The sequence below is a fragment of the Scyliorhinus torazame genome, chromosome 14, assembly GCF_047496885.1.
Source record: "Scyliorhinus torazame isolate Kashiwa2021f chromosome 14, sScyTor2.1, whole genome shotgun sequence".
NCBI classification, from domain to species: domain Eukaryota; kingdom Metazoa; phylum Chordata; class Chondrichthyes; order Carcharhiniformes; family Scyliorhinidae; genus Scyliorhinus; species Scyliorhinus torazame.
This window is the reverse complement of record NC_092720.1, coordinates 44,662,532-44,806,710: the sequence shown is the minus strand read 5'-3', so window position 1 is coordinate 44,806,710 and position 144,179 is coordinate 44,662,532. Positions and strand designations below refer to the sequence as shown.

At 47.6% G+C, this 144,179-nt stretch overlaps 4 protein-coding genes across 5 annotated transcripts in view; all 4 read right to left on the bottom strand.

The window, feature by feature from the left end:
• Positions 1-2,436, bottom strand: part of kng1 (kininogen 1) — a 19,881-nt gene extending 17,445 nt beyond the window's left edge. Inside the window, exon 1 of the mRNA XM_072474071.1 lies at positions 2,111-2,436. Within this exon, the coding sequence (XP_072330172.1) occupies positions 2,111-2,338 (228 nt within the window). The 5' untranslated portion in view covers positions 2,339-2,436. The remainder of the gene's footprint in view (positions 1-2,110) is intronic.
• Positions 2,437-9,935: 7,499 nt separating this feature from the next.
• LOC140389690 (fetuin-B-like) lies at positions 9,936-40,764 on the bottom strand. Of its 2 annotated transcripts, XM_072474069.1 has the most exons (7): positions 40,338-40,763; positions 38,524-38,634; positions 35,849-35,933; positions 31,897-32,048; positions 17,311-17,424; positions 11,409-11,495; positions 9,936-10,949 (listed from the first exon to the last, which is right to left on the bottom strand). In XM_072474069.1, the coding sequence occupies exons 1-7, from the start codon at positions 40,578-40,580 to the stop codon at positions 10,659-10,661; spliced, it is 1,083 nt and encodes a 360-aa protein (XP_072330170.1). In that variant the 5' UTR covers positions 40,581-40,763; the 3' UTR covers positions 9,936-10,658. The 2 variants fall into 2 exon arrangements, with proteins under 2 accessions (XP_072330170.1, XP_072330171.1); XM_072474070.1 differs by lacking the exon at positions 38,524-38,634 and having other exon boundaries at positions 40,338-40,764.
• Positions 40,765-66,571: 25,807 nt separating this feature from the next.
• Positions 66,572-87,734, bottom strand: LOC140389689 (alpha-2-HS-glycoprotein-like). The gene is made up of 7 exons (XM_072474068.1): positions 87,372-87,734; positions 80,328-80,438; positions 78,923-79,010; positions 78,618-78,784; positions 75,448-75,558; positions 67,741-67,827; positions 66,572-67,015 (listed from the first exon to the last, which is right to left on the bottom strand). Exons 1-7 carry the CDS (start codon positions 87,567-87,569, stop codon positions 66,728-66,730), a joined length of 1,050 nt encoding a protein of 349 aa, XP_072330169.1. The 5' UTR covers positions 87,570-87,734; the 3' UTR covers positions 66,572-66,727.
• Positions 87,735-105,682: 17,948 nt separating this feature from the next.
• LOC140389688 (alpha-2-HS-glycoprotein-like) lies at positions 105,683-127,062 on the bottom strand. Its single transcript, XM_072474066.1, has 7 exons — positions 126,765-127,062; positions 124,798-124,908; positions 122,910-122,997; positions 116,549-116,715; positions 112,790-112,885; positions 110,755-110,841; positions 105,683-106,387 (listed from the first exon to the last, which is right to left on the bottom strand). Exons 1-7 carry the CDS (start codon positions 126,966-126,968, stop codon positions 105,989-105,991), a joined length of 1,152 nt encoding a protein of 383 aa, XP_072330167.1. The 5' UTR covers positions 126,969-127,062; the 3' UTR covers positions 105,683-105,988.
• Positions 127,063-144,179: the final 17,117 nt, after the last annotated feature.

Sequence of the window (144,179 nt, the reverse complement as noted above, 5' to 3'; positions counted from 1 at the left end):
AAATCCTGTTGATGACTGGGTTGATTGGTGATTCACTTTTCCTTGGAGATTGACTTTGAGAGGAGAACAGACCATTGTAGGAATCTCACAGGCAGGTCAAAAATTTGAAAGAGAGAGCAGAGAGATAGAGGCAGAATTCAATTAGGAGTTTGTGCAAAGATTGTGAGGATTTAAACAAGGCTGGAAGCTTCAACTAGCTTTGGCTTGTGGGAGGAATGTCTAATGTAACTCGCACTGTGAAAGTCAGGTCAGGGATCAGAATTTATCTGGCTGGAAAAGAAAAAAGGAAGCAAGCCAACGTGAGCTGAGAATAGCTTCTGATTGGTTCCTGGAGAATGAAGTGTCCAACTAAGGACAAAATTATGGGGAGAAATTTTTAATCATTTTAAAAGTTAAGTATGGAAACGTGTTTAGAGTCTAAGTTGTTTAGAAAAATAGTGCTTAGTCAATATTACATTTAGTTTGTTTGTTTGTTACAATAAAAGTCTTAAAACTCAAAATCTTGTTATGTGATCCTTTCAGTCAGCCACTGGAAATTTGAATAGCTACCTCGTGGCGCTGAGGACCCGGTTTTGATCCGGGGCCCGGGTCACTGTCCATGAGGTGTTTGCACACTCTCCCCCTGTTTGCATAGGTCTCACCCCCACAAACCAAAGATGTGCAGGATAGGTGAATTGGGCACGCTAAATTACCCCTTAATTGGGGAAAAAAACAAATTGGACACTTTGAATTTAAAAAAAATAAAACATTTCGGGCGCGATTCAACCAGAATCTTTCTAAGTGTTATTTTGGGCAAGTTTGGTGTCAGCTTTTTGGGTGAGGTCGGGTGAGATTGGGTGAAGTTAAATAGGAGACCCTTTATTGTTAAATTATGAGCCCTAACTCTAGTCTCTCCCACAAAGAGAAAAATTAGAGTAATCAATTTCAGCATCTATGACTGCTTTCATAAAGTTAATCATTGTTGCCATCTGATGCGGAGCCATCATGCAGCGAGCAGCAAAAGGCCACTTTTTCACCAGGTGTTCATAGTTCAGTTACATTTTAAGCCAGCTGCCTTGGCTTGCTAGAGATCGGGGCCCTTTAAAAATGGTCCCCGACCTCCAAGGGGCTGTCCTGCCCCGCCTTTTTAAGTCCTGAACATCTCATTCCCAACGGGAATCTCCCCAAGCTCCAAACAAATGGCCAAGGCTGGAATTCTCTGTTCGGGAGTCTATGTACACACGCCAGCGGAGAATCAGGACTGGTTCCCATTGATGTTAGGAGCCATTTGACATGCCATTTCATTGTACTTAGAATTTCTTTTCCAAAATTGGGTTTTCCTTGCCATTCCATGGCATGCCGGGATCCACGCTGCAACTGAGAGGGGGGGGAGAACCTAGTTCTCGGACAGATCCTGCACCTCTGGAGGTGCTCCAATCTCCATTAGCTTCTGCAGCAATGCCCCCCCCCCACCCCCTACCACAGATTGCAGGCAGGGAACCATCCCACCCTAATCACTGGCAAGGCCCCTCTTCTCAGAACCCCCTTCAGCCTCCAGGCCCCGCATTCAACCCCACTCATCCCCCCTTTAACTCCCAGACCCGTCCTTCATCTGCACGGACTCCCCACCTCATCCCTCGAGACGCCCCCCCCAGCCTCCCCATTCTCCCTATTCAGGCCCCGCTTCATGCTATCGTTAACCTGAGGAATACAGTGGTAAGTAGGGATAGAGCAGGTTGATCGAGGGAGTGGCCATGGGTAGGGTTGTCTTTCGGAGGGTCAATGTGGACTCAATGGGCCAAATGGCATCCTTCTGCACTGTAGGGATTTCCTCCCACAAGTCCCGAAGGACATGCTTGCTAGGTGAATTGGACATTCTGTTCTCCCTCAGTGTATCCGAACAGGTGCCGGAATGTGGCGACTGGGGATTTTCACAGTAACTTCATTGCAGTGTTAATGTAAACCTACTTGTGACACCAATAAAGATTATTATTATACCGTGGATAGACACAGGGCACAAATTATATTAAAAAGAGACAGAAAATGTATTACAATATCATAAAGCAAAGTAAAGCCATAATATGATTTGCATACAAACATTGCACAAGATCAGAATGAAAGAATTGCTCACCTGTGCTTCAGCGTCAATGACTCTGTGAAGAGTATATTGATGGCCACCTTTCAGCTCAGCATTGAATTTACTAAGGGTGAGATCCACAGCACCGAAAACTTCTGGATTATTGCAACTAATGGGATATGTTGAAGTATCATCAGTTAATTCAGGTTCAATTACAGGTTCCGATTCTGCATCCACAAATATCAGCTGAATGGTGAAGAGTGCGATGCATAGCAGCTTCATCCTGGTTAATAGATGTACAGACTACACTGCCTCCAAACAGGTATCAGCACTAAAGTGAGATCAGGGTGTCTGCTTTATGTCTGTCATTCATGTCAATAGGAAGTCTGGCAAAGCTACCCTTCCAGGAAATACCTGAATGTGCTTGTGCAACATTTGTTCTACCATATTTAAACAAATTAACAGAACTGTAGTAAGAAATGGCCTTGCCCTCAAGATAAGAAAACAAATATTTCAAAATCTATGCCATGCTGCCTCCTCATTCTCCTTCCGCCCACACACAATGTCACCAAGTTTGCCCACTGGCAGACAGAAGTAATGGCAATAACATTTATTGTGTGCATTGCTGGGCTCACGTGTATTGCTGGGCACACGTCGTGCATTGCTGGGCACACGTGCATTGCTGGGCACACGTGCATTGCTGGGCACACGTGCATTGCTGGGCACACATGCATTGCTGGGCACATGTGCATTGCTGGGCACACGTGTATATTTAATTGCGAAATGTCATCACATTTCTTTGAAAAGACTGAAGTTTTTTAAGTTGCGAATTAGCATAATGAACAGACTATCACACTGAACATTGTTATGTGAATTGGTCATCACACTGACAATATTCAGATGTCTATGAAATAAAAACATAACAAAAAATTCATTTCTTGCTTCTATAATCTACAGGTATGAAGTAGCCACAGCAGCAAACAATAGGGCATGATAATATGGAAGTCTGAGTTGACAAATGTTTGGTAACATTCTCACCTCCTTTATCAATTCAGTGTCTAAAAGAATTGTAGCATAGTGGTTAAGTCATAGACTATTAAAAGTAAAGTCACCATTGTCCCAGATGACCATAGACTGCTTTACCCTTGTAGGGGGGGAGCTGACTGGTGGTGATTTAACCTGAGGATCACCACACCTTAGGCAAGGGGCAAGGTTGAGAAGGCGCGGCCTTCAAGAATAACCTCAGGCAGTACGGGAATTGAACCCACGCTGCTGGCCTTGCTGTGTCACAAACCAGCTGTCCCACCAACTCAACTGAACTACAAATTAATTTAGTGAGAGAGGATATATCCTTGAAAGTGGATAAAATCCCAGGCCTGCTTGGAAGTATCCCTAGCTGCTAAGGGAAGCCAGGGAAGAAATAGCACAAGCTCCGACAATCATTGTTCTGTGTGTTGATTGGTCTTTCAGTGTGTCAGTCAGTGTCTGTCTCTGCACCATCATATACTTGTGTGTATATTATGACATCTACCCCTTTTTGAAAAAGAAATGTGTACGTGGCAATAAATAGTGTGATATGTGAATGTTACTGACTATGTGGAGAATATGTGAGCATATTTACAGGACTATATACAAAAATTCTAACATATTTACATGGGAAGGCGTCTAGTGTAGATAGACTGTATGTAACAAAACACAGGACATAAATGACAGTACGTACAAACTAGCGAACAAATAACCAGGGTAACGATATAATCAGTCCATGAGTTTAGAGAGTTCATAAATTCAGGCAGTTCATAAATTCAATATCTGTGGTGGGCGACGAATTCTGCTTGACCACGGCAAGGGTGGATCAGGGGCCCCCTGCTCTGGAACGGGTGGGACAGTGTCAGTCGCAGAGGGTGGCAACAGAAGAGGCAGATCTGCAAGCTCTCGGACAGGCCTGTCCTGAGAGCGAGGCAGGGCATCACGATCTGGCGGCGAGCGTGGAAGGAGCCGCAGTGCCTGCCTATTTCAGCGAAGAAGAGAGCCATCCTGCATACGAACCAGGAACAACGTGAGGCCACTTGCTTGATTACCACCGCGGCGGCAGACCAGCCACCTTCAGGAAGTTGTACATGAACCTGGTCATCGGGAACGAGAGCAGGAAGATCTGTTGTGTGGGCGTCGTACGCCGACTTGTGTTGGGCCCGAGAGAGTTGCGTACGACGCAGGACCGAAAAGTTGGCCAAGTCTGGGGCATGTATTGCAGGCACCGTCGTTCGTAATGTGCGGATCATTAACAATTGAGCTGGTGACAGGCCAGTGGACAATGGAGTTGACCTGTAGGCAAGAAGTGCGAGGTAAAAGTCGGATCCCGCATCGGCCGCTTTGCACAGGGGTCATTTGACAACGTGTACCCTCTTCTCAGTTTTGCCATTGGACTGGGGGAAGTGGGGACTTGAGGTGACGTGCGTGAAATTATACCGCCGGGCAAAGTTGGACCACTCCTGACTAGCAAAACACGGGCCATTATCGGACATGACCGTGAGTGGGTTGCCATGGCGAGAAAAAGTCTCCTTGCACGCAAGGATGACCGCTGTCGACGTGAGGTCATGCAGCCTAACTACCTCTGGTAGGTAGAGAAATAGTTCACTATGAGGACATAGTCCCAGCCTAGTGCATGGAAACGATCAATGCCAACCTTGGTCCAGTGGGACGACACCAGTTCATGTGGCTGCAAGGTCTCTTTTGGCTGAGCTGGCTGGAACCGTTGGCATGACGGGCAGTAGAGAATGGCGTTGGCGATGTCATGGTTGATGCCAGGCCAGTACACTGCCTCACGGGCCCGCCGTCGGCATTTCTCCACCCCAAGGTGACCCTCATGGAGCTGCTCAAGGACAAGCTCCCGCATACTGTGTGGGATGACGATCCTGTCCAACTTTAGCAGAATTCCATCTACCACTGCCAGGTCATCTTTGATGTTGTAGAATTGCGGGCATTGGCCCTTGAGCCATCCGTCTGTAAAATGGCGCATGACGTGTTGGAGCAAAGAATCATTGGCGACGAATCTGGATGAGTCGTTTGCCGTGGCGGGCAAGTTAGATGTGCAGAACTCAACATGAGCATCAATTTGGCACACAAACCCCGACGGCTCACAGGGCGTAGTGACAGAACGGGAGAGTGCATCGGCGACGATGAACTCCTTACCCGGGGTGTAGACCAGTTCGAAGTCATACCGCCTGAGTTTAAGGAGGATGTGTTGCAGGCCCGGCGTCATATCGTTAAGGTCCTTCTGTATAACACTTGTAGAAGTACAACTCTATTTTATTTAGCTATGAGTTGTTAAACATACTTGCACTGTGGGTTGACACTATGTTAGGTTAACTGCAGACCTGAGGCTAACTTGACCAGACTATACTGCTAGCACATGATAGATGTTCGTGTTACTGATCGTGGGCTCTGGCTGTCTCAGAGGCTGCATCCCGAATGAGCGGGAAAACTAGTGCCCTCTGGCTATATAGTGGCCGTGTCCTGTCTGGTGATTGGCTGCTGTGTTCTGTGTGTTGATTGGTCGTTCAGTGTGTCAGTCAGTGTCTGTCTCTGCATCATCATATACTTGTGTGTATATTATGACAGAAAGCAGACTGTATAAACCCGGCCCGAACGTGAGCCGGGTGTGGGTAGTCCCTTTTGGGACCTGTGTACATAGTAGTTCCATATCTCTGCAAATAAGCTGTTAGTTCCCAGCGCTTCCCATGTGGCTGCTTCTGTAAACTCAACACAGTGCCACCAATGTGAATGGAGATTTCACTGGCTTACCGTATTTCGGTCAGTGTTTTAAAATGTCTACTTCATGCTTCCAGATCTGTCTTCCAGCTCTGTCTACAGCTTTGTTTACTTTACTCTGAGTCCACACCCAGGTTTAATCAATCAAGCACACTGAGCATCAATGGTAACAGATCCACATAATCAAATACAGAACTGAACGCTACAAACACCACAATGCATCACTGTGCAGACTAGCATTTCAGAGGGAGCTGAAACAGAGATATTCAGTCCTGATTTCACTTGTAGGAACTTCCCAGTCTCAGTAACACTTGATGGAAGATGCTCAGTGGATATGGGCAGGATATTCAGAGAATTACGGGTGGGAACTGAGGCGATTAGATTGTAATTTTGCACCACACATGCAGACAAACTAGTTTGCCAGCATCATCATGTCCCCAAGCCATTTTCGGGAAAGCCACACCCAGCGTGAAGCTTCAATCAGTCTGTGAGCTTCCCACAGCATTGGGATCACAGAAAATACCTTCCCAGTGATAACCCAGGGACTAGTGCAGCCAAAGAGAAAACACTGGAAAATCTCAGCAGGTCTGGCAGCATCGGTAGGGAGAGAAAAGAGCTAACGTTTCGAGTCCAGGTGACTCTTTGTCAAAGCTGCACTAGTGCTGCAGGATGTCTTTGATGCTCCCATACATACTTACCTGGCCAAGGCTGCAGCCACAAGCTACCCTGTGGAGGGGTTCTCATTCCACAGCAATGTCTCCGGAGCTGTGGCTATTTTTTATTTCAAATATTTTAAAAGTGTTGATAAGATACCTCGTGGAGGAAGCACTCACTCTCTCCCTTCCTGCAACAGCGGGCTGGAGCTCCTTAGTCCTGTTGACCCTCCAGCTTTGTGGGTTCACAGGTCAGCCTTCATTGGAATTAGCTGACCCCCCTGCCAAGCCTTCTGTCAGGTGACTGCTCCCAACACAGTGTGGGGTCCGGAACTACATTTGACCCTATTAGAGGGGTACCGACCCAAAATGGAAAATCTTATCCATGATATTTTTCTGACAAGGGATATAAAATCCTCAGCCCTTCCAAGACATTCCCACCATAACAATGAAAAGACCACAAACTGAGAAGGGGCCTAGATATGTTAAGTTCAGCCTTGCCTAGGAGCATCTTGTGGCCTTGCTGAAAGAAAGCCTCTGGCTGGCTGAAAGGCAGCCATTACTGCTGAGGGAGGGACTGAGACTTCCACTGAAGCACCAGCAGTCTGAGAGGGGCACTGGTTGGAGGATCAACTGATGGCATGCCCAACAATGGTGATAGTGCTGTTCATCCTGAAATTCCAGGTCGGTGACAAAGTCTAGACACCACCTTGCACCGCGCAACCCCCCCTCCCCCCCCCCCCTCCCCCCCACAAAGAATGTTGCCGTAGTCAGATTGTTTCAATCCTTTAAAGACTGGACTGATTGGCAAATAAACCTTTCATTCTGGAATCCAGAGGCCTGACACGACTCATTCACAAGTGGGTAAATTTTAGCCATGGCTCTGTGTGTCCTGGGCTCTTGACATCCTTATATTCACAACTAGTAGCACAGGTACTAAGTGGGAAAATGCTGTGCAGTAAATTATTCCCTGCCACCAAACCCATTGATTTTGTTAGACTCAGTAGCAGAATCTCAGGTGGGCATGAACAAAGCGTGATTGATGAGAGGCGGGATTCTGCGAAAATGGGGCTATGTCCCAAAACAGGCGCCAACCACTCCGGCGTCAACAGCCCCTGAAAGTGAGGAATTCTCCAAGTTTTCGGGGGCTAGTTTGACGCCGGAGTGGTTGGCGGCGCTCCAGCCGGCGGCGAAGGGCCGCCATGAATTAGCGCATGCGCCGGCCGGCCGGCGTATTTCCGCGCATGCGTGGGAGATCTCTTCTCCGCGCCGGCGCCCGGGAAATATGGCGGAGCCCTACAGGGGCCCGGCACAGAGGAAAGAAGGCCCCCCACGGAACGAATCTGCCTGCAGATCGGTAGGCCCTGATCACGGGCCAGGCCACTGGGAGGACCCTCTCCCAGGGTCGGATCCCCCCGGGCGCCCCCCCCCCCCCCCCCAGGACCGCCCCCGCACACTTACCTGCCAGGTCCCGCCGTGCGTGAGGTGAGTAATTCACACCAGCGGGACTGGCGAAAGCTGGATGGCCACTCGGCCCATTGGGGCTCGGAGAATTGCCGGGGGGGCCGCTGTCAATGGCCCTTGACCGGCGTGGCGGGAATCCCACTGGCCCCTGAAAAACGGCACCAGAGAATAGGGCAGCCAGTGTCGGGGCTGCGGTGCAGTATTCGCGCCTCGCCTCGGGGATTCTCCGACCCGGCGGGGGGTCGGAGAATCCCGGCCAAGGTTCCCAGTTTGTGCATTTGTCTGGGCAGAATTCATGTGCAGGATTCTCCTTTGGCTGACGCCAAAATCGGGCCGTGCAATCAGACGGAGAATAGCTCCTGACACCGAAATCGCGGCAGGCGCCGGTTTGACGCTGAATCGGAATTCTCCACCTCCTCAAAAACAGCGTCAATGCGACGCACGACGCCCATAGTTGCATCATCATTCGCATATCATTAGTGGGCCCATCTACGATGCTCCGCCGCCGATGGGCCGAGTTCCTGATGGCGCAGTTTACGTGTACTCTCACAAATCATGAACCTGGCGTGGTGGCTGCTGAGAGTGAGGGAGGGTGTACGGACAGTGTCCAGCACCGCCTTACTTCACCGACAGCTGTGCCGCTGGCTGGGGAGCACCTGCCAGGGCTGGAGGAAGTAGAGGGGGGTGGCCAGGAGGTGGGCTGTGGGGTCGGAGTGGACGGGTACGCAACACCATTACCGCAGCCGGCAAGGCAGCCATGCAGCTGTGCATGCCGCTGACAGCCCACTTTAAACCTGGTGCCCTGGGTCGTATAGCTGACCTTGCCGGGGCACCTCGCCTGGGTGCCCTCTGGCCCCAGCCGACCCATCAGCTGTATGGGCGCTCCAGCACAACCTGTCCCATCCTTTCCACCCCGGTCAGTGTGTGTGTGGGAGGTGTATTGTTTAAGCGCAGCTGCAGCTTGACAGCCCTGCGAATGTCGATCATGGACCCAGCGAATCCCACACTGTTTTTCATGGCACCAGTGCTAGCTCCTCACTGGTAGCGGAATCAGTGTGGGTTTGGTGCAGATTTTTCTGACGTGAAAGTCCACGGAGTCTCCGTTAGCGTCAACATTTAGACTCAGAAACGGTGAATCCGGCCCCATGAATTACCTGAATTTTTCAAATGCCCTTCAGTAGCCAGAAGCTGTCTTCCACAAGGGGTGTCACAAACCGTGGCAGAAAGGAAAAGATGGTCCTGTCATGTTTAATTGCTGTTTCATGCACTTGCTGTTTGCCAACTGGCTGCCATGTGACTATGATGCAAACCAGGGTCCCCAGAATATTACCCTGGGTCTCTGGGTTACTAGTCCTGTCACAATACCACTGTGCCACCACCTACCATATGTAAATGCAATGGCTTCATTTATTTGACCAACGATGACAAGCCTGGTGGCTCTGTTTGCTGAGAACAATGAGAATCAGTTTCTGAGATATTTGGAATGACAACATTCTGTAAAATCTCATTGCTTTTCCAGAAATCCACTCCCATCTAATCAGTGGGTTTGTGTATCTGGAATCCAGCTGAATCAACATAAATGTCAGTGAAAAGTTTACTCCAGTTGAGATAACTGTTAATCCTAGCTGTGAAGGTCTGCGAAAGGACTTCATAATTCAGGTGGTGGGGCAGTTCAACCTATAGCCTGGTGTATAGGATCATAGAGGGGGTCAGTTTGTTTAAATATGCCCAGCTGGAAGTCACATCGTTTGATAAGAGGGCTTAAAAATAGTTCGGGTCCAAACCACTATTTAGGCCTGAACTCCATAGAACTCACTTCTTGTTGGTGCTCAGCACTCTACTTAATATACCCTATTCCAGGCTAAGATTAAGAAAAAAAGGGGTGACAGCCATTTCATGAGATGATTGTTAATGAAAGAAATTAGTAAGTTGTGAGTGCAATAGTGTGACGAGTAGGAGTTGTTTGATTAGACAGTTTAATAAAAAATAAAAGATTAGGGTTGCAACTATTTTATTTCAAGAAATTCACGAGGGGAAAATTCTCATATATACATATAAATACCAGTTTACATTCTGTCCCTATGAAAATTCATCTTTAGATTTTTATGAAAGCCAAATGTTGCTTTTGCTAAGAATTTAATATTAATACTTGCCACTTACTTCAGATTAGATTTATATTCAAATTTATGACTATGGACAAATTAAAGGCAGAAATTCAGAGCAATTGTTCAGCATCATTTCCGGTGCAAATAATCAACCACAATGCTTGTAACGTTTCGCACTTTCTGTTGGCATTTTAGCAGCTGGACAAGAAAAATTGGAGTAAATTCCCCATTTGGATGAAACACCATGATCAGCTTGTGCCCAAATTTATAATAAATGCTTCTGTCAAGTCCCAGGCACTGAAGAAGAAGGTTTGCCGCTGTCAAAACCCACAAGCATCTTACAGGATGCGAACAATCAACTTCCCCGCGAACCTTGCAGAATACGAGCTCCCCCGTTAAGGGGAAGGGGGTGTGGCAGGGTTGGACCTCTAAACAATGTATAGATGTTTGGTATATAAAGCTAGTCACTGGCAAGGCAGACCCAATTAGGATCTACCGTGTGATGTATATAATAGTTATTGTAAATAAACTAAGTTTCCTCAAACTACTCGGTGTGATCACCTGCGTGGCCTTATAAAAGCCCCACTGTCGCTTTCTTTCTTAGTCTTCCCTTTATTTGACTAGAACATATCTGGGTTCACCTGGGCAGGTGTATGGGTGTGGAGGGAGATTTGGGAAGTTGTGATACTGAAGAGTCGGGCGTCTGGCGGATCGCCAATAGCTGCGCATTTGCTGTTCCTCTGATGACTCTGATGATGAATCATTCTTCCTTGACAATTTTATCTTCCAGCGTTTGGATTTGGAAATCGATCTCTTGAGCTTGGGTTTAAATATCTGCTCTTCGTCTGGATAGTTGTCCTCATGAGGCTCCACCTGCCCACTTAGTCCTCTGACTGTCACTCCCTGCAGTAACATTAAAAATCAACTTCTCAAATTTAAAAGTGGCCTCACCTCAGAAAACAAATTTGCAATACATAATCATCAGATGGCCAGTCACAGTTCTCCTTTCTGTTGATTTTGTTTTAAATAATTATTTTCGAATTGCTTTTATTTGGAATTCAGCCCAGCCTTTTACTTCAGCATTTAATAATAGTTATTTCCAAATATCTGCCCCACAATACTGTAAAAACCGAAACAGCAATTGTTCCCCTTCCCATTGTACAAACTATGGTTGGGATATTTGGGACCCTGCTGGCCAACCAAAAGTCCATTGAGCTTTGGTGGAACTGGAAGATCATGGTAACGGGCGGGGCCAGAAAACCCTGGGCCACTGAAGGGCCTTAATTGGGACAGGCTTCCCGTCCGAGACTCTGCCTATCCTGGCATCATATGGCGACCAGGCCCTTGCAAGTTTACACTTACCTTTGTTGCATAAATGTCACAGGTCACCTGAATCACATCAGCAACAGGGCGCTCAAAGTCAAAAGATGCCATACAGAAACCCAAATGCTGCAAAGGAAGGAAAAATTTTATGTATTTTGGAAATAAATTCATTCATAGAATTTACAGTGCAGAAGGATGCCAATCGGCCCATCGAGTTTGCACCGGCCCTTGGAAAGAGCACCCGACCCAAGCCCACACCTCCACACTATCCCCATAACCCAGTAGCCCCACCCAACCATTTTTCTGGACACTAAGGGCAATTCAGCATGGTCAATCCACCAAACCTGCACATCTTTGGACTGTGGGAGGAAACCGGAGCACCCGGAGGAAACCCACGCAAACACGGGGAGAACGTGCAAACTCCACACAGACAGTGACCCAAGCCAGGAATCGAACCTGGGACCCTGGAGCTGTGAAGCAACTGTGCTAACCATTGTGCCGCCGTGCCGCCCCATTCATAAATGAATTATGGATAATACATTTATTGCGCTTGTCCATTTATTGGATTGAGTATACATCAAGATGGCCATAACATATGCAAGTTTTTTGGAGTTTCTGATCTGATTAATGTTTGGAAGATGCAGGACATTAAGGGCGAAGGTCGCCACATGAAGATTCAGAGAGGAAACAAGTTTGGGGGGGTGGGGTGGGGGGGGGGAACACCCCTCAGGGGGGGACCCCTCAGGGGGGAACAGGCCTGGGCAGTGGGGGATGGGAGCCATAGGTTGGGGGTCACCCCTGGGCTGAGGGGATGAGGGGCTCAGCACCTGTAGAGTTTACAAGCAATCCACCAATATTGTGTATACCCAATACAGTTGCTGACTGTCTGTCTGAACAAACATTTCCAGGACTGATCCCTGTTTGTGGTTATATGCTGATGGTCACTTTAACTCCCTTTGGCTGTGAGCAGCCTCTGGCTTCACAGCTGAAGGCTATTGTTAATAAGGAATTTGCCTTGTTAATTGTGTGGGCACTGTATAGCTCTTAAGTGCATTCTCGTGGGCACACGTGCCATGTCTCAGACAGTGTTATTGCCGAGCATTCCAATCAAACTGTGAGGCCTGGACACCACAGAGGCAGCAGGCAACAATCAAACACTCCAGAGCTGGCTTCAGCGCTAGGAAATCCCCGCAATCAGAGGGTGAGTGTGTGGATCGGGGGAGGGCACCTGAGCACGGCCTCCCTAATGTCCCCGGCAGGGGTCTGGGGTCTAGAGGCTCCAGCTGTGGCCAGGGGTGAATGGCACGCTGAGAGAGGGCAAGACACGTAATGATGGGAGAAGGCTCGGGGGATATGAGGGTCCCGGGGTGGAAGCCCTAGTTGTTTGTTGGTCTTTCTCCTTCTCCAATTCCTTACAGCAAACAAGATGGATGGTATTGTTGACCCAACAGCAGCAGCCCTCATGGTGCTGGTGGCAGCCCAGGTGGTCAGACACCGTAAAAGGCAGCAGCAACATCACACAGGCTGGAGGCCCCATGTGAAAGGGGCTGCTCCACACCCTGCAGACCAGGGCACCTGTCAGGCTGAGGAGGGACCCAGAGGGGGACCTAGCGATGGCCCAAGGTGCAGATACGTTGTTGGTCTTTTGAGGAGATGATGAACACCATGCGCCACAGGAGTCTCCATCTCAACAAGGAGACGGTGAGGCACTTGTGCCATGTCCTTGCGAACTTGGCACCCTGTGGAGGAGGAGGATGCTCATTTCCGGTGGCCGTGAAGGTCACCACAGCCCTGAACTTTTATGCAACGAGTTCATTCCAGGGCTCAAGCAGGGACCTGTGCGGAATTTCCCAAGCCACAGCCCACAACTGTACGCCCAGGCAGCTGACTATATAAACTTTGAGCTGGTCTAAACCCATCAAGATGCCCGGGCAGCAGGATTCTCCGCCATCGCCGTAATGCCCCTGGCCCAGGGGGTAATAGATGGCACACATGTCACCATGTTTAAGAAGGAATGCCCTTTCTAAACAGGAAGGGGTACCACTCCCTGAATGGTCAACTCATGTGCGACCACCACCTCCGGATCATGCACGTGTGTGCAGGCTTCCCAGGGAGCGTGCATGACAGTTACACCTTGGGACACTGGGAGATCTCCAGCTTCTTTGAGTTTCACCCCAGATGATGGATTGGCTGTTAGGAGTTAAGGGGTACTCAATGAGGTCTTGACTGATGATGCCAGTGCAGAGGCCGGAGACCAGGGCGGAGACTCGATATAACGAGGCCCATATTGCCACCCGTGCTGTCATTGAACGGTGCATCGAACTGCTCAAAATGCAGTTCCGATTACTGGACTGTAGGGTGGATTCATTAGGGTGCTCTTTGTAAGGGCCGGTGCAGGCTCGATGGGCTGAATGGCCTCCTTCTGCACTGTAAATTCTATGATACTCTATGACTGCTCTGGTGATACACATCAGTACACCCCACTGAGGGTCTCCCACTTTGTGGTGGACTGCTGTGCCATCCACAGCCTGGAACAGCAGCGAGGTGATGTCCTGGAGGAGGAAGAGGGATATGTAGCCTTGCTCAGGAGAATGAGAATGGGCACGCGGGAGCAGCTGGAGGATGGAGGACAGGTGGCGAGGGCTTGCCTGGAGGGCCAGGTAGGCCCTCATCCTCGCTCGCTTCTCATAGGATGAAACTTTGTCTGTCAGCTCAGCCCCCTCCCCCCAACTCCCCTCAATTACCCCCTCCCCCATTAACTAACCCCACCCCATTCCCTTCCTTACCACCCGTTTCCCCCCCTTCCTGCCCCCCATCCCCCAACCCTCCCACAGCCTCCCTCCCACCCTTTCTACCCTTTTATACCCTCCCATGGACAGTATAACATCACTCCAGAGTATTGGGCCTGTGTCAGCACTGTCAACAGGTCAATAGACAAGGCAGGAGAGTGATGATAACTGGCTGTGAGGCAAGCTCTGGTGCTCCTCAGTCTAGTCCAAAGTCTGACTCCTATCTTTCTACTGACAGTCCGCTCACACCTATCACCTGCATGGGGGCCTGCATCATGGGCTCTTGTTGTAGAATCACTGTGCCCGGGGGGGTGGGGGGGGGGGGGGGAGGCGGCGGTTGGGAAAGAGGAGGACAGCTGGGGGTGGGGGTGCGGGCAGGCCGCTGTGGAGAATAACGTAACAGAGGCTTTGCATTTATCAGGTGTAACATGTTTTAATAGTGAATATTCAAAACCCCATTGTCTCGAGCTACATATGGTGCCCCCCAGTGCCTAATCAGTGATCCTCAATCTTCTTTATCATTCGTGCTCTACCTCTATACCTCTGTGTATCCCCAGGATGCACATCACAGGAGGAGGCCGCCTGCTGCTTCTTGTGCCTTGTGGCCTTCGATGCCCTTGTGGACGTCCTCTGGGCAGCCTGGAGCAGAACACCCTGGCTGACTTACCAGTGTCCCTGGTATTGTCATGCCACCCTGTTCTGCCCGCTGACCTTGAGGTGCACCGGTGTCAGGAGGGGGGATTTGGGAGACCACTGGGTTGGCCGCCAGCGTACCCTCCCCATGGATTGTACCTGTAGCATCTTGGGGGACTACATGGGATGGAGAGGCAGCTGGAGTGAGCTCCAGAGGCCTCTGAGTCATCCAGCTCCTCCTGGCCTGGCACCTTCCTGCTGTCTGCGCCATGGTGGTAACACCTTGGGCGATGCCCTTCAGTGACTGGGACATGCTCCGGAGGGCTTCAACAATGTCCACCTGCGCCTGGGTCATGCTTTGCAGTGCCTCAGCAAAGTCCACTTGCGTCTGCCACACATCCCTGAGCAACTGGGTCATGATGTCGAGGCCCTCAGTCATGGTCAACGCTGACTGAACTTGGACAACTTGGGCACCACCACTCATGAGACTGACATTGTGCTGCAGGCTTTCCACTGCAGTCACCATTCTACCAGTGCCCGCCTCGGTACCACGCATTGCCGGTGGTATCTCCTGTACTGTAGCCTTTGGGATTCCTCCAATGGCTGTGCACTTGCCGGAGTGTCGCTGACATCCCCTCCTAATCTTATGGTCATGTCCTAGCATCTGTATCAACTCCCAGATAACCTTGCCCCGAGGCTCGGCATCTGACTGAGATTCAGCTGAGTCCTGGGATCCAGCAGACCTGCGACTGCGCACTTTCTTGGGCGTTCCTGCCTTCACCTGATGTCCTTCAGCAATTGTGTGGTGCTCACTAGATTATGCCACAGAAGCCTGTCCACTAATGCCGCCCACCGAGGTGTGTGTGTCTGCACTGGTGGAACGTGGGGGTGATTGATATGACTGTTATATTACCATTCTTGGTAATATGTTGTATTCTTTGTCCTTTCTTCCAGAATGATCCGAAGTGATGTTGACAAAGAATTCACCAATCAGAAGATTGAAACAAAACTAATTTATTAAAACACTATTAATTAAATGAAGTTCGCACACTCTACTGAACTACAGGTAATAATTACGTAATATTGAATCTGACTTACAGTACTCAATAATCTAAATAGTCACTAACTACACTATGATCTAACCTCGTGTTAACTTTATCTACTCCAATCTTCTTCTAATACTATCACCATGTGGGGGCTAGTTTAGCACAGGGCTAAATAGCTGGCTTTTAAAGCAGACCATGGCAGGCCAGCAGCACAAGTTCAATACCCGTACCAGCCTCCCCGAACAGGCGCTGGAATGTGGCGACTAGGGGTTTTTCACACTTTAAAAACAAAGTTCATTCACTGTAAAGTACGCAGGGGCCCGCTATTGACATGAAAGCTGAGTGTACATATTTCATTTGGAAATGCTATCCGGGGATGAGAAGTGCAGGAAGAGTCATACAGCACAGGAAAGACCCTTCAGCCCATCACGTCTGCACTGGTCTAAAACGCCCACCTAACTATTCTAATCCCATTTCCCAGCACTTGGCCCATAACTTGTATGCCTTGTGATCGCAAGTGCACATCTAAATACTTCTTAAATGTTATGAGGGTCTCTGCCTCCACCACCCTTTCAGGCAGCAAATTCCAAACTCCCACCACCTTCAGGGTAAAAAAGTTTTTCCTCACATCCCCACTAAACCTCTGCCCCTTACCTTGGGTGAGATTCTCCGACCCACCGCCGGGCTGGAAAATCGCCGGGGGGGGGGGGTGGTGTGAATCCTGCCCCAACGTCAGCTGCCGGATTCTCCGGCCTGCTATGGGCCGAGTGGCCGCCCGTTTTTGGCGGGTCCCGCCTCCGTAAAATATACCAGGTCTGTACCGGCGGGACCTGGCTCTGCGGGCGGTCTGCAGAGTTCTCGGGGGGCCCCCCACGGTGTCCTGACCAGCGATCGGGGCCCACCGATCCGCGGGCGGGCCTGTGCCATGGGGGCATTCTTTCCCTCCGCGCCGGCCGGTGTAACAGTCCGCCATGGCTGGCGCGGAGAAGAACCCAACCTGTGCATGCGCTGGGATGACGCCAGCACACGCTGGCGCCCCCGCACATGCGCCAACCCGCGCTGGCCGGCGGAGGCCCTTCGGCGGCGGTTGGCACGGCACCAAGCCCTTCGGCGCCGGCTGACGTGGCGCTAACCCCGCCGCCGGCCTAGCCCCTGAAGGTGCGGAGGAATCCTCACCTTCCGGGCGGCCCGACGCCAGGGTGGTTCATGCCACTCCTCGGCGCCGGTACGGCCCGCCCCGCCGGGTAGGGGAGAATCCCGCCCCTTAAATCTGTGCCTCCTGGTCATTGACCCTCCACCAAGGGGGAAAGTTTATTCCTGTCTACGCTATCGATGAAAAAGAAAAGAATACAGAAAGTGGATGAGATTCCCATGGAGTAAAACTATCTGCACTCCAGTTGGGCAAATGGCTTGTTTCTGTGCTGTACACTCTATCTAGTTCTACGTATGAAGCTATTGTTCAACAATACTTACTGCAAAGTCATGAGGTTTTGGAATACAGGCTGACAGTACGACTGTGAAGTCATCTTTGAAGCAATTTGTTTCCTGGACAATAAATTCCACTAATATCCTTTGGTTCATTACCGACTGAAACAGAGAGGAAGTTGTTTCTTTAGTTAATGGCAAGTTGTCTATCCTCTCCTATCCGAGGCATACCAACAAGCATCTGATAGACAAGCTAAGAATAACAATCTCAATCGCTAAGGAAAGCCCAAAGACAGTTGTAACCCAAGACAAGGACATTGCTCTTGATCCAATTTAACCGCAGGAAGGTGTGGGACAGATTTTATCTGACCATCAGGGAGACATGCTCACCAGTTAGAGAGGGCAGAAAATCAGGAAACACTTCCCTCGTGCTTTGGAAAATGGAGAAGGGATGTTGTGCACCAAGTGCCAGGCGGTTTTTGTGTGGGTTATTACTAAAACTTCTGATCCCACAAAAAATAACTTAAACCTTACCTGTGAGCTTTGTGGAGTAGCGGTAAGTGGTTCCTTTAACTGGTTATACTGTGCTATGCCAAGAACGAATGGAGATGGGAAACACCAAATACAGTCCAATGAATGGCATTTCAAAGCTTTATTAGAGTCTGATTAATGAAATAAAACCTGTTTTTTTGGGGGGATTGAGAGACTTGTCTGTTTCTAGGTGGTTTCTGAGTTGCCCACGTGAAGGCACCAACCAAAGTACATAGCGTCAGAACAGTAAGTCCTCACACTACAAATTAAATCAGATTCATTGCCCCCACGACTTCAACACTCCCCAACCCCACACAGATTTCCTCTTCCCCTGAGCTGCTCACCCCTTCCCTCTCCCTTAGTCCTTTACTGCACCTCCCCCATAACCTTCCACTCCTTCCCATCACCACAGTTCCTCCTCTGGGTGTCCTACCAGCATCACCTCAGGGTGCTGGCCCTGAATTGGCAGTATCAGTGGATCTTGTCCACGTGACGGAGGAGGGTGATGACAACTTGCTATGCGATGAGCTCTGGTGCTCCTGTCATGTCCCTCAGCAACTGAGCCATGCCCCTCACTGCCTCATCATGTCCCTCTGGGACTGTCATCTCTCTCTGTGCCTGTGACATGTATTTCTGTGACTGACTAAATTCATCAGCACCCAACCAATGCTCTAGCTGCCGTCAGCATAATTTGTTGTGATGGGATCATCTTTTCCAGAAGCGCAACATCTGTCTGGGCAGCAGCTGTTCCCTGGAATCGGGCAGCCCTCCGACCGTCCGCTCCTCCGGGAGTCCCTGCCTCCACCTGATATGCTGCAACTTGTGTGTGGTGCTCACCAGAGGGTGATCCAGGAGCCTAATGGCTAACATTACCCACCAAGGTGATAGTCTCTGTGATGGCGGATGGTGCAGGTGAAAGTGAGATTTTGATGTCTTCCCTGGAGTGGTGCTTAGCATGTTCTGAGGGTCTGGATGGGGGACAGCGATCCTGGACAGCCTGGTCTTGTCTGATGGCGATCCTGCAAGACAAATGGGATGGGATCATGGGAAGGACTGGTCGGTCAGAGGGGGTGACTTGCTATAAGGACATCTGTGTTGCATTGGACTCTCACTTGGTTGGCACATGCCAAACTCCTTTACTGCCACTGCCTTCTCCTCAGCCTCCTCTGCGAGTTGTACCCTTTCCTCAGAGGGTGGGTGGACCCAAATGTCAGCAGTTCCCCCTCCCGTTTTCTGGTGCTCTTGGTAATTATTGGTCACTTTATCCATGAGGGGGATACAGAAAGGACACAGTGAGTTGTGTTAAGTAATGGGTTAAGAGACATTGCAATTAGTTGTCTCATTTATGTTAAGTATCCATTAATTGACACTGATATGTAAAGGGGCTTCAGGTGGTCTCTGTCAGATGATGTATAGTTAGAGTTTTGTGCAAAGGCTGTTGGAATGAAATAAATGTGTGTTTGAAAAAGGAACAGAACTTTAGACTCTTCATATCACAGCAACTAAAACATCTAACAATTGGCAGCAGAGGATGGTTGCTGTGTAAATGTGAAGGGTTGAAAGATACAACTTTTCCAGATCAAACCAAGGAGTGAGTGAGAAAAGAAAAAAAAGAGAGATATATGGCTGAACCGAGGATAAAGATGGCTGGATATGATTATCCTCCCTTATTTTCTGAAAGGGAATCGTACAAAGAACAAATAAATGTACAGCACAGGAACAGGCCCTTCGGCCCTCCAAGCCCGTGTCGACCATGCTGCCCGACTAAACTACAATCTTCTACACTCCTGGGTCCATATCCCTCTATTCCCATCCTATTCATGTATTTGTCAAGATGCCCCTTAAATGTCACTATCGTCCCTGCTTTCACCACCTTCTTCGGTAGCGAGTTCCAGGCACCCACTACCCTCTGTGTAAAAAATTTGCCTCGTACATCTACTCTAAACCTTGCCCACACAACTTTAAACCTATGCCCCCTAGTAATTGACCCCTCTACCCTGGGGAAAAGCCTCTGACTATCCACTCTGTCTATGCCCCTCATAATTTTGTAGACCTCTATTAGGTCGCCCCTCAACCTCCGTTGTTCCAGTGAGAATAAACCGCGTTTATTCAACCGCTCCTCATAGCTAATGCCCTCCATATCAAGCAACATGCTGGTAAATCTCTTCTGCACCCTCTCTAAAGCCTCCACATCCTTCTGGTAGTGTGGCGACCAGAATTGAACTCCAAGTGTGGCCTAACTAAAGTTCTATACAGCTGCAACATGACTTGCCAATTCTTATACTCAATGCCCCGGCCAATGAAGGCAAGCATGCCGTATGCCTTCTTGACTACCTTCTCCACCTGTGTTGCCCCTTTCAGTGACCTGTGGACCTGTACACCTAGATCTCTCTGACTTTCAATACTCTTGAGGGTTCTACCATTCACTGTATATTCCCTACCTGCATTAGACCCTCCAAAATGCATTACCTCACCTTTGTCCGGATTAAACTCCATCTGCCATCTCACCGCCCAAGTCTCCAAACAATCTAAATCCTGCTGTATCCTCTGACAGTCCTCATCGCTGTCCGCAATTCCACTAACCTTTGTGTCGTCTGCAAACTTACTAATCAGACCAGTTACATTTTCCTCCAAATCATTTATATATACTACAAACAGCAAAGGTCCCAGCACTGATCCCTGCGGAACACCACTGGTCACAGCACTCCAATTAGAAAAGCACCCTTCCATTGCTACTCTCTGCCTTCTATGACCTAGCCAGTTCTGTATCCACCTTGCCAGCTCACCCCTGATCCCGTGTGACTTCACCTTTTGTACTAGTCTACCATGAGGGTCCTTGTCAAAGGCCTTACTGAAGTCCATATAGACAACATCCACTGCCCTACCTGCATCAATCATCTTTGTGACCTCCTCGAAAGACTCTATCAAGTTAGTGAGACACGACCTCCCCTTCACAAAACCATGCTGCCTCTCACTAATACGTCCATTTGCTTCCAAATGGGAGTAGATCCTGTCTCGAAGAATCTCTCCAGTAATTTCCCTACCACTGAAGTAAGGCTCATCGGCCTGTAGCTCCCTGTATTATTCTTGCTACCCTTCTTAAACAGAGGAACAACACTGGCTATTCTCCAGTCCTCCGGGACATCACCTGAAGACAGTGAGGATCCAAAGATTTCTGACAAGGCCTCAGCAATTTCCTCTCCAGCCTCCTTCAGTATTCTGGGGTAGATCCCATCAGGCCCTGGGAACTTATCTACCTTAATATTTTTTAAGATGCCCAACACCTCATCGTTTTGGATCTCAATGTGACCCAGGTATCTACACAACCATCTCCAGACTCAACATCTACCAATTCCTTCTCTTTGGTGAATACTGATACAAAGTATTCATTTAGTACCTCGCCCATTTCCTCTGGCTCCACACATAGATTCCCTTGCCTATCCTTCAGTGGGCCAACCCTTTCCCTGGCTACCCTCTTGCTTTTTATGTACGTGTAAAAAGCCTTGGGATTTTCCTTAACCCTATTTGCCAATGGCTTTTCGTGACCCCTTCTATCCCTCCTGACTCCTTGCTTAAGTTCCTTCCTACTTTCCTTATATTCCACACAGGCTTTGTCTGTTCCCCAGCCTTTTAGCCCTGACAAATGCCTCCTTTTTCTTTTTGACGAGGCCTACAATATCTCTCATTATCCAAGGTTCCCGAAAATTGCCATATTTATCCTTCTTCCTCACAGGAACATGCCGGTCCTGAATTCCTTTCAACTGACACTTGAAAGCCTCCCACATGTCAGATGTTGATTTGCCCTCAAACATCCGCCCTCAATCTAGGTTCTTCAGTTCCCGCCTAATATTGTTATAATTAGCCTTCCCCCAATTTAGCACATTCACCCTAGGAGCACTCTTATCCTTGTCCACCAGCACTTTAAAACTTATTGAATTGTGGTCACTGTTCCCGAAATGCTCCCCTACTGAAACTTCTACCACCTGGCCGGGCTCATTCCCCAATACCAGGTCCAGTACCGCCCCTTCCCTAGTTGGACTGTCTACATATTGTTTTAAGAAGCCCTCCTGGATGCTCCTTGCAAACTCTGCCCCGTCTAAGCCCCTGGCACTAAGTGAGTCCCAGTCAATATTGGGGAAGTTGAAGTCTCCCATCACCACAACCCTGTAGTTTTTACTCTTTTCCAAAACCTGTCTACCTATCTGCTCCTCTATCTCCCGTTGGCTGTTGGGAGGCCTGTAGTAAACCTCCAACATTGTGACTGCACCCTTTTTATTCCTGATCTCTACCCATATAGCCTCACTGCCCTCTGAGGTGTCCTCCCGTAGTACAGCTGTGATATCCTCCCTAACCAGTAGCGCAACTCCGCCACCCCTTTTACATCCCCCTCTATCCCGCCTGAAACATCTAAATCCTGGAACGTTTAGCTGCCAATCCTGCCCTTCCCTCAACCAGGTCTCTGTAATGGCAACAACATCATAGTTCCAAGTACTAATCCAAGCTCTAAGTTCATCTGCCTTACCCGTAATACTTTTTGCATTAAAACATATGCACTTCAGGCCACCAGACCCGCTGTGTTCAGCAACTTCTCCCTGTCTGCTCTGCCTCAGAGCCACACTGTCCCTATTCCCTAGTTCTCCCTCAATGCTCTCACCTTCTGACCTATTGCTTAATGCCCATCCCCCTGCCATACTAGTTTAAACTCCCGTGTGACACTAGCAAACCTCGCGGCCAGGATATTTATGCCTCTCCAGTTTAGATGCAACCCGTCCTTCTTATAGAGGTCACACCTGCCACGGAAGAGCTCCCAGTGGTCCAGATAACGGAAACCCTCCGTCCTACACCAGCTGTTTAGCCACGTATTTAGCTGCTCTATCTTCCTATTTCTAGCCTCACTGGCACGTGGCACAGGGAGTAATCCTGAGATTACAACCCTAGAGGTTCTGTCTTTTAACTTTCTGCCTAGCTCCCTGAACTCCTGCTGCAGGACCACATGCCCCTTCCTGCCTATGTCGTTAGTACCAATATGCACAACGACCTCTGCCTGTTTGCCCTCCCCCTTCAGGATGCCCTCTACCCATTCGGAGACATCCTGGACCCTGGCACCAGGGAGGCAACATACCATCCTGGAGTCTCTTTCACGTCCACAGAAGCGCCTATCTGTGCCCCTGACTATAGAGTCCCCTATTACTATTGCTCTTCTGCGCTTTGACCCTCCCTTCTGAACATCAGAGCCAGCCGTGGTGCCACTGCTCTGGCTGCTGCTGTTTTCCCCTGATAGGCTATCCCCCTCCCCGACAGTATCCAAAGGGGTATAGCTGTTCGAGAGGGGGACAACCACAGGGTATTCCTGCACTGACTGCCTGCCCTTTCTGGTGATCACCCATTTCTCTGCCTGCACCTTGGGTGTAACCAGATTTATATAACTGCTATCTATGACACTTTCTGCCACCTGCAAGCTCCTAAGTGCATCCAATTGCTGCTCCAACCGAACCATGCGGTCTGTGAGGAGCTCCAGTTGGGTGCACTTTCTGCAGATGAAGCCATCCAGGAGGCTTCCAGCCTCCCGGACCTACCACATCTCACAGTTAGATCACTGCACCCCTCGAACTGACATTGCGTCAATTAATTAGTAAATTAAAGTTAAAAGTTTTTTTAAAAAATTTAAGTTACTGTTAACTATCTGATTCCTAGCACTAGATTTCTACTATAAATGTGAAAGCTAAATATAGTACTCTCCGATCTCTGGCTTAGATACCCCTTATAATTAAGTAATTATGTTTAATTAGTTACCAATGCTTAATTTTTTAAATCTAGTGTAGATTCCCAACCAGCCACTCAGGTCACAGCTTTTCTGTGATGTCACTTCAGTTTCCCCCCCCCCCCCAACCCCCCCCCCCCCCCCACACACACACACACAATTTGAAAAGGTAATAAAAGTAAAAATGAGTAAAAATCACTTACTTACCTTGTGAGGGTCTCAGATGTTCTCAGGTTCTCTCCCTGCTGATTAAAAGTTACAGGCCCGAAGAAAGAGAGAGAACAAAACAGTAGGGAAAAAGCACCTTCTCCCACTCTGCACTGAATTACCTCACTGCATCAAATTACCAAGTTTCAAATTCTCACTCAGTCTGTATCTCACTCACTCAGTCTGTATCTCACTCACTCAGGCTGTGTCTCTTGACCTGTGCAACGCTTACTAAGTGCGCTTTCTGTCTGTCTTTTATACAGACTTTAGGATGACTCACACTACTTAAACTTCAAAGAGAAGAATACAATGTGTACCTTTGTGCCCCTAAACAGGCCTCAGGTGACTGCCAGATAACTGCCTCTCAGCAATTAGGGTGGGGGCAGCTTCAGCCAATCAGACACTAATCTACACTGCACTTTTAGCTGAAAAACAACAGAATTAGATTTATCACTTACCTTTCCTGGTTACCTCACTGCACCAAATTACCAAGTTTCAAATTCTCACTCTGTCTGTGTCTCACTCACTCAGGCTGTGTCTCTTGACCTGTGCAACGACCAATGGAGAAATGCAGTAGTTATGTGGACTAAGGTAACTGCTTTGGGAAAGAGAAAACAAGGTATGGCATTGGCTCTCTCTCTAACCTATGGCAGTAAAATCCAAAACAAAGTGCTTTCTGAGCTGGAATTGGAAGAGTTAGACTCAGAAGAAGGTCTGGAGACTTTATTACATTATATGGATAAGATTTATAAGAAAGATGACTTATTAAGTGCGTATGAAGCATGGTCGGATTTTGATAAGTTCCGGAAATTGGAGGATATCTCCATGGAAGACTACATAATGGAATTTGGCAGACTATATAAAAGGCTGCAGAAACCCAACCTGCAATTTCCACAGTCTGTGTTGGCCTTTAAATTACTCGACTGTACTAGAGTGAGCAACATGGATAGGCTCCTGGTTTTGACAGGAGTTCAGTTTACTGATAAGGATACCTTATTCGAACAGATGACAAAAGCTTTACAAAAGTTTCTGGGGAAACATTCGATTCCGATGGCTCTGATGACCCAAATAGGTCAGCATGCAATAAGGCAGAATATGGAAGATACACTACTAACAGGATGGCGAAATCGTATGGCTACGAACAGGCCTCAAGACTATAGAAGGAGACCGAGACAAGGAAATTATGAAGACAGAAACCCAGTTAGAACCTACAATAGGAAGGTGAACCCCAGAAATGCACGGGGCATGATAAATCGATGTTTTCGATGTGACTCTCAATACCATTATGCTTTCAACTGTCCAACCCGTTATGATAGAGTGTTTGAAGCAACACATGACATGGAAGAGTCAGAAGAGGAAAAAGATAGTGACCAGAAAGAAGGCATTGTCCTATTGACAAGCAGTTTTACGCTGGTAATGAGGGTATTGGTTGTAGAATCCTTCAACTGTGCTGTATTGGACAGTGGCTGCACATCTACTGTGTCTGGAATTGACTGGTTAAAATGTTGCCTGGACTTTTTGAATACTGAAAATCATAACAAGGTTAAGGAATTTGAAAGTTCCACAAGTTTCAGGTTTGGGGATGATAATACTCTGAAGTCACTGAAAAGAGTGGTGATCCCTTGCAATATTGCTGGAGTGAATCATTTCATTAGCACGGATGTTGTATCAAGTGTGATACATTTGCTTCTGAGCAGACCGTCGATGAAGAAAGCACACATGAAACTGGATATGGAACAGGATAAGGCAACAGTTTTTGGAAAGACGGTGGACTTACAATTTACACAGTCAGGACACTATTGTATTCCATTACTGACAAATAATATTTCAAGTAGAGTGGTTAAGGATGTGTTAATGGCAGTTGAAAATGGGACTTCAGCTGATAAAAAGCTTGCGGTATTAAAACTGCATAGGCAATTTGCACATCTGTCTCCTCGGAGTGTGAAAAATTTATTAAAGGATGCAGGGGTAAGGGATGACGACTATACTAAACTGATAGAACAGGTTAGTGACCGCTGTGAAGTTTGTAGGAAGTACAGAAGGACACCAGCATGACCGGTAGTAACCCTACCTTTGGCCAGGGATTTTAACAACATTGTGGCCATGGACCTTAAGATCTGGGATAAAGCAAATAATATATTTATTTTGCATTTTGTAGATTTAGCAACCAGATTTAGTCAATCAACGATTGTACGAAGTAAAGAAAAGAGAGTAATTCTGGATCAAATCGTGGAAAAATGGATAGGGACAGGAATGGGTCCACCGGCACAATTCCTTACCGACAATGGGGAAGAATTTGCTAATGATGAGTTTTGGGATATGTGTGAAAACATGAATATCAGAGTTATGAATACGGCTGCAGAAAGCCCATTTAGTAATGGTGTCTGTGAAAGAAATCATGCTGTCATCGATGACATGCTTCGGAAAATTTTGGCAGATCGACCAAATTGCAGGCTAAATTCGGCTTTAGCATGGGCAGTACATGCAAAGAATTCATTGCAGATGGTTGGGGGCTATAGTCCTTATCAATTAGTGTTTGGTAGAAATCCTAAAATTCCGTCCATTTTGGATGACCAGCCTCCAGCTTGGGAGGGGAATACAATTAGCTCTGGTTTTGCTGAACATTTAAATGCATTACATCGCAGTAGAAAAGCTTTTTTGGAAGCAGAAGTCTCTGAAAGAATTGGCAGAGTTTTAAGACATAACGTATGGCCATCAGATGCCGTTTTTCAGCAAAGAGGCATGGTATACTATAAGAGAGATAATTCAAATGAATGAAAAGGCCCAGGGAAGATCATAGGCATAGATGGCAAAACAATTATTTTGCAACATGGTAATCAAACTGTTAGGGTACATTCATCAAGGATAATGGGTACAGATTACAAATTTTCAAACTTAGACAGAGCAAACAGACATGACGAGGAACCAGAGTCATCTGGTACGCATGTGTTACAGAACTATGAGGACCAATTAACTGATATAGACAGGGTTTCTGTGGAGGAACACAACACTTCTGATGAATTAGAACAGGCCATTTTTCCAAAAGGGCAACTGCCAAAAGTTGGTACAAAAGTGACATACTTGCCTGAAGGGTCTAGTCAATGGAAGGATGCAACTGTTATTAGTAGAGCAGGGAAGGCCACTGGAAAGTATAAACATTGGTTGAATGTACAGCATTCAGGGGAAGGAGTCAAGACAATGGATTGGGAAAACGAAGTTCAAAAATGGAGGGCACAGAAACGCAGTGCCAGTTCAGACAGAACATCGGATAGTGAACATGTCCGCAGGAAAAGGTCGAGAACTATTGAAAGGACATCCCACAGCAGAAGGGAAAGATCAAGCAGTAGCAGTACAGAACGAGATACCAGGCGGGAGAGGGGACATAGTTTATCAAGATCTCGGAACATGAGTAAGACTATGAATACTAATAGGAGTAGAAGCCCACATGCACGTGAGATTTTGGTGGCTTCAAATAAATTAGATGAAAAAGTTATCAAAGAAGCTAAACAGCAAGAATTGCATAGTTGGAGTGAATTTGGGGTATACACTTGGGGTATAAATTTGCAGATGACACTAAAGTCGGTGGAGTTGTGGACAGTGCGGAAGGATGTTACAAGTTACAGAGGGACATAGATAAGCTGCAGCGCTGCGCTGAGAGGTGGCAAATGGAGTTTAATGCAGAAAAGTGTGAGGTGATTCATTTTGGAAGGAATAACAGGAAGACAGAGTACTGGGCTAATGGTAAGATTCTTGGCTGTGTGGATGAGCAGAGGGATCTCGGTGTCCATGTACATAGATCCCTGAAAGATGCCACCCAGGTTGAGAGAGTTGTTAAGAAGGTGTACGGTGTGTTAGCTTTTATTGGTAGAGGGATTGAGTTTCAGCGCCATGAGGTCATGTTGCAGCTGTACAAAATTCTGTGCGGCCGCATTTGGAGTATTGCGTGCAATTCTGGTCGCCGCATTATAGGAAGGATGTGGAAGCATTGGAAAGGGTGCAGAGGAGATTTACCAGAATGTTGCCTGGTATGGAGGGAAGATCTTATGAGGAAAGGCTGAGGGACTTGAGGCTGTTTTCGTTAGAGAGAAGAAGGTTAAGTGGTGACTTAATTGAGGCATACAAGATGATCAGAGGATTGGATAGGGTGATCAGTGAGAGTCTTTTTCCTCAGATGGTGATGTCTAGCACGAGGGGACATAGCTTTAAATTGAGGGGAGATAGATATAGGACAGATGTCAGAGGTAGGTTCTTTACTCAGAGAGTAGTAAGGGCGTGGAATGCCCTGCCTGCAACTGTAGTGGACTCGCCAACACTAAGGGCATTCAAATGGTCATTGGATAGACATATGGACGATAAGGGAATAGTGTAGATGGGCTTCAGAGTGGTTTCACAGGTCGGCGCAACATCGAGGGCCGAAGGGCCTGTAGTGCGCTGTAATGTTCTATGTTCTATGTTCTATGTTCTACCGGATAGGGGACAAAGAGCTCTATCCCACAGATGGATTTGCACGGAAAAGGTTCTTCCGGGTGGAACTTATAAGGCAAAGGCCAGGCTTGTGGCAAGGGGATTTGAAGAAAACTTAGAAGATCAGGATTTAAGGGTAGATTCACCTACAGCAGGAAAGGTTATTTTAAAGATCTTCTGGGCTCTATTAGCCACAAAGGCATGGGAATGCAAATCTATAGATATAAAAGCTGCCTTTTTGCAGGGGCATCAGCTCCAAAGAGACATTTTTCTCCATCCTCCTAAAGAAGCAGCTCACACAGAAGGGGTACTCTGGAAGTTGAACAAATGTGTATATGGATTAAATGATGCATCTAGAGTCTGCTATTTTTCGGTAAGGTCAGTTTTGTTAAAGTTAGGCTGTTGCCAGTTGAAAGCAGATCCTGCAATGTTTTACTGGCACTATAAAGGAAATCTTTCTGGCATTTTTATGATGCATGTCGATGATTTTTTGTGGGGTGGGACTAGTGATTTTGAAGCTATTGTAATCTCTGGTTTGAGGAAAGAATTCAGGGTTGGAAGTCAGGCTTATGGTGCATTTAAATATATTGGACTGGAAATTGGACAGACTAAGTTAGGGGCAACTTTACGTCAGCAATCTTATTTGGAAAGCATCAGCCCAATAGCAATTAGTCGTGGCCGAGTTTCACAAAAAGACGCAATGGTTTCAAAGATAGAAAAAGAGCAACTGCGAAGTTTAATTGGGCAACTGAACTGGTTAGGTAGACAGACTAGACCGGACGTGAGTTTTGATGTCTTAGAGTTGAGTACAAAAATGAATGATCCCAAAGTGGAAGACATAATAAGAGCAAATAAAGCGTTGGTCAAACTAAAAATGCAGGAGTGTGTTTTGAAGGTACCGGTTTCAGGTGACCTTGGCACTTGAAACTCATAGTTTATAGTGATGCGTCCTACGCAAATTTATGTGATGGAGTTTCAAGCGCAGGAGGTTTTATAATTTTCCTTTTGGGGAACAATGGTAAATGTTGCCCGCTTGTGTGGGAAACAAAGAAAATAAGGAGGGTGGTAAAAAGCACTTTGGATGCTGAGACGTTAAGCCTTGTAGAGGCGGTGGATATGGCCTTTTATATAAGTATGATATTGACAGAAATTTTGGGATGAGGGGATTTGGGTAATATACCTATTGACTGTCACATTGACAATAAATCCCTGTGGGAAAATGTGCACTCTACAAAATGTGTCAATGAAAAGAGGTTACGGATAGACATCGCAAGTTTGAAGCATATGTTGGACAGAGGGGAAATAACAAAAATTAAATGGGTCGACAGGAGCTATCAACTGTCAGACTGTTTTACGAAAAGAGGGGCGAGTTCACAGAAACTTTTGGATATTGTTAATGAAGGGCGCTTGTTTCTGTGACTGTTTTTTTTTCTTTCTCGTCCAAACAAACAAAAAAGGGGGGGAAATCATGTGTGTGTTTTTGAGTTTCTTGAAATTTTGTTTTCACCTAATTATTTTTTCTCCTAGGAAGGGGAGACTGTTAAGTAATGGGTTAAGAGACATTGCAATTAGTTGTCTCATTTATGTTAAGTATCCATTAATTGACACTGATATGTAAAGGGGCTTCAGGTGGCCTTTGGCAGGTGATGGATGGTTAGAGTTTTGTGCAAAGGCTGTTGGAATGAAATAAATGTGTGTTTGTGAAAAAGGAACAGAACTTTAGACTCTTCATATCACAGCAACTAAAACGTCTAACAAGTTGGTGGGAGGTGGGCATCATAGGAGGCCGCTAGCTGGTGGCATGTGTGTGCAAGGCTCCTGGTCAACGGGATCAATACATGTTTTGGGGTTGTGTGGAGGATTGGTGGTAAGGGAGATGCAGGCAGGTGCGGTGTTGTTGGCCTCTACGGAATTGGGGGTGATGTGAGGAGTGAGGGACAGGAGTGATGCCAGGGACACAGATGTGGTTACACACCCGAGTTACCGTAATGAGGTCATTCATCTTCTTTTGGCACTACATGCCAGTCCTCCTGTTCAGGCTGGCAGCATTCACAGCCTCTGCCACCTCATCACAGGCGTCGTTGAGAATGGTAGGCTGGAGTCTCTGCCTCATTCTCTCCTCAGTGGCATCCGGAAGCGGGGAGAATCTGGCTTCAAACTGTTGCCACATATTTAAATGCATTTAAATATGCTAATCTGGTTCATGCCCAGAGGGAGTGTTTTTTTAAAAAATTTGCCCATGGGATGTAGGCGACGCAGGCTGTGCCAGCATTTATTGCCCATCTCTAATTGCCCTGCAAACCAGGTTAGGTCAGCTGCAGCAGGCTGGATGCACCTTGCACTGGCCAGCCCCCAGCACCAACTATGGTTCTACCGACATAGCAGGATTTGCGCCAGACGCAACACAGCCAGAGAATCGGCTCCTCATTGTTCCCAGCATGGTCAGAAAACCTGGGCTCTGTTACCATCAGCGCCATGGTGCTGAGAGCCGGCACCTCTGTAGAACTTAGGGAGTGCAAGCATTCATCTTCCCCCACCTTCCCATCCCACACTCTGCTCATGCTCTGCTACAACATGATGTCATCGCATACCTTATGTTTTTGTTGCCAAGTCCTCGAGCTCAGATGTCAGGCATTGACCTCTCTGATCAACTGCTTCCATTCCAATCCCAGCATTGTCCTTGAGATACTGACCTGATCTCCTGCAGTTCAATCTCGCTCCCTTCCCAGCTCCACCACTAATGACTCCAGCCTCACCCTGGGACTCTCCCTTTGCCTTACATTCACTATTCCATCAACAAGATCACAGTGAGTGACTGGCTTGGCTGCATGTTGTAACCCTGCAGATGAGGTGGGTGCAGCAAATTCATCTAGTGCCTCAGAACCAACGTGGGCAGGTCACTAATTGCAACCCACACACCCACAAAATGGGCCACACAAATCTCTACCTCTGGATTTTTTCAAAAACAAATTAGATAAGTACATGAGAGATAGGGGAATAGAAATATATGCTGGATGGCTGAGATAAAGTCGATGGGATGAGGGGAGTTTTGTGTGCAATATAAACACGAGTGCAAGTTGGGCTAAGTGCCCTGTCCTGTGTCGTGCATTCTATTCCAAACAGCAAATGGCAGAGCCTGATTAACAACAAATTATGCACAGCCTTCTTTAAAGTAACGGCCTCGTTGCCCCGACTTGGTGCCGATACAAGGCATTGGGTCTCACAAGAGGTGACTTGCGAGATGTGCAGTGCCAGGTTGGCACTGCCAGAGATCAGGCCCCGGAGCGCCTTACCAGGTGGAGGGGGGTGTGAGGGGCTGTTCTGTGTGCTTCCCCAAGGTTGGGTGGGGAGACCGGGGTCGTCGGGGTCGAAAATGGTGGGGGGAGGGGGGAGATCAGGGCAGCCAGACAAAATGGCACCCCGATCTGCGAGCTGCCTTTCCAGCTGGGCCCGCCAGTAGGACACTCTCTTGGAGAAACTCCCCAAGGCCAAAACAAACGGCAACGTGCCATTGCATAGCGAGTGTTTCTCGGTGCCACCAACACTCTGCTAAACGTGACCAAAACTGGACATAGATTTTTTTCCAGTAAAATCGTGCCCGTCACTTTAAGGACTTAAGGATAATTAGATTTTCTCTGCTTACACCATTTGATTATGGAAAGAAAACTTACCTTCGTTAAGACTTTTGTGATATTAAAAAGTGAAAAATAATTGGTATCATTGCTCTGGCTGTTATAAGTTTGAATAGCAACTTGAACAGCACTATCCACATCTCTATTGTTTAATGGTGTTGTGTAGAAGCATCCTTGGCATGGATTTCCCACTGAAATGAAAGCACAAAAACATGTTCATGGTGCCCACATGTTTAAAGTAGGGGCAAGGGAAAAAATGTTCCAACGCGTCAAAGTCCATAATTCAGCACAACTTACAAATCTCGGGCGAAATTCTCCCCAAACGGCGCAATGTCCGCCGACTGGCGCCCAAAGCGGCGCCAATCAGACGGGCAACGTGCCGCCCCAAAGGTGCGGAATGCTCCGCATCTTTGGGGGCCGAGCCCCAACATTGAGGGGCTAGGCCGGCGCCAGAGGGATTTCCGCCCCGCCAGCTGGCGGAAACGGCCTTTGTTGCCCCGCCAGCTGGCGCGGAAATGACATGTCGGGGCGGCGCATGCGCGGGAGCGTCAGCGGCCGCTGACAGTTGCCCGCGCATGCGCAGTGGGGAGAGTCTCTTCCGCCTCCGCCATGGTGGAGGCCGTGGTGGAGGCGGAAGGGAAAGAGTGCCCCCACGGCACAGGCCCGCCCGCGGATCGGTGGGCCCCGATCGAGGGCCAGGCCACCGTGGGGGCACCCCCCGGGGTCAGATCGCCCCCGCCCCAGGACCCCGGAGCCCGCCCACGCCGCCTTGTCCCGCCGGTAAATAGGTACTCTAATTTACGCCGGCGGGACAGGCAATTTATCGGCGGGACTTCGGCCTATCCGGGCCGGAGAATCCAGCGGGGGGCCCGCCAACCAGTGCAGCCCGATTCCCACCCCCGCCGAATATCCGGTACCGGAGACTTCGGCAACCGGCGGGGGCGGGATTCACGGCGGCCAACGGCCATTCTCCGACCCGCTGGGGGGTCGGAGAATGACGCCCCACATGCCTGGACCCAAGTTCTGGACCCTTCTACCTTCCAACATGAATCTTCTAGAATTTTCTAGAGCTGAATTATGGCCCCTGGCATCAGCGGAGGTGTGGTGAAGGTTAGAAAATTCTGACATCAGGAATTCCCCCAGCTGAAGTGTCAACGTGGTGGATTCTCCACCGCTCGCCGCCAAGTTGAGGAGATCCCAATGCAGCGGAGAATCGAGAATCAGGCTAAAAATGGGATAGCTGCCCTTCCAGTGCTCTGGTCCCCCTGCCGGTGGCTATCTGCCCCCCGCTGGTGGGAAGATGCAAATGGCTCATTTGGACCCATTTGGGGGCTGGAAACCTGATTTTCCAAACCCTCGTGTTGCTCCAGCCCTCCCGGCTGGGATTCAAGGTAGCGTGGATTAGTGTAAGTATTTTCAAACATGGCCCTGACACAGTGGACCCCAAGGTGTGCCAAGGTGCTAAGTATGCAATGTAAGTGCTCCCAAACTCCAGCACAGGGCCCCCTCCCATCACAATGCAAATCCTGCCCACTCTAGCCCCCTAAAGCCTCCCATCAGACCCCAAAGGAGATCCCCAATCAGACCCCCAACTTATCCCTATATCTGAGACCCCTCATCTGAGGCCCCCCAATCATAGAGCCCCATACCAGAGACCCCCCCATCAGAGATCCCCCCAATAGAGATCCCCAATCAGAGATCCTCCCCCCATCAGTCACCCCTGCCTGGAAGCTAAACAGCAGTCCAGGCAGAAACAGTAAAAGAATACTGCTTTTCACTTACCAGTCCCTTTCACCTGGTGCCTCACACATACGTTTGAAAGCAACAGCTGTTACAAGTGTTCAAGGCTCCATAGAAAGCCAAAACACACCACAGGCTTTAAACCCATCTCATCCTTTGATTTTCGAGGCTTCTATTCACTTTCAAATAGAAATGGCTATTAATAGGCTGTAATTGACATGGTAATAGCTTCCAGCAGCCAGGAGTCTGGATTGTTTATTTTAATTCCCCTTCACACTTGAATGCATCTCTGGTATCCTACTGTGAAGCTAACCACAATGTTTATAAACATCTCTGAGATAAGTGCTTTCACTCTGATATGGGGGTCTCTGATATGGGACTCTGATATCGGGATCTCAGATGGGGAGGTCTCTGATTTGGGGATCTGTGAGAGGGGGGTCTCTGAGATGGAGATCACTGATGGGTGGTCTCTAGTGGTGGGTCTCTGATAAGAGGGTACCTGATATGGGGGTCTCTGATGGTGTGTCTCTGATATGGGGGTTGCTGATATGAGGGTCTCTGATGGTGTGTCTCTGATACGGGGGTTGCTGATATGGGGGTCTCTGATGGGAATTCTGATGGGGAGTCAGTGGGGAGGCGGTTGGGTCACCCTCATGCATGTGTGCTGTCGGTCGGGTGACCCGTAATTCCTGTGATGGTGGGGAGGTGCAGAATGCCCCTAGTTGTCAGTGGGGGGAACAGGATTCACATAGTGGTGGGAGGGGGGCCCGCGGCCAGGCCTCAGTACCAGGCTGCCCACTCAAAATGGGCGCTTGATACCGGGATTCCAACAGAATACCACGAGCTCCCCGCCTTGTATAAATTTGCATGACAAGGGAGAGGGGATCGCTGCTGGGCACCGCTCCTAGCACCTGTGCAGACCAGGAGCGATTATACCCCTGCGGGAGAACTGTCTCCTGAACAGACAATCCAACCCGACAGCATTTAAGCACCCACTATATAAGTCACTTCCATGGTGAAAGTGGAACACACATGTTGGCTCAGGCCTGGCCCAGATCATAGAAAATAGGAGCACGGGTAGGCCATTCTGCCCTTTGAGCCTGCCCCTCTATTCAATATAACTTGGCTGATCCTCTATCTCAGCACCATACTCTCACACATTCCTCATGTCACTTAACACCTTTAATGCCTCCACAGCCTTCTGTGGTAGAGAATTACACAGGTTCACTACCCTATGAGTGAAGCATTTTCCCTCGTCTCAGTTCAAAATGGCCCACCCCATATCCTGAGACTGTGGCCCCTTGTTCTCGAACCCCCCCCCCCCCCCCCCTCCCCTCCCACACACACACATCCTGGCCAGAGGAAACAACACCCATATAAATGTTCCGGAAGCATGAGCAATATTGGATGACCAAAGAGTGCCCTGACAGAACTGACTTTCCTCCCACTCTCCCTGTAGTTGCGTCCATATTGGCAGGGTCATGCTGACAGTTTTTAAATTGAATGGTCTCTGCTACTCACACTTTTAGTGTAAAGCGTTTTTTGCAAATCTTTTATGTATATCATACATACAATTTACAGTGCAGAAGGAGGCCATTCGGCCCATCGAGTCTGCACCGGCTCTTGGAAAGAGCACCCTACCCAAGGTCAACACCCTATCCCCATAACCCAGTAACCCCACCCAACACTAAGGGCAATTTTGGACACTAAGGGCAATTTATCATGGCCAATCCACCTAACCTGCACATCTTTGGACTGTGGGAGGAAACCGGAGCACCCGGAGGAAACCTACGCATACACGGGGAGGATGTGTAGACTCCGCACAGACAGTGACCCAAGCTGGAATCGAACCTGGGACCCTGGAGCTGTGAAGCAATTGTGCTATCCACAATGCTACCGTGCTGCCCCCCCTATAGGATGAGCAGATAAAATTGTGAGTCATTTATTACAATCCACCTTGTCATCTTTTTTCAAACCAAACAATGATTGATTGTCTGACACTCAGAAGCAACTTTGAATGTGTTCCCAAATAATCCATTTTGGTTTGGATCCAACTGAGAGCAAATTTCAATCCAGTCGGTGTTTTCTGGATTGCAAATTTCAGGCCCCAAAATCTAAAGTCAAGGTCTAATGGCTCCCACTTCACTCTCTTTTTGCCATGATCTGTATTTTTTAATTTAGGATCGTGATCTGTAATTCACTGACATCTATCTTAACCAATGTGATGATTCCTATCATAAAGATATCGTACCTGGATATTCAGAACACAGATAATCCTTCACGTTCTGGAAACCTTTTGAGATGCGAATGATGATTTTACATTCACTAAATGGTCTCTAATGGAAGCACATAAAACAATATTGGATTCGTGTCAGTACAGTCAAACAAATCATCTACTAGATTGTATCGCAATTGGGCTGGTAATCATAAAGCTGGAGTATCTACAGTAATCTAAACTCAGCCTTGATAAGCACTTCATGTATATGTCAATAGCCATCCTGCTTAACCCGCACACTCGAATAACCATTTTTAATAATTCCATCACATTCAATACAAATACCAATTTGATCATCTCCACACTAAGGCTATAGCAAACATTCTAATCGCCACACCCATTCAAATAACTTTCACACCGTCACTACTAATAACATGCCCAACATCTATCACATCTACACAACAGTAATTAGTCCTATAAACCTCACATCTGCTCTCTACCAAAAGGTAATTGGATAATAACTTACAGAGTTTGGGTGAAAAAGTTGGAGTAGGCAATAGGATTTCGGAACAGGAGTAGTCCATTCAGCCATTCGAGCCTGCTTTTCCTATCTATAAGATTATGGATGATCTGATTGTGTTCTCAACTACACATTGCCATCTGCCCCTCATAACGCTGATTCCCTATCAAAAATCTGCCCAACTCTGCCTTGAATAAATTCAATGACCCACCCTTCTGGGAAACATAATTCCACATTCTAATGACCCTTTGAGGGAAAAATATTTCCTCATCTTTGTCTTAAACAGTGGTACTCTTATTCTTAAACTGTGTTTCCCTGCTTCAAGTCTCTCCCATAATTGGAAACATCCTTCAAATCTCCTCAGGATCTTATATATTTCAATAAGATCAGCTCCCACTCTCCTAAACTCAAATGGTTATAGGCCCAACCTGTTCAATCCTTTTTCTAATATAAGCTCATCTTCCCAGGAAAGTCAAGTTTGGGTCTAAATTAGGCAACTCATTCAAAGAACTTGCACCTGCATGATGGGCCAAATTCCTTTATGCTCTAAGATTCTATGATTAAACAACTAATCCAATAGCCCTTACACTGACACCAAAACATTACTGGGCATGTACTTGATGGGGGCTAATTTGCAGAGTTATGAGGAAAGGATTGAGGTGTTGGACAAAATTGAGCAGCTCTTTTCAACAAACGGGCACAACCAGAATGAAGTAAATAGCCTCCTTCCTCTATGCTGTAAGATTTTATGGCCGCAACTTTACGCCCCCTTTCCCCCTCAAACAATCCAACAACACTGTCTCTGGCACTGACCTGCCCTTGTCCACTACCACTGCAATTTTACCAGCAGTGGAGGAGGTGTCGGGGCAGCCCACTTGCTTATTTCATAGAATTTACAGTGCAGAAGGAGACCATTCGGCCCATCGAGTCTGCACCGGCTCTTGGAAAGAGCACCCTACCCAACCGCACATCTCCACCCTATCCCCGTAACCCAGTAACCCCACCCAACTAAGGGCAATTTTGGACACTAAGGACAATTTAGAATGGCCAATCCACCTAACCTGCACATCTTTGGACTGTGGGAGGAAACCGGAGCACCCGGAGGAAACCCACGCACACACGGGGAGAATGTGCAGACTCCGCACAGACAGTGACCCAAGCCGGGAGTCGATCCTGGGACCTTGGAGCTGTGAAGCAATTGTGCTAATCACTATGCTACCTTGCTGCCCTTTCAGGGCCAATTCAGATCCCTAAATAGCCACTGACCCAGCATAAAATTCAGCCCTATGATTCTATAACTAGTCCAGTAATTCTCATACTTACACTGCAACAACTAGTCCAAAGACAATCACACCTACACCACAACGAGCCCAATAACATATTGTCGTACACCATAACAACTAACACAATAATCCTCTACAATAGCAACCAGACTATTCGCCCTCCTATCTATGTTGTAACAACCACTCGAATGAGCCTCACAAGTACACTACAACAACCAGTCCAATCAACTTCACATTCCGCTATTATTAGCCAACTGACGGCATGGTGGCACAGTGGTTAGCACTGCTGCCTCACAGCTCCAGAGACCCGAGTTCAATTCCGGCCTCGGGTGACTGTGTGTAGTTTGTACTTTGTCCCCGTGTCTGCGTGGGTTTCCTCCGGATGCTCAGGTTTCCTCCCACAGTCCAAAGATGTGCAGGTTAGGTGGATTGCCCTAAGGGCTAAATTGCCCTTTAGTATCCAAAAAGGTTAGGTGAGATTACAGGGATACGGTGGAGGTGCGGGCTTAAATGGGGTGGTCGTTCCGAGGGCCGGTGCAGACTCAATGGGCCGAATGGCCTCCTTCTGCACTATAAATTCTATAATAATGCTCTATGATATCCAGACTGTGTCAAATGGCTCATTATTCTTCCATAAAAGAAAGGAAAACTGCAAGTACTGTAATTCTGAAATAAAATAAAAGCCTGCAGGAAATACACAATAAGTCACTCAGTATCTTCAATAAGAAAAGACAGATTATTGACATTCAGCTAAGTAGAAATCTTTATCAGAGCTGATGGTATAGGTAGCCTTTATTTCTACAGCCGTTTGACAAAAATAATAACTAGCCTGATTTTTAGAGGCCTTTGAAATATTTAATATTCAGTAAGAATGTTAGAGAAGAGAATATAATTAATTAGCTCTTTACCATCAAGTGATATGGTAGGATTTCGCAACTTTTCAATGGGTAGGAGCTTCTGACATGACATCTGGTTTCAAAAACCTCAAACTCCAAATAATAGCTGATCTCATATAGTTCCTGAAATCATTTAAGAAATTGAAATAAATAAACTGAACCAGGGTTTTTGACATTCAATTTCCTTCTCATTATTTAGTTTACTGTGCTACATACAGGTTTGACCGTGACTCTGGTACTTTTGACTCCGAGTCAGAGGTTGGGTTGAGGTCAGACTGTCATTTGAGTGCTTTTGTTGAGCAATTGTACACTCTACTGTCAAAGATGCCTTCTTCAAATGAATGTTAAACTAAGACCTTAGCTTCCATCTCAAGCTGGGCACATGAGGAAGATCTTGTTTTACACAGAGGGTAGTGGGAGTCTGGAATTCACCAGCTGAATTGGTGGTTGAGGCAGAGATCCTAAACCCTTTTAAAAATGTATCTGGATCTGCATCTTAAGTGCTGGAAGCTGCAGGGCTATGGACCAGGTGCAGGAAGCTGGGATTAGAAAGGTACTAAGAACAATACAGCACAGGAACAGGCCCTTCGGCCTCCAAGCCTGTTCCAGTCATGATATCACCTATGGCCAAAACCCTCAGCACTTCCTAGTGCTATATTAAAGCTTTTCTTTAAATCGCCTCCTTCCACGTATTTTGTACTGACGTGATTTGAACACGCAACCTTCTGATCTGGAGTCAGACGCCCGACCGTTGCACCACAAGCTCACCATGGGTGCCCTCAGGCTGGCATGGACAAGAGGGCTGAATGGCCTCCTTCTGTGCTGGAACGTTTTTATGGTTCTAAAGGATCTCATGACACCATTCAAAGTGGGACAGGAGAGTTCTCCCTGATGCCCTGGTCAATATTTATTCCTCAACTAACATCTTTAAAACAGTATAGCTGGCCATTTAGTGTTTTGCAGAGTGTCAAAACTATACAGTCAGCCAGGAGCAAGGGAGTTTATTCTGTGGACAATGCTGGATGGCCCACAGTTGTGGACTCTAGTGGCAGTTGCAGTGAATGCTCTCATCATGACTCTTTGAGGCATTTCCTTGGGGTTTAAAGCACGAAGGAGAGTGTGGAGCAGCTCTGAGATTACTCCTGTTAAGAGCAGTGGGAGTATTGAGGCTTATCCCCATGGGATCCCTGATTCCCCTGCCTGTTCTTTCATTGTTCATTCCAAACAGGTAGCTGGGCTAGGTGGCCCCAGCTAATACCAAGATGCAGCAATCTGGAGCCTCCCCTCCCCATAGCCAGAGATCCCAGTGATGTAAAGAGCAAGGGTCATCGTCATCTCGAAGGCCACAGGCAACACTGGGCATGCTCTGATGTGGGGCTCCAATTGGTGCTAAAACAGGGGTCACAGGTCAGTACCAGTATCCCTCATGAAGTGGAGGGCACTGGTGGAATCAAATTTAGGTAAGAAAAGCTTCCTAATACAGATGTTATGTAGTGCCTTGCACGCTTTCCCCTCCTGACTAAAGCTCAAGCTATATGTTTCATCCAGTGAGTGGTTGACTGAGGTAAGTTTCAAACACATTGTCATACTCTCCCTGTGATAACCTTCAAAACACTTGTTAGCCCTGCTCCAAGTCACATTCCCATTAGGACGTTGAACCAGAGGAGGACAGCAAACATCTTGTGAATAGCCCCCACTTTTCCAAAGAATCAACATCCAAATGTGCGTCTGCGCCCTCCTAATGCCGGCTGTGGAGAAACATCTGAGCAAGATTTCCACTACCACAGATTTGTGACCCCCCCCCATTTTTAAAATCTTGAACCCACCTGTTTTTCCTGCGCATTCTTCAGTCTGTTCAGTCTGTACTTGAATCCCTTTCTTCGAACATTATTGATGTAATGAACTGCAAGATCAGCAGCTTTCATCGCTCCCACCGCGTCACAAGGAATTGTAGAAAAGGTGACAACTTGTCGATAAGCAAGAGCAGGCGAGTTAAAGAGGGGAACGCAAGTCACTAGTGCGACTAACCAATTCATGATGCTGAGGCACTGGCGAGCATAGTCACACATTCAATTCCAAGAGGAAAAGGCATGCACAGGGTCGAAAATTAGGTAGGCAGAATTAATAAAACTTCTCACAGAATTTTGCAGCCAGGGAACCTGGAAAATAATTTCACAAACAGGAAGCCTGAAGTAAACACACATAATGGTTTAGATCTCTCCAGAAACAAAATGAACCCTGGTGTGTTTGATTTTGCAAGGTTCATTCAGTCCAATAAAGTTAATTTTTTTTCTTCCAATAATGATTGTGAAACCCAGTTGAATCTGGCCCAGGAAAAGATCATTCGAGAAAATGTTGCTGTTGACAACTCTTGCCGAGTCTGCAAATCACATGACAGCACAGATGCATTAATAATAGGGAAGAATAATCTTGTAGCAGACTGTGTAATAGTCACATACTAGTGACGGACATCCAACTCTTGACTGGTATTTGTCGAGTATCTAAATAAAGTTATTGCCTAAGTGTTTATGCATGATTTATCCCTTGTCGGGGTGGGCTGGCTAAATGGATACAGAACTGGCTTGCTTATAGAAGACAGAGAGTCGCGGTGGAAGGGTGTTTATCAGAATGGAGATCTGTAGCTAGTGGTGTTCGGTAGGGATCGATGCTGGGACCTCTGTTGTTTGTAGTATATAGAAATTATCTGGAGGAAAATGTGGGTGGTCTGATCAGTAAGTTTGCGGATGACACAAAGATTGGCCGAGTTGCTGATTGTGCTGAGGGTTGTGAGAGAATACAACAGGATATAGATAGATCGGAGACTTGAGCACAGAAATGACAGGTGGCGTTTAATCCAGACAAATGTGAGTGATGTATTTTTGAGATTCAAATCTAGGTATGAATTATACTGTAAATGGTAGAACCCTTAGGAACATTAACATACAGAGGGATCTGGGCGTGCAGGTCCACTTTCCCTAAATGTAGCAACACAGGTGACCAAGGTGATTAAGAAGGCATATGGCATGCTTGCCTTCATCAGCCGGGGACATTGAGTACAGGAGTTAGGAAATCATGCTGCAGCTATATAAAACCTTGGTTAGGCCGCATTTGGAGTATTGCGTGCAGTTCTGGTCACCACATTATCAGAAGTGGAAGCTTTGGAGAGAGTGCAAAGAAGGTTCACCAGGGTGTTGCCTGGTTTTGAGGGTGTTGCCTATGAGGAGAGGTTGAATAAACTAGGATTGTTTTCGCTGGAAAGACGGAGGCTGAGGGGAAACCTGATAGAGGTCTACAAAATGATGAGAGGCATAGACAGGGTGGATAGTCAGAGGCTTTTTCCAAGGGTGAAAGTGTCAATTACAAGGGGGCACAGGTTCAAGGTTAGAGGGGGAAAGTTTAAGGGAGATGTGCAGGGTAAGCTTTTCACAGAGAGAGTGGTGGGTGCCTGGAATGCGCTGCCAGAGGATGTGGTGGAAGCAGGCGCATTAGCAACATTTAAGAGGCATCTGGATGGGTACATGAATAGGCAGGAAATAGAGGGATATGGACTGAGTAAGGGCAGAAGGTTTTATTTTTAGTGAGGGCATCATGATCGGCACAGGTTTGGAGGGCCGAAGGGCCTGTTCCTGTGCTGTACTTTTCTTTGTTCTTTGTCTTATTGGGTAGTGAGATTTAAGCCATTTACTGAAATATTACAATTAATGGTGAAAATAAAACAATTTAGGGTTTAGGCTACTTGACCTTTGCTAACAAGTAGATTTTCCATAAGAACTCCCAGTTCATGCAACAGGAAAGTATGAGAGGGGGAGGAAGGCTGGTGAGATTTTGCACCTTTAGGGTTGCAGAGACAATCCATTTGTGTGGAAGAAGGAATGATACAGTTTTGGTGGCAGAGTGTTGTAAAGATGCAGAGCAGCTGGAGAAGACAGTTAAAGATGCCTTTACACTGCAGCCACCACACTGAGACACAAAGGTGCCACTGGAGTCTCAGTAAAGCTGTAGCCTGCTTACACTGCATGGCTGATATGTGAATGGTTTGAAAGAAGAACACAGAAGTGGTTACGCACATGCACAGCATTCCTGTCCATTATTTCTATTTCTATTATATCTTGAGAAGACTGAAGCCAGTGTTCTCAGACCCTACTCAAAACTCCATTCCCTAGCTACCAACTCTAAGCCTTTTCCTTGACAATGGTCTAAGACTCATCAGATTCACCTGAGGAAGGAGCTGTGCTCCGAAAGCTAGTGATTCGGAACAAACCTGTTGAACTTTAACCTGGTGTTGTACGACTTCTTACTGCACCCACCCCAGTCCAACGCCGGCATCGCCACATCATGGCTACCACTTTGTGAAAGGCAAGCAGGTTTGCGACTCGACCCGGCCGCAGAAAGCCACCACGAGGTAAAGTCAGCCGCCGAGAGGAGCATGTGGCGAGGCGAGTAGGAGGCCTGACCGAGGGCTGAACAGCGAGGCACAAGATGCCAAAAGTTATCACAAAGTGAGGACAGCTGCAGAGCAGGCGAGACGAGCAGGCTTGCGACTCGACCAGAACAAGTCAGCAATAGTGAGGCGCGAGGTGCCGAAATCAAGCCACTAGGAGATGGGTCAACCGACAAACAGCTTTGCAACTTGACCCAGAGCAGGTCCCCCAACAGCAAGGCACGAGGTGTGTTGCCCCGAATCAAGCCTTAGCCGCGAGGATATCATAATGAGGCAGGAGGCTGCCTTGGAAACCCCAGGCCTGCGAAGTGAGTGAGATTGTGAGAATGGGAGAGTGTGAGGAATAGGGGGAGACTGTGAGGAGATTGGGGGGGGGGGGGGGGGGTGAGAGCAGGAAGATTTGTGAGCGGGTTAACCAGACTTGCAGACTTGCAAGGAGGGAGAGTGTGTGTGGGCCGGGTTGCATTTTGGAGGGAGGGAGAGTTTGTGATGGGGTTGGGGGTCTGCGGGGAGGGAGAGTTTGTGAGGGGGAAATTGGCAGGAGAAGAATAGTGTGAATGTTGTTTGAAATCTAGTATCACATCTTAATAGTTAAAAGATTAATCAAATTTCTGCGGAACTTGAATTGAAGGTGATAAAAACAAGGGATTGACTGTGCAAACACCTGCTCTTTCAGACACTTCATTAAAATCAAGATCAGTTTCTTCAGCAATATGAAGCAACACTATCAATCTGACAGCCAAAACGTAGATAATTGAAGGAAAGACAAGAGGGCGAAGCTAGGCAAAAAGACAGTTTGTCATTTTGCTTGTAAAAGTTTGAAGTACTGAACAGTGCACAAACTATACGTTCATCCTCATTCAAATGTACGAGTGAATTTTCTGAAGACCTAGATTTGCCAATTCAAAATTCAATGATCAATTTGTGTATTTTTGTGGCTTTCGCCTTTGCATTCTGTAGGACAAGAGTGGGTGGGGTTGGGAGGGGCGTGAGGTTGGTGGGGGGGTGGGGGGAGGCATGGGCCCAGAAATGAATGGAAGCGCTGGGCCCCATGAACTGTAAATCTGCCTCTAGCTCCCAATCAAACAACATCTTGATTTTAGGATTCCTATCCTGCCTTCCATGGCCTTTTCCCTCCCTATCCTTGTGAACTCTTGCACCTGCATAACCCTTTGAGATACCTGCACATCACTAATTCTAGCCTCTGATTCAAATCACTCCACCATGAGTGACTAGGCCCTCAGCTGCCTAGGCCCTAAGCTCTGGAATTCCATTCCCACTTGCCTCTCTACCTCATTTTCCTCATTTAAAATACTCATTAAAACCCGCCATTTGACCAAAGTTTTGGTCATTCGACCAGCTTGGTGTCTTACTTTGTTTTATCATGGTCCTGTGAAGCGTCTTCGGACATTTTATAATGTCTAAGGGGCTGTACGAATGTAAGTTGCTGTTGTTGTTGATTGGGAGTTCCATAGCGTGGACAATTGGAGAAGCTAATGTTCTTCTCTTCAGAGATAGGAAGGTTGAGAGGCGATTTGACACAGGTCTTCGAAGTATGAATGATCCAGACAAGAGTAGACCTCACAGAGAAACTGTTTCCTTTGGCGGAAGTGTAGTCATCTGGGACGGCCACATCCCGATTACAAAATGGACACTTTGCAAAGAATGCAGGGAAAATTGGACAATACTGAAAAGCAAGCAGATGCAAGGTCTGTCTGTTGATTAGAGCAGTGGCTCTCAGACAGGACCGGTACTGCTAAGCCATCTACATACTAATCAGCCATTTCCAGGGACAAAAGGGAAACATTTAGATAAACAATGTTAAGGCAGACACCCCGGCACCAGAGGAGGCTAAAACAAAGCAGACCAACGGTCACCTAGGACACGCCCAGCAATCAGGGAACCCACCCCTCTATTGGAGGAAGATCGATAAGAATGATTGGGAAAGGCCCAATTAATTGAGGCCAAGTTCAAGGCCCGCCTAAAAGCGGGCAAAGCCCTTTCGGGTATAAAAAGTATTCCCCAAGAGAGAATCTTTCTTCTTTGGCCTTGGCTCTCAGCGAAGAGAGACCAGCCAAGCAGCTACGCCAGACCAAGTAAGTTCCGAGTCAACGCACGCTACGAGATAGACACTCTTAGTTGCTATCCTGTAAACAGCTCAACCCAGCAGCCTCAGAACCGAGCAACGACCATTGTTCCTCTGACTGAGTGGGCACCCGAAGCTAAGTATAGGCTTTTAGCAGTAGTGTTAGTTTAGTTTGAAGAGTTTATGCATGAGTATATGTGACTGTGTGTGTAAATAAATGAGCATTGATTTTGAACTTACTAACTGGTGTATCAAGTCTTTGATCAGTATTCGGTTTTGAACTTTGTGGCGGTGTCGAAAGATACCTGGCGATTCTTGAGCAAACGTAATTAAACAAAGCCAAATTAAGAGACAACAGCAAGTTAGCAACAGAAGGTTCGAGGACCAGAAAGCACAAGTGCAAAGTGATTGGTGAAGGAACCAATGGCGACATGAGGAAAACATTTTTACACAGCATGTAATTAGGATCTGGAAAGTGTTGCCTGAGAAGGTGTGGGAAGAAGAGCCATTCACGGTTTCCAAAAGTAATTTGGATAAACACCTGAAGGGAAAGGTGCAGGACTACAGGAAACAGGCAGGAGACTGCGGCCAGCTGAGCTGCTCTTGTAAAGAGCCATCATGGGATCAATGGACTAAATTGCCTTCTTTATCCTGTAACCATTCTGTAAATCTAGCTTTGTATTCCAGATTTGATTGATTAAATTTAATCCCCCCCCCCCCAGCTGCGAGGTGGGATCTGAATGCTTTTTTCTAGGTCAATAGTCTAGGCCTCTGGATTGCTGGTCCAGCTCTGCAGTTACAATGCAACTGTACCTGGACTTTACATAGACTATGTCAAAATCCAGATAAACAAAATAGCAGCTGAAAAAGAGGGGGAGTTATGAATAGTGCTACAATCCCAGTTGATGCTATAACTTTTTTAAAAATAAAACATGGAGGAACATAGTCACAGGCTCGCTAATTAGTTTCAACAACAAGAAAAAAACATTTATTAAACATGGAAAAATTGGATTATAATACAATACTTTACTCCCCTTTTACTTTAGCAATTACATACTGCTTTTAGGATTAACATGGATCACAAAGTACATTTTAAGCTACAATTTTCTCATTAATACACAAAGTCCCTCTTAAGCACACAAGATGACTGTGGTAAGACACTTTCCTCTTTGAACCCAAGTGAATGTCTGTGGATTTCTCCTCAAAATCCCCCCAGGTAATTCTCATACCACGAGCCACCTTGTCTCACTGAACTCCGGCTTCCACACGAATGATTCCAAATTCCACTTTCAAAAGTCACACTTTCCAATCTTCTATTTAATTATGCTTTCCCTCTGGTGCTTCCATCAAGTTTAGGTAGATTGGCCATGCTAAATTGCCGTTTAGTGTTCAGGAATGTGGAGGTTAGGTTGTGGGGGCAGGGTGGGGTTGACAGGGGAATGGAGTGCTCTTTTGGAGGGTTGCTTTAGACTCGGTGGGCTGAAAGCCCTGCTTCTGCACCATAGGGATTCCATGATTGATTCTAAGATTACACTTTCAGGTTTTACAACTCGCCCTTTAAGTTTCCTTTGCCTTCAAGGCTTTAACACAAATTCCAAGGACGAGCCACCAATTTCCACAATTAGTTTAAATAATGTCTCCCAAACAGTAGTAATTTTTCACAAATCTTAGCACTTCTGAGGATATACTTCTGGCCTCGCGTGATCCAATGCCTTTTCAACTCTCTGTGCCTTTATTGAACAGTAATCAGTTCTGGTTCCAGTTTCCTCTGTTCCATTAACTCCAGACGTCTTGGAAATGTCTCTTCATTTCTCTTAGCTTTAGGTTTCCGACCTCTGTTTTCTTAACTATTACTCCACAGCATGGCTTTTCTTCCAGCAAAGCTGAGAGAGATGTTCTATCTTTGGCCTTCCAAAATCAACTGCTTCCAGCAGAGCTGTGAGACGTGCCTCCTTTCTCACTACTTTTCTCCAACTGCCAAAAAAAGGAGCTAAAACTAAAACTTAAAGGTTTCTCTACCTTACAAGGTCCCAATTGCTAAGCAAACACTGCTAGTTTATTTACCCTTCACATTGTATCCCTCCCTAAACATTATGAAATCAGATCTGGAATTGAAACGAACCCCCACACATACAAATATCTTTTTCCAGCATGAATCCAACTATAGGTTTTACCCTTCCAGACAGACAAACATTAAATTAAACCCACTTAAAAAGCATGCACTGGGTGCGATTTAATGGAACATTTTCTAAGTGTCTTTTTGACCATGTTGGCGAGATTGAGGCACGTATTTGACGGCACTTGATGCCGGAAATAACCCCCCACTAACATCTCGCCATTAATGGCTGTCGCGCCATCTAATTTGCCAGACTCGCACCGCAGCTTCTCGCCGTTAACAAGAGGGACCTGCTTTTAAACGCTCCTTCACCAGTCACTCCCAGTAAACACACAAGCGCAGACTTGCTCCTCGCTATAGGGATGCCGAGCTGGCCAGCCCTCTTGACGCTGTGAATGAGAGATGGTCCAGTCTGTTCCAAGAGGGCGGAGGACCAGCAACAAGGCCACGAATACCATCTGGGAGGCACTGGCAGCAGCTGTCAGTACGGGCAACATGACAATGAGGACCGCTGTCCCTTCTCGGAAGCAAACCGACCACCTCCACTGAGCTGCCAGGGGAAGTTACCAACTCTCTCCTGGCATCAGTTCCGCCCACCACCCATCAAATTCCCAAACACCCCCCCCCCCCCCCCCAAAATCATTAGCTGACACATCTTACCTTCCCCACATCCGAACCCCGGGCTTGTTCCTCAAAACCAACTGGCACCCACCAGCACAACCCCTTCATGTTCGGGTGCGGCAGCTGCTATAGACTACAGGCCACCTGCTATTGACACCACTGACCCATCAAGCGTGCATCTCACAAAGCCCTCTCTTTGTCCCTGCAGGAGTATATAGCCCATAATAAGCAGAAAAGTGCCAAGATGGTGGGCCTGAGTCCTTACTCCCTATCAGGAATGGGCCCTGAAAATCACGGGGTTAGCCGAGGAGAGAGCAGTCACTGACAGTGAGGTTGGCCTGCACCAGAGAGGTGAGGATCCACTGCCGGATCCACTGCCCATTCACCCAGATGACCTGACTTGTGAGTTGTCCATGTCAGACAAAATGATCCTTCCCTCTCACTGACCACTTGTCCATTGTCTCTCAGGATCGCCATCTGATGAGGCCAGGCCATCCGGAGTCATTCCCCAGCCTACCAGCCAAGAGACCACATTGGAGGAGAGCTCCAAGGAGACCACCATCAACCCGTCACAGTTATCACACCCACATTCCACCAGCGCAGAGACACACACATCAGTGGACGACATTAGTGGACAGGCTTCTGGCACACAATCTGGTGAGCATCACATAGTTACTGCTGCCCATCATGTGGAAGCAGGAACATCCAGGGGAGACAGCAGTCAGAGGTCTGCTGGATCCCAGGACTCAGCTAGGTCCCATTTTGATGCCGAGCCTCTGGACAAGGTTCTCTCAGAGCTGTTGCAGATCATAGGACACAGCCGTGACATTCAGGAGGGGATGTCACCGACATTCCAGCGAGCGCATAGCCGATTGGAGAAGTCCCAACAGCTACGGGTGCAGGAGATATTGCCAAAGTTGTGTGGGAATGAAACCAACACTGCTAGGGTGGTGACCTCAGTTGAAAACCTGGAACACGATGTCCGCATCCTGAGTGGAGATGCCCAACCAGCTTAGTCTGTGACAGCCATGGCTGAGGGCCTCGATATCATGTCCCAGTCACTGAGGGACATGTCCCAGATGCAGGTGGACATTGCCGAGGCACTGCAGAGCATGGCCCAGACACTGAGGGACCTGTCCCAAATGCAGGGAGACATTGCCTATACACTGCAGAGCATAGCGCAGTCACTGAGGGACCTGTCCGAGATGCAGGTGGACATTGCCGAGGCACTGCAGAGCATAGCGCAGTCACTGAGGGATCTGTCTCAGATGCAGGTGGACATTGCCGATACACTGCAGAGCATAGCGCAGACACTGAGGGACCTGTCCCAAATACAGGTGGACATTGCTGATTCACTGCAGAGCATAGCGCAGTCACTGAGGGATCTGTCCCAAATACAGGTGGACATTGCCGATTCACTGCAGAGCATAGCGCAGTCACTGAGGGATCTGTCCCAAACGCAGGGAGACATTGCCGATACACTGCAGAGCATAGCGCAGTCACTGAGGGATCTGTCCCAAATACAGGTGGACATTGCCGATTCACTGCAGAGCATAGCGCAGTCACTGAGGGATCTGTCCCAAACCCAGGGAGACATTGCTGATACACTGCAGAGCATGCCCCAGTCACTGAGGGACCTGTCTCAGATGCAGGTGGACATTGCCGATACACTGCAGAGCATAGCGCAGACACTGAGGGACCTGTCCCAAATACAGGTGGACATTGCTGATTCACTGCAGAGCATAGCGCAGTCACTGAGGGATCTGTCCCAAATACAGGTGGACATTGCCGATTCACTGCAGAGCATAGCGCAGTCACTGAGGGATCTGTCCCAAACGCAGGGAGACATTGCCGATACACTGCAGAGCATAACGCAGTCACTGAGGGATCTGTCCCAAATACAGGTGGACATTGCCGATTCACTGCAGAGCATAGCGCAGTCACTGAGGGATCTGTCCCAAATACAGGTGGACATTGCTGATACACTGCAGAGCATAGCGCAGTCACTGAGGGACCTGTCCCAAATGCAGGTGGACATTGCCGATTCACTGCAGAGCATAGCGTAGTCACTGAGGGATCTGTCCCAAATGCAGGTGGACATTGCCGATTCACTGCAGAGCATTGCGCAGTCACTGAGGGACCTGTCCCAAATGCAGGTGGACATTGCCGATTCACTGCAGAGCATAGTGTAGTCACTGAGGGACCTGTCCCAAACACAGGGAGACATTGCCGATACACTGCAGAGCATAGCGCAGTCACTGAGGGACCTGTCCCAGACGCAGGAGACATTGCCAATTCACTGCAGAGCACAGCGCAGTCACTGAGGGATCTCTCCCAAATGCAGGTGGACATTGCCGATTCACTGCAGAGCATAGCGCAGTCACTGAGGGACCTGTCCCAAACACAGGGAGACATTGCTGATACACTGCAGAGCATAGCGCAGTCACTGAGGGACCTGTCCCAGACGCAGGGAGACATTGCCAATTCACTGCAGAGCATAGCGCAGTCACTGAGGGACCTGTCCCAGACGCAGGGAGACATTGCCAATTCACTGCAGAGCATAGCGCAGTCACTGAGGGATCTGTCCCAAACACAGGGAGACATTGCCGATACACTGCAGAGCATAGCGCAGTCACTGGGGGACCTGTCCCAGATGCAGGGAGACATTGCCAATTCACTGCAGAGCATAGCGCAGTCACTGACGGACCTGTCCCAAACACAGGGAGACATTGCCAATTCACTGCAGAGCATAGCGCAGTGACTGAGGGACCTGTCCCAAATGCAGGTGGACATTGCTGATACACTGCAGAGCATGCCCCAGTCACTGAGGGACCTGTCCCAGATGCAGGGAGACATTGCCGATTCACTGCAGAGCATAGCGCAGTCACTGAGGGACCTGTCCCAAACACAGGGAGACATTGCCGATTCACTGCAGAGCATAGCGCAGTCACTGAGGGATCTGTCCCAGATGCAGGTGGACATTGCCGATTCACTGCAGAGCATAGCTCAGTCACTGAGGGAGCTGTCCCAAACACAGGGAGACATTGCCGATTCACTGCAGAGCATAGCACGGTTCACTGCATGGGGCAGCACGGTAGCATTGTGGATAGCACAAATGCTTCACAGCTCCAGGGTCCCAGGTTCGATTCCGGCTTGGGTCACTGTCTGTGCGGAGTCTGCACATCCTCCCCGTGTGTGCGTGGGTTTCCTCCGGGTGCTCCGGTTTCCTCCCACAGTCCAAAGATGTGCAGGTTAGGTGGATTGGCCATGCTAAATTGCCCTTTGTGTCCAAAACTGCCCTTAGTGTTGGGTGGGGTTACTGGGTTATGGGGATAGGGTGGAGGTGTTGACCTTGGGTAGGGTGCTCTTTCCAAGAGCCGGTGCAGACCCGATGGGCCAAATGGCCTCCTTCTGCACTGTAAATTCTATGAATAGCGCAGTCACTGAGGGACCTGTCCCAAACACAGGGAGACATTGCCGATTCACTGCAGAGCATAGCTCAGTCACTGAGGGACCTGTCCCAAACACAGGGAGACATTGCCGATTCACTGCAGAGCATAGCTCAGTCACTGAGGGACCTGTCCCAAATGCAGGTGGACATGGCTGATACACTGCAGAGCATAGCGCAGTCACTGAGGGACCTGTCCCAAACACAGGGAGACATTGCCGATTCACTGCAGAGCATAGCGCAGTCACTGAGGGATCTGTCCCAAATGCATGTGGTCATTGCCGATTCACTGCAGAGCATAGCGCAGTCACTGAGGGATCTGTCCCAAATGCATGTGGTCATTGCCGATTCACTGCAGAGCATAGTGCAGTCACTGAGGGACCTGTCCCAAATGCAGGTGGTCATTGCCGATTCACTGCAGAGCATAGCGCAGTCACTGAGGGATCTGTCCCAAATGCAGGTGGACATTGCTGATACACTGCAGAGCATAGCGCAGTCTCTGAGGGACCTGTCCCAAATGCATGTGGTCATTGCCGATTCACTGCAGAGCATAGTGCAGTCTCTGAGGACCTACACTGAAGATGTCAACACCATGGTGCCGAACGTGGGGAACCACCGGGACTCGCAGTGCCAGATGACTCAGAGGCTTTTGAAGCTCACTCCAGCTGTCCCTCCGTCTGATGCTCCAGGATCCGAGGGCAATCTCAGGGAGGAGGAAGCGTCGGAGGCCAACGAGTGGCTTGCCACCAATGAGACTACGGCAGTCTCCAATCTTCTGATACCCCCCTCCTAACACTGGCACCACTCAAGGGCAGTGGGCGGCCGAACAGGGCGGCACAACGACACCTGTAAGTTGGCTGGAGCCGGCTCCAGGCCCTCCAGAGGGCGTCTGCCCAGGGCATCCAGGGGCCACAGGGCGCGAAAAGCAGCAGGCTGCCTCCATCTCTATTTTGCAACCTGGGGACACACCTAGATGTAGCAGTAGACCACAGAAGATCAAGAAGATTGAGGAGCACTGAGTGGGCACTGGGGAGGGTGGGGGTGACTATCTATAGCTAGGGAAATGGAAATATCAAATGTTCACTATTAAAACATGTCACATTTCATACATGTAAAGCCTGTGTCACATTAATCTTCACAGCGGGCCTGCCTGCACCCCTACCCTCTGTCGCCCTCCTCTCCCCCCAACCCCCGGCACAGTGGTCCAAGATCAAATGGCCCCGATTCCGTCATGAGGATGGGTGTGAGTACGCTGTCAGCAGAAAAACATAAACTGAGGAGTACCAGAGCTTTCCTCACAGTGAGTTATCCTCACTCTCCTGCCTTGTATATTGACCCGCTGACAGTGCCGACACAGGCCCATGAGCCTGGAGTGATGTTACACACACCCTTCGAAGGTGGAACAGAGTGGTCGGGCAGGAGGCGGTGTGTGTGGGATGGGTGGGTGATGGGGGAGGACGGGAGGGTTAGGAGGGGGAAGGAGAGAAATGGGGGGGTTGGGGGATATTGGGGATAAGGGAGGAAAGGAGGGAAAGAGGGAAATGAGAGGAGGTGGATGGCAGAGGGAGGTGAGATGGGGAGGGGGGATCGGAGGGGGAAGGACGAATGGGAGGAAGGAAAATTGGGGATTTGAGCTGATGAATACAGCCTATTTGTATGAAAATCCGCTCCACGCCGGGAATTCCCGTACCAGCCTCCCCGAACGGGCGCCGGGATGTGGCGACTAGGGGCTTTTCACAGTAACTTCATTTGAAGCCTACTTGTGCCAATATGCGATTTTCATTTTCATTTCATTTCAATCCCACGATGGGGATGTACTGTCAGTGGAACTGGAAGATCCGGCCGACGTGAACAGCCGGAGAATTCTGGCCTCCAACTGTGAATGAGAGATCACCTACTGTTGCTATGATCAAAAAATTTGTAAGACTCTGGCCTCCCAAGTAATTTGGCATGGCACTTGAATGATGATGATACCACAAAAAATACTGGCTCTCCCATCAATCAAACATTAACAGAACTCTGCGTGTTTTTGCAAAGGTTTTCAAATGTTGATAAAGCTATCTATGTTGTTCTGTCGTACAAAATATTGGGTCAGCGATCATCAGCATCTAAACCCAATATTGACCATTAATCGTAAAACCTGGCTTGGGGCTGACAGTCCAGTTAAGAGCAGGGTGTCAGCAAATTTAGAGGAAAAAAATGAAGTCGGCTTTAAAAAACATACACAAGTTAGTTTTTCCCCATTTGCTTTGTTTTTTTGGTACGGCGGTGTTAATTTTTCAGATTAAAAAGATTATCAATGAATTTTCATCAGTCACAATTTGACTATTGTTCGGAAAACAAAGGTAGTTTTAAGGGTTTTATATTTGTAATGGTAAACATTATAAATAATGGGTGCGATTTAACTGCCGTGTGTCGCCCGCGTGGCTCTGGGTGCGTTGGGTAAATAGCGGGAAAAGCAAAAATCGAGATTCGCGCCGGGCTAGAGCCAGTTTGCAACTTCCCCGGCCCACTCCCCATGGCAAGTTCCGGATCTCATCCAAAAGTGGCGAGCATATCATTAACTCTCATTTGAATTCATTTAAATCGCATTAGCGAGATTGAAGTCAAATGCAGCAGACTCCACTGCGAGAAATCACACGGGTGTCGTTCAGTACTCATTTTTTAAAACATGAAGCTGGCACAATGGCAACTGGGGGGACTTGAGGAGGTGAGTAGCCATTTTCCGGCATGCAGCTCAAGGGTGTTTCTCCGCCCCCCCCCCCTCTCTCCGAGGGGGTCTTTGGCTTGGTCAGGGTGGCTGAAGCTTTCCAGTTTGGGGGTTGGGCCGGGTGATGAGGGGTTTTGCATCTGTGACGCCTTCAAGCCATCTTTAAATACTGTGGAGACCCATAACAGGGACAGCCACAGCTGCAGCCTGTCTTCTTTCTACCAAAGACTTCCAGGACAGAGCTCTGCTCTTGGTTCTATGCTGAACGTCACTTTAACTCCCTTTGACTGTGAGCAGCCTCTACCTTCACAGCTGAAGGATATTGCAAATGAGGATTTGGACTTGTTAGTTGTGAGAGCACTTCACACTCCTCAACTCTCGAGTGGCTTCTCAAGGCACACGTGCCTTGTCTCAGAGGATGATTAGTTCACTCAATTTCATTCAAACTTTGATGCCAGCAACAATGAGTTGGATTTCCATTTCAGCGGCTAAGTGCCGGCTCGAATGGAGAATTCACGGGAAAAAATTGGTTTCGACCCCTCACCGATTCCGGGACTGGTGAGGGGCTAACAGAGGGACCAGATGAAACTCTCGGCTCCCTCGCTGAAAACGGCCGGAGAATGGCCGTGTCATAGATTATCATAGAATTTACAGTGCAGAAGGAGGCCATTCGGCCCATCGAGTCTGCACCGGCTCTTGGAAAGAGTACCCTACCCAAGGTCAACACCTCCACCCTATCCCCATAACCCAGTAACTCCACCCAACACTAAGGGCAATTTTGGACACTAAGGGCAATTTATCATGGCCAACCCACCTAACCTGCACATCTTTGGACTGTGGGAGGAAACCGGAGCACCCGGAGGAAACCCACACACACACGGGGAGGATGTGCAGACTCCGCACAGACAGTGACCCAAGCCGGAATCGAACCTCGAACCCTGAAGCTGTGAAGCAATTGTGCTATCCACAATGCTACCGTGCTGCCCACAAAATGTCATCAATGTATCTGGTGTATAACGTCGGCTGAAGGTCCTGTGCGGTGAGGAGGTCTTGTAAGGCAGTTTCTGGTCAATGTTAACCCCAGAATATTGATAGTGAGGAATTCAGTGATGGTAATGCTGTTGAATGTCAAGGGAGATGGTTAGATTCTCTCTTGTTGGAAATGAAATGAAAATCGCTTATTGTCACAAGTAAGCTTCAAATGAAGTTACTGTGAAAACCCCCTAGTCGCCACATTCTGGCACCTGTTTGGGGAGGCTGATACGGGAATTGAACCGTGCTGCTGGCCTGCCTTGGTCTGCTTTCAAAGCCAGCGATTAGGCCCTGTGCTAAACCAGCCCGGGCTGCGCATGCGCACGGTTGACAACCTGCAGCGATCGCACAGCGCAACGTGGCGCCGGCTGTGCATGGACCCGACCCGACATCCGCGACCCCATGGGCCATGCGCTAGCCACCCCCAACCAGTCCTCCCAGCCCTCGTGGAATCCCTCCGGCCAGTGGCATGGATCCCGGCCGAGTGTGGCGGTGCTGGACACAGTCCGCAGCCGCCACATTAGGTTCCCGACCACTGAGACCACATGTGTCCCGCGCAGTCGGGAACTCAGCTCATCGGGGGTGGAGCATCGCGGGATGGCCGCCGATGAACGCAAATGGTGTTGCAACGGCGTGCGCCGTGCGACACAATTATGCCATTTCCGAGGGGGCAGAGCATGGCTGATCGGCGTCAAACTGGCGCCGGCCCCGACTTGGGTGACGGAGTCGATTCTCCGCCCGATCGCTGATTACGATATTCAGTGCATCTGAACTCTAGGAGGCATCTTCCAACAATCAGACACTAAAAAGCAGGGCTTCAGCCCCGGGGATCTTCTTGGGACCAAAGGGTACGTATGTGGAAGGCATAGGAGAAAGGGTGGTGTGTTGGGACATGGCTTGGCATGAGTTAGTATTAAGTTGGCATGGGGGATATAAAGGGCTGTGAGGATGACTTGAGGGCAACAGTTGGCATGTGGGGTATGAGTCGCCATGAATGGGGCAGGAGGAGTGTGTGACGAGTGAGGTGGTGCAAAAGGTGAACTCTAGTAGGCCTTACTGCTTTTATTACAACTAGGACAAAGTCCCAGTGTATCAAGGGAGGCCTTTTAAACAGCCCGCCCTGGAACTCAACTGTCCCTCTAGGGGTCTCCATGAGCAACGGACCAGAATCCAGTTCGCGCCGACTCCCTCGGAACAAACATCTGGCCGTTTGGAGAAGATTCTCTTGGGATGGATTTGGGGAGTCGGGAAATTTTCCGACTCTGCACACTTGGGTCGGGACCAAAAGCGGAGGCCAATATATTTAACTATCGACTTTCTAACAACTGGCCTATAAATCCCTGGTTTCCCTCTTCCACCTTTATTAAGTAGCAAAGTGACATGTGCAATTTTCCAATCTCACGCAACAGTTTCCAAATTGAGTGAACTTTGGAAGAATTTGGAAGGACTGTGGAAATGTGGATAAAATGTCAATGAAAAACTGGATTTTATGGCAAGGCATGAAAGTTAAACTGTAATAGTGAATCGAGATAACCATATTAAGATAACAGGTTTAGTACTATGTGTAGCTTTGGGCACAACATTGCAGGAAGGACATTGAGACAATCGAGGGCACATTAAAAATTCACTGGGATACTTATGAGGAATATGAAGCAAATTTGGAAAGTAAAGGCTGCTTTCAATCAAATAGAAAAGCTTCTCGGGTGATTTGACAGAGGCAGCTGGCATCCCACTCAGGGGCCATTTTCCCAGAGGTGGGTTGAGGGGTGGCAGGATAACTACTGGTCAGCAGTTGGTGAACAATTAACAGGATTTAACAACCATGAATAGCGACTTATCAGAGACCAAAGAATCTAGTCAGCATGCAGCCCCCCCACACCACCACCCAACATCCCATGCTCTGACCCCCTCCGATTCTAGACCCCCCCCATCCCCCAACCTCTGAGCGTGACTCAACTCCTTGGTCCAAATTTGGAGGGGCCTCCCAGTGGCAGACCAGGATGCTAATGTTCTGAGTAGGTTTTGGGCCTGACTCGAGCTGCAGGCTGCCCGATGGAGGGGCTCGATCTCCCTCCGCAATGGCAGCTTCGCTGCTAAGGACATCTTTATTTATTATTTTAAAGGGTTGCAGAGGAGGCACCATCATCTTGAGGTGCCATCTGCTGGAGGGGTGTTTTTCCAGCCACGTTGCACCCGGTGAAAATCCTGCTATGTCAGGAAGATTGCGGGTGAGCACAAAAACAGGATTTGCATCGGGTGCACAACAGTTTGCGGTCTTCCTGGGCTGTTCTGGCTGCCGTAAACCAGATTGCACGCAGAAAGGGCGAGAAGCAGATTCTGCATGCATTATTATAGCATTAGTCAGCTTCAGGCCAAAACGTACGCCCGGCCAAAATATACTCACATCCCCTCCCAAGCGGGAAGTCACACAGACACAAATCACTGCTGCTCCATAAAAGTGGGGATCAGGTGCCATGGACTCCAACCGGGAGCAAGGAGTTGAGTCACGCTCGGCATTTACCTCCATTGTGCACAATGACTAGTTGAGGCACGATCAATTTGACTGGAGACGAAGTTGAATCCAAACTGAGGCTTTATTAGTATCAGATGTGTGGCCTTCCACAGCAGCTGACGAAATGGCTACGAGCTGGAGGCCACGCATATTTATAACCCGCCTCCTGGGCGGAGCTAGCATGCAGGGGCCACAGGTGAACCTGTAGTGCAGGTTCTACCGTACAACCCCTAATATCAGAGCACAGTGGTTTACCACATTTACCCCCTGTTAAAATTGAGTCCGGCGGGGATGGTGGATAACTATATACAATTAGCAATCTTTAATATTTACAGAGCAGTAAAAAAATGTCTCTTCGCATCCGGCGGGCCGGTAAGAGGTTCAGCCGGTCCAGTGCATTGATGGTTCTTTGAGGTCGACAAAGTGGTGACGGCGATGTTGGCGCTGTCGTGGTCGAAGTTGACTCCGGGAGCGTGCCGAAATCCTCTTCATCAACGGGGGTGGGCAGGGGGAGTTAGGGTTAGGGTTCTAGGGGCGGTGATGGGGCGGCGGGGGAGGGGAGGGTGGCGCCAGGGGTGGTGTGGGGGTGGAACCTGCTGGTGCCAGATCCCTGAGGGAGACAGTATCCTGGCGGTCGTCGGGGAACGCCACGTAGGCGTACTGTGGGTTTGCGTGGAGCAGGTGTACCCTTTCCACCAACGGATCCGCCTTGTGGAGCCGCACATGTTTACGGAGAAGCACGGTTCCCGGAGCTGTAAGCCAAGTTGGGAGCGATACCCCGGATGTGGACTTCCTGGGGAAGGCAAAAAGATGTTCATGTGTGTACTGTTAGTGGCAGTGCAGAGTAATGAGCGAATGGAATGTAGTGCATCAGGGAGGACCTCTTGCCAGCGGGAGGCCGGGGGATTCCTGGACCGCAGGGCCAACTTGACGGCCCTCCAGACCGTCCCATTCTCCCTTTCTACCTGTCCGTTTCCCCAGGGGTTGTAGCTCGTCGTTCTGCTGGAGGCGATACCCCTGCTGAGCAGGAACTGACGTTGCTCATCACTCATGAATGAGGATCCCCTGTCACTGTGGGGGTAGGCGGGGAAGCTGAACAGAGTGAAGATAGAATTAAGGGCTTTAATGATGGTGGCAGACATCATGTCGGGGCATGGGATGGCGAAGGGAAATCGGGAGTATTCATCGATCACACTGAGGAAATATGTGTGTCGGTCGGTGGAGGGGAGGGGCCTTTGAAATCCACGCTGAGGTGTTCAAAGGGGCGGGAGGCCTTCACCAGGTGCGCGCGGTCTGGCCGGTAGAAGTGCGGCTTGCATTCCACACAGACCTGGCAGTCCCTGGTGATTGTCCTTACTTCCTCGATGGAGTAGGGCAGATTTTGTGCCTTAATGAAATGGTACAACCGAGTGACCCCCGGGTGACAAAGGCTGTCGTGCAGAGTCCGGAGTCGGTCTACTTGTGCGCTGGCACTTGTACCTCGGGATAGGGCGTCTGGGGGCTCGTTGAGTTTGCCAGGGCGATACTTAATCTCGTAATTAAAGGTGGAGAGCTCAATTCTCCACCGCAAGATTTTATCATTTTTAATCTTGCCCCGCTGTGTGTTGTTGAACATGAAGGCTACCGACCGTTGGTCAGTGAGGGGAGTGAATCTCCTGCTGGCCAGGTAATGCCTCCAATGTCGCACAGCCCCAACGATAGCCTGGGCCTCCTTTTCAACGGATGAGTGCCGAATTTCGGAGGCATGGAGGGTGCGGGAAAAGAATGCCACGAGCCTGCCTGCCTGGCTGAGGGTGGCGGCAAGGGCGACGTCCGATGCGTCGCTTTCTACTTGGAAAGGAAATGTTTTGTCTACAGCGTACATTCCAGTTTTGGCAATATCAGCTCTGATCCGGGCGAAGGCCTGTTGGGCCTCGGCCGTCAGGGGGAAATGAGTGGACTGTATGAGTGGGCGGGCCTTGTCCACATAGTTTGGGACCCACTGCGCGTAATAGGAGAAGAACCCCAGGCAGCGTTTGAGGGCCTTGGGGCAGTGGGTGAGGGGGAGCTCCATGAGGGGGCGCATGGTGTCAGGATCGGGCACCAGAACTCCGTTCTGGACCACGTAGCCAAGGATGGCTAAGCGGTTTGTGCGGAACACACACTTCTCCTTGTTGTACGTGAGGTTGAGGAGAGCGGCGGTGCGGAGAAATTTAGCGAGGTTGGCATCGTGGTGCTGCTGATCATGGCCGCAGATGGTCGCATTGGCTCGGTACGGAAACGTGGCCCGCAAGCCGTACCGGTCGACCATTCAGTCCATCTCCTTTTGGAAGACCGAAACCCCATTGATGACGCCGAAGGGGACCCTAAGGAAGTGATATAGACGGCCGTCTGCCTCGAAGGTGGTGTATGGCCGGTCCGATTTACGGATGTGGAGCTGGTGGTAAGCGGATTTCAGGTCCACCGTTGAGAAGACTCGGTACTGTGCAATCTGGTTAACCATGTCAGATATGCGTGGGAGGGGGTACGTGTCGAGCTGCGTGTACCTGTTGATGGTCTGGCTGTAGTCCACGACCATTCAGTTTTTTTCCCCAGACTTAACCACTACCACTTGAGCTCTCCAGAGGCTGTTGCTGGCCTCGATGACGCCCTCCAGAAGCAACCGCTGGACCTCGGACCTGATGAAGGCCTTATCCTGGGTGCTGTACCGTCTGCTCCTGGTGGCGACGGGTTTGCAATCTGGAGTTAGATTGGCAAAGAGGGACGGGGGATCGACCTTTAGGGTCGCGAGGCCGCACACAGTGAGGGATGGTAAGGGTCCGCCGAATTTAAGGGTCAGGCTCTGGAGGTTGCACTGAAAATCCAGGCCAAGGATAAGTGCAGCGCAGAGGTTCGGGAGGACGTAGATGCGAAAGCCGTGAAACTCTACGCCTTGGACTGTGAGCGTGACCGTGCAGTACCCCCGGATTGCTACGCGATGGGATCCGGAGGCCAGGGAGATACTTTGATTGGTAGGGTGTACCTCAAGGGAGCAGAGCCTTACCGTATTTGGGTGTACAAAGCTCTCGGTGCTCCCGGAGTCCAGTAGGCAGGAGGTCACATGGCCATTGACTTTCACGCTGGTGGATGCGTCGGTCAGATTATGTGGTCGGGACTGGTCGATTGCCATGGAGGCGAGCCGTGGTTGATCGTCGGGTAGTGAGGCGGCCTTGGAGTTGAGGTCCTGGAAAGCCGTTGGTATCCATGTGCCGCGGGGTGGACAAGATGGCGGCACCCGGAGATCCTGGGGATTACAAAATGGCAGCGCCCATGGAACGCACGTTGCGGGGGTGGAGCAAGATGGCGGCGCCCATGTAACACACGTGTTGTGCATGGGAGAAGATGGTGGTGGCCATTGGTCGCACATGGCCTGGGGAGGGGAGGAGGATGGCGGCGCCCATTGTCGGTGACCGGGGTGGGGGGCGACCACGGCCGCTGAGCGGGCCTGGCACACCGCAGCGAAGTGGCCCTTCTTCCCGCATGCCTTACAAAGGGCAGCGCGGGCCGGGCAGCGTTGGCGGGGTGTTTTGCTGGCCGCAAAAATAGCATCGGGGGCCCCCGGAGATCATTGGCTGGCGCGAAGCGCAGGCGTATTGGGTGGGTAGCGCCAATGCTGGGGCGGCTGCCTGTGGGGCCCATGAAGCGTAGGAGGAGTGGGTTCCGCGATTGGGGGCGTAGGACTGGACATTGCGCAGGGCGACCGTCATGGAGAACGCTAGTGTTTTAGTCTCTGCGAGGTGGCGCGTGGCCCCTTCTAGGAGCCGCTGCCTGATAACATCGGACCCAATCCCAGTTACAAAAGCGTCCCGCATAAGGAGATCTGAGTGCTCCTTAGCTGTAACGTCCTGGCAGTCACTGCCCCGAACTAGTGGGATCAGGGCCCTCCAGAAGTCCTCGATGGACTCACCAGGTAGTTGAGTACGCGTTGCGAGCGCGTGTCTGGCGAAGAGCGTGTTCGTCTTCTGTTCGTAATTTTATTTGAGTCGAGTCATGGCATCAGCGTAATTGGGCTCATCCTGGATCAGCGGGGAAACTTTGGAGCTGAGTCTGGAGTACAGTATTTGGATCTTCTGAGCCTCTGGAAGAGGGGTCGGCGCCGTGTTGATATACGCTTCAAAACAAGCTTGCCAGTGCTGGAAGTCCTTTCTGGCGTCGCTTGCGTGTGGATCCAGCTACAGGTGATCTGGTTTAATCCGGAGGTCCATCTTCTGAATCTGATACTAATAAATTGAGGCACGATCAATTTGACTGGAGACGAAGTTGAATCCAAACTGAGGCTTTATTAGTATCAGATGTGTGGCCCTCCACAGCAGCTGGCGAAATGGCTACGAGCTGGAGGCCACGCATATTTATAACCTGCCTCCTGGGCGGAGCTAGCATGCAGGGGCCACAGGTGAACCTGTAGTGCAGGTTCTACCGTACAACCCCTAATATCAGGACACAGTGGTTTACCACAGTGGTCAGCTACTGTCATGGTACAGCAGGGGTGCTTCAAGGGTGCTGGAACTTGTGGGGGCTCGGGTTGGACTAGAGGGCTTCAGGATGGGGGTCTCTGCCAGGATGGGGGTCGCATGTCTAGTCCTTTCTCAGCGTGATGTATTTCATTTGAGGTTAATTTCAAAGCCCAGACAACTTGCAATGAACCCTCTTCACTCTTAGCTTTAAAGGCTAATGTTCTGAGTAGGCTTTGGGCCTGACTCCAGCTGCAGGCTGCCCTGTGGAGGGGCAGCCTGCAGCTGGAGTTTTTTTGCTGACATTCCACTGCACGCCCCAGTAACTATTACAATCAACACATCTGGCAGCTGCCCCCTCAATCAAAGCAGCATTTCATATATTACAAAACCTCAGGCTCCCAAACTCTGGAGTGCTGCCGAAATGCGTTAGACTCAGCTCAAGATTTGTACAGGAGGATTTTTCAATCTCTTCAATGCATGGGCTTGAATCAAAGCTGTATAAAAATAGTTCTGAACTGTATGCCTTTCCTGGTTTCACCATACAAGCCGATGGGTGAGCAGTCCTATATTTTAAAAGTTTTTTTTTCTATCGCTAAAGTCTGAACTGCATGTTTTTTTCCTGGAACCCAGTTTTCACCTGGGCTCCTGATCTTGGCAGGAAGGCGAAACAGTCATGTGACGGTGCATTTTGGTCACCCTTGCCTGCCTCTGAAAGGACTCTCACATTACTGCGAATTATGCTCGTCCAGCCAATTGGCCATTGTCACATAGCCTTCACCACTCTCAGGTACCTCACTCTCCAAGTCAGGATTAATGATGGAATCCTTCGTTGTCAAGGGTTGAGGTTTGGCGGTGGGTTTCGAGAAGGGTAGACTAGCGTCTTGCAGCAGCGACCACCCAACTGCACTAGTGGATCCAGGAGTCATCGTGCTTCACTTGAGCGTCACTGAACCATAGCATAGGAAGGAGCCACTGAAGCACATGTGAGGGGAGGGAACAGTCAGGTGTGAGGTCATTGCGACTATGAGGTGGCATGGGTAGTGCTCATGGTCATTGAGGCAATGATGTGTTATGGGCAGCAGCTAACTGAGGTGGCACATGCCGTCACAGATGGAGTAGGGGGCAGCGCGGTGGCGCAGTGGTTAGCATTGTTGCCTCACGGCGCTGAGGTCCCAGGTTCAATCCCAGCTCTGGGTCACTGTCCGTGTGGAGTTTGCACATTCTCCCTGTGTTTGTGTGGGTTTCGCCCCCACAACTCAAAAGATGTGCAGGCTAGGTGGATTGGCCGTCCTAAATTGCCCCTTAATTGGAAAAAATAAATTGGGTACTCCAAATTTATAAAACAAAAAGAGATGGAGTAGGGTTGTCAGCCTTCAGGATCATGAAGACAAAGGGTGCTGGGAGGGATTGAGGGCCCTGGGTTGGATAATCTTACTGACTGTCTCTCTCTCTCTCCCCCATTCCTGCCAGAGTAAAGGTGAATTTCGGAATAGAGCCAATCAAGCTCGCAGTAATCCTAATTAATGGCGTGGATGTCCTGCCTAGGTTTGACACTGCGGTCGCCACCCTTCCTGGATGTCACACATTGCTGACACCATCTCCTGTGCCTGAAGGCTTTGGGACCCCTCCTATTGGCCTCGCAGCTGCTGGAATGTTTCTGACAGCCCCTCTTGGACTTCCCGGCTCTGTCTTTGCATCTCCAGCAGCTCAGCAAGAACCTTTTCCAGAAGCTCGGAATCTGGCGACCCAGCTGTGTCCTGGGATCCAGCCAACCTCCGACTGCCCACTCCCTTGGAAGTTTCTGCCTCCACTTGATGTGCCTCAGCAGTTGTGTTCTGCTCACCAGATTATGCCCCGGAAGCCTGTCTGCTAATATCGCCCACTGAGTGTGTTTCCACCATGGTGGGTAGTGCGGGTAATGCCCGTAATGCCCGATTGGTGCCTTCCTCAGAGCTTTCCACTGAAGTGCTGCTGGAGGCCGCAGGGGTGGCGGTGACGCCAGATGGCCCAGCCTCATCAGGTGCTGATACTGCAAGACAAAAAACAGGTTTCAGTGAAAGACAGCAGCAAGGGTCTGGGCAGCATAGAACTCACATCAAACAGCTATTTTTGGTGAAGGTTCAATGGCTCTTCACATCTGTGGCACAGACCAACCTCGCAGTCACACCGGTTCTCTCCTGTACTCCCCTGCTATCTCCATTGCTTTCTTCATAAGGTGTTAGAAGTCAGAACTCTGTCATTCCCCCGCCCGTCTTCTCACTCTCCCTTTTATTATGGACTATGTCCTCCTGCGGGTGTGGTGATATGCATCACTGTATGTACACAAGGGGTTAATGTAAATACACTACAACTCAGTAAACATTAGAGGGAGTACCGGAGATGTCATGACCTGCGGACATACAGCTAATGAACACATAGAATAGGACACAACCAATGAACAGTCAAGACACCCAGAGGTGACACTGCCACAAGGAGGCATTACACAACCTATATAAAAGGACAGGGCACACATGCTCTGTCTCTTTCCACAGGCGACACTCAAAGAGAAGGACAGGGGTAGATCAGAAACATCACACCCACCACGTGGCTTAGAGCAGACTGGTTAGTTAGACTGAGTTACTATAGCAAGATTAGCAGGAGAGTCGCGCTCATAGAGGACTGTGCTGATGGTTCAATAAATCATATTGAACTTACTTCAAAGTCTGGAGTATCTTTTGGTCAAAGCTGTATCGAGTTGCAGCCTGTGTTATCCCAGAGTACATAACACATCAGCGGGGACACAAAGAGGAGATAGTGAGTCAGGGGGCTGGTGAGTCGGGAAGGAGTACAGCAGGTGGCCTATGTGGGTACTGCACCTAGACAGGAAGGGGTCGTGATGAGAAGTGCCAGGGAATTTGAGGAAGATGCAGGGGGATCGGGTGCTGGGTGGCCGAGAGGTGTCTGGGAGTGGATCAATGTTGACAATCCACGTGTGACAGATGGCACCGATGCTTGGAGGAGACGAGTGGTAACTCAGGCTTGCAGATTGAATGAGGTCAATGCCTTGCGACATTAGATGCCGGTCCTCCCTGTCAGGCTGCTGGGCCTGACTGCCGCAGCCACAATATCCCAGGCTGGATTAGCCTCACTGTTTCTGGGTCTTCAACCCACATCCAGGCTGCCCCACCTCTCCTCCACTGTGTCCAGAAGCCTGTTCGGGTCTCCCTCCAGGAGCAGGTCTCCCCGCTGCCATTCTCCTGCTTGACTGAGAGTGAGTGTAGAGTGGGATGGTTTAAATGCAGCTCCCCTTGTTAACTGTGCCCAGCTGAGCCCCAGGTCAGGTGAACATGGAACCTGGGGACTCCAAATGAGAGTCATTTTGTGGGGCTTCATTTATTGCACATAGTTCATAAGTTCATAAGATATAGGAGCAATGGACTGCAGTGAGATCACACTTGAACCATTTACACGAATCGCACTGATTTTCACACCTATATCTCTCTCTTACCTGAACAGCAGGCTTCTACTAAACTGGAAGACATCCTATTGGTCCTTCAGCTGTGAGATCTCGCCTGCTGCCTTCAACTAAATGGAGAACCTGCTTTCTGGCCATTAATTAGCCGATGGGGGTAAATTTACTACCATGTCCATTTTTCACACCATGCAGGGTTTTGCTCCCCAATGTCAGGGTCCTGACCCAAATTGCAAAATACTGCCCAAGATCTCACAAGCATTGTGTAGCACAGTGGATTTTAAGAAATGAAGGAAAGGTTCAGATGAGGGCACAAAACAAACGCACCAATGTTAAAGCTTTATTACAGAATCACAGAGTTGTTACATTGCAGAAGGAAGCCATTCAGCCCATCATGTCTGCACCTGGCCTCCGAACGACAATCATAATTTAGTGCCATTTCCCTGCCTTTTCCCCATATCCCTGCACATTGTTTCAATTCAAATCACATCCAATACCGTCTTGAATGCCTTGATTGAACCTGCCTCCACAGGTAGCGCACTCCTGACCCGAACGACTAGTTCTGTGAGAAACGTTTTTTTTTCACGTCACATTTGCTTCTTTTGCAAATCACTTTAAACCTGCGCCCTCTCGATTTTTACCCTTTTCTGAGCGGGAACAGTTTCTCCCTATCTACGCTGTCCAGTCCCTTCATGATTTTGAACATCTCTATCAAATCTCCTCTTTGCCTTCTCTCCAAGATGGACAGTCTCAACCTCTCCAATCTACACTCATAACTGAAGTTTTTCATCCCTGGGTCCATTCTTGTGAACTTCTTCTTCACTCTCTCCAATGCATTGACATCTTCTATGACGTTCTGATGTGGTAACATCTTTTGGCAACAAAGAAATAGCTGAAATGCACAATTATACTATGCAGTTGTAATTTTCATTTTACTGAATGGAATGTAACACAGAAAATGCAGGAACAATCAGATAGTCTTTTAATACAACAGTATTGTAGACAGCCTGAGAATGACTGGCTGAATGGCCACAAACAATCTATCTGAAAGGGTGATAACAAGAGTGCATATATTGTATAACATCATGACTGAATCTGAGAATGAAGTGAATTTGAAATTATGGAAGCATAAAATTTGTTGCACACTTGTCATTTTGACCTGAACTCACATCATTTCTGGTCTTTTCTTTGGGATGTGCTCCAGGGGTGATTTCCACTTTCACATCTGTGCCCTTTATTGTCAATTTAACTTGCTGACTAATTTTCAAAAAAAGGATGGATATTCTGTCTGCTGCGAAGCTCTTGCTGGATTGATTTCAGAGACAGTTCAGGTTCGACGGACAGTTCCTCCGAAATGCCTGGCCCTCCCTGGACATGTCTTTCCAGGCACTGGAAGCACTGGAAAGTTAGTTCCACCGACTGTGCCGATAACGAAACCCAGTGCCCCCTGCACTTCCTCCGAGGATTCAATTCTCCTGGGGGTTCCACTTTGTGGATTTAGTTGTTTGAAGCGCCGTTCAGGTCTGGATTGTCTCTTATTTCGCTGTCCTTTTCTTTTACCATGTCTTTGCTTGATAGCACCTGCACCCACAATTTTAGCTGAACTGGCCACCACCTTTAGTAATACAAAGACCATGTCAGCTACATCGCAGAGTTCCTACAAATCTAACTGCACAACGTAAAGATTCATGGTAAATAGAGAACATTGGCATTTTTAATCTAATTAACAATGTATCAGTTCAGAGGGTGGCACAGTGGCACGGTGGTTAGCACTGCCGCCTCACGGCGCCGAGGACCCGGGTTAGATTCCGGTCCCGGATCACTGTCTGTGTGGAGATTGCACATTCTCCCCATGTCTACATGGGCCTCACCCCCGCAACCCAAAGATGTGCAGAGGAGGCGGATTGGCCACGCTAAATTGCCCCTCAATTAGATAAAAAACGAAGTGACAAATCGATAGGAAATAGTCTTTTGCTGAGATTGCTCATGTGGTGGGTTAAATTCACAGTCTTGGCAATGGGGCTCCCACCCACTGTTTGAAGAACAGATAGGAGTCCCACTTTCCCTCCCTCTACCGGAGAAAGCCCAATAGTTTTAAGTGCCTGTCAGGGAAGGCACTACACTGACCCGTTAAGTACACAGGGAGAGGCTTAGGGGATCGTCGAGGAACACATGCCTCAAGTGAATAAGGTCAAGTTGGATCTTGTGGAGGGATTCACTGCCCGGACAGGTAGGATGTTCACTATGGGATCCATGGGAATACAATACAAAATCTTTGGCAACCACTTTGAAATCCATGTTATGAATTTTAATCAAATTCCTCAGTGATTGATTGATTACCTTTGGTCTGTAAAGTTCACAATTCACTCCAACTTCCTCTTTCCCAGAAATGGGTTTATAGACAGACGCGGTGCAGAAGCCCTTGCTCTACAAAGGAAGCAAAGACAACAAGAAATACTTAGCAAACAAAAAAAAACAACAAAGGACCATTTAAAGAGATTATCTGGGCAATATCCAGGCTTGGGCTGACAAATGACAATTAACATTTGCACCACACAAGTGCCAGGCAATGACCATCTCCTACAAGAGAGGATCTAACCATCGCCCCATGTCATCCAATGTCTTTACCACCTCTGAATCCCCCACTATCAACATCCTGGAGGTTACCATTGACTAGAAACTGAACTGGACCAGCCATATAAATACTTCCTTTGTGCCAGGGATGACTCCAACCAGTGAAGGGTTTTCCCCTGATTCCATTGGCTCCAGTTTTGCTTGGGCTCCTTGATGCCATACTCGGTCAAATGTTGTCTTGATGTCAAGGGGCTAGACAGCTGGTTTGTAATACAGAACAATTCCCATGCCAACTTACCTGAACAGGCGCCGGAATGTGGCGACTAGGGGCTTTTCACAGTAAATTCATTCTTATGACAATAAAAGATTATTATTATTAAGGGCAGTCACTCTCGTCTCACCTCTGGAGGTCAGCTCCACGTTTGAATCAAAACAGTAATGCGGTCAGGTGCTGAGTGACCTTGGCAGAACCCGAAGTGAACGTCACAAAGCAGATTGTTGCTGAGTAAATGCAGCTTGATAGCACTGTTGATGATCCCTTCCATCACTTGACCGGAGATTGAGAGTAGACTGAATTTGTCTGGCTTTTTGTGTGCAGGACTTATCTGGGCAATTTTCCACATTGCCAGGTAAATGGCAGTATTGCAGCTGTACATAGAACATAGAACATAGAAAAATACAGCACAGAACAGGCCCTTCGGCCCACGATGTTGTGCCGAACCTTTGTCCAAGATTAATCATAGATTATCATTGAATTTACAGTGCAGAAGGAGGCCATTCGGCCCTTTGAGTCTGCACCGGCTCTTGGAAAGAGCACCCTACCCAAACTCAACACATCCACCCAACACCAAGGGCAATTTGGACATTAAGGGCAATTTATCATTGGCCAATTCACCTAACCCGCACATCTTTAGACTGTGGGAGGAAACCGGAGCACCCGGAGGAAACCCACGCAGACACGGGGAGGACGTGCAGACTCCGCACAGACAGCGACCCAAGCCGGAATCGAACCCCGAACCCTGGAGCTGCGAAGCAATTGTGCTATCCACAATGCTACCGTGCTGCCCTTGAGAACAAATAAATCTACACTATCATTTTACTGTAATCCACGTACCTATCCAATAGCTGCTTGAAGGTCCCTAATGTTTCCGACTCAACTACTTCCACAGGCAGTGCATTCCATGCCCCCACTACTCTCTGGGTAAAGAACCTACCTCTGATATCCCTCCTATATCTTCCACCTTTCACCTTAAATTTATGTCCCCTTGTAATGGTTTGTTCCACCCGGGGAAAAAGTCTCTGACTGTCTACTCTATCTATTCCCCTGATCATCTTATAAACCTCTATCAAGTCGCCCCTCATCCTTCTCCGTTCTAATGAGAAAAGGCCTAGCACCCTCAACCTTTCCTCGTAAGACCTACTCTCCATTCCAGGCAACATCCTGGTAAATCTTCTTTGCACCTTTTCCAAAGCTTCCACATCCTTCCTAAAATGAGGTGACCAGAACTGTACACAGTACTCCAAATGTGGCCTTACCAAAGTTTTGTACAGCTGCATCATCACCTCATGGCTCTTAAATTCAATCCCTCTGTTAATGAACGCGAGCACACCATAGGCCTTCTTCACAGCTCTATCCACTTGAGTGGCAACTTTCAAAGATGTATGAACATAGACCCCAAGATCTCTCTGCTCCTCCACATTGCCAAGAACTCTACCGTTAACCCTGTATTCCGCATTCATATTTGTCCTTCCAAAATGGACAACCTCACACTTTTCAGGGTTAAACTCCATCTGCCACTTCTCAGCCCAGCTCTGCATCCTATCTATGTCTCTTTGCAGTCGACAACAGCCCTCCTCACTATTCACAACTCCACCAATCTTCGTATCGTCTGCAAATTTACTGACCCACCCTTCAACTCCCTCATCCAAGTCATTAATGAAAATCACAAACAGCAGAGGACCCAGAACTGATCCCTGCGGTACGCCACTGGCAACTGGGATCCAGGCTGAATATTTGCCATCTACCACCACTCTCTGACTTCTATTGGTTAGCCAGTTCGTTATCCAACTGGCCAAATTTCCCACTATCCCATGCCTCCTTACTTTCTGCATAAGCCTACCATGGGGAACTTTATCAAATGCCTTACTAAAATCCATGTACACTACATCCACTGCTTTACCTTCATCCACATGCTTGGTCACCTCCTCAAAGAATTCAATAAGATTTGTAAGGCAAGACCTACCCCTCACAAATCCGTGCTGACTATCCCTAATCAAGCAGTGTCTTTCCAGATGCTCAGAAATCCTATCCTTCAGTACCCTTTCCATTACTTTGCCTACCACTGAAGTAAGACTAACTGGCCTGTAATTCCCAGGGTTATCCCTAGTCCCTTTTTTGAACAGGGGCACGACATTCGCCACTCTCCAATCCCCTGGTACCATCCCTGTTGACAGTGAGGACGAAAAGATCATTGCCAACGGCTCTGCAATTTCATCTTTTGCTTCCCATAGAATCCTTGGATATATCCCGTCAGGCCCGGGGGACTTGTCTATCCTCAAGTTTTTCAAAATGCCCAACACATCTTCCTTCCTAACAAGTATTTCCTCGAGCTTACCAACCTGTTTCACACTGTCCTCTCCAACAATATCGCCCCTCTCATTTGTAAATACAGAAGAAAAGTACTCGTTCAAGACCTCTCCTATCTCTTCAGACTCAATACCCAATCTCCCGCTACTGTCCTTGATCGGACCTACCCTCGCTCTAGTCATTCTCATATTTCTCACATATGTGTAAAAGGCCTTGGGGTTTTCCTTGATCCTACCCGCCAAAGATTGTTCATGCCCTCTCTTAGCTCTCCTAATCCCTTTCTTCAGTTCCCTCCTGGCTATCTTGTATCCCTCCAATGCCCTGTCTGAACCTTGTTTCCTCAGCCTTACATAAGTCACCTTTTTCCTCTTAACAAGACATTCAACCTCTCTTGTCAACCATGGTTCCCTCACTCGCCCATCTCTTCCCTGCCTGACAGGGACATACATATCAAGGACACGTAGCACCTGTTCCTTGAACAAGTTCCACATTTCACTTGTGTCCTTCCCTGACAGCCTATGTTCCCAACTTATGCACTTCAATTCTTGTCTGACAACATCGTATTTACCCTTCCCCCAATTGTAAACCTTGCCCTGTTGCACGTACCTATCCCTCTCCATTACTAAAGTGAAAGTCACAGAATTGTGGTCACTATCTCCAAAATGCTCCCCCACTAACAAATCTATCACTTGCCCTGGCTCATTACCCAGTACTAAATCCAATATTGCCCCTCCTCTGGTCGGACAATCTACATACTGTGTTAGAAAAGCTTCCTGGACACACTGCACAAACACCACCCCATCCAAACTATTTGATCTAAAGAGTTTCCACTCAATATTTGGGAAGTTAAAGTCGCCCATGACTACTACCCTATGACTTCTGCACCTTTCCAAAATCTGTTTCCCAATTTGTTCCTCCACATCTCTGCTACTATTGGGGGGCCTATAGAAAACTCCTAACAAGGTGACTGCTCCTTTCCTATTTCTGACTTCAACCCATACTACCTCAATAGGGTGATACTCCTCGAATTGCCTTTCTGCAGCTGTTATACTATCTCTAATTAATAATGCCATCCCCCCACCTCTTTTACCACCCTCCCTAATCTTATTGAAACATCTATAACCAGGGACCTCCAACAACCATTTCTGCCCCTCTTCTATCCAAGTTTCCGTGATGGCCACCACATCGTAGTCCCAAGTACCGATCCATGCCTTAAGTTCACCCACCTTATTCCTGATGCTTCTTGCGTTGAAGTATACACACTTCAACCCATCTCCGTGCCTGCAAGTACTCTCCTTTGTCAGTGTTCCCTTCCCCACTGCCTCACTACATGCTTTGGCGTCCTGAATATCGGCTACCTTAGTTGCTAGACTACAAATCCGGTTCCCATTCCCCTGCCAAATTAGTTTAAACCCTCCCGAAGAGTACTCCAAAACCTCCCTCCCAGGATATTGGTGCCCCTCTGGTTCAGATGCAACCCATCCTGCTTGTACAGGTCCCACCTTCCCCAGAATGCGCTCCAATTATCCAAATTCCTGAAGCCCTCCCTCCTACACCATTCCTGCAGCCACGTGTTCAACTGCACTCTCTCCCTATTCCTAGCCTCGCTATCACGTGGCACCGGCAACAAACCAGAGATGACAACTCTGTCTGTCCTGGCTTTTAACTTCCAGCCTAACTCCCTAAACTTGTTTATTACCTCCACACCCCTTTTCCTACCTATGTCGTTGGTACCAATGTGCACCACGACTTCTGGCTGCTCACCCTCCCCCTTAAGGATCCTGAAGACACGATCCGAGACATCCCTGGCCCTGGCACCCGGGAGGCAACATACCTTCCGGGAGTCTCGCTCGCGACCACAGAATCTCCTATCTATTCCCCTAACCATTGAATCTCCTACAACTATTGCTTTTCTATTCTCCCCCCTTCCCTTCTGAGCCCCAGAGCCAGACTCAGTGCCAGAGACCTGGCCGCTAGGGCCTTCCCCCGATAGGTCATCCCCCCCAACAGCATCCAAAACGGTATACTTGTTTTGAAGGGGAACGGCCACGAGGGATCCCTGCACTTTCTGCCTGTTTGTTTTTTTCCCCCTGACTGTAACCCAGCTATTCTTGTCCTGTACCTTGGGTGTGGTTACCTCCTTGTAACTCTTCTCAATCACCCCCTCTGCCTCCCGGATGATCCGAAGTTCATCCAGCTTCAGCTCCCGTTCCCTAACACGGTCTTTGAGGAGCTGAAGTTGGGTGCACTTCCCGCAGGTATAGTCAGTGGGGACACCGGTGGTATCCCTCACCACCCACATCCTACAGGAGGAGCATGTAACTGGCCTAGCCTCCATCCCCTCTTACCTGACAGAATATAGCTGCCCTGTGGACTAACTAGATCTCCGCCCTCCGACCCTGCTTCCAGTCAGCTACACTTTCTGTAAACTCCTGGCTCTCTTCGCACTCTTTTCGGAAATGCCGGAAACAAAATGAAAGGAGCACCTTACTCCCTCCTCACCTAACTCCCTCGGTCACCAAACTCTCACTATCGCACTCAAATGCACCAAACTCAGCACTCCCTCGGTCACCAAACTCTCACTATCGCACTCAAATGCACCAAACTCAGCACTCCCTCGGTCACCAAACTCTCACTATCGCACTCAAATGCACCAAACTCAGCACTCCCTCGGTCACCAAACTCTCACTATCGCACTCAAATGCACCAAACTCAGCACTCCCTCGGTCACCAAACTCTCACTATCGCACTCAAATGCACCAAATTCAGCACTCAGTGCAAACAAAGTCTGCACAGTAGGGGATCACTTTTACACTGTGAATCTAGCCTCTGAAAACTGGCCTAATCCAATTAACTAATTAACAAGCTCCAGCTGCAAGTGCCTACAAGTAGAAGCCTGTTTAAAGCTTATTGAAAATTCACCTTCTTCTAAACCAAACAGCAACTTTTAAGTTACTTAACTAAATAAAAGAAAGACTAAACTTTAGATAAAAATGAAGCCTTATACTCCCTCGGTCACCAAACTCTCACTATCGCACTCAAATGCACCAAATTCAGCACTCAGTGCAAACAAACTGAGAAAGCTTGTACTGGAAAGCTTGGCGAGGGGTGTGGCAAATTCCGGAGCACAACTCTTCAGTACGACTGCCGGGATATTGTCAGGGCCCATAGCCTTTGCTGCATCCAGTGCCTTCAGCTATTTCCAAAGGATGCCAAGATGGATCATCCACTTGGCATTTAGGCTGACGTGATAAAATGCCCTATCATTGCACTGATTGTCCTGTGTTCCTCCATCGTTGAGGATGGGGATATTTGTGAATCCTCCTCCTCTAATGAGTTGTTTACTGGTCCACCACCATTCACGACTGGATGTGGTAGGACTGCAGAGCTTAGATCTGATTTATTGGTTTGGGAATTGCTTCGCTGTGTCTATCACTTGCTGCTTGACATGCAAGCAGTCCCGTGTTGTGGCTTCACCAAGTTGACACCTCATTTTTAGGTATGGCTGGTGATGCTCCGGGCATGCCCTCCTGCACTTTTCATTCAGGAAAAGGTAAAGGTAAAGTTGCCATAGTCCCAGATGACCATAGGCTGCTTTCTCCTTTGAGGGGAGAGCTGACTGGTGGTGATTTAACCTGAGGGTCACCACACCTCAGGCGAGCGGTGGGGTCAAGAAGGCGGGGCCTTCATGAATAGGCACAGCCGGTATGTAAATTGAACCCGCTGCGCTGTTGGCCTTGTGCTGAATCACAAACCAGCTGTCTAGCCAAGTGAACTAAACTGGCCCCCATAAGAATTGATCCCTTGGCTTGGTAGTAATAGTAGAGTAGGGAAAATGCTGGGCCATGAGGTTATAGATTGTGTTTGAGTACAATTCTGCTGCTGATGGTGGCCCACAATGCCTCATGGATGCCCAGTCCTGAGTTGCAGATCTGTTTGTAGTCTATCCCATTTAGCACGGGTGGTAGTACCAACACTTTGGAGGTATCATCCGTGTGAAGACAGGATTTTGTCTCCACAAGAACTATGGGTGGTCACTCCTACTGATACTATCATGGACAGAGACAGGTTGGTAAGGGTGAGGTCAAGTATGTTTTTCTCTCGTGTTGGTTCGCTCACCACCTTCCACAGACCTCGTCTAGCAGTTGTGTCCTTCAGGACTCAGCCAGCTTGGTATGTGGTGCTGCTACTGAGCCACTCTTGTTGATGGACATTGATGCCCCCACCCAGAGTACATTCTATGCCCTTTCCGCAGTCTGTGTTTCCTCAAAGTGGTATTCAACATGGAGGAATAATATATGGTAATCGGCAGGAGATTTCCTTGCCCATATTTGACCTGGTGCCATGAGTCAATGTTGAGGATTCCCTCCTGCCTATAAACCACCACATCTGCTGTGTCTGTCCTGCAGGTGGGAGAGGACATACCCAGGAATGGTGCTGTCATGAGTATGATGATGTGAGGCAGTTCCCCAGATGTTAGTAAGTTTGGTTAGGACTTTGCAGGTTGACAGGGTGTTGTCGCTTCTGGTGCCTAGTTCAATGCTGGGTGGTCCATCCAGTTTCATTCCTTTTGTAACGTTTGGATACAAGTGAGTGACCACTTCAGAGGGCTTTTAAGAGTCACCATGTCGGCCAGACCAGGTAATGAAATTAGTTTACATCAATGGTTTCATGGTTAACATTAGACGTTGAATTCCAGATGCTTATTGCATTGAAATTCCACAATCTGCCATGGTGGGATTTGAACCCCAGAACATTAGCCTGGGCCTCTGGATTACTAATTCAGTGACAATACTACTGCACCACCGCCTCCCCATAACTCTGGTGGAACGTTCAATGAAAAAAGAATGCATCAGGCCAGCAGACTTTTTTGCAACAATACTTACACCAGAAGCAAATTCACCTCTATCTCTTGGGCAATTTTGCAGGTTGGAAGCTTTTGTACATGCAGTTTCTCGGATTGAAAATTCAACAAATACTTTCTTCCCAGCCAAAACCTGAAAGAAAAATCACATAAAGACTTCCTTTAGCAACAAATAACCTGCTGTATTAATTGCAGCACATGATTATCACCATTTTCAATTAAGACTTTTTAAATCGTCAATTAAATATATATGTTATAATCTCAGGGAAATGTTTAATTGTGAGTACCCATTTGTACTTTTCTATAAATTATATATTATAGCATTCATACCAACATGCAACCATCACCACAGAAAAGCGATATATGCCCTGGTCTCTTGCAAGGTGATAATCTTCTTATCTTCGGCGATCACTCGCTAACAAGTATGATTGTCCACTTAAAAAACTCCATGACGCTGGTCATGGGTTCTATGGATCCTTGTGTGGCTGATGAGCCTGATCCAAGAGCAGCATCTACGACTGCACACTTCTCAGAGGGTTCCAGGAGATGGAATTGGTCCTTGGACTGGAGATCACTGGTATTCCATTCTTAGGCTTCTTTTGCAGATCTCCTCTTGCCATCGGGTGTTCTCGAAGAAATGTGGCCCTTCAGTCAGGAGGTTCCTCCAAGTAGGTCTTTTCTGAGCAAGGGGCTCCCAGGCACTGATGTCTATGTTGCACTTCTTGAGGTAAGCCTTCAGGGTGTCTTTGAAGCACCTCTTTTGTCCTCCAATTGTTAACGCAACTTCTTCAGCTGTGTTAGGATCCTGGACAAGATCCAGCAACTTGTAATTTGTGAAACTGTGAGGAAAGGATGCTTCACCACAGGAGTGATAACACTGATCATTAGGTATATTTTATGTTAAAACAAATTTTAACTTAAACACAGAATTAATCACATTAGCAACAAAGTAACAGCTTTACAGTTAACAGTTCAAACAGTTCTTAAATAAAAGGGAAACAGCTTTAATTTACTCCCCATACTTGTCACTATGTATTCCAATTAACCAATAGGGTTTCAAAGAGCACTTATAAATAGAGTTAGCAATCAGGTTTACTTGCTTTCTCTTTGAAGAATCCTTCGAGAGAAACCTCCAGAGCCAGTGGATGATCTGTCTTTTGAGACACTTCTGTTCAATTTAAAATCTTATGGCAAAGTACAAAACTACAGACAGACCTGGTTCCACCCATTAATTACACCATAAGGCATTCTCCGGTCTCCTCCCACTAGGATGTCGCATGGTCTTTTATCCAGAACTAAGCATCATCCCTCATAAATTATCTATCCCCCAGGGATTTTCTAACATCAAAACAATGTTCCATTAGCCATCTATCTGTCAACATGTAAATGGTTAAAATCAATGATTACCTCACCTAATGACTCTTTAATCATAGCATTAGCAGATATACTGCCTGTATGGATTTGAACCCAGGGTTTTTAATAACATCACTATAACAAATATAACATATAACAAGTTTCTACATTTATCACAGCTGGGCAAAGAAGATTTGCTTTGGCAGTCGGGACGCTGGCATCCTAAGCATGAGGCTGGTCCAGCGGAGTTGGTTTCAAGTGATTGTGGCCTCAATGCTGGTGCAGCTCCTTCAAGGATGCTGATATTAGTATGCCTGCCCTCCCATCTGATGCAGAAAACCTGCCTCAGACAGCATTGAGGTACAGTATGATGACACAGTCTTCCGGGTGTCACAGGTGGTGTGGTGCCACCCTGTTCTGCCCACTGCCCATCAGATGTGGCAGGGTCAGATGGGGGGGTTTCAGAGACGCTGCGAGTGGTCCGGCTCAAATTTTGCGGTAGTCATCGGCACGGAACCCATCACCTCCTCCTCACTGGGGCTCAGAGGCCGCCCTGAGGAGGTTATGCAGCATTTTCCTGCACTACTGTCCGATCCTGGTTATGGGGCCCATGGCGCTCACGGCCTCTGCCACCTGCGCCCAGGCCCAGTTTACAACTGGGGGTGGCAGCCACCCCAGGAACAGGGTGTCTGCTTCTCCTCCACGGCATCCAACAATGTCTCCAGCTCCGTATCTGTGAATCACGGGGCTGAGCTTCGGGGTGGCATCATCTTGGCTAGAATGAGTGTGTGTGTGGGGGGCTTATATGCATCTGCAGCCCATCAGGCTCTCCAGTGCCAATCCTGACCTCGGCGAATCAGACGGCGGCATTCGTTGTAATTGCACTAGTTCCACATGGTGACGTGCTAGCCCATTAACATGTCCTGAGTCGCTCTGGGTCCAGCACGCTTTTGTCAACTCTCGTGATTCAGTCCTGGCGTCAGCACTCAGTTTCTCAAATGGAGAATCATGGCCACGGTACTTGACAGAGAGTAGGTCCAGCTCCAGTGGTAAGGGAGCCTCAACAACGGGTGATCCTCCAACTGCTGGAGCCTTCATCCACCATCACAGCTGTTGATATCATGAGAATCTTCCACCTGAACTGCCATTGAGGACTTGTTTTGGATTGCGCTTTGTCTATTTTCTCCCCTCCGACATTGCCACCATGGACAATTCTGCCAGGAGTTAAAACCCCCTATGGCATTGCTCTCAGGATCACGGCAATGGTCAAGCCTCTCCACCATGGCACGGTGACAATCCACAGAAAGGAAATAAGGTAACAATATAAGAATAACGGACAGTGACATGGCAAGATCTGCTTTCGTGGAGTTGGATCATATCTTCAGCATGGTGAATCCTCCACTTATCAGAAAAATCTTCTGTTGACTTTGGATGACTTATGGTCATCAAAATATTCCTGGTGGGCCACTGCTGAGTGTCTGGCTGGACTGAGGTAGAAGCAGAAGCAGCAATTGGCTAAACTAGAACTAATCAGTCTGCTGTATCAGAGCATTACTACTAGTATGGCGTTAACAAGAAAAGATGTTTGATTTTCTTTCAAGTTTGAAAATTTCACAGGCTTTGGGGATAATTTGGCAGAATATCTGTCTGCTCAGAATGTAACATTTTCACCGTCACTGGGATGTTCACTGCAAAATTGTCGGACCTGGACGGCAAATCTCAAAATTTACAAAACTTCTCCGAGGATTTTATTTGATTGGATCAGTGGGACCAGCTTTAAAATAAAGGAGTTCTTTTGTTTTGTTAAACTTTGCGAAATAAAGTGCCTATCAACTTTACCTGTGAGGAAGCTCTTGTTATTTTCTGTACAGCAAAATAATTTGCTCTGCTGCTGTTTCTGTTATACTTTTGGAGTGCCCTCATGACGGATTGATTGACGTCAGTGTGGTTTATCGGTATGCGATGTGGGCAGCTTGGGCATCTGCTCAAAACCATGTCGTCCGAATCTTCAAATAAGACAGGAGAAGTGAGTCAATTTATTTACGAGCCTGTCCAGGTTGGGCAGTAACTCCTTTGTTATTGAGTACAATTGCCAACTCTGTCCATTGCACAATGAATATCACATTAACGGGAATCTGTCTTACCTGGCGATATTAAGCACCGGTATTTGCGGACCTGAACTCGTCGGGTTGTTGGGTCAGTTTGTAATTGGGCTTTGCAGTCACCAGAAATCTGTTTGAATGAAAATAAATATCCATTGTTAATTATTTACAGTTTAGTTGCCGCCTCTATTACATATTTTCTCAACATAGCAGAAAAACGAGGAGCCACCTGATATAAAGCTGCACTCATTAATTCCTCTTAGTACAGGAACAGGTTGTGATAAAAGATCTGCTCCTCCTTTATGTTCTGTAAAAATGGCTGGCCCCCAACCAACATACAGATAAAATTTGGTCATAACAGATGCCTCTTATTAATGTCAAATTTTCATCTTGCTTAATTCATGAAGAACTAAACCGTTTGCAGATTATTTTCTTGCCAGACAGGACAGATAGTCAAATTGTGCACTCCATGATTATGAAGAGGAAAATCAAGTGGGGTTTTAGCCCATGATCATTATTCGGTGTGCTGTACTCGGCGTCAGGTTAAAAAAAGGATCAGAATGAGACGTGATGCCTCACAGTTGAACAGTTATTCAACATCCACTGTCAAGATGTACATGTGCCTAATAACCATGAGCATAGTGCTGGAGGATGATCAATATTAGTGAGACCATCCTACAGTAAGGTATCAATTCCTAAAAGACCGGTCGGGGGGGAGAAAATTGGTGAGAAAACCCTCCTTCTATATTACCAGTTATTCACTGGTGTAAAGATTCAATTGGAACATCTAAGGCTACAAGAATTGGCTTTTAATTGTATTTGACTTTAGATCTTTTTACTTATTAGAAAATATGCTGAACTTAATGCTGTGGGGCATATGGGCCAGGGGACTATTTTGAAGAAGAGCAGGTGAGTAATCTCTGCTGACCAGGCCAATATTTGTCCCTCAATAAGCATTTTTTTAAATCTGATTGCTGTTTGGGGAGCTTACATTGTGTAAATTGGCTGGTATGTTTTATACATCATGGCAGTGACTACACTGCAAACGTATAGTCTGCAAAGTGCTTTGGGATCTACTATGGTCATAAAAGGTTCTGTACAACTGCAAGTCTATCTTTCATACCTCGTGATTAAATTATAGCAATGCAAAATATACTTCACTGAGATTGAAGCCAGAATTCAGTTTGGATGATATTCACTATGTCTTAGTGCTAAATGAACCTTGGGTTGGGAAATCAATGTTGCCTCAATCTTCCCCAGAGACGTCAACAATGAAAGCAATGAGTGAGCAACTGATAACATTGGAGTTGGTGTTGACCAAGTCCTTTTAAAGGGATAGATACAGAGTGAGTGGATGGTTTTACCCCCAAATACATTACCAAGGATATTAAAGTGCCTTTACTGCGAACCTTTCAGCCAATGCAAAACGTTCAAAAGGGAGTCTTACAGCTTCAGGGCCCGACCGTATTTCACATTCCGCCGCAGGTTTTGGATTCAGTGAGTGACATCTGGTCTCCAATACCTCAAATTCTAAATTGACAGAGGACACACCTTGTTTCTGAAAGAAAAAAAGATTAACCATTGAACAAAAGCAATCTGGTGGCAACTGAGGAGCCATTAATGCATGTTCAATATCAAAAGCCCTTTAAAATTGGGTTAAAACTCCTTAGAAATAGAAGTTAAGTGAGCAGACAAACATTTGACAGAGTATAATGTTGGAAAATGTGAGGGCTTTGGCAGGAAGAATAGAGAAGCAGGATATTCTTTAAATGGAGAGTGATAATGCTTCAGTACAAAGGGATTTGGATTGTCTCATACATGAATCACTAAATGTTAACATGCAGGTACAGTAAGTAATTAGGATGGCAAATGGAATGTTCGCTTTCATTGCAAGAGGGATGGAGTATAAAAGTAGGGAAGTCTTGTTACATCTGTAAGGGGCACTGGTGAGACCACATCTAGAGCATTGTGTACAGTTTTGGTTCTTAATTAAGGAGGTAGAAACATATATTAGAAGCAGTTCAAGGAAGGTTCACTCTGCTAGTTTCAAGGATAAATGGGTTATCTTCTGAGGAAAGGATCAGCAGGTTGGGACTCATTGGAGTTTAGAAGAAGGGCAAGTAATCTCATTGAAATATTGTGATAGTCTGTATTGGGGTATTACGGTACCTAGGTTGAGGCTGTAAGACCATTGGTGTGGGAGGTATCTGAGACATGAAGATCATTGGTGAAGCCTGTCTGCTGGTTCCGCCCAGTAAGGTGGAGTATAAGAGTCTGTGTCTCCCTAGCAGCCACATTCTGTACCTGCACTGCTGGGGGAAACATCTAGTCCAATAAAGCCTTCAATTGTCTCCAATCTCGCTTCTGGAGTTATTGACCGAGCATCAATTTATTGGACTAGATTTTAAAGAATGGAGCCCGAATCAAGCCGGAGTGTCTGCAACTCAACCCCCACGCGGCAAACTCAGTGGCAACCTTCAAACACATGCTTCAAAGGGTACCTCAGGACGGCCACGACTGCACCCACGGAGGACCAGAAACTGCAAGCTCTCCACTCGAGGGTGAGCCCAGAGATCTACACCCTCATCGAGGTTGCAGACGATTTCGAGGCCGCGATGGCCCTGTTGAAAGGACACTACATCCGCCCAGTAAATCAGGTTTACGCCCGACATCTGCTAGCGACAAGGCAACAAATCCCGGGGGAATCGCTGGATGAATCGAACCGCGCGCTCCTGGTACTGGGTAGGAACTGTGACTGCCCGCAAGTTTCAGCCAACGAACACACAGAACTTTTAATCCGGGACGCATTCGTTGCAGGTATGCTGTCCTCCCAAATCTGTCAGCGGCTGCTGGAGAAAGAGACACTAGGCTTCAAGGAGGAACGGGCCCTTGCTAGCTCCCTGGATGTGGCCTCCCGAAACACCCGCGTGTACGTCCCCGACTGCGCGGCAGCCCCTTGGGCAGCATGGAACCCACCCATGGCCGACCCCGATGCATCCCCCATCCCTCCACAAGCTTGTGCCGCGCGGCTACCAGGCAAACCCGGGGGGGTCCGCTGTTATTTTTGTGTGCAAGCCAAGCACCCCCGACAGCACTGCCCGGCCCGCTCCTCCACCTGCAAAGGTTGTGGCAAAAAGGCCAATTTCGTGGCAGTATGCCAGGCCCAGGCGGTCGCCGCTGTCTGTGGGGGCGAACCAGGGCCGCCACCACAACTCTGTCGACGGGCCATGTGCCGCGCGTGCTGCCATCTTCTTTTTCCCCAGCCATGTGCGGGCCCCGGGCGCCGCCATCTTGTTCCCCAGGGACCACATGCGGTGCGTGGGCGCCGCCATCTTGCCCACCCCCAGCCATGTGCGACCCGTGGGCGCAGCCATTTTGGCTGGAGTCTCAGGACCCCGATTCGGATGACCACACACCGCCCAAGGAAAATCTCCAACTTTTACCACGACTCGCCTCGGTGACCCTGGACCAGTCTCGGCCCCGAACACTCTCGACCGCGACGACGACCGTACTCATCAACGGGCGCAAAACATGCTGCCTGATCGACTCCGGAAGCACAGAGAGCTTCATACACCCTAACATGGTAAGGCGCTGTTCTCTTCCCATACACCCAGTTAACCAAAAAATCTCCCTGGCCTCCGGGTCTCACTCTGTAGAGTTTAGGGGTTCTGCATAGCGAACCTCACGGTCCAGGGAAGAGAATTTAAAAATATCCGACTTTACGTCCTCCCTCGCTCCTGGGATTGGACTTCCAATGCAACCTCCAGAGCTTAACTTTTAAATTCGGCAGCCCTATACCGCCCCCCCCCCCCCCTCACAGTCTGCAGCCTCGCGACCCTCAAGGTTGACCCGCCTTCCCTTTTTGCGAACCTCACCCCGGATTACAAACCCGTCACCACCAGGAGCACACGGTACAGTGCCCAGGTCCGGACCTTCATTAGGTCGGAAGTCCAGCGGCTACTGAAGGAAGGTGTTATCGAGGCTAGCAACAGCCCCTGGAGAGTTCAAGTAGTGGTTGTAAAGATCGGGGAGAAGCACAGGATGGTCATCGATTATAGTCAGACCATCAACAGGTATACGCAGCTCGACGCGTACCCTCTCCCCTGCATATCTGATTTGGTCAATCAGGTTGCACAATACAAGGTCTTTTCGACAGTGGACCTCAAATCCGCCTACCACCAGCTCCCCATCCGCCCGGGCAACCGCAAGTACACTGCATTCGAAGCAGATGGGCAGCTCTACCACTTCCTAAGGGTTCCCTTCGGTGTCACAAATGGAGTCTCGGTCTTCCAACGGGAGATGGACCGAATGGTTGACCGGTACAGTTTGCGGGCCACGTTTCCATACCTCAACAATGTCACCATCTGCGGCCACGACCAGCAGGACCACGACACCAACCTCCGCAAATTCCTCCATACCGCAAAAACCCTTAACTTGAGCTACAACAAGGACAAATGCGTGTTCAGCACCTACCGTCTAGCCATCCTCGGTAATGTAGTGCATGATGGAGACATAGGCCCAGATCCCGAACACATGTACCCCCTCATTGCTCCAAGGCCCTGAAACGCTGCCTGGGATTTTTTTCATATTACGCCCAGTGGGTCCCCAATTATGCAGTGCAGACAAGGCCCGCCCACTAATCCATTCCTCAGTTTTCTCCCTGTCGGCAGAGGCCCGCCAGACCTTCAGCCGCATAGAGGCAGGCATCGCAAAGGCCACGATGCACGCAATCGATGAATCCCTTCCCTTCCACGTCGTGAACGAAGCGTCCGATGTAGCTCTGGCAGCCTCCCTCAACCAAGCGGGCAGGCCTTCTTCTCACGCACCCTCCATGCTTCAGAAATCCGTCATTCCTCTGTTGAAAAGGAGGCCCAGGCCTCCTGGCCGGCAGGAGATTCACACTCATCACTGACCAACGGTCGGTAGCTTTCATGTTCGATAATGCACAGCGAGGCAAGATAAAGAACGATAAGATCTTACGATGGAGGATCGAGCTCTCCACCTACAACTATGAGATCTTGTATCGTCCCGGGAAGCTAAACGAGCCTCCTGATGTCCTATCCCGTGGCACATGTGCCAACGCACAAGTGGACCGACTCCGGGCCCTCCATGAGGACCTCTGCCACCCGGGGGTCACTCGATTCTTCCATTTTATCAAGACCCGCAACCTGCCCTACTCCCTCGAGGAGGTCAGGACCGCCACCAGGAACTGCTAAATCTGCGCGGAGTGCAAGCCGCACTTCTACAGGCCAGAGAAAGCGCACCTGATAAAGGCTTCCTGTCCCTTTGAACGCCTCAGTATGGACTTCAAAGGGCCCCTCCCCTCCACCGACCACAACACGTACTTCCTGAACGTGATTGACGAGTACTCCCGGTTCCCATTCGCCATCCCCTATGACCGCAGCCACTGTCATAAAAGCCCTCCACAGTATCTTTACCCTGTTCGGTTTCCCTGCCTACATACACAGCGATAGGGGGTCCTCCTTCATGAGCGACGAACTGCGTCAATTCCTGCTCAGCAAGGGCATCGCCTCGAGCAGGATGACCAGTTATAACCCCCGGGGAAACGGACAGGTAGAGAGGGAGAACGGAACGGTCTGGAAGACCGTCCTCCTGGCCCTACGGTCCAGGAATCTCCCAGTCTCCCGCTGTCAGGAGATCCTTCCGAATGCACTCCACTCCATCCAATCACTGCTGTGTACCACGACAAACGAAACACCTCATGAACATCTCCTTGTCTTCCCTAGGAAGTCCTCCTGCGGGACCTCGCTCCCAACATGGCTGGCAGCTCATGGACCCATTCTGCTCCGCAAACACGTGCGGGCGCACAAGTCGGACCCATTGGTAGAGAGGGTCCACCTCCTGCATGCTAACCCTCAGTACGCCTACGTGGCGTACCCCGACGGCCGGCAGGATACGGTCTCCCTACGGAACCTGCCACCCGCTGGATCCCCATCCGCACCCCCCCCGACCACCAACCCCACCCTCCCTCCCACCAGCGCACCCAACGGCTGTCCCCTTTCCAGGTGGATCGGTTCTTCCACTGGTCCCACCCAGGGGTGATGAAACTACCGAAGAAGCCAAAGTCACACTCCCGGAGTCACGGCGCCTGCATCACCGCCGAAACTGCGACGATCACAGAGGACGACCAGGGCCCCCGATCGACTAATTGCTTCATTCTGATATGTACATGTAAAATGAATACTGTAAATAGTTGTGACATGTAATAAGGTAAAACACTGTACCACCGACGGGTGTCACCATAACCTCTACCACTGTATGACGCGAGACCACCATCCCCGCCAGACTCTTTTTTTTAACAGGGGTGAATGTGGTAGTCTGTATTAGGGGTATTACGGTACCATTGGTGTGGGAGGTACCTGAGACATGAAGATCATTGGTGAAGCCTGCCTGCTGGTTCCGCCCAGTAAGGCGGAGTATAAGAGTCTGTGTCTCCCTAGCAGCCGCATTCTGTACCTGCGCTGCTGGGGGAAACATCTAGTCCAATAAAACCTTCAATTGTCATCCAATCTCACTTCTGGAGTTATTGATCGAGCATCAAATATAAAAGATTCTGAAGAAGCTTGACAGGACATTCCACTCATGAAGGAATCCAGAACCAGGGACCACAGCTCATAAAGAAGGAGTTCCCCATTTAAAATGGAGATTAGGCAAAATGTATTTTTTCCGAGGTTGGTTAGTCTTTGGAATTCTCTTCCACAGAGAGCTGGGTCATTGAATATATTCAAAGCTGAATTAGGCCGATTTTTGATTCAGAAGGGAGTCAATCACTATGGGAGACAGGCAGGAAGGTGGAGGTAAAACCAGCCAGTTCAGCCATAATTGTACTGAATAGCAGAGAAGGCCTGATGGGCCGAATGGCCTCCACCTCTTCCTGCTTCTTATGATCTTAAGTGTAATGCTGAAAATGAATTGCTGATTGCATCTGTTCTATTTTTAGGGCACATTTATATAAAAGTAGAATTGTAAGTCTAAACATGGCAGTCAATATGGCATCAACCGCACCACAAATGCTGCCCAACAACAATGGATTAATGCCTTAATCAGACAGTGGGCGGGATATCTTTCTCTTCCCAAGCAAGGCATGTTTGCAGTGGCGTGAACAGCCCGCCATTGGCCGGCAGCGGGATCTTCTGGTCCCGTCGCTGTCAACGGGGTCTCCTATTGTTCGCATCCTTTGCCTCCGGGCAACCGTTGGCAGGGGGTCACTGTTGGTCGGACTGGAAGATCCCACCAGGTAGGATCACAATGATATATTACAGCTATTGTTTCACATAGGGACAGCCAAGCATGAGAAAAATTGCTGCCATGAAGAAATTCCTGTTTTATACATACTTCCTCCTTCATAATTTAACCCGATTTCATAACCATAATGCTAAATAATCTTGAACTCTGACTGCACAGAGGGGAATTTAACAGTAAACGTCTTGCAGAAACTGAAAATGCTGGACATACAGAATCAGAGTATTATTACAGTACAGAAGGAGACCATTCGGCCCAACATGACTGCACAAGATCTCCAAACGAGCATCATGACTTAGTGCCATTCATCTCACTTTTCCCCATACTCCTACATATTGTTTCTATTCAAATAGTCATCTAATGACCTCTTAAATTCCTTGATTGAACCTGCCTCCACCACACTTCCAGGCAGTGCATTCCGGACCCGAACTAGTAGTTGTGTGAGAAAACTTTTTCGCACGTCACATTTGCTTCTTTTGCAAATCACTTTAAATCTCTTGTTCTTGATCCTTTTATGAGTGGGAACAGTTTTTCCCTATCCACTCATGATTTTTAATATATCTATCAAATCACCTCTTTGCCTTCTTCTCACGAAGGAGAACAGTCCCAATTTGTCCAATCTATGAAGTTCCTCATCCCGAGAATCATTTTTGTAACCTCTTGTTCACTCTCTCCATTACGTTTGCATCCTTCCGATAGTGTGGTGTCCAGAACTGTACACGATACTCCAGCTGAGATCTAACTCGTGTTTTCTACAAGTTCAGCATAATCTCCTTGCTCTTGTACTCTACGCCCCAATTAATAAAGCCCAGGGCACTATCTGCTTTATTAACTGCTCTCTCCACCTGTCCTGCACCTTCAATGATCTATATACATATACACCCAGAAACCTCTGCTTCTACACCCTCTTAGGAATTGTACCCCTTATTTTGTATTGTCTCTCCATATACTCCCTACCAAATACTCACACTTCACTTCACGGCAGGCCTGCCAGTATTTGTAAAGTGAAAGGACAGATTGACATTTTAGAATGGACCCTTTGTCAGAACTGGTAAAAATGTCATTCTCTGGGACTGTCTGAATGTTACAATGCTGTAAGTAGCCAATCACAGGATCATTTAAATCCTGTTGTAAGATAATGCTAGCTTTCAAAGTTCATTGGTTCACTTCTAACTCTGGTCCCATAGCAAGTTAAATAATTTCCGTTTTATATCCTCTTTGTACTCACCCCTCTGTCTTCCTGAGCATTTTCAATTTTGTTCAGCACGTACTTGTAGCCTCCTGGCTGGTCGGCATTGATGTGTTCCACAGCCAGTTCTGCAGCAGTTACTACCCGCGGCTCACTGCAGGAAATGGCTTTGTAAGGGGCTGCATGTGAGGGCTGCAAGAGTTGAGTGCTGACGACCAGAACAATCAACAGCTTCATGCTGAATGAGAACTGCAATAATGGAATTGTACTGTGTTAAAGTGCCAACACAAATGGTATCTTGAACATTAGGAATCTCACACCAGCAGCTGGAAAAAAGGTTTTCACTGCAGCAGGGGAGATGTTCAGCTTCTTGTCTAAATGCCCGCCTGATTTCAGACCATGCGTTTGGCCATGGGAAAAATAAACATGTCAAAACAAATACAAAAATTGATAAACTCAAAGAGGCTTCCATGACACAGCAATTTCTAAAACAAAGGTCATTTGAATCACACATACAGAAGTTAGTACTGTAGATAGCGCAGGTCTGGGAGGTACTCTCATGACATTGAAAGGAAGCACTACCAGGGCACTTAGGAGTTTTGATATCGACTTTGATTCCTGGCAGAAGCTCGCCCAGGATCGCCGCACCTGGCACAACCAAATAAAAACAATTCAGTCTCCTTTGAAAGTGAGCACATATCAGAGAGAAAACACAAGGAGAAGGAACTCCAAGTCACGACTTGTGACATTACTTCTGGTGAATACATGAATACAAGAGAGCTTCAGTAAACTAATAAGGATTAATACAAATATATAACATTCCCTCCGGCCTTAACAAGTTCAAAACAAGTTTGACGTGAAAACTTATCAATAAGTCAGTCACTTCACTAAGTCAGACGGTCTGGAGTTCGTCGCTGTTGGAATTGTTGATGGCAAACCTCAGGCGCCTTCTCCTTTACACCTGTGATATCCTCTGGTGTTTTCGTCTTTCCACTAACGTCATCGATGCTTTGCCCACTCAGCAATGACATAGACACTAGAGGTTGTTCTGTAGGTGAAGTGTTACTTTACTTAACAGTGTCCATTGGTGTCAGGGCTGCCAGAGGTTTCAGGTCAGGACTTCGTATTGTTGAACCTGGATTCTCCGCAGGTCCCGATTCCGGCGGCCCATTCTCCCAGCAAGCACTGGTTGCCATGTCTACTCCAGACGATGCCATCTCTGGTCTGGACAATATAAGAGACAGCTCCAGTCTATGCAAAGATTGTCGCAGAAACCCATTTCTCTCCTGTGGAGTAATTCCTAGCCAAAACTCCTTGACTTGTTGGAAAGTTCTAAGTTTTGATGCACTTTTCCACCATTCCATTTGTTCTTGCTATTATACAATTTATTTTGTTTTCAGAAGTTTCAACAGGTTGAATGACGAATGTTGTTGTCTCTTCATCAGTAATAATGTAGGAAGGGCAGCATGGTGGCACAGTGGTTGGCACTGCTGCCTCACGGCGCAGAGGACCCGGGTTCGATCCCAGCCCCAGGTCACTGTACATGTGGAGTTTGCACATTCTACCCTTGCCTGCGTGAATCCTATCCTCATAACCCAAAGATGTGCAGGATAGGTGGATTAGCCACCCTAAATTGCCCCTTAATTGGAAACATAGAATTGGGTACTTTAATTTTTTTTAAAATAGTGCAGGAGAGATCTCGATCGTTGAATGTGTGGTATTCTTATACACCGGCAGGAATTTGTTAAGACGTTTGATCAGCGAACTTTGATCTCTAGTTACTTTCAAGGTATATTTCATGCTTTGAATGAAACATTCTGCTAGTCCATTGGTAGCAGGATTATATAGTGTGGACTTAAAAGTTGAGTACCATTCTCTTACAAGAAACCTTTGAATGTTTGTGAAACAAATTGGGTTCCATTACCACTTGCCAGTTGTTCAGCGAATCCAAACTGACTGAGTACTTCTCACAGCTTTCGATAGTCATCTCCGGGTGCACGTGGACTTTGTAGAACCTTTTGAAGGACATATGTTCTTGGTAATGGTCGATGCTCATACAAAGTCGTCTCGTCTGAGAGGAACGGAGCATTGCAGAGGCGCAGAGCATACTGGGTCCACACATTCTCCCCGTGTCTGCATGGGTTTCACTTCCACAACCCAAAGAAATGAAATGAAATGAAAATCACTTATTGTCACAAGTAGGCTTCAATGAAGTTACTGTGAAAAGCCCCTAGTCGCCACATTCTGGCGCCTGTTCGGGGAGGCTGGTACAGGAATTGAACCGTGCTGCTGGCCTGCTTGGTCTGCTTTAAAAGCAAGCAATTTAGCCCAGTGTTCTAAACCAGCCCCTGATGTGCAGGTTAGTTGGATTGGCCAGGCTAAATTGTCCCTTAATTGGAAAAAAAATAATTGGGTACTCTATTTTTTTAAATAGCATACTGGGTCCAACACGTGAAGTACATTTAAATGAATGCAAAAGCTGGTCTTGCATGTCCGCACCGGCAAAGGCCGCAAACCTTGTTTCCGGCACCAGGGAGGGACCGGAGTACGGCTCCCGATTGGCACCGGGAGCAAACCTTGATTTTTTTTAAAATATGTTTATTAAGAATGTTTTAACAAAATTTTCAACCATACAAACAAACCCCCCCCCCCCACCCCTTAACAAAAAGAAAAGAAAGCTCGCATAGCAAGACATAAACATGGCAAGTCAATATGATACAGACCTTTGTACATTGGATTTTTCCCGTACATATCAGTTTTCCGGATCATTCATGTATTATCTTGCTCAGATGCCCCCCAGAAACCCCCCCTTCCCAATCCCTCCCTCTTCCCCCCCCCCACCAAGAAAGATATCCCCCCTCCGCCCCCCCCCCCCCCCCCCCCACCCTTCCCCCCCTGGGTTGCTGCTGCTGCTGACCGAACTTCATCTAACGCTCCGCGAGATAGTCTAGGAACGGTTGCCACCGCCTGTAGAACCCCTGCGCAGACCCTCTCAAGGCAAACTTTATCCTCTCCAACTTGATAAACCCTGCCATGTCATTTATCCAGGCTTCCACGCTGGGGGGCTTCGCCTCTTTCCACATTAACAAGATCCTTCGCCGGGCTACCAGGGACGCAAAGGCCAGAATGCCGGCCTCTTTCGCCTCCTGCACTCCTGGCTCGTCCGCTACTCCAAATAATGCTAGCCCCCAACTTGGCTTGACCTGGACTTTCACCACCTTGGACATAGTTCTCGCAACTCCCATCCAGTGCCGGGCACGACCAAAACATATGGGCATGGTTCGCCGGGCTTCCTGAGCACCTCCCACATCTGTCCTCCACCCCAAAGAACCTACTCAGCCTCGCCCCCGTCATATGCGCTCTGTGAACAACCTTAAATTGTATCAGGCTAAGCCTGGCACACGAGGAGGAGGAATTAACCCTACTTAGGGCATCAGCCCACAGACCCTCCTCAATCTCCTCCCCCAGCTCCTCTTCCCATTTACCCTTCAGCTCCTCTACCAGAGCCTCCCCCTCTTCTTTCATCTTCTGGTATATCGCCGGCCCCTTGCCCTCTCCGACCCATACGCCCAAAATCACCCTGTCTTGAATCCCCTGTGCCGGGAGCAGTGGGAATTCCCTCACCTGCCGCCTCACAAACGCCCTCACTTGCATGTACCTGAAAGCATTTCCCGGGGGTAGTCCAACCTTCTCCTCCAGCACCCCTAAGCTCGCAAATGTCCCATCGATTAACAGGTCCCCCATTCTTCTAATCCCTGCCCGATACCAGCTTTGAAACCCCCCGTCCATCCTTCCTGGGACAAACCGATGGTTATCTCTGATCGGGGACCACACTGAGGCTCCCATCGCACCCCTGTGCCGTCTCCACTGCCCCCAGATCTTTAGCGTTGCCGCCACCACCAGACCCGTGGTGTACCTTGTCGGCGAGAGCGGCAGCGGTGCCGTCACCAGCGCCCCCAGGCTCGTTCCTTTGCAGGACACCATCTCCAACCTCTTCCATGCCGCCCCCTCTCCCTCCATCACCCACTTACAGATCATTGCCACGTTGGCTGCCCAGTAGTAGCCACCCAGATTCGGCAACGCCAGCCCTCCTCTATCTCTACTACGCTCCAGGAACCCCCTCCTTACCCTCGGGGTCTTACTCGCCCACACAAAACCCATAATGCTCCTGCCTACCCTCTTAAAAAAGGCCTTGGTGATCACAATTGGAAGGCATTGGAATACAAAAAGAAACCTAGGGAGGACCATCATTTTAATCGACTGTACCCTGCCCGCGAGCGAGAGTGGCAACATGGCCGATCGTTTAAAGTCCTCCTCCATCTGCTCCACCAGCCGTGTCAAATTAAGTTTGTGCAGGGTGCCCCAGCTCCTAACTACCTGGATCCCCAAGTATCGAAAGCTCCTTTCAGCCCTCCTCAACGGTAGGTCATCTATCCCTCTTCCCTGATCCCCCAGATGCACCACAAAGAGCTCACTCGTTCCTACATTAAGCTTGTAGCCTGAGAAGTCCCCAAACTCCCTAAGGATCTGCATGACCTCCATCATCCCCTCCACTGGGTCCGCCACATACAGCAGCAGGTCGTCTGCGTACAGCGACACTCGATGCTCCTCTCCCCCTCGAACCACCCCCTTCCATTTCCCCAACTCCCTTAACGCCATGGCCAAAGGTTCAATTGCTAATGCAAACAACAGGGGGGACATGGGGCACCCCTGCCTCGTCCCTCGGTACAGCCGAAAGTACTCCGACCTCCGCCGATTCGTAACCACGCTCGCCACCGGAGCTCTATATAGGAGCTTAACCCAACTGATAAAACCCTCCCCAAACCCAAACCTCCACAACACTTCCCAGAGATACTCCCACTCTACTCGGTCAAAGGCCTTCTCCGCGTCCATAGCTGCCACTATCTCCGCCTCTCCCTCCACCGATGGCATCATTATCACATTTAGGAGCCTTCGCACATTGGTATTTAGCTGCCTGCCCTTTACAAATCCCGTCTGGTCCTCGTGAATCACCCCCGGGACACAGTCCTCAATCCTCGTAGCCAACATTTTTGCCAGCAACTTAGCATCTACGTTGAGGAGCGAGATCGGCCTATACGACCCGCATTGCAGTGGGTCCTTATCCCGCTTCAGGATCAAAGAGATCGTCGCCTCCGACATTGTCGGGGCAAGGTCCCCCCCTCCCTTGCCTCATTGAAGGTCCTTACCAGCAACGGGGCTAACAGGTCTACATACTTCCTATAGAACTCCACCGGGAACCCATTCGGTCCCGGGGCCTTCCCTGCCTGCATGCTCCCCAGTCCTTTAACCAGCTCCTCCACCCCAATTGGCGCCCCAAACCAGCCACCTCCTGCTCCTCCACCCTCGGGAACCTCAGTTGGTCCAAGAATCGTCACATCCCCTCTTTTCCCCCTGGGGGTTGGGACCTATACAGCTCCTCGTAGAAGGCCTTGAATGCCTCATTCACTTTCACCGCACTCCGCACCGTAGTTTCCCTGCCATCCTTGACTCCACCTATTTCCTCGCTGCCATCCTCTTACGGAGCTGATGTGCCAGCATCCGGCTCGCCTTCTCCCCATACTCATACATCGCCCCCTGTGCCTTCCTCCACTGTGCCTCTGCCTTCCCTGTGGTCAACAGGTCGAACTCCGTCTGGAGACTTCGTCTCTCCCTGAGTAGTCCCTCATCAGGGGCCTCTGCATATCTCCTGTCCACTCTTAAAATCTCCCCCACTAACCTCTCCCTTTCCCTGCCCTCTCTCTTCTCCCTATGAGCCCTGGTGGAGATTAACTCACCCCTTCATCGCCTCCCATACTACTCCCACCTGCGCCTCCCCGTTGTCGTTGGCCTCCAGATACCTTTCGATGCACCCCCGCACCCTCCCACACACTTCCTCGTCTGCCAGCAGTCCCACATCCAACCGCCACAGCGGGCGTTAGTCCCTCTCCTCCCCCAGCTCTAGTTCCACCCAGTGCGGGGCGTGGTCTGAAATGGCTATGGCCGAATACTCCGTCCCCTCCACTTTCGGGATCAATGCCCTGCCCAGAACAAAAAAATCTCTCCGGGAGTAGGCCTTATGTACATGGCAGAAAAAAGAAAATTCTCTGGCCAAAGGCCTGGCAAATCTCCACGGATCTCCTCCCCCCATCTGATCCATAAACTCCCTGAGCACCTTGGCCACAACCGGCCTTTTTCCGGTCCTAGATCTGGAGTGATCCAGTGCTGGGTCCAACACCGTGTTGAAATCCCCACCCATTATCAAGCTTCCTACCTCCAAGTCCGGAATACGCCCCAACATCCGTTTCATGAATCCAGCATCGTCCCAATTCAGGGCGTATACATTTACCAATACCACCCCCATCCCCTGCAACCTACCGCTCACCATCACGTATCAGCCTCCATTGTCCGCTACTATGTTCTTGGCCTCAAACGACACCCGCTTCCCCACCAGTATTGCCACCCCTCTATTCTTCACATCCAGCCCCGAATGGAACACCTGTCCTACCCATCCCTTCCTTAACCTGACCTGATCTGCCACCCACCTTCAGATGTGTCTCCTGAAGCATGGCCACGTCTGCCTTCAGTCGCTTTAAGTGCACGAACACTCGGGCCCTCTTAACCGGCCCATTTAGGCCTCTCACATTCCACGTGATCAGCCGGATTGGGGGTCTATTCCCCCCCTGCCGACTAGCCATCTCCTATCTTAGGCCAGTCCCGTGCCCGCGTCTCCCGCACCCTCCAGTCCCCCAGAGGGGGAACCCCCGCCCCGACTACCTCTTCCATTTTCAGTTCCCCCTCGGCCAGTGCAGCAGCAACCCTATTGTCCCCCATTTTCAGTTCCCCCATAATACTTCCGTAAGTCAGCTGACTCCGACTTCCCCCGCCTTCCCGTTGACCCCCCCCCGTGTGGAAATCCCTCCTCCTTGCGCTCCTCCATCCCCCCCTCCCTAACGCGGGAAAAAGCCCATGCTTTCATGAGCCAGCCCCGCCCCCTGTGGCGCAGCTCCTGTTGCGGCCTTATCCCAATTCCCCCATCCCCGAGTCTCACCTCCCTCCAGCACCGATGCCCACATTCCCCACTGTCCCATCAAAAAAAACTCTTCCCCCATCCCCACCCATCGTCCCACCTGTGAAACATTCTTTACCCATATTTACAACCCTGTATACAGTCAACATCTCCTTCTCAACCACAGTCCCTCAGTTCGAGTCCAATTTTTCCGTTTGGATATAGGTCCAAGCCTCTTCTGGAGTTTCGAAATAGTGGTGTCGGTCCTGATAAGTGACCCACAGTTGCGCTGGCTGCAGCATTCCGAATCTCACCCTTTTTTGATGCAGCACCGCCTTGGCCCGGTTGAAGCCAGCTCTCCTCTTTGCCACCCCCGCGCTCCAGTCCTGGTAGACTCGGATCACCGCATTCTCCCATCTACTGCTCCGCTCCTTCTTGGCCCATCTCAGGGCACTCTCTCTGTCCGTGAAGCGATGGAACCTCGCCACTATCGCCCTTGGCGGCTCGCCAACCTTGGGTCTCCTCGCCAGGACCCGGTGAGCCCCTTCTAGCTCCAGGGGGCTTGGAGAGGCCTCCGCACCCATCAGCGAATGGAGCATCGTGCTCACATATGCCCCGGCATCAGCCCCCTCCACTCCTTTGGGGAGACCCAGAATCCGGAGATTCTTCCTCCTCGACCTGTTCTCCAGGACCTCGAATCTCTCGGCCCACCTCTTGTGCACCACCTCCATCTTCACCGTCAGGCCCAAGATCTCGTCCTCGTTCTCGTTAGTTTTATCCCTCACCTCTCGGAGCTCTACCGCCTGGGCCTTCTGGGTCTCCTTCAGCCCCTCGATCGGCAACAGCATTGGCGCCAGCACCTCCTTTTTAAGCTCCTCCACGCAGCACCTGAGGAACTCCTGCTGGTCCGGCCCCCATGCTGCTCGATCTCCGCCCTCCGCAATCTTGTTTTTTCCCCCTTGTTTCTGCCGCTGCTCCAAAGCCTCTTTTTCCACCGCTCCACTGCTAATCCCCGCCATATGATGGAAGGGAGACCTTACTTCACCTTCCCACACGGGATTTGCTCAAAAAATTTCCGTTGGGGCTCCTCCGGAGAGCCCAAAAGTCCGTTATAGCGGGAGCTGCCGAAATGTGCGGCTTAGCTCCGCATCGCCGCAACCGGAAGTCCGCAAACCTTGATTTTGTATGGACACCTGATCGGGATTTGCATTTCCGGCATCGCGAGGCAGAGAACCTGGTATATGGTCCAAAAACGGTCGTTAACGGACAATGATCCATCAACAGGGTAAATTCTCTCCCATGCAGGAACTGATCGAATTTCTTTACTCCAAAGATGATCCTTAATGCTTCCCTTTCAATCTGTGCATAGTTGCTTTCAGCCTTGCTCAAGGTTCGTGAAGCAAAACAATGGGTCTTTCTTCACCTGATGGTAGGTTGTGATATTTATTGACCACATCTCCACATTCAACACCATAGTCCCAGCCAAGCTCTTATCAAAGCTCCAAAATCTAGGACTTGGCTCCTCACTCTGCAACTGGATCCTCGGCTTTCTGACCCACAGACCACAATCAGTAAGAAGAAACAACAACATCTCCTCCACAGTAGTCCTCAATACCGGGACCCCGCAAGGCTGCGTACTTAGCCCCCTACTCTACTCCCTGTACACACTCGACTGCGCGGCAAAATTTGGTTCCAACTCCATCTACAAATTTGCTGACAATATAACCATAGTGGGCCGGATCTCAAATAACGACGAGTCAGAATACAGGCGGGAGATAGAGAACCTAGTGGAGTGGTGCAGCGACAACATTCTCTCCCTCAATGCCAGCAAAACTGGTCATTGACTTCAGGAAGCGAAGTACTGTACACACTCCTGTCAACATCAATGGGGCCGTGGTGGAGATGGTTAGCAGTTTCAAATTCCTAGGGGTGCACATCTCCAAAAATCTGTCCTGGTCCACCGATGTCGATGCTACCACCAAGAAAGCACAACAGCGCCTATACTTCCTCAGGAAACTAAGGAAATTCGGCATGTCCACATTAACACTTACCAACTTTCACAGATGCACCATAGAAAGCATCCTATCTGGTTGCATCACAGCCTGGTATGACAACTGCTCGATCCAAGACTGCAAGAAACTTCAGAGAGTCGTGAACACAGCCCAGTCCATCACACAAACCTGCCTCCCATCCATTGACTCCATCTACACCTCCTGCTGCCTGGGGAAAGCGGGCAGTATAATCAAAGACCCCTCCCACCCGGCCTACTCACTCTTTCAACTTCTCCCATCGGGCAGGAGATACAAAAGTCTGAGAATACGCAGGAAAAGACTCAAAAACAGCTTCCACTTCTTGTTCTCACACAAGAAGTTATGTCATGGTTTCACAATGGTTGCCAAGTTTGTGACAAATCTTCCATAGTAATTCAACATTCCTAGGAAGGAACACAGCTAATGAATATTATGAGGTGCAGGTGCTTCTGCAATAGCCTTGACCTTTGAGATTTGTGAAGGCCCGTGACATCAATTACATGTCCCAAAATCTCAACGGAGGATTGGAAAAACTCACACTTGTCCTCCACAGTTCTCAGACCATAGTCTTCCAATCTCTGGAGAGTGGCATCTGAATTTCGAATATGTTGTTCTTCATCTTGCCGGGCCATGGGGTGGCATGATAGCACAGTGGTTAGCACTGCTGCCTCACAGCTCCAGGACCCGGGTTCAATTTTGGCCTTGGGTGACTGTGTGGAGTTTGCACGTTCTCCCCGTGTCTGCGTGGGTTTCCTCTGGGTGCTTAGGTTTCCTCTCACAGACCATACATGTGCATGTTAGGCGCATTGACCATGCTAACTTGCCCTTTCGTGTTCAAAAGATATGAGGTTAGGTGGGGTTACAGGGAGAGGACGGGGTGGGGGGCCTAGGTAGGGTGCTCTTTCAGAGAGCAGGGTTGATGGGCCGAATGGACTCCTTCTGCACTGTAGGCATTCTATAATTCTATGATTTTATCTTTTCCAGTGATTAGGATGTCATCTAGATAACACTGGATTCCATTCAGCCCACTCAGACTCTGATCCATTGCTCTTTGAAACAATGCAGAAGCTGATACCAAATGGCAATCTTCGGCACCAGAACAATCCTTTATGTGTCACAATTGTCTGATTTCCTCTGACTACTTGTCCACATTCATTTGCAAGTAAACATGGTTCAAGTCAATTTTGCTAAAATGTTGGCCTCCAGCCAATCCCAGAATCAAATCATTGTTGTGGGGTAACGGGTACTCTTCCATACATAGCACTAGACTAATGGTGACCGTGAAGCTTCCACAAATCCTTATGGATCCATCCTTCTTGATGACTGGAACTATTGGTGTGGCTCATTCACTAATGCTGACAGGTTCCAAGACTCCCATCTTCACAAGTCATTCCAAGTCAGCTTGCAACTTCGACCTAATAGCATATGGTACAGACCTTGCCTTCAAGCATTTTGCGAGGCTTCTTTCTTCTATCTTCAGTTTAATTGTAATATCTTTCATGCTCCCTAATTCACCATCGAACACCGCATTGTGCTTCTTTTTGTGACGCCTGATTCTCCATTATCATGTTGAATTCGACCCAGTTCAGTTGAATCTTCTCCAGCCATGTTTGATCCATCAACCCTGGATAGTTTCCCCATAGAATGTGTGGAGATAAGTCTATTGTTTGCCCATTAAGTTGCATGGCTACTTCATTGTAGCCCTCCAATGGAACCATTTCACCTGAGTACACCTTCAATACTATCCTTGACGGCTTTAAGGAAATGTGTCTGAGTTTCTCCTTGTAAACAGTTCCTGGCACCAGAGAAACTGCTACACTATTATCAACTTCCATCCTTTCTGGATGTCCATCCAGTAGTGGAGTGATCCAGTATCTGTGTGTAGCACCAGCGAAGGCACATTCAGTGATAATCCCTCCTCAGACTGAGAGTTGCTTTGTTTTCCTTAACCTTTTTGTGCAGCACGAACATTGTTTAAATCCTGTCTTGGTTTGGTCTTTATTCCTATTTTAACTTAGAGTTTGCTTTTCCTTCCTGCAGGAATGCTCCATGTGTCCTTTTTTTCCACAGCTTCAACACATGTCTTTACGCCAGCATTCAGCTGCAGAATGCCCTGACATTGCACATTGGTGACATACTTGAATCTCAAGATGCTTAGGTGTCGATTTAGCAGCATTTTGTGTAATCACAAACTCAATTACTGAGCCTCTTTGCAGCCAGTTCCATTGATACAGCAATTTCCATGACATTGTTCCGAGTAAGCAAACCTTTCTGTATTTCCTTGCTGTGCAGCCCACAGACAAATCTGTCCCGAATTGTGTCATTCAGCTCATCTCCAAACCTGCAATATTCTACATCTTTTAAGCACAGCCACAAATTGTGCAATTGTCTCCCCCTCTTGGAATCTGAAGTGTTCAGCTTCCGGAAAAACGTGCTTGCAAAATCTCGAGATCTGTTCTTGCATTTTAGCGCCTGACTTTTCCCCATCACACTTGAGGAAAGTGGGCACCATAATATCTTCAGCTATTTTGTTTGCCTGCACAAAATAGTCAGAATGCTCCGTATAGGAGCTCCACCACGCCACATTTTCATCAAAGGGTCATACAATGCCAAGAACTCCTGCCATTTACTCGTGTTTCCAGTAGCTACCTTAATCTTTCTTTCGCACAAGGCAACAACCTGAGCTTCAGCATCTTATCCAACACACCCCGCTCTATAAATGCTCTGCAGAAAAGCTCTGCTTTTCATTTCATTTCAGCAGGTTATTGTTACTCATGTCCACCTAGCCTGGTAGGTCCAGAGCACAGGCAAAAAAGCTCTTTCTAACTTTTCTTTTGCCCAACTTGTCTCAGCATATTTCTTCATCCCAGGTGGCTAGCAAAGCTGTTCGGCATCCTTGTCGCCAATTTTGTGATCTATGTTAGGGATATGCTATACCCAGGACATAGTGTTAAAACAACAGAATTATATTTCTAGGTTTGTGTTCAATTACCTGGCTGCTTCTTCTCAGTCTGTTTCACCACACTAGCAACTTGTGACCTCACTTCCGATGAATACATTAACACATCTGAGCTTCAGTAAACTAATAAGGATTAATATAAATACATAATGAAATTGTCATCAGTTATTCACTAATATCTTTTAAGGAAGGAAATCTGCCACCCTGACCAGGTCTGGCTTGGCATGTATGTGACTCCAGGAATAGTGTTGACTCTTAACTGCCCACTGAAATAGCTGAGCAAGTTCAAGGGAAATTAGGAATAGGCAACAAACAGACTCCTTCTTTCAAGATCTTGGAGACTAACATTACAAAGACATTGAAAGCAAATAATTGTTTTGGTCAATGCAAGCAGTCTAGCCCCACTGTCCTGAGTACAGTGCCGTAAAATAATCAATGACCTCACACCAGTAGCCTCATGCACTGCTCAGTTTACTAAGTGTCCCCACCCCCATTGTCATGATATTTAGATAAACATCATGGTGCAAACACAAATACACACTGATGGATAGATCAACGGACCAATCAACACACACGCAACATCACAGCCAATCACAAGCAAGGGCACACGCACTATAAAACGGGGAACACCACAGTTCCCGCTCATTCCAGCAGGAGGCAGCTCAGGGCACAGAACTCACAGCAAGCCACTCAGACTTTCACCATGTGCTGAGTGCCTCTCCAAGATAGTGTTCGGGCTGGGTCCATAGGTTAAAGGTTAATGAACGAACCACAGTTACAAGTTTACAGATGTTGTTATTGATAGTAATAAAACAGAGTTGTGCCATCTGCAACCGTGTTGGTTCGTCTGTGTAGCAGAGCACCCAACATGACATAGTACCAGGATTGGAACCCAGCAACTGTGAGACCTACCTACACATCTTCAGGAATCCGCCATCCTGCACCATGGACACCATCAGCCCGACCGCAGCCGCTCCAAATCGCTGGAAACCTCAGCGTTAACTGGAAGTCGTTCAAACAGCGCTTCCAGTTCTTCCTAGAAGCCACAGATAGGGAGAATACTTCGGACACCAGGAAAATCACCCTCCTCCTCTCCACGGCAGGGCAACACGCCATCCACATCTACAACTCCCTGGTGTTCGCGGAAGGTGAGGACAAGACGAAATACAAGACGGTCCTTCTTAAACTCGAGCAACACTTCAGCGTCGAGGTAAATGAGAGCTTCGAGAGGTACCTCTTCCAGCAGCGCCTGCAGGGTAAGGATGAGCCTTTTCAATCTTTCCTAACACACCTCCGTATCTTCGCGCAGTCCTGCGGTTACGAGGCCACCTCCGATTCCATGATTCTGGACCAGATAGTTTTTGGGGTCACCTCGGGCAACCTACGCCAGCAGCTCCTCAAAATTAAAAGCCTCACCCTACCAACCGCCATCGAAGCCTGCGTCCTCCATGAAACCGCGACCAGCTGCTACTCCCAATCCCAGGTGGCGAAATTGGCACGGCAGGGGTCCTACGTGGCCGAGCGGGTCCAGGCGATCGAGTTCCTCCCGGCCCGCGGCCCGGACGAGGGCGGCCATTTCGCGCGCTTTCTGCAGCCTCCCGCGCTTGTACGTGCCAAAAGAGATGTCGACGCAGAGGGACGTGATGCGCAGGCGCCCTCTACGCAGGACCGAACTGCGCATGCGCGATGGTGCAACGAATACCATGACGTCACGACGTGCGGCAACTGTGGATCCGCACATTTAAAGCGGCAATGTCCAGCAAAGAACAGACAATGCCTCCGCTGTGGCAAGATGGGCCACCCTACGCTGCCTGCTGTTGAGCAGCTCAACCTGCCAACGCTCCCCAATTCCGCCAGCCTCGCAGGGACGTGCGGACCATTCAGCCTCCATACACCGAGTCATACCCTGACGATATACAGACCGGTGATACAGACGACTGGGAAGCCTTCCGTGTTGTGGTCATTGACAGGAACTGGATGACCCCAAGCAGGATCCACCAGCCGATGCCTGTGAACAGTGTCAATCCGGGTGATGAATGGTGTGCCACCCTAACGGTCAACCCGAATTCGTCGCCCACCTACTAGGCTGGACTTATGAGCCTGTTTGTACATTGAACTCACTAAAGTTTCATGCCACAATGTTAATATGTTTCTCTTTTTGTCGTTACAGGAGTTCGTTTTTGATGTTTGATGTTTACACTTGTTTTGTTTATGGTACAACCTCGTTGCTATGTTGCACCTGACACCTTCCTATGTATATAGTTTAGCCTCATGTACATGTTGTAGATATTGCACACACACATTCAGCTGCGCTCAGTACACATCTATATTTATTAACACATAGGCACATATTTTTGTAAAAAAAGGGAGGATGTCATGATATTCAGATAAACATCATGGTGCAAACACACATACACACTGATGGACAGATCAACGGACCAATCAACACACACGCAACATCACAGCCAATCACAAGCAAGGGCACACGCACTACAAAACGGGGAACACCACAGTTCCCGCTCATTCCAGCAGGAGACAGCTCAGGGCACAGAGCTCACAGCAAGCCACTCAGACATTCACCATGTGCTGAGTGCCTCTCCAAGATAGTGTTAGGGCTGGGTCCACAGGTTAAAGGGTAATGAACGAACCACAGTAACAAGTTTACAGATGTTGTTATTGATAGTAATAAAACAGAGTTGTACCATCTGCAACTGTGTTGGTTCGTCTGTGTAGCAGAGCACCCAACACGACACCCATCTCCTCACTCTCCTCTCAACGGTCTGTATCCAGATGACTCAATATCAACATTAATTTTTCCCTTGGCCTCAAGCCCTTAGAACTGCCCAGGTTTCACACACACTCACCTCATCGCCTGAACACACTGTCAGTTATTCATTTGTGGCAAGCACATTACCTAAACAGATTGTACCAACAGTTTCTCTCTCTCTTGAAGGATGAGGTGGCGCATAATCAGAGGCAGCAATACCGACTGGCAGGGGACTGGCACAGCTGTGTGCCCTCATCACCATGGAGGAGACAGGCCTAGAGATTACCTGCACAGCCTGTGCTGAAGCTGTGGTCAGTGGGAAGGCTGAAACTGTTGGGGATGGTGGTATATTCCTGCCTAATCACTTCATTCCACAATCAATTTTGATTTAAAAGCTGATGACGTAAGCCTACAGCTCTAGCTTTCCCCAATTGCCTCATCCCAATTCTCCTCTTTTACCTTTATCCTTTCGGATGGACAAGAACTGCTGCCTCGTCAATAACTGGTGCAGGAGCAAGGTTAACAAGAGATTGAAAAATCACTGTCATTTGATCTCACACGCACAACCACCAGCACAGGTACTGGCATCAGATGCATTTTAAAGTACAGCAATCTGCATCTGGTGAGTAACTGAGCACAAGTCAGGGCAAGGGGAAAGGATAGTGAGGGTTCCAGCAGCCCGAGGGTAAGATGGGACTTATGTTCTGCTGTGGACGACAATGATGAGAATTTTGAAGGAGGAGTGTACAGGCTGGTAAGTATATGGCTGGTTCCTGTAAACATCAAAATGCATGGAGCTCTAACCCCACAAAGGGTTTTATGCAGAGCTTGGAGTCCAGCCTTTCCAATCTTAAAAGTGGTGGCCACCTCCATGATAACAGGCCAGGCCACAATGTAGTACCTGATGGCCAATGTCTCAGCTTCCATTGCATAACAAACAGGAGCCACCCAAAGTCTAACCCAGCAAGGTATAGAAAGGAAATTAGTGAAATTAGAAAGGAAATGAGGAAAGCAAAGCAAGGGCATTAAAATATACTAACAAATCCAAAGTGGAGGAATGGTAAGGTGTGGGTCTGTTACACTTAGAGGATTTGGGGTTGTGTTCATAGGAACTGCTGCCAGGGTCGAACTTTGGCACTTTATGAGTAAGTGTCAACTCAGGTGAGAGTTGACTCATGGGATTAGACTCCACTGCCAGCTTCTCATGCCATATTTGTTGGCATTTAGTCAAAATAAAATCCTGGAGGCGGCTTCCACGTCATCACATCTGGATGAACCCACGTCACCAGCAACGTCGTCTTTCAAGAGATCAGGGTGCCCTTTAAAAAGGGCTCCCTGATCTTAAACAAAAATAAACAAAAACGGATCCCCCATAGACATGGAGACCCCTCAAGGGAACTACTCCTGTCCCAAACATGGACATAGAAACCCCTCCAGGGAACATCCTCCCCACCCCCAACCATGGTCACACAGTGCCCGTAGGAACGCCCCCTCAGAACCCCCCAATTGAAGCACTCCTTCGAGGGGAGATAATACAGTGGGGTGGGCAGCTAATGAAATTCGAATGTGTGGTAATGGGGTTCCCAACCTTTCACGGAAAAAACACCATGACATCATTGGTGGTGGTGGTGGTGAGAGCGGGGGGGGGGGGGGGGGGGGGAGTCAAGCATGGAAATCCTGCCGAAGTAAAAAGAGGAGTTTTGGGATTACTCCCTCAATTCTCTGGTCCCACTGGATTTCCTGCTCACCAAAAGCGGGGGTGGAATATTCACCAGCATGATCTACTAGACATGGTCACACATCAACTGCACTTTCAGTGAATGGTAACTTCTGAGGTTGCACTACACCTCAGCATTCAGATGTGGCATCTGCAAAGCCACATGTGTGCAGTCGATAGCATCCTGCACTCTATCCCGGCAAAGCCATCCTGCTCAGAGAGATTGTACCATAAGGAGCCCTTGTCACATTGCTGATGTCACCAATGGATGACAAACTCGCAGATGTTACATATGTTGCCTACTCTAATCTGGAAGGATTCTGACACAAAGAAATCCAGGGTTGCAGCCATCTTTACAGCCATCGGCAGCATCTTCCTTACCCCACTCTGAGGTTGCAGGTCTGATTGCAAGGAGTGGCTGAGTTCTGTGAGCACCCTCCTCATAAAGCGCAGATGATACATAACTAGTCCTCTCTTTAGATGGAAGTGAGTAAAGTATTCCGGAAGCCCCTAGGTGGATAAGGCCCTTTGCTGCGAGCCCTCCCCTTCCTCTTCATCCAGCTGTGAGCAACTTGTCTACATCTTTGCTGCATCTGCACTGATTCCCTTCCACGCTACAGCCCAAGGGGGACGATAACTGGAGCATCCACGAGGGAGCAGTTGGTCTGACTTTCCAGCCACCACAAAGGCTTCTCCCACATGTAGCACTCCCTGACTTCACCAACTTTAATTAATTCTTCAAACTACCAGCACGCCCACAACTCAAATGGCGTCAATAGAAAGTAATCAGTAACTAACTTCCAAGTTGCAGATGATCCCTTTGAATAGCACCAGGGGCAAGTTTCCCCCATCCCCCCCCCCCTCCCCCCGCGACCCCCACCAGCATTCCCGCGGCATGTTTTGCTGGAAGCTGTGTTGGGGCCTTGCCATCGGCGGAACCAGAATATCCTGCTGGGAAGAATGATAGGAAAATTCCACCCCAGTTGGGAAGGGAGGAGGGGGGAGTTCCTTCCTGCTGTTGGACACTTGTTCAGCTTATTTAAGAGAGTCGTTAGCTGGATTGGCAAGGGAAAGCAAATGACACCTCTGGTATCAAATCGGCATTACATATTGACTGGTGTCAGGCTCCAAAGACGGTTCGTAATGGACTTGAAACATTAACTCTGCTGCTCTCTCCACAGATGCTGCCAGACCTGCTGGGTTTTTCCAGCATTTTCTGTTTGTATTTCAGCATACAATGGACACAAACTGCTAACACCCTCAAAAAGATGGTGATGAAGCAAAACAAGGGAGCTCTCCACCTGTCCTGGCCATTATTTATACATCAACCAGTATCACTAAAAATTAGATTATCAGCCCATTGTGATATTGATGTTTCTGGGATATTTCTGTGTGCTAACTGGTTGCCTGACTTCCTGTAACCCTCCTAAAGCTTTTTAAAAATTAATTTATGGGGTGTGGGCGTCGCTAGCTGGACCAGCATTTATTGGCCATCCATAGCTGCCCTTCAGAGGTGACTCCACTTGAAATGCAATGAAATGAGAATCGCTTATTGTCACAAGTAGGCTTCAAATGAAGTTACTGTGAAAAAACCCTAGTCGTCACATTCCAGTGCCTGTTCGGGGAGGCTGGTACAGGAATTGAACCCGCGCTGCCGGCCTTGTTCTGCTTTACAAGCCAGCTGTTTAGCCCGCTGTGCTAAACCAGCCCCTATACTTCTAAAGTATTTCATTGATTGAAAAGCTTGTAATATCCTGAAGTCGTGAAAAGTAGAATTGCAAACCTTTCTTTTTACCTTTACAAATATTTATCAAAATAGTGCCGTCTTTGCTTAGCAACACTGCATAAAAGAACGGTCCCACCTTAGTATGTTCATTTAAAACACCTTTTATTGCACATTAAAAGTAACGGTGTCACACTACAAGAATACAGGATTTACAAAATCACACTGGCAAGATGTCTTCTTCCAATAGGTCGCTTCTACAATAGGACACTTACTACAACTGTGCAAATCCCATGTACATTTTACAATTACATTTTATTACTGTAAATCTCCCTGAGGTAGGGTATAAGGGAAATTTTGTCTTACATTTTCCTTGCTCTGAAGTGATTAACCATTTGTAAAAAATTGCACCACGTTGTGAAAAATGGTTTTGCTTTATCTTTGGAATGACAGGTCACTGATCCTCAGGATATTTGTGCTTTGTTGGGCAGGTTGTCGGATCTGCAGGTAGGTCAGGAAAGTGGATGACTTGTTTCCCAGTGTTGAAAATCAGTTCTTCAGAGGATTCTGAAGACTCGTCTGCAGCTCGTTTGCGTTTAGGCGGAATAATTTCAGATATTTCTACTTCTGGAGAAGCACTTACAGCATCTGGTGCTGCAGAAGGAGCATCATGGTCTTCTCTTCCTTGAGTGTGACTACCATCTTCTGGTTCTGCCACAGTAGAATCTTCTGTTTTTACCGCTGGTGTGACATCAACTGGCACTTCTGCTGCCAGTGTGGCATCGCTTTCAGCATGTACTGTTGGTGCAGCACCACCTTCCCCTTCTACTGCAGGTCCAGGAACCTCTGCTACCTACAATGTCACAATATTTGAGTTATATTGTAGTTTTTAATTATTTATTGACTAAATTCTCACAGCACATACATTTTCATGTATTTTCTGATTTGGGAGCTGAGAAAGTTAGCTTTTCTTTGTTTTTGAAATGTTGACCTGAGTTTTTATTATCATCCATTAGTTAATTTAAGAGATGTTTGAATACTTATGTTACACGCGATGTACACACATCCTTTTTCTTGCATTAGAACAATGCCACAAACAGTGTATTATGGAGGGTTCACTTTTCCAGAGGGCTGGCTTCCATGTTGCTACTGTCAATTTAATAAACATATAGGGTTACTTGTACATGTATTGGGTAGAATATGGGCCAGCACTGCAAAGGTTATAGGTTCTGAGTGGTTCCCTCTTTCCTGTATTCTCTCTTTAGTGCTGGTTGGAAAATTTGAGTGAGTCATAGATGTTTACAGCATGGAAACAGATCCTTCGGCCCAGCTTGTGCATGCTGCCCAGTTTCTATCACTAAGCTAGTCCCACTTGCCCGCATTTGGCCCACATCCCTCTATACCCACCCTGCCCATGTAACTGTCTAACTGCTTTTTAAAAGACAAAATCATTCCTGCCTCTACCACTGCCTCTGGTAGCCCATTCCAGATGCTCATCACCCTCTGTGTGAAGAAATTTCCCCTTTAGTATCTTTTGTATCTCTCCCCTCACACCTTAAACCTATGCCCTCTAGTTCTAGACTCCTGTACCTTTGGGAAAAGATGTCAACTCTCTACTTTATCTATGCTCCTCATTATTTTATAGACCTCTATAAGTTCACCCCTAAGCCTCCTATGCTCCAGGGAAAAAAGTTCCAGCCTATCCAGCTTCTCCTTATAACTCAGACCATCAAGTCCTGGTCGCATCCTTCTGCACTCTTTCTAGTTTAACAATATCCTTCCTTTAATAGGGTGACCAGAACTGAATTCAGAATTGACCAGAATATGTATTTCATGTGTGGTCTTACCAATGTCTTGTACAACTTCAACAAGACGTCCCAACTCCTGTATTCAATATCCTAACCAATAAAACGTAGCATGCTGAATGCCTTCTTCACCACCCTGTTCACCTGCATCTCCACCTTCAAGGAGCTATGAACCTATGTACCCCTACATCTCTTTGTTCTGTAACTCTCCCCAACACCCTACCATTAACTGAGTAGGTCATGCCATGATTTGATCTACCAAAACGCATCACCACACATTTATCCAAATTAAATTCCATCTGCCAATCATTGGCCCACTGGCCCAATTGGTCAAGATCCTGTTGCAATCTTAGATAACCTTCTTCACTATCCACTATGCCACCAATCTTGGTGTCATCTGCAAATTTACTAAATATGCCTTCTACATTCTCATCCAAATCATTCATAAATATAACAAATAACAGTGGACCAAGCACCAATCCCTGAGGCCCAACACTGGTCACAGGCCTCCTGTTTGAAAAATAACCCTTCACAACCATCCTTTGGTTTCGGTTGCCAAGCCAATTTTGTATCCAATGGGCTACCTTGCCCTCGGTTCCGTGAGATTTAACCTTTTGCACAAACCTACCATGCGGTGCCTTGTCAAAGGCTTTGCTAAAGTCCATGTAGACAACGTTGACCGCACTGCCCTCATCTCCCTTCTTGGTTACCCCTTCAAAAAATTCAATCGAATTTAAGACTTTCCCCTTACAAAACCATTCTGACTTTCCCTAATTAGCCCTTGCCTGTCTAAAAGCCTATAGATCCTGGGCACGATTCTCCGCTCCCGCGCCGGTTGGGAGAATCGCCTGGGTCGCCAAATTTTCCCGCGACGCCGATCCGACGGCCTCCCGCGATTCACGGAAACGGCCAGATCGGCACAATCGCGTTTTGCGCGACGCGGTACAGTGAATCGCCCGAGACAGCCAAAATGGCGATTCATCGGTACCCCCCACGAATCTCCGGCCCGGATGGGCCGAGCGGCCTGCCCAAAATGGCGGTTTCCCCCCCGGCGCCATCCACACCTAGTCACTGCCGGCGGGAACAGCGCTAGACCGCTGGGGGGGGGGGCGGCCTGCGGGGGGGGGGGGGCGAGGGGGGATCCTGCACCGGGGGCGGGGGGGCCTCAAATGGGGTCTGGCCCGCGATCGGTGCCCACCGATCGTCGGGCTGGCCTCTCTGAAGGAGGACCTCCTTTCTTCCACAGCCCCGCAAGATCCGTCCGCCATCTTCTTGCGGGGTGGACTCGGAGAGGACGGCAACCACGCATGCGCGGGTTGGCGCCGGCCAACCCGCTCATGCGCGGGTGACGCCAGTTATGCGGCGCCGGCCGCGTCATGTATGCGGCGCCGCCTTTACGCAGCGCCAAGGCCTGGCACGCGTAAAAGACGCGGCGCCGCTCCTAGCCCATTATCGGGCCCTGAATCGGTCGGGATAGAGGCCGTTTCGTGCTGTCGTGAACCTCAACGGCGTTCACGCCGGCACGAACACTCTGCCTCCATTTCAGAGAATCCCGCCCCCTGTCCCTCAGAATACCTTCTAACAATAGTGATATTGTCCTGCATCACCTTTTGGTCAAATGCATGATTCTTGGTCTGATGCATGATTCTATGCATTTCTCAATTGAGAAGGCAACTAGATTGACTGGCATGGTAACTCATGCTCTACTCCAACAAGTGACTGGGTGATCTGAATAACTTATTGCTTCCAGTGCTTACAATCTGGAAAATCCACCCAGGCCATGAATATCATATTCTAGTCTGGTAAATGGTCTGGAATACATGCTACCATGCTTCCTACTCCAGCCAATGAGTATGGATCATGTGTTGTCCACTCCCTAAACCAGAAGATTGGATTCCAAAATGTACCTAATCACAGAGCTCCAGAACAGCAGTGTATTCTTTTGGGGAAGGGTTGCCAAAATGTAAAGAAATAGGGCAGCTAAGGTAGGGACAGTATCACACCATCCTAGGATTGTCTTGTGAGATTGTGAATAAAGGCTGTCATAGCTTTTCATTTGGACGGTCCAATAACAATGTATTCAGTGAGGGAGTATCAACCTGTCCCCCACTCTTGGTCATTTTATTTAAATAGTTGCTCATGTGTACATTGCTGGCCAGACCAGCAATCACTACCCACCCGTGAGAAGGTTCCTTTTAGAATTGCCACAATCCATGTAATCACATATTACTATTGGATAAGGACTAAAGTCACCATAGCCCCAGATGACCATTGGCTGCTTTCCCCTTTGAGGGGGAGAGCTGACTGGTGGTGATTTAACCTGAGGGGCAAGGTTGAGAATAACCTCACCTGGTGGGGGAACTGAACCCACACTGTTGCTCTGCATCACAGACCAGCTGTCCAGCCAACTGAGCTAAACCGGCCCCCAGGATAAGGATAAGGCCGGTTTAGTTAATTTATTTGGCTGGACAGCTGGTTTGTGATGCAGAGTAAAGCCAACAGGGCGGGTTCAATTCCCATATTGGCCAATAGGGCTTTGAACCAGTGATGATAGCATGGAATGGCATGGAGCTTGTCATCAGTGTTGAAATAAGAGTGCTCACCGCCGACCACAAAGCAAATCTTGTTTTAAGATGTCCCCACATAATTAAAATCTGTCGATCTCAGTCTTGAAAATTTCAGCACACTCATCTGCCACTTATGTGAGGAAGCGCTTCCTAAATGGTTGAGCTTTAGTTTTAAGAATGTGTCCCTTGTTTCAGATTCCCCCATCAATGGAAATATCTATGTGGTGATATGCATCACTGTAAGTACACAAGGGGTTAATGTGAACACACTACACATAGCTAGACACCAGAGGGAGCACCATTCAACCAATAGGTCAGTAAGGTAGGACACGACCAATGGGCAGTCATGACACACTCAGATGTGACACAACCACAGGGGGGCATTACACCGACTCATATAAAAGTCTCTTTCCAGTGGAGACACTTAGTGAGTACAGACAGGGTTGATTGAAAAACATCACACCCACCACGTGGATTGTAGCAGACTGGTTAGTTAGTCTGAGTAGCTATAGCGGGATTAACAGGAGAGTCGAGTCCAAGTAGGAGAATCGTTAACAGCTTAATAAATGTGTTAAAGCTATCTCCAAGACACTCAAAGAGTGTATGTCATGTTTATGCAAGTTGACCTCATAATCTGTATTGTACCCCCCCCCCCCCCCCCCCCAAAGCCAATATATTTATCCTAAGCTGTGGTGACTTGAGCTTTATGAATAATGTTAAGCAGGTAGTAAACTTTATTGATAGAATATCTGCTGCAGATGATGTGTGTGTTTAAGTGTAGGCCTCTAGCCATAATCCTGTGTTAACATTGGTCTCTATATGTAGCACACTGAAGACTAGGGCATTACCTTTGTGCCGTAGAGCTCACAAGCTACTTCAATTGTCTCATCAGTAGAATTCAGAGGAGTGACAGTAGATGCACAGAATCCACGATCCTACAATAAAGAAAAACACAGAAACAAATATAATGATGAAATGTGTCTGATGGTGCTAAATTGTCCCATGCTGCAAGTGGGTAGCTATTTTTGCAGGGAGTATGGTTCGGAAGTTCCCTGTGAATGCTGCCCAAAGGAACGACATTACTGTGCTATTCCTAAACTACAATTTTTCACAGATCTCACAATCTAAATCTCTGTGAAGCAGTAATTTTTCTGAAATGTTTACTGAACGCCTGCAACACAAATGATCATGTGCATCAACCAAATTTGAAATAATCCTTACAAAGGAATTTGTAAGTAATCCACATTTCTGGATCAACAATATTTGGATCCATTCTGAGGTAAACACTACCACAGTGACCAACCCCACTGCTTGGGGCTGTTGCTAATCTATTAAGTCATCCAATCAAATTAAACTTTGCACTAAACACAGAGTTCAATGCATTTGGAATATATAGGAACATGGAAACACTGGAACAGGACTAGCCATTCAGCCCTTCAAGCCAGTTCCACCATTGAATCAGATCACGACTGACCTGTACCTCAATTCCATGTGTCCACCGGTGTTCCGTATCCCTTGAAAGTTTTACCAAATAAGCATCAATCAATCTCAGCTTTAAACTTTTAAACTGACCCAGCATTCAGGGTTTTTGTGGGAACTGAATTCATTATTTCAATTACTCGTTGTATGATTCTGATTTCCTTCTTAAGTAGCGTAGCTCTAATTTATTATTAAAACTCATTATTAACTGAGTTTTCACATTGTATTGATACCACTGGTTCCAAATATGGAGCAAAATGTATCGATTAGATTTGCCAAATCAGAACTCACTGAAACGTATCCAAGGCAGAGCAAAAATAACTTGAATTAATGCTACTTCTGTATCTACAGATGATGCATCATAATGATAATAATAATAATCTTTATTGTCATAAGTAGGCTTACATTAACACTGCAATGAAGTTACTGTGCAAGTCTCCCAGTCACCACACTCCGGTGCCTGTTCGGGTACACTGAGGGAAATTTCAGAATATCCAAATTACCTAACATCTTTCGGGACTTGTGGGAAGAAGCTGGAGCACCCGGAGGAATCCCACGCAGACACAGGGAGAACGTACAGACTCCGCACAGTGACTCAAACCAAGAATCAAACCTGGGACCCTGGAGCTGTGAAGCAACAGTGCTAACCACTGTGCTACTGTGCCGCCCCCAGTAACACAAGGTAACAGCTATATAATATAAGCCATAGGCACATGTATCAGGTCCATGCATAATGTTGGAGCTCCATGATTTAACTCAGTATATGAGGCCAGAATAACCTGGCTCTCCCAATTAACTAATGCATCAACTGGTATCAATCAGCAGGTAATATTCATGTCAGTAGATTAAGTGTAACAACATTTACCCCAAACACATTGACATCAGCTCAGCCCACTGGCAGTGATCAGCCGACCTGCTTAAATTGAAACATTTCTTACAAGGATCTGATAGGCATTTAGCTACGATAATGACACCGAGGTCTAAAGCCGAGTACTGACACAATGGCTTTTGTCAACATCAGTGTGCATGATTCTCAAAGCTAAAGTCTTGCCCATTAGCTTCCAACAGCACGCTCAGTGAATCCCCTGCAAACCACAGAGTTAGTGCCTCTGAATCAACCTGGAGATGCAAGCATTCGCTAATTGAACTGTTTAAACCCATTGATTTGGCTAGAATCACTACTAGGTTTTCATTGTTTTTTACCCAATCCATCTGAACTCCTTTGTTACATTAAAATTTATACATTCCCACATACCCATGAGTAAATAAATTAAGCATCAACTCTCAATCATTTTGCAGATAACCAAATATCTATTATTCTATTAATAAACCACCAAAATGTTGCAATTTGGTTATAATCTGTAACTCAGTCGGCATTATCTATTTCGACTTCAATGTACTCACAGGATCTGGAAGGTGAATTAGCGGGCAAGCAAGACTGCCTTTGCGACATGGTGTCTCCCGGATAACATATTCCACCAACACTGGAGTCCCAGGACCCTGAAACACATGGCACAGTAGTGTTAAAAGAAAACGTCAATTGTGAGTCAATTCTTGCTTTTATTGTGATTGCAAATTTTAATTTTTGCCAGAATTATCAGAAACCAGTACTATATCCTGAATTTTTTTCTGCCCTGCAAAGTAGCAGCACAATCGATTGACGGGATTGAGAAACTGGGCCTGAATTCCATGCTCCCCCTCCGGCGGGTTTTAGGTGGTGAGGGAGCGTGAAATTGAAGGACTGGGATTCCCTTCGGGTTCCCGCCCTCCCTGACTATGCAATGACTTCACACTGGGGCAGGCAAGGCCTCGAGCGGAAAGCTCTCCCTTTCCCTAATTAATGCCCTCAAGTGGCCAACTGTTGGCCAGATTGGCTGGCAGCTCTTTAAGGCTGGACTTCCTCCCAAATGAGGGGCAGAAATTACACCGGCAGCCATTTGTTCGGGTGTGCAATGGCTACAGGGCACTCGGAGTTAGCGGGTTTTCGGAGGGTGGGAAGCTAAACCATGCCAAGGGTAAATTCAGGCCTTATGCTGCATTGGTGAGGCTAAAAGCAGGTTGAATTGATGATCGTGTTAAACTAATAGCAGTCAAATCCAAAAAGACAGATACCGCTGTAATATTTTCATCTCTTGCAACAGAGACTTTTATGAATGAGGTTCCAAACCATTTGTCCGTAACTACCTCAGAGTGGCATTGGCATCGGATTGCCACTGCCTTCCCACTTACCCATTTCTTCCTTGCCTGCCTCAGATCTTCTCTCTCAGGCCAGGCAAGATCCAGGCAGCGCATCTGTCCCCGAAGCCCAATGTCAAAGTCCGGCAGAGGCTTTCTGCACTAGCCATCATAAAACCAGGTAGGTTTTGAGGTCAGATTGAAATTGACAAACCAGGGAAAGGGTAAGTGCCTAAGGTAAATGGATAGGATTTGGGGTGTGGGCCAAGAGTTAATGGGGTTGGGGGAGTTGGAGGTTCGGACATTGGGGGCTGGGGGTTGGACCTCGGTGGGGGGGAGGGGATCAGACCTTGGGAGGACCAGGGTGGAATTGGACATCAGAGAGGATGGATAGGATTGGACCTTGGGGGAGTTCAGTAAGAAATCTTACAACACCAGTCCAACAGGTTTGTTTCAAGTCACTAGCTTTCGGAGCATTGCTCCTTCCTCAGGTGAATGAAGAGGTATGTTCCAGAAACATGTATATAGACAGATTCAAAGATGCAATACAAAACTTTGAATGCGAGCATTTGCAGGTAATTAAGTCTTCAAATGCAAGCATTCAAAGTATCGTCTTACATCTTTGAATTTGTCTATATATATGTTTCTGGAATATACCTCTTCATTCACCTGAGGAAGGAACAGTGCTCCGAAAGCTAGTGATTTGAAACAAACCTGTTGAACTTTAACCTGGTGTTGTAAGACTTCTTACTGTACTCACCCTAGTCCAACGCCGGCATCTCCATATCTTGGGGGAGTTGTAAGAGGTCAGGGTGTTGAGGGGTTGTCTGGTTGAGTCGGAGTGGGTCCGTTATGTAGAGAAGTCCATCCCGTTATGTAGAGGAGTCCATTTGGGTCATGTAAGGAAGGTTGGGCTTGTGGGTGGGAGTCCGGTTTGGTCAGGGAGTGGGGGTCGGGTCAGATCTCGAGAACAGGGGCAGGGGATCAGGTCTGGCCTGCTATGTGGAGCTCAGGTTGGGTGAGGGGGGGGTGGGGTGGGTTTGGAGGGGTTGGGCTGTGAGGGGTCTGGTGCGCTTAGGGTCAATCCATGGGGTGTTGAAGAGATGAAGAATACCGAGGGGGGTATGCGTGGAATCCCTGACAGGGTTGGAGTATGGGGCGCGTTCCCATGGTGGGGTGGGTCTGAGTCTTTGCAATAGTCACCCAGAAGTTAGTAGAGGTTCTAATTCTTCTATATTTTTCTGGGTAACTATTGATGTAATCCTGGCAGAATCATCCAAAGTTGCAATTTAAATGATATTTTCAGGTGGTTCACAGTGCAGGGCAGGGAGGAAGTTTCTGCTTCTTGCAATTGCCATGCAAATGCTTACCCGTGAAGTTCTGAGAGGGATTCCCCACCACATCACTGGGGTAACCACCCAAATCCAATAGGGGGAAATCAATTTTTACACTGAAATTCTCAAACATCAGGAAATAACCTGACCATCCAAATGAATTCCATATCAGCTCCTTGCATCAATCTCGGATCATAGAATTCCTACAGTGCAGAAGAAGGCCATTTGGCCCGTCGAGTCTGCACCAGCCCCCCGAAACAACGCCCGACCGAGGCCCAATCTTCCACCCTATCCCTGTAACCCCACCTCGGGGCAATTTAGCAAAGCCAATCCACCGAGCCTGCACATCTTTGGACTGTGGGAGGAAACCGGAGCACCCGGGGAAACCCACGCAGTCATGGAAAGAATGTACAAACTCCACACAGAGAGTCACATGAGGTCAGAATCAAACTCGGGACCCTGGCGCTGTGATGCAGCAGTGCTAACCGCTGTGCCACCTGGTGAATTCAGACAAATTTCTCTTGATAACATGGATTGTGGTCTGATTACTCTACCCTTTATCTCAGCTCTACTTTTCCAAAGGCACGAACTCATTCTTACATGCTTCAATGAGTGTCTACATCCCTCCAGTACCTCAACATGTTGGGAAAGCAACATCAGAGCCCCATTCACACATTGGCACTTTCCAGCAGTAATCGCTGAAATGCAATCAGGATAGGAGACCCTGCCTGAACTCTTTTCCTCTTATTCTGGTGACCCGAGGGCAAGTTAAGTGCATCTGCTTCAGACCATGCTAGGATCAGATAGACTTGGGATAAAGTTAGGACCTGCCTGCAGTATAGGTGATGGATTTCCCACTTGCTGCCGGGAAGTAAAACTGCTGTTGCGGATTGGCTGCTCACTACAGAAACTGTCCAATTTTCATTTCCATTGATACATAACACCAGTTTTATTCCTGGGCAACAAGTTGAAGATCCACCTCGTGATTCTGTACTGTTTCAGGTGCTGCATTTATTCTGAAGGGGAGGCCATTAAGATTCTCTGAAAAATATATCAAATTGCACTTTTTGTTACAAAGAACAAGATCTGTTAAATATTAATAGCACCAGTGTTTCTGCTAAACACTGATTTGTGGTGTTTAGAAAATTCCCTTTCTATCTTCACAAGAGAAGATGAATAGAATGGTTCAGTGCCAGGTGGGTTGGAGCTGCATTGAAGTATGTTGCAGCACACGCTGTTTCATTGTGAGGATAGGAAACATTGGAAAGTCATCAGGGTCATTCCTGTACATCTCCAGTTGTTGGTTGAAGATGAGCATTCATAGGTTTGTGGCAAATGGTCATTTGCCCATCTGCCCTCTCATGTGAGGAACTTTGTATTTTGCAAGATGACATGTCATGGAGCCGATGAACTGAATGCTTGGTTTGTGATGGATTCAGTTCCCATTCTATTTAGATCTCATTCTAATCTGTGCCAATCTATCCTTATGGAAGTTCAGGGGAATTAGAATGAAGAGGAATAAAGGAGGATCTCATTGTGGTTGTCTATCGGAGACAATGTGATTGGTCTAATAGGCCTTGCACTTAGTTTTTCACCAGTAGGAGTGTGAAGACAATGAAAAGCTACAGAAAAAGTTTAAACCTTTTTGACTGACCTTTGTGGAAGCTCGTGTTATTTCTTCAAGTGTAAAGGTGTGCATATGGTTGCTTATTTTATTGAATTTTTCAAGCGAGACCTGTACAGCATGTTGAGCTCCAGTGCTATTTGCAAGTATTAGGTGTGGACAGTCAAGACATTTTTCAGCAACATCGTCGGCTGAATCTGTAAAATATTAGAGGATACAGTCATTAAAAAGAAAATCCCCCATTTCTCTCTGCCTGTCACAGACGCTAATGAGTGCCAGCACTATTATTTCAAAGTGTGATCATTCATGACAGAATTATAATTCTTCATACTTAAAACCCTCACAAAGGCAAATAGTTCGTGAGCACGCAATTAATTGTCCCTCACACATGCTCAGAACTGGCATTTTCACTGACTCCATGCAAATTTCAACAGAAACCTCACTGCACACAAACAGGGGGATTTTATGGAGACCACGAGAGTTGTAAATGCAGTGAGTGGGGTGACTTGAATATGCGGGAGCCGAAATTTCATTTCCACGACTGCGGGTTGAGGTGTCAGGATTAGTTAGCGGTGAGTTTGCCATGGGTCATGCTTCACCCCGTCCTATGGTGGGTTTGTACTTGTAATACATTTGCATACCATGAACGCTTATTAGCGTGATACTTTTTATCATTACCTACTACCTTAAAAATAAAGCCTGCGACACAATGGAGTCTCAAGGGACCGGGTTCACATCTGTTTAAAGGTGCCATGTCCCAGTCAGGTTTATGCAGTTGTGTGTAAGTTCTGAGGTTTTCTTCGCTGAGCTCTGCAGCAGAAAGGGGAGGAGCTGGAGAATGAGAGATTACATGGAGACACGGGACCAGCAATGGGCAAGTCAGGGATGAGGGGAGAGGAGTTTTGTGTGTGTGGATTGGGATCAGGTGCCTCAAGGAGCGGAGAGGTTGGGTGGAGATTTGGTTTGGGCCAATGAAAGGAGGTGAAAATCTCACTCCTCGTCACTTCCAACAGTGAAATCCATGGACACACACGATCTCATCTCACTGGCTGCCTTCTTCATACATTTCAATTGCTGGAATACCTCTGGGCCTCATTCACCCAACATTCCTGCAAAGTCAGGAACAGGAAGAGGATGAAACAAAGGAGAGCTCTAGGCTGTCAACAACTGAGGCTACAACGCCAGCAGCAGCCAGCACCAGAGGGGGAAGCAGATCAGGATGTGGTCAACAGGCACTGGTATTTGACAGCAAAGTTGTGGCTGTGATGCACATCCTTCGGGTTTTGCCCAGAAGGCTCTTTTATAGCCAACAACAGCATCAGCATTGTCAGCTAACTGTTGGTTTCACTAATGAAAAGTTTTCCCCACCACGGAATCGTATGTATTTCCTGTGCACGCTGCCAGAACTTAGATTTTTATTTGGGATAGCTTGGGAAACAGAAAATGCGCAAGAGGGCAGAAGAAGCGCACAGTGACGGTTATGCCATTGGGAACAGCACAATTAGAATTCCACCCAAAAGTGTGGCAATGTGCAGGACCTGACCCAGTGTGCCAAACTGAGCCAAGTTGCTTTCCATTATCCTCACTGAGCCCAATTAACCCATGGCCCCAACCCAACTGTCTATTGAAATAACTTGTAAACATTCCCTCATTTTTTAGAAACTACTTCCCCAACATTCTCTTCAGTAATCACTGTTCAAACAATTTTTTGGCAGGTTATATTTCAATTCATTCATCAACATTTTATCAAACACCAACATTTCTCAGCTGTTTCTTGGTGAGTGGCTCCCTGTGAATCTGTTATAGAGAGGTATGTTCTCAGTTATGTGATTTAATAATAATAATTGCTTATTGTCACAAGTAGGCTTCAATGAAGTTACTGTGGAAAGCCCCTAGTCGCCACATTCCGGCACCTGTTCTGGGAGGCCGGTAAGGGAATTGAGCCCACGCTGCTGGCATTGTTCTGCTTTGCAAGCCAGCTATTTAGCCCACTGTGCTAAACGAACCCCGAGGATTTCAACAATCCTCGGATGCCACCTCTTTCTTGAACGGAATACAATAAATATTTTTAACTTGGAGCAATCATGGACATTTATCAAATGCTCACAAGCAGTTTATGGCAGCTTTAGGAGTTTTAAAGCGCTCATCACCCCAACCACCCAAATGGCAGACAATGTCATGAAAATCAGTAGTTTCTACCGAGGCCACGTGAGCTGCTCCTCCACAGTGGTGAAATCAAAAATCTATTCCATCATATATTATTTTCACCAGCCAGATTTGGATATTGATCATGGGTCAATAGAAGACAGTTCGACTTCCTGGTGGTTCACATCAATTAGCCCAATGGAGATTTAAGATTTTTGAACGACTATTGTTGAAAAAGTGAATGGGAGGTCAGGGTCATGTAGGACTTATAATAACAACACATCATCCACCTTCATGCATAAGTCTGGTCAGTGAGTATGACAGTTAATTTATTCCTGGGAGGAAGATCAATGAAATCCAATTCTGTCCTCATACATGCACATTCCAACTGAGCATTGCAGAATAATTGGGTTAGAACTCTGACCAGGGCAAATAGTTAATTCCTGGGAAATGGGCATTGCTGGCAATTATTGCCGTTCCCAATTGCCCTTGAAAAAGATGAACTCACATCTTGAGCCATTGTGGTTTGTGTGGTGAAGATTTTCCAACCGTGTTGTCAAGGTAAAAAGTTTTCTTTTCTCATTTGTAGCCTATATCTACTCCAGCAGGACTGCAATTGGAGGAGGAAGGCCAACAGAAGGCACAAAATTCTGCCTATCAGGTCAGCTGACACACTAAGCACATCTGGATCTGGCAGTAAGCAAACCATTGGGTCTACCATCACAGGCATAGATAGGTGAAATGATGGAAAATAAACACCTAAGGTGGTTGAGGTTTTGCAAATTTTCAAATCAGTACGCTAGATCTTTGCCATCTCTTTCTGAAAAGGAAACATGCACACATGGCACCCCTTGCCATCAAAATCACCATGGCTCGCAATTTTTATGTACTTTGCCGAAAATGGAAGGGGTTAGGTGAAGTGTTATTCAGGGCGAGATTTCTGGTCAAAGGCACATCCCTGCCGTGGGTTTCCCGACAGCATGGGTTGGATTCAATGGGAAATCCCAATGACAGCGGAGGGACCATAAGATCCCGTCGCCAGTGTGAACAGCAGGAAGATCTCGCCTCCACTGTTAACAGTTGTTATCCAGGAAATCACAAATGCATTATTCAGCACGGTCAACTATTTTCATTATTTCTGCCACTGAATGACAGAAACAACATAAGAAAGTACAATTGTTACAAATCAGCCCGTTTTCCCAGAGTTCAGGAGGTCATTGATTGAATTGTATGTTGTTACGTGTTTTCCCAATAGCTCCTACAACAGCTTCATTTTGTGGAATTATCTAAAGCCAACCTTATGTGTAGAGGGAAACAGAAAGAGTTCCATTGCAGTCATGTCTCATCACAGCCATTCACCAGAAGCAGAGTGCATACACAATGAAGCTCATGCTCCAACCAAAGTGCCTATCTAATATACCCTTGGGATGTTGAAGCGTCAGAAATCGGATTGATCAGGGAATATCTTTCATAATAACCCCTCATGCAAGGGTTTTATGAACAATTGACCCTGCCATGTGAATGCAAGAACTGGATGACAAAGTCATGATAGATAAAAGGATAAATATGACAATGAACTGCTGATCTAACAATGCAGAAAGAAAACGTAGTGCTCCTTGCATAAAGGATGCCTTCCAATGAATGCGTCTAGTCATCTGTACATAATTCACCTTCCTCTACTCTTTCCTGTCAAGTTTCTCAAATACCATCTGATGCCATATTTTGCTGCAGTTATGCATTATTGTAAACAATAACAATTTTCAAATCAGTGCATTATAGCTGCTGAATCCATTGTGCAGTGCAGTGAATGCTGTTAGCATGATTTAAGTGTTCCTCTTACATAGATTACATAGAACATACAGTGCAGAAGGAGGCCATTCGGCCCATCGAGTCTGCACCGACCCACATTAATCCCTCACTTCCACCTTATCCCCGCAACCCAATAACCCCTCCCAACCCTTATGGACACTACGGGTAATTTAGCATGGCCAATCCACCTAACCTGCACGTCTTTGGACTGTGGGAGGAAACCGGAGCACCCGGAGGAAACCCACGCGGACACGGGGAGAACGTGCAAACTCCGCACAGACAGTGACCCAGCGGGGAATCGAACCTGGGACCCTGGCGCTGTGAAGCCACAGTGCTAATCACTTGTGCTACCGTGCTTGTGGATTGTGATTGGTGTACAGCACCTAACCAACTATCATCAGCAAAGAAGTATATAGAGTCTGCTGCAGGGTGAGATTCTGAAAGTCTTATACTTCCTTGCATTTTACAATTGTGATTTGAATTAACTATGTCAATGCTTTGCAGTTAACTGAATTGGCCACTGCACATCCACTATCACTTGTGCATTGATGTTTGATGGACTGGATGGTCGAATGCCTCATCCCCTCTTACTCCAGGCATTCCCCTGCTGCTGGACACTCCCTCAACTTGTTCACTGGTCTATCTGAGAACAGAACTATGAGCCATTATGAGGTCTGTGAATCTCTGTCTCAAGGTTGCTTCTCCTGGCATGCTGAAGCTGGTCGAGTCAGGGTCTTTATGATTGAAGCCAAGGTTTCTAAAGCAACGCTGAAAATGGATGCTAGATGCAGCTGCTATGCCTGTGACTTGAGCTCAGGGTTGCAGCACATGATACAGGATTGTGATATTCTGCCAGATAAGTTCCAGTGCAGTCAACTATTCTATGACAATCTAGGTAGTCGGCTCCTCCATATTGTTCCCCAGAATGTTATGGTTCATTTGGAATCAACCTAAATGACTTATATTGATCCTGCGCATATCTCCTTTCTAAGCAGGCTGTGCAAGGTTTGAAATCCCTAGGCACTGGATCTGGGCCATTGGCCAACAGGTGATTAGCCTACAGCAGCTTTTACCACTTGCTCCTCCTCACCAGCCTTGTGACTCAACTGCATTACCTCTCCATCTCGCTATGGTTTTGTGCAGCTGAGCTGGTGATTAGCAGAGGTGGTAATGGTGCCATTGGACGCTGGCTTGCTCAGAGTTACTGGCAGTGGCAGCAGTTTTGCCATTCCATCCTAAGAAGGAGAAGAGAACAAAGATGTCAAAATGTTGTCCCAAACAACTATCTTTAAGCTCTACTTTCAACTATAGCGTTCTTCCAATTGAATTTGTATGCCGTGATAATCAGTCATCGGACCAGCTTGACTTGAATTTTGACGTATGCCCTGAAATCAAGGAAAGCCTCTCAATACTGTGCCTCCTCAATTCATTCTCTGACAATGATTTCAAGAGTGGAATCAATGGCTTAAATTCCTTTATTAACTCTTGTTTGTGCCCTTTCTTGCCAATTGAAAGCAGGGCAGAGATATTGAAAGTAGTGGGAGCAAATTAAAATGTTGGCGTGATCTACAGCTTTCTTGTGTGAAGTCCTTTAAGAATTGTTGCTATGCACACAGGTTGCCATATGAATTTCCTAATTGAAATTAAAGCATACATCCCAAGGATCACCATTCAGATAAAACATCCCTTGGCTTTCCTGCACCTATTATGGCAGGGGTACTCAGCATCTTTTACTATCAAAGTATCAAATTGTTAGCACAGGTGACTTTCTTGCACATGTCGATGGGGCGGATTTTGTCATTTCGGACAGTATTGGTGCCTTACCTCGTCAGATTTCTTAAGGTCAGATCAATTTTCCTGATGTCTTTCCAGCTCGTGCAGATCTGGGCACTGCACTCATTGTTTGGAACACATCTGCCCAATCGTGCTGCATCAGATGTGTCTGAGGGAGTGCAGTGGCCAGAAAGATCATATAGAATGTTCCTCCTCTCCCTGACTGCTTCCAGAAGGGCATCCAGCTCCGGTCAGTAAACCTGGTCTTCCTCACTCTGCTGTACTCCATTCCTCAGTAATATTGTTCAGTTATCAGATGTCCTGGCCTTCCCTACACTGTTTAAATGGCTCTTAATTCCAGTTCAAAGCTGATTATCAGGGCTTTGTCTTCTTTCATATCACTAGGATACTCATCCCATGGGAATTAAAGTGTTACATTTTCGAGCACCTACTAAAATTAGTAAAATCGTGTGTTAAGCAGTTTTCTTTCCAACCATCAAAAACCCCAAAGCAAAACAGAACCAACAGTGACGGGTGGCATATGGTGTTGTAAGTGTAACAGTAACTTTTCACTAGTAAAACTTACATTTAGCGCCACACATCTGCTGTCGCTATACAGCTCTGAATTGTGAGTTAATCTACCAGTTTAAGAAAAGGTAAATACCTGGAGATATTTCACACTTGTAGCCTGTCACATGACCAGGAGCTCCGGTTTTGGTCTCGACGACTATCTTACAATCTCCATCTACTTTCTAAGATGACAAAGAGACAAAAATAGTTTTAAATAGGTGTAGAATGTATAGTATTGTCCAGTCACTTGGTGAGTCATACTTTGATCTCAAATATTGGGTACGTGCAGGGTTTTGGACTGTTTTCGATAGAATATGAGTCAAATGCTGGGAGCACTAAGTCCAGAAATAACAAATTGTGATATTACCATCTGTAAATTATATCTGGTACATTAACAAAGGTGCTAACAGCTGGCAAAGAGGCTTAATATTAACATATATAATACTTTTGTCTATTTATTTTGCATGGGATCAAATCCAGCATTTATTGCTCACCCCTAACTGTCCCTAAGCTGAGCGGTTTACTCAGCTACCTCAGAGGGCAGGTTTGTTTTTGTATTTGTTTTCAGCATGTGAGGGTCACTGGCCAGGTCGGCATTTATCGGCCATATTGTCTTGTACTGAGTGGCTTCCGAGGCCATTCCGGAGCCCCCACCACCAACGTGACACCACATTGGCGAGGTTTGCCACAGGTCCAGACAAAGGGGGTGCTGACGCATGGTCCCTGCTGAGGATGCACAGGAAGGTACACACCCCATGAGGAAGGGGGGTTGGGGAGAGGGTCATGCCCAGGCAGTACTCTGGCACTTCTGTTGGGGAGGTCCTTTGTGTGTGTGTGTGTGTGGGGGGGGGGGGGGGGGGGGGGGGTTGGGGGGGGGGGTCCCATCAGTGGGGGGGGGGGGGCACCCACAGTCCCCATCAGTGAGAGTAGTTTTATATTCCAGATTAATTAATTCAATTTAAATTCCACCAACTGTGATAGTGGGATTGAACCCTTGACCCCAGTACCTGTGGATTACTAAACTAGTGACATTACCAATACACTACCATTTTTCACAGCCAGTTTGTAACATTGCAAATATTTTAGACAACAGTGACCCATAATGTTATCGTTCTACTTTGCAATTTTTCCATCTGGCAATTAACAGGACAAACCATTTTGTTCTTGGCACCTCATCAGTAATAATAGCTCACTGATTCTCGCTGATGAAAGAAGTAACTGAGGATGGGTGAACAAAATGTTTACCGTATCTTTTCAAACAGTGTATTTTACTGCACACTAAACACAGAAACATATTCTTCGTAAGTGTTCTTTAATTTGGCCTTTAAAATGCCCATCTCAAAACTAGTCCCTTTAAAGATATGAGTGACAATGAGCCTTGTCCACCATGCTAGCCCTATCCCAAATTCTGACATGGAGGATTATCTGTATCTATGGGCGGGCCACTTATGCCTCAGAGGTTCGCAGCCCCAAAAATACCCACATTAAATCAACTGAGTTTCTAAGGGATCCACGTGCCCTGGTAAAAAAGATAATCAACCTCATGTTTGCCTCATCGAGATATGGGCCTTTGCTGGGTTTTACCATTGTTCACATATCGGGCGGCGTTTTCTGGCTGCGTCCACCTCAAGACTGGAAATTGCCACCCAAGGTCATGGACCTTTAAATGGTCCGTCAAATTTTCTGTCCTGCCTGCTATGATTTCCATGGCAGGTGGGACTGCAAAATCTACTCATTCAGCTCACCTTTGGTGAGAATTCTGCTGTGACCTTTTAAGAACACACAGGGCAAAAGTCCTGAGGTTCCCTGGGAATACATGAGACACATCTGTGAAGGGACACCCATGGGTGCCACGCGACGCTCATGCTTGGAATCCTATAATCAGTTTCCCTATATAACTCACAGAACGGAACAGTAATCTAGTCCTAAAGTCTGAATACGACTTCAATGCATTTATTGGCGTTTAAGGGAAGAATACTCACAATGTCCCTGAATGATCGGATTTCACAGTCCTTGAGTGGTTTACGGCTCAGCAAATGGCATTTTGTCTCTCGGACATCAATATCCAAATAATGGAAAGTCGTCCCATTTACCTAAAAAGGAAATAGTTGTTAAGTACTCAATATGGAATAAGAATATTAATATATTCTCAATGTATTGCCATTGTAAGTATAAATGTTTGACTCTGTGAGTATAGGTACTCATACAGTACATTTAGCTGCATGCAAACAGTTTTTAATTAGTTCAGTAACGTCAATAATATTATAACTCAGGTATCCATTTGACATTGCGTTATTTTATGAGTGGCTTACTTATTTTTCCCCTCATTCTTGATGTTTTATTTCACTTCTGGCTGAAATGCCATTCATCTTGACATATATCTTGGCATGGGATAAGCTGACACTTTCTTCCTATTAACTGGAAGAGGTAGGTATGAACCTGTCTGCCAGCCAATTGGCTCAGAGGATAGCCAAAGAAGTAGGTAAGAAACTAGAGTAGCCATTTGGTAAAGACAGAGTAACCGACAGTAACAACAAGACCATTTCACCCTCCAACAGAAACATAGCATTCATCACAGGTGAATCACGAGGATCACAGAACAGCTGTAAGTTGCCACCACATTTTCTTCTCCAAGTGAAGAACAGGAAATTAGAAAATAAATACCACATCCCTACACTATTGCCAAGGAAAACCATGGTAGAAGCAAACATTGAAGCAGGGACAGATGAACTACTTGAACATTCTGTGAAGTGTTTCAATGCAATGTTTTTTGCACAGAAGACAAGTGAATCTTTGTACTGAAAGTAATGTCCAGGGACAGGAGTGAAGGCCGGGTGATTCAGGCCCATATGTTGCATTGTAGCTGGAGTCCCATCTGCTCCAACTGCCTTCAGAGTATTTTTCTGGAGGGCCACCTGTAACCCTGTGGATGCCCTTTGCCACCTTGGCCACCAAGGCTGGCACAGACTAGCTGGAAACTGAAATCATTCAAACCAGGAGCAGCATCAAAGTTAGTTTTCTGCCAGCATTGCAATGAGCATGCATAGAATAATCACTCATTATGATCCTTCCATTCATTTATAGAGTCATACAACTTTCCAGGCAGGTCCCAACCAGGGTGGAGGGTGTTGGTGAGGGCACACAGTGGTGTTGCTCTCACCCCGAGCCCACTGGGAGAACACCAGGGTGTACCTAGCAGGCTTCTCCACACATTGGCAGGCCACCCCCCCCCCCCACTGAATTCCAGCAGAGGCAGGGTGAGGCCCATTTTTGGGCACTTAAGTGGCTCAGATGGCTTCTGGGTGGCATGCGGGTGAAGGCGAAGGGAAGACGATGACCCTCCCCGCCCCATCCTGCCATCCCGTGAGGCTCCTCCCTCCTCCCCAGCCTATGCCAAAGGGCAGGTAAAATGCATCCTGGTATATGAGTAATGTGACACTGTGGGTTGGCCCACCCTGCCTGTCAAAAACGAGTGGAGTCACAAACAGGAAATGGTGTGGAAGAATTCACCACACTGTTTCCCTCATGGCCATCTCCAGACCACTGCAGTCCTCCAAATAGACAACTCAGGCGGCCATCTGCAGAGGGCACGCTGTAAATTAAAATATTAAAATCAGGGTTTCGTTATGTCAGTAGGCCCCTGGGGACATTTCAGGATGGAACTGGGCGTGGCATGCACTATGCATCAATCCACGACTGGATCGATGAGGAGTTGAAGGATAAGTTTAATTCTGTTTCTGCAGGATGGGAGGATCAGAGGCACTCCCTCAGGCTGTGGAAAATCAAACTGGGTTACTCCATCATCCCCACTCCACCACCCATATCCTCACTATCCCAGTGAATCAGAGAACCAATATTTCCTCCCAATATAACTCTTTCTACTCATGAATTTGTAACATCAGCAGCCAGGAGAGTTAAACCGGTCAGCAATTCTAGCTTGCATACATACCTCATTCATATCCTGGGCGTTTTCTATTCTGTCCAGGCTTAACTTGTATCCGTGCTTTCGGTCTACATTGATGTGATCCACTGCCAATTCTGCCATAGCTAGAGCTTCTTGCCCATTGCAGGCGACTGCCACATAAGTGTTTAATGCCGTAGCCCAAGATGTAAACAGATGCAGACAGACGGCTAGTGCAAGAAATAACTTCATGTTGGTTGGGAAAGTACGCTGGCAAAAAAAAATAGAAGTTCAGACAGTTTAAAACTCTGACCGCAGTCTAACACTGACAGATTTGGCAGTAAAAGCTCATGCAGTGGACTGCATTAAATGCTCTGGGGTTGGGAAGAAATCAATGAAAATATCACATGACCCAGAATAAACAATTGCAAAATGACAGGACTGATTATTAAATCAAATATAGGAATAATCTCGCTAGAATCAAAACAAATGTTCCGATGAATGTCAATCTGATTGTAGGAAAGTTACAAAGTAACTGCAAGTCCCTCCGCAGTTTATAGTGTCCAGACCATGAAGAAATAGCTGTCTTAGATATTTTCCAGTTATTCCTTAATTCTTCTTTCTTCCCGTCCTCCGCTGATTAAGGGCGATATCCGCTGGCCTCCCAGCCTCGTGTTCCTCGGCAGTGGGAGGCGGGACGCCATTCACAGGCGTTGGGATTCTCTGCTCCTGCTTCTGTCAATGGGAATTCTGATTTGAAACCACCCCACGCTGCCGGGAAACCCACGGGTGGGGGGGGGTGCTGCCGGTGGGACCAGCGCATCCTGCCGCCAGCGACCAGCCGGAGAACTCCAGCCAAAGTGTTATTTTCTCTTTGGGTTTCCCCCCTGTCGCTAGTCTTAATTTTGCTGTCAGTGGCGAAGTGACGGCATTTGCCATTAACTTCAAAAGGAAGCTGCCCATAATGTCCTAGTGAAGTTGGCAGAATTAATTTCCACAGTACTGGTGTTAATTTGAATCTGCCGTCAAGTCAAAGGGCCCGATTCTTCCAAAAGATTTCTAAGTGTGCTCTCCGGCGAGAAACGCAGTGCGATTCTTGCCGGATGTGTTGGCATGATCCAGATCGCAATCCATTCACACTTGGATTTTTTTTTTTGGGAGGGTGCGAGTTTTGCACTGGCACTGAGAGGGACGGGGCTTAAACATGGCAGCAACCCCGCTTTACAGAGATTGACAATGACAGTAGGGCATTCTCCCTCCACCTCTCCCCCCCCCCACAATGACACCACCATCGCCTGCTTTGGATCTTCAGTGACCCGTTCCCATCACCATCGGCGGCATCCAGGGTTAGCGACGCCCCCCCCCCCCCCCCCCCCCCCCCAGGATTGCAAGCATTGGGGTCCTCCCAATAGATCTCTCTTCAGGCTCCACCCCTCTCTCACCAGCAAGGAGACCAGTTTTCTGATGGAATCTTAAGCCTCTTTGCTAAAAGAAAATGAGTGGGTGTGGTTCACACCGTCACTCTGGTGGGGCAGGTCCTCATAGACCTGAGTGCCGGCCCCAAAGAGATCAAGGTACCATCTTCAAAGGGCACCCCGGTCAGCTCTGCAGCTTATTAGCCCCATCACAGAAGTATTGGGGGCATTCCCCCACCCCCACTGACAATCCCCACCAAAAACTCAGACCTCCTGACATTCATCGCTGGCAAACTCCCCCCAATGTCCGCTCTCCCCCTAACCCAATACATGTCAACGCACCCCCACTCTCATGGAGCTCTTACTAGGGTCATAGAATCATAGAATTTACAGTGCAGAAGGAGGCTATTCGGCCCATCGAGTCTGCGCCGGCCCCTGGAAAGAGCACCCCACCCAAGCCCATGCCTCCACCCCATTCCTGTAACCTAGTAACCCCACCTAACCTTCCGTCCCTGGCACTGGGCCCTGGCACAGGTTGGCACTGCCAGGTTGGCACTGTGCCCCCAATGGATCCTCTTGATTGTTTTGTGCATAGCCAATCTGGTTGTAAACCCTGCAGGTGTGATGTCATATCCGCGAGGTGTGAATATTTTGGCGGAGGTCCACTTGCCAGGGGTGGCAATAATAGATTAAAATAGATTAACATTTATTAAAATGAGGTCACACCCTTTGGGGAGTGTATCTCGTGACATCATGGGCGAGAGGTTGGGGAGAATCAGGAAATGCGATCTTTCTGGCGTGTTTCCCAATTCTCACAGGATTGTCCGCCCTGCCATGGACGGCGCGTGCAGGCTCAAGATCGCGTCCTCTGGATTTTATATAACCATGGAAAAATTTGACAATATGAAATTAGTTTCTCAGGGTCATAGAGGTGTTTCAGCCGTAGTTATGACTTATATCTGTTAAAACTCAGGTATACCTCATTGCATTCAGTCCAAAGACATGCAATTAGGTGGATTGGTTATGCTAAATTGCCCCTTGGTTTACAAAGGTCAGGTGGGGTTACTGGGATAGAGCAGGGGAGTGGGCCTAGGTAGGGTGCTCTTTCAGAGGGTCGGTGCAGACTTGATGGGCCAAATGGCCTCCTTCTATACTGTAGTGACTCTCTGATTCTCTGATTAACAAGGCAGAATTTTAGCAGGAATGTTTAAGTGATGGTACAGTGAAAAAGCGGATGTTCTTATCAATTAAGTGGTTTCTAATTATATACTGTCTATGTGGACTCAACAGTGCACAGACCTGGTGTTATTTGTTTGCTGCTGATTCTGGGTTGGATATTCCTTCCCGAGAGGTACAACCAACCATAAGGCTCTCAGGTACCGGCAGTGGAACCAGAAGTGGTGGTCAATGCTGGTATTGTATTGCTGCTTATGCAACATATCAACAATGGATCCTCCAGAGCCAGGTAAATGGAATAGGATAATGATCACTGGAAGGGGGGCTCCAGAAAGGAAGTTGAGGGTGGTTAGGGAGGGGTGTTGGCAGCCAGGGCACGGCCTGACTTCTTGCAGGTCTTCCCAAATCCAGTTCCCTCAATCAGGTACCGAGTGCCTGAGAATGCACTCCCTTGGAAGGCCACAGATGTCATAATATACATGTATGTATACCATGGAGTGCAGACAGGCAGTGATTGATACACAGGATTGTCATAATATACACACACTGATGGACTCACAGTGGGACCAATCAACACACCCAACACCGCAGCCAATCACCAGTTAGAGCACACGCACTATAAAGACAGGGGGCATCAGAGTTCCCGCTCATTCGATCTGCAGCTAGATAGTAGAACAGAGCTCACAGCCTGCAGCACAGACATTCACCATGTGCTGAGTGCATCGACTGGTTAGGTCAAGGCAAAGGTCTTTAGTTAAAGCTAGTATTGTATTAACCCACAGTGAGAGTATGTTAAACAGTTAATGACTCAATAAAATAGTGTTGCACTATTTCAAGTGTTGGTGACCTGTATGTGTTCCACGGATCCAGAGCGCCCAACACAACATGATACCAGGAGTTGAGGGATATTAGCACTTCTTAGACCTACCTGTAAGTGATCTGCCTTCCGCCAGCATTCCGTCATCCTGCAACATGGACAACATCTGCCCACCGCCGCCGCTCCGCATTGCCGGCAACCTAGGGGCCAACTGGAAGATATTCAAACAGCGCTTCCAGCTCTTCCTTGAGGCCACACACCGGGAGGATGCCTCGGATACCAGAAAGATTGCTCTCCTATCCACGGCCGGGGACCATGCCATCCACATTTTCAATTCTCTCACCTTTGCGGATGATGAAGATAAAACAAAGTTCAAGACGGTCCTCCTCAAGTTTGACACTCACTGCAGCGTAGAGGTGAATGAAAGTTTCGAGCGCTACGTGCTCCAACAGCGTTTGCAGGGTAAGGATGAACCTTTCCAATCCTTTCTCACGCACCTCCGCATCCTTGCACAGTCTTGCAGCTACGGGCCCACCTCCGACTCCATGATACGCGACCAGATCGTTTTCGGTGTTCAGTCGGACCCCCTACGACAGCAGCTCCTCAAAGTAAAGCAGCTCACCCTTGCGACCGCCATTGAGACCTGTGTCCTACACGAAAACGCCATGAGTCGGTATTCCCACATCCAAGCGGCTGAAACGGCGCGGCAAGGTACCCACGAGGCGGAAGGGGTCCAAGCAATTGAGCAACTCCAGGGCCTCAGCCTGGGTGAGAGTGACCATTTCCCACGCTTTTCGCGGACTCCCACGTTTGTGCGCACCAAACGAGGTGACGGCGATGTCGAGGAACGTAATGCGCAGGCGCGAACCACGCACGACCACACCGCGCATGCGCGGTGGTGCAGCGAATGTGCTGATGCTACGACATGTGGCAACTGTGGCTCCACCCACTTAAAACAGCAATGCCCTGCCAAATCTCGACAATGCCTGAGATGTGGCAGACTTGGCCATTATGCTGCCTTCTGCCGAGCAGCTCAGCCTGCCAATTCATATCGCTTCAGCCAGCCTCGCAGGAATGTCCAGGCAATTCAACCCACGGTCACCGAGTCCGATGCGGACCTCCCACACAGCAGTGACACCGAGGACCCGAAGGCGCCTTTTCAAGTCAGTATCATGACAAAAAACAGGGTGTCCCCGAAACAAAGACACCAGTCGCTGTTGGTATACAGCATCGATCCAGATGATGAGTGGTGTGCCACCCTGACGGTCAACCAGAATTCGTCGCCCACCTCAGAGACTTAATTTGTGAACTTTGTGGACTTATAGACTTTCTGAATTGTTCTGTTCTTCCGTTTAATTGTTTACATGGTTTGTATATAATGTTCATCTCATTATTCTTGGTGCATACTGTCTTTCAGCACCAGGCACCTTCCCATGTAAATAGCTTAGTTCTCATGTACATAATCCTGTAAATATGTCTTTCGCACACACGTAGTCAGGGACATTCTCACCATACACTATTTATTGCCACACATGTACATTCATTTATAAAAGGGGGGATGTCATAATATACACCAGTATATCATGGTGCAGCCACACACTGATGGACACACAGTGGGACCAATCAACACACACATCACCGCAGCCAATCACCAGTTAGAGCACACGCACTATAAAGACAGGGGGCATCAGAGTTCCCGCTCATTCGAGCTGCAGATAAATAGTAGGACAGAGCTCACAGCCTGCAGCACAGACATTCACCATGTGCTGAGTGCATCGACTGGTTAAGACAAGGCAAAGGTCTTTAGTTAAAGCTAGTATCGTGTTAACCCACAGTGAAAGTACGTTAAACAGTTAATGATTCAATAAAATAGTGTTGCACTATTTCAAGTGTTGGTGACCTGTATGTGTTCCACGGATCCAGAGCGCCCAACACAACAAGGATGACCAGTAAGCACACAGAACAGAGCAGCCAATCACCAGACAGGACACAACCACTATAAAGCCAGAGGGCACCAGTTTTCCCGCTCTCTCGGGACCCAGCCTCTGAGACAGTCAGAGTTAGTGAGCGGGCCAGTGCAAACACCATGTGGTAGCTAGTAAGTCTGGTTAGGCTAGTATCAGGTCTCCAGTCAAGTCAGCATAGTGTCTACCCACAGTTGAACATGTATAATAGTTTTGATGTTAAATAAAATCATGTTGCATCTTATCAAGTGTTGGAGGTGTGTCTCTCGCTACACTGCATCAAGTGCAGTCCACATCGACCCAGCCTACCCAACACATCAACAGACACCCCTGATAGGGGGCGTCATTCTCCGACCCCCCGCCGGGTCGGAGAATGGCCGTTGGCCGCCGTGAATCCCGCCCCCGCCCCCGCCGAAGTCTCCGCTCCCGGAGATTGGGCGGGGGCGGGAATCCGGCCGCGCCGGTTGGCGGGACCCCCCGCTGGATTCTCCGGCCCGGATGGGCCGAAGTCCCGCCCAGGAATTGCCTGTCCCGCCGACGTAAATCAAACCTGGTATTTACCGGCGGGACCAGGCGGCGTGGGCGGGCTCCGGGGTCCTGGGGTGGGGCGCGGGGCGATCTGACCCCGGGGGGTGCCCCCACGGTGGCCTGGCCCGCGATCAGGGCCCACCAATCCGCGGGCGGGCCTGTGCCGTGGCGGCACTCTTTCCCTTCCGCCTCCGCCACGGCCTCCACCATGGCGGAGGCGGAAGAGACTCTCCCCACTGCGCATGCGCGGGAAACTGACAGCGGCCGCTGACGCTCCCGCGCATGCGCTGGGAAACTGACAGCGGCCGCTGACGCTCCCGCGCATGCGCCGCATTTCCACGCCAGCTGGCGGGGCAACAAACGCCATTTCCGCCAGCTGGCGGGGCGGAAATCCCTCCGGCGTCGGCCTAGCCCCTCAATGTTGGGGCTAGGCCGCCAAAGATGCGGAGACTTCCGCACCTTTTTGCCGGCGCGATGCCCGTCTGATTGGCGCCGGCTTTGGCGCCAGTCGCCGGGCATCCCGCCGTTGGGGGAGAATTTTGCCCAGGGTTTGCTGTGCAGTTATCCCACTGGTTGAATTTGAGCTGTGGTGGTATGAGGCACTTAACTGGTTACTTACGGGCTGTCCACAAGGCCTCCCGTCTGGGTTTAATCAGGAGGTGGGAAAGCGGCAGTATCGCATCCCTTCATCCCCCTGTTCGTTCACACTCACCACCGTTTGTTAAAGGAGTATGGTCAAAACTAAATGCAGCCACAAAATGATTGGAGTTGCACTTTCAAATATTTGTTCAATTTACTCGTACAAGATCCTGGCCAGATTCAGGTCACTGGAACTTAAGTAAAACTGTTCTTTTGTTTCATAATTGTCAACGCAATGTACTTCTCCCAGCATTAGTTTCTCATCATCATGAATGATGAGAAGTGAGCAGTTGTTCTCTGCTGAGTGAGGATATTAGGAAGTGTCTGAGCTTACATTCCGAATCAGGATCAGACATTCTTCGGTTTTGTATAGCATGGGTTAAATGAAAGGTAAACAACTGTTTACATTCTGTCACAATCTACTTCACCCAACAACTAAGTAGATGCGTCAGCCAGACCCTTGACAGTTATACTTTAACTAAATAATCAATTTGACATTTTACAGAGCAAGCAGTCACTTGCAAATTATTTTTAAAGTTCTGCTAGTTTTGCAAAAGAAGATCATCTCCTGAGTAGTGAAACTAAATAGAGTTTGACTGAAACTGTCATTAATTGCTTGCCAAAAATAAGACACAGGGATCTTTCTTTAACTCTCTGGCCCACTGAGTTTCTTTCATAGTTTATTTGAAATAAGGACCCATGGAAGAGTTTCCAGGCTTTAAGTAAATTATTGTCGATACACATCGATTTAAACTTATTCTTCAGGCGCAATGAGTTCATTTAAACCACAACTTTAAAATACCTCTTTCACATTCAACTGGACCTTCCGAACTTCCACGAAAACTACACTTATGTGTTCCCTGCCAAGTCACACACTATCCTAAATAAATTCCCATTCCTATATTTTGTTGCATGGCCAAATCCCTGAAGGTCCCAGCCTAACAGCTCTGTGGATTTACCTACATGAAATTCAGCGGCTCAAGAAGTCAGGCGAAGGGTATGAATAATAAATGTTGTTGTCCACATCCTGTCAACAAGCAAAAAAATATGTATCTTTGTAGCTGCAGAGTGATGTGATGGAAATGATAGGCTTCCATCGCTTGGATCAAACATTACAATTCCTTGGACCTCTGGGCACTTGTTAAGCCCATGTGGAGTTAATTTAAGTCTCTATAAAGATTTGAATCTTCACTGATCAGAAGAGAGTTCTGTGATGCACACAAGGACAGAGTTGGCTCTCGAGCCAATTGTACACCATAAATGGGTTACTGCCCAATCGGGACCCGTACTGCAGCCAGCAGGCCAGTGTTTGTCGGGGAAAATGCAGTATAAGGATATTTGTAATGATAATACTGCACTGCATTTTTCTGATTAAACGCAATGGTAAATGATTATTTCTGCTGTACTGAATTAGTTAGTTACTTTAAGAGTGCATCATATTGAGTCATTTAAAATAAACAGATTAACGCCCATCTAAAAATAGGACACAGAGGAATGTAATCCAAGTGCCTTAAACATTGTTTATTGGAAAATTTGCTCTTTTATCTTTAGTTCAGCCAGCCGTAATCTAGCATCCTTAAATCGTTACAAACAAATATTATACATCACTTCCTGGAGTTTATCAAAACCTCAACATAGAAGTCATGTTGCTGTGATTCTGGAGTCACACGAAGGCCAGGCCAGGTAACAATGGCAGATTGCCTTCCCAAAGGGGGGATTAGTGGAGTTGATGGGTTTTAAACAATGATTGATGATAGTTTCACCCTTACTGAGACTCCTTTACAATTCTAGATCGATTCCAGCAGCTTGGTCTGGATAGTCAGAGGCTTTTCCCCAGGGTAGAGGGGTCAATTACTAGGGGGCATAGGTTTAAGGTGAGAGGGGCAAAGTTTAGAGTAGATGTACGAGGCAAGTTTTTTACGCAGAGGGTAGTGGGTGCCTGGAACTCACTACCGGAGGAGGTAGTGGAGGCAGGGACGATAGGGACATTTAAGGGGCATCTTGACAAATATATGAATAGGATGGGAATAGAAGGATACGGACCCAGGAAGTGTAGAAGATTGTAGTTTAGTCGGGCAGTATGGTCGGCACGGGCTTGGAGGGCCGAAGGGCCTGTTCCTGTGCTGTACATTTCTTTGTTCTTTGTTCTTTGTATATGTTACATTTCATTCCTCTCACGTTATGACAGAATTTGTAACACAATAGTTCATTGCAAAATAAAGAAAACTCTAGCATTTATATCCGATCTATCACAACAACTGGATGTCTCAAAGTACTTCACAACTTTTAATGAAAAACTTTTAAAAAGTAGGAAATGTGGCAGCCAAGTTACGTACTTGGCTCCTACAAGTGACAATGTAACAGGAGGAGCCCAGCACACATGTGTAAAAGACAAGGCTGAGGCATTTGCAACAATCTTCAGCCTGAAGTGCCGAGTGGCTGATCCATCTCGCTCTCCTCCGGAGGTCTCCAGCATCACAGATGTCAGTCTTCAGCCAATACAATTCACTCCACGTGATATCAAGAAATGGCTGAAGGCACTGGATACTGCAAAGGCTGTGGGCCCTGACAATATCCCGGCAGTAGTACTGAACACTTGTGCTCCAGAACTGGCCACACTCCTAGCCAAGCTGTTCCAGTACAGCTACAACACTGGCATATACCCAGCAATGTGGAAAATTGCCCAGGTGTGTCCTGTACACAAGAAACAGGACAAATCCAACCCAGCCAATCACCTCCCTATCAGTCTGCTCTCCATCATCAGCAAAGTGATGGAAGTAGTCACAACAGTGCTATCAAGCAGCACTTTCTCAGCAATAACCTGCTCATGGACACTCAGTTTGGGTTCCACCAGGGTCACTCAGCTCCTGGCCTCATTACAGCCTTGGTTCAAACATGGACAAAAGAGCTGAATGCCAGAGTTGAGGTGAGAGTGACTGCCATTGACATTCAGGCAGCATTTGACCGAGTATGGATTCAAGGAGCCCTAGCTAAACTGGAGTCAATGGGAATCAGGGGAAAAGCTCTCCACTGGTTGGAGTCATATCTGGTACCAAGGAAGATGGTTGTGTTGGTTGGAAGTCAATCATCTCAGCTCCAGGACATCGTTGCAGGAGTTCCTCAGGGTAGTGTCCTCGGCCCAACCACCTTCGTCTGCTTCATCAATAGCCTCCGTTCCATCATAATGTCAGAAGTGGGGATGTTCGCAGATGACTGCACAATGTTCAGCACCATTCGCGACTCCTCAGATAATGAGGCAGTCCTGGTCCAAATGCGGCAAGACCTGGACAATATTCAGGCTTGGGCTGACAAGTGGCAAGTTACATTCGCACCACACAAGTGTCAGGCAATAACCATCTCCTACAAGAGAGGATCTAACCACCGCCCCTTGACATTCAATGGCATTACCATCACTGAATTCTCCACAATCAACATCCTGGGGGTTACCATTATCAGAAACTGAACTGAACCAGCCATATTAATATTGTGGCTTCCAGGGCTCACCTCCTGACCCCAAAGCCTGTCCATCATCTACAAAGCACAAGTCAAGAGTGTAATGGAATACTCTCCACTTGCCTGGATGAGTGCAGCTCCAACAACATTCAAGAAGCTCGGCACCATCCAGGACAAAGCAGCCCGCTTGATGCTCCCCCTTCCACAAACATTCAATCCCTCCACCACCGACGAACAATGGCAGCCATGCGTACCATGTACAAGAATCACTGCAGTAACTCACCAAGGTTCCTTAGACAACACCTTCTAAACCCACGATTACTACCATCCCATCAAGAAGGACAAGAGCAGCAGATACCTGGAAACCCCACCACCTGGAGGTTCCCTTCCAAGTCACTCACCACCCTGACATGGAAATATAATCGCTGTTTCTTCACTATCGCTGAGGCAACATCCTGGAACTCCTTCCTTCACAGCACAGTTGGTGTATCTACACCTCAAAGACTACAGCAGTTCAAGAAGCAACTCACCACCACCTCCTAAAGGGCAACAAAGGATGGGCAATAAATGCTGGCCTAACCAGCATTTCCCTTAAATGAATAAAACATTGATAATAATTTGCTTTCTAAGATGTTGATTGAGGGGCAAATAATGGTCTAGGACAATAACTCCACTGACCTTCTTTGATAGTGCAGAGGATCATAGGGACATGTCATTGTATATATTCAAGATTGAACTAGATACATTTTTGATTGTCAAGGGAGTCAAGGGTTTGGGGTAAGAAAGGAGAGTGGAGTTGAGGCCAAAATCAGATCAGCCATGATTTTATTGATTGGCAGATCAGGTTCGAGGCTAAAAGACTCCTAATTTTTGTGTCCTTATGTGGACCTTTAACGTCCACCCAAGCAGGGCCTCAGTTTAACATCTCATCCAAAGACAACACTTTTTTAATATATACTCTTTATTGGGATATGGGCATTTGTTGTCCATCTCCAATTGCCCTTCAGGTGCTGGTGAGCTGCCTTCTTGGACTGCTGCAAACCATAGGGACACCAATAGTGCTGTTAGGAAGGAACTTCCAGGATTCTGATTTGACGATAGTAAAGGAACGGTGATGTAGATCCAATCCCGGATGATGGAGATAATGCCTAAGCAAAACATTAAATGGTCACATATGTCAGAGCAATGAAGTGTACGAGCCAAAAGCGTTCGGTGGAAACTGAGTTCAGTTCAAAGAAGAGGCTGAGAAGCAGCCAACATCTTTAAAAAAAGCTTTTGAAAATGTCAACATATTACCCAAACTGCAGCAGCAGGCGAACAGATGGTTGTGAATGAAGGAAAGCTATCTTATATACCCCAAAAGAAAAAAGCATGCAAAAGGAAACTGAAACTATTCCGCAGGAAAATGTTTGTATCAAAGCTGTGTTGGAAGAACTCAACCAAAAGTGCAGCCAGGAACAACAGCAGGCAGCATATTCACTGAAAGAAGATGTTGTCTTCAAAGGCTCTTTGAAAAATCAATACATTGCCCTGAAAAGCCTGAGGAGTTAAAATAGAGTTCAGAAAAAAATGCGTTGGAACCATCAGTATCATAAAAGCAATGCACTGAAAAACAGCTTGAGTTGGCAAGGGGCCAGCAAGAAAATAAGCAGTTGAAACAAAAGCTGATTGTCCTTCAAGATCAATTACAAATTAAGTATATAACCCTTTATCAGCAAGAACAAATGAAGACAGTCTTGAACAGTAGGATGGAAAAAACAGCAGAACAAACTCGAGAAGACTCTGTTGAATTGCAAGAAAACTCAAGATAAAACAATTGAGCTTTGCAAACAAAAGGAAAGCTCGTTGAAGGACGTTCACACGTCACAAAGATCCTTCAGGTCGAAGTTGGTTCCTCTGAAAAATTACCAAGAGAAGCAAAATTAATTTAATGTCACTGAACAAACTGAAGGACCAGTTGCAAAGAAACTCAGCAATGTTCAATATTCCAGGAGGAAGCCAAAAGGTCCAAGAACGAGATATTGAAGAGCTGATGAACCTGCCAAATGGAAAAGAGGAGGAAAAGCCTTTAGAGTTTTCCAACTGTGAGTTGCAACAATATAAAAAACACATAAAATGAGATGTGGAGTATGAAAATGTAAGCCCAGACTTGAAAAGCAAAAATGGTAAATTCTAAGAGACAGACTGAGGATCTAACAAGTGAATTGAACAAGTTTAAGGAGCAGTCAGTGACCATGGAAACAAGACTCCGAAAAGAACTGAATGCCCAGGTGAAATTGTTAAACTTGTATAAAATTTCCACAGATAACTCTGAACAAAAAACAACCAAGCTCACCAGAGTAGTTGCTGAGCTAATCAGAAAATTAATAAACTTGAAAATAAATAGGAGAATAAGAGAGTAAAAAAATATTTGGTGAAATTCTGGAACAAGTGCAAATGATGATTACATTTTTGAAATGTAAACTTCCAAGAAGAGTGCAGACGCCCTGGAAAAATAAAACCTGAGTCCACTCTATGAATGAACGGAGCAAACATTCCCTTTGAAAGGATAAGCCCATGATATCCAATCCAAGAAGGTGGATTGTTGATAAAGAGAAACTCACCTCAAAAGAGGGCAAAAAATGAATCAAATGGTGACAACCAAGCAGCAGAAATACATAATACTATGGTTCAAACTTTGAACCAATAAAGTCAACTCAAAGACTTTCACTGCTCCAAACGTGACCAGAATGAGAACTGGAAGAATCATTCAGCCTCCAGATGGTCTGAGTTTGCAAAGTCAGAGACTTGACGGGGGTAGAAATGGTTGTATGGAAATAAAGATTGTATTGTAAATATTTTGGGGTAAGAGCTTTGGGGGGAGGTGTAATATAAGGGTGTTCGATAGAACAAGGATCAATGTGGGACTTGGGGAAATATTACCACCCTTGTAGTGATTTAGAAGATAACATTATAGTAGACTCTGTGTAGAAGAGTATGAAAGAAGCCAGGATCAAGACAGTACCCATGCAGGGCTATATCTTGTCTTTGTATATAGTTATGAGTTGTTCATAAACATTTAATGCTCAATGATACAAGCCTCCAGATCTCTCAGTGAGACTCCAAACTACTCTCATAATAGCTTGCAGGGGAACTCATGGTGGTCAGGTTCCCATGCAGCTGCTGCCCTTGTCCTTCTATGTAGTAGAAGGGTTTGGAAAATGCAGTTAAATGCAACTTGACAAGTTGCTGTTGTTTTGCCAGGGTTGCTTCATGCCATGTTTAGTCAAAAGCACCCTTGATGTCATGGCAATGCAAAAAACACTCCTGGCTTGCCAGCATAGACTTTTGTGCTAAGGCCATGGAATGGGGCATGAAACCAGAGCTTAAAACTCAGAGGAAGTAATGTTCCCAATGGAACCACAGATGATACATTGTAGCAATTTTCCCGTACTGCAGTAACGTCCGATATGCATTACAAATGTATGCAGTTTACAAAATATGACCGCATAGTTCTGAATTAACAGAAGATTTGCAACATTTGTACAGAAAATAATTTATATGTTTTCCGAGATCAGGTCAAGGCAGCATATACATCAGCATATTAATACTGCAACACTCAAGAAGCTTGTGAATCGCCACGTCCTCCTGGGATACTGACCTTTAGGTTGCACCTAAATAAAACATCAGATTAGTAGGAAGGAAGATACATGTACACAGCAGAAGCAAAGTGTTAGAAAAGACAAGATTGGTTTGTGTTAATTTTGGACTTTGTTTCAATATATTGTGCACTCACATTGCACTGCATCATTCACGGCCTTGGATAACGGTGTTGATTTATCCAATCATAAATTGACTACAGGATGATATTACGGAGATTTGTCTGTGCCTGACACAAACTTGGGCATCCATCACCTCCAAAACCATGAAAATAACAGCAGGCAACTGGCCATGGCTGCAATTCCTATTGCAGTGTGTGGGAGAGTTGTCCAATTGCCTGGCGAGGGCGAGATCCAGATCGCGGTGGGTGGGGCGAGTCGGGTGACTCACGTGAGGTTTCGCGTTAGGCACGGAGCCCGATTTGGGGCTCACGCGCAATTCACCCTTTGCGCCCGGATCCATGCCGGGTACAACGAGCTCACTGAATCACTCCCGATAAGAATTTTATTCACTCAAAGGATTGTGAAATTCTCCCAGTGGATTATGTGAGCCCCATTACTGAATATATTTAATGCTGAGATATATGTGGATTTTTGATCTGTCAGGGAATCAAAGGATGGGGAGCAGGTGGGAAAGTGCAGTTGAAGTTGGAGATCAGCCAGGGCAGCACGGTGGTACAGTGGTTAGCACTGCTGCCTCACAGCGCTGAGGACCCAGGTTCGATTCCGGTCCCGGGTCACTGTCCATGTGGAGTATGCACATTCGCCCCGTGTTTGCGTGGGTCTCACTCCCACAACCCAAAGATGGCCACACTAAATTGCCCCTTAATTAGGAAAAAATAATAATTGGGCACTCTAAATTTTTTTATTTTTTTAAATTTGGGGATCAACCATGATGATATTGAATGGCGGAGTAGGCTCAATGGGCCATGGGGTCTACTCCTGCTCCTATTTCTTATGATCTTAATTCCAGCTTCTCCAGTCTCTCCACGTAACTGAAGTTTCACAACCTCCGATTCTAGTAAATCTCTTCGGCACATCCCTAGGGCCTTGAGATCCTTCTTAAAGTGGGGCACCCAGCATTGAACTCAATGACCAAGCTATGACTAGCCAATGTTTTATAAAGGTTTAGCATCACTTTCTTGTTTTTGTACTCTATGCCTTTATTAACCAATGTTCCCATATGTTTTTATTTTAACTTATCACCTTCAATACTTTGTGTACATACACTCCAAAGTCTCTCTGTTCCTGCACCACCTATAAAATGACACTATTTCAGTTTATTTGCCACTCCTAATGCTTCTGATAAAAGCTTAACTCTTTACACTTCACTGCGTTACTTTTTATCTGCCGTATGTCTGGCATTTCACCCGTCCATGTCCTCCTCAGATAAAAATAGAAAATGCTTGAAATACTCAGCAGGTACGGCAGCATTAGTGGAGGGAGAAACAGAATTAACATTGCTGGTTGATGGCTTCTCATTAGAGCTGGAAATTGTTTGAGATTTAGCAGGTATCAGGCAAGTACAGAGGCAGGAACAGGGCGGAGGCGGGGAAAGAACAAGGGGGAAGGTCTGTGACAGGGTGGAGGGCACGCGAGATAAATTGACAAAAGGAATAATGGTGCAAGGTAGACGAGGGGGAGGACAATGAAAGCAACACAGGATCTGTCTAGAGAATGACATAAGCAGAATGATCACAGCAATTGTTCTCTGCTAAAATGGGAGTGGGGATTAAGATAGCACTTTCTGATTTTATTTCAGATATCCACCATCCACAGTATGTTGTTTTCATCTGCCCTGCTAAAGTTTGTTACAATTCTCTTTAATGTTTACTACATTTCTGAGTTTCATCTTATCTGAAAAAATTAAAATTATGTCCTGTATACCTAATTTCAAGTCACTAATATATATCTAAAGAATAGTGGTCCTTATACTCACCATCAGGGAACACTACTGAATCTATCTCTCCAGTCTAAAAAAACAATTGCTCACCATTATGATTTTAGGAATAGGAGTCTGGCAAATCGTTTTAATTTAAGTCACGAGAATTAAGAGCCCTGAAGCATTTCTGAAACGTCAAGCTCAAGTGATGGTTGGTGAGTTTCAAACTGACTTATGCCACAAACATCATGTGACTGCAGGAACACTTAAAATGATTTGGAATCACTTTTTTCCGAATCCAGTTTTTGCCTAAATTATTGTTCTGCAAGGATTTTAGAAAATTGTTGAGAATCAGGGCTACTGAATCTAATACTGCCTTTGTGTGGAATTGAAGGGTTAACTGAACGGGGCTATTTTTAAAAAAAAATTTGCTACTTGTCTCCAGAGGAGGAAAGTTTTGTGGCTTACCAGAATGACGTAAGCACAAGATTTGAAGATCTACCTTTTTTTTATGTAACGTACAATATATATTCCTGAAGGTTAGTAAGTAACATTGATGCTAATAAACTTTATTTAACATAACCTCACCACATCAGGTTAGATTAGTGCAAGGACTTTTTCTGCCATCGTGAACATTGAACTATCTCTTTCACAAGATACAGTTTAGCCTTCACTCAGATGAACCGTAATTGGACTTCGGTGCTAATTTTGTATTCTTCCATTCTGCAGACAAGCCAACTGTTTACTAAAGACTACGATATATTCTTTGTTATTGACATAGTTTAGCTCACCCTAAAGTATACAAGGCAGAATCAACAAGACAGCAACAGCATTATGAAATAAACCGGTACATGTTGACTTTGTGGATAGATTCATTATCAGTTTATCCCCTTTGATTTACTCAGGTCCCTGAACTGTTGCCACAGGAATGTTCACGTTGTGCTGCCGAAAGGGGAAATGCTGCCATCAGCCTTCCTTCTCAATTTAAAACAGAACAACAAAAATGTATACGGGCCAATTCTGCGATCACGTGCTTCCAGCAAGGAGGTAAACCGCTAGCTGAGGATACAAGGGTGCAAAACCCAACCCAAAGCTAAATTTATTGACTGGTTCTTTCAATTTACAAATTGTTTGGTTTAAGCGGAGAGCGCTGATTTCCTTATCACGGAAGCAAATTGCTGAGCTAGTGAATACCCAGCATCTACATGTCAGGAATGATAGTGTTTAGAATAAACACATTTTCAAAAGTTTGTTATACAACTAAGGGTTTAAAGGATTATTTGTCACAGCACAACCTTGAGCTCTGGTATGTAAAAAAAAAGCTAACGCAACCATTTCATATCAGTGATTTTGTGATAATTCCTTCACAATAGCTTTGAAATGAATGAACATGGAGGCTTTGTCTGCCAAATTGATATTCATGATCCTGGATCTATCTGTATTGCTTATGATGTATATTATATTCTTTGAATACATTTACATATTTGCAATCAGGTATCTCTATTGATTTATATATCATTCGCATATGTGACTTTCCCATTGTGCTTGGCTTTTTCCTAAACATCTGATTTCCATCACTGTCAGTTTTCATTCTTCAGTTCATTTGATTCCAGAGAATCTAAGAATGATCGAGGTTTTTGGCAGAGAAGGGGAATATTTTCTTTGTTGGACCTTTGCTCTATTAATCCAAAACGATTTTGCTAACTCCCCATATCCCTTGGAGTTGGAAGTCCCATTTCCGCTTCAATTTGGAGTTAATTCCGGCCTTAACATACAGTTTACTGAATGCAGGATACAGGGGACTAAGAGATAAAGAACTCAAGCTCTATCTGACATAGTTATTCATGCTGTGAAGGGACATAAATCCAGAAATGTCAAATTCTGCCACAATTTCTGGCCCCTTCACAGCCACTATGAGCTTGCCCTTGACCTCTGCTCCAGTTAGAAACAA

What these genes read in the sequence shown, in the direction of transcription:
- LOC140389690 (XM_072474069.1), bottom strand. Translation starts at nt 40,580, where the DNA reads ATGTGTGACTATGCTCGCCAGTGCCTCAGCATCATGAATTGGTTAGTC. An exon ending in TCTGTGTTCTGAATATCCAG is followed by an intron (nt 32,049 to 35,848) that starts GTACGATATCTT and finishes CTTTCATTTCAG; the next exon opens with TGGGAAATCCATGCCAAGGA. An exon ending in CAAAACCTCATGACTTTGCA is followed by an intron (nt 11,496 to 17,310) that starts GTAAGTATTGTT and finishes CTTCCTTTGCAG; the next exon opens with CATTTGGGTTTCTGTATGGC.
- LOC140389688 (XM_072474066.1), bottom strand. Translation starts at nt 126,968, where the DNA reads ATGAAGTTATTTCTTGCACTAGCCGTCTGTCTGCATCTGTTTACATCT. An exon ending in CAAGTGTGAAATATCTCCAG is followed by an intron (nt 116,716 to 122,909) that starts GTATTTACCTTT and finishes AATATTTTACAG; the next exon opens with ATTCAGCCGACGATGTTGCT. An exon ending in GTGAGCTCTACGGCACAAAG is followed by an intron (nt 106,388 to 110,754) that starts GTAATGCCCTAG and finishes GTGACATTGTAG; the next exon opens with GTAGCAGAGGTTCCTGGACC.
- LOC140389689 (XM_072474068.1), bottom strand. Translation starts at nt 87,569, where the DNA reads ATGAAGCTGTTGATTGTTCTGGTCGTCAGCACTCAACTCTTGCAGCCC. An exon ending in ATGCTCAGGAAGACAGAGGG is followed by an intron (nt 80,439 to 87,371) that starts GTGAGTACAAAG and finishes TTTTTCTTTCAG; the next exon opens with AAACAAGGTGTGTCCTCTGT. An exon ending in TAACAAGAGCTTCCTCACAG is followed by an intron (nt 75,559 to 78,617) that starts GTAAAGTTGATA and finishes TTTTTCTTTCAG; the next exon opens with GTTTTGGCTGGGAAGAAAGT.